Genomic DNA, 144179 nt, shown 5'->3' on the forward strand with positions numbered 1-144179 from the left:
GTAGGCTAATAATGAAATTGGTAATTTAAATTATAATTACAACAGTAATAATGAACAACAATACCGCAACTATCAGATCACGTGATTCACAATGTTTGTAAAATGTTTTGTTTTACATGTTTCGGATGTTCCTTCAGAGTTGAAGATAGTTTACTTCCTAGTCCAAACCTCCCGCAGGACGACGGGGGATGAGAGCGGGCAGAGTTTGAACCCTCGACCGTCGATAAATCCGAACGACAGTCCAGCGCGCAAACCGCGAAACAGTGAAATTGTCATCTAGAACCCAATTACATTCTAAGCCATAGACATAACAACACACAATATGAGAATAATGATGTCAATAATGTAATAAACTTATATATTAAAATAACAATATAACATTCTATAGTAAGATTTAGCTTCTGAAAAAGGCAGAATTAACTTTATGAATAAACCAATATTTTTTTCAGTTTTTTTTTTTTTTAGAATTTAACAGTTCAGCTAATTTTTCAACATTGGACCTGGAATAATATTTTCTTTTTTTTACCAACCTTAGTCTGTGTTGTTTAAAATCCTTACACCCCAGCAGGTAATGAAAAGAATCACCTATTTTTGGTGTACAAAATGGACACTTTCTATCTTTATGATTCGTCCTATTGCAACGGTCTAGTTCTATTGGAAGATGGTATTACAACTTCTAATCTTTAAAAAAAGTAATTAAAACATGGTAATTTATTTCAAAAAGGTGGGCAGTCTTCAGAGACGGCGTTAGCATTGGACGGGGCCTGTGCGAGTGTCATTAGGGGCACGAATATTTGTAGGATGGGCTGAAGATGACGAAAGATTCTCTTTGTGGTGGGGCTCCAATCTCTTTCTCTCTTTTTCTCTCTATCTTTCTCTTTCTATCTTTCTCTTTTTCTTTAAAATAATGATACACTCATTAGCCTAATAAAGCACTTAAGAACACTACATGCTGGATAGCCTACACCAGACTCTTTCATAAAACACTCTCTAAAACACAGGTTACATACAACACAGTATGAACTTTCTTACCATGGGGACTAACTCTTCATACAAACACATACACATAAATACAATGTCAACAAGTCTATCTTTTTATCTCTTTCTTTCTCTCTCTCTCTCTCTCTCTCCTTTTCTCTCCCTCTAGTCGAGTATCATCAGGGCTCCAATCTCTCTTTCTCTCTCTCATTTTTTCTGTTTTCCTCTCTATACTTTTCTCTTTCCCTCTCATGTTAGCTTAACTAATAATAATAATAATGATAAGGCTTGTTTTGGAGTCCGAAGATTAATGAGGAATGCAACATTTCTCGTGGCTATGCAGTCCCAGCCGTGACCTACTTATTTTACTACACCCAGGGAAAGCATAACCATTGTCCGCCGGTGGTCGATTAAGATGTTCTATACCTGCGACGCTAGCTGTGACCTCCGTGTCGAAGGTGCCGCGCTAACACTAGACCCTGGGTACATGCAAACTCTTTAATAACACACGTAACACACACAACAATAGGAGCTTTCTTACCAAGGGGAATAACTCTACATACAAACACATACATATCAACACAATGTCAACATCTCTTTTTCTTTCTCTCTTTGTGTTTCTCTTCCTCTCTCTCGTCGTTTGGTATGCTTTGATTCTAGTATCCTCCCTTTGTTTCTACAAAATTGTATTTAAAAAAAAAATGAAGATAGCATTAGGGGCACGAATATTTGTACAATGGGCTGAAGGGGACGAAAGATTCTCTTTGTGGCGGGGCTCTTTAGGCACTGGAAAACACTGAAAAAAAAAATATCATAACAAAAACATTAAAAAAACATTTAAAAAAACACCAAAAAAAAAATACCCCCCCCCCCCCAAATAACAACGATACAAAAAACTGACAGAAGCGAGGCTCACTACCCGCTGTTCACCTATCTGCTTCCGCTAACATTTCTACCAAGGCGCCACTTAAGGCCGTGTGGATTCGAAAATTAACTCGGTGTCATTGAACCAGCTGTCTCTGTACTATTTGTCGTGGCGCCTTTATTGACTTCCACCTATCCCTTGGTCTGTTAGCCCGTTGGGGCACCACTCATGATTGTTCAACCGTCTTCCTCCATCCCTGTCTATCCTTTGCTTTGAATAGAATCTCTTTCAAAGACAGGCCCCTTCCATTCTTTAAAGTTGTTTTCTAATCGCTTTCTCTGTCTGCCTCTTCTTTTTCCTGGTACTGTTATCTGAAGAAAGGACTTTGCAAGTACTGAGGACTTGTGGTCAGCAGGCATTCATTAACCTATTATAATGACTTGAATTAATTTCCTTATTTCCGACCCAGTGCAGTCTTGCCAATGTTGGCATTATTTTGACGAGAAACTCGTGCGCTAATGGACACACGCGATGGCTGTGCTGAAGCACGGAGATACTTTTGGGCTGTATGACACGTTGCGGGGTTGACTGCAGACACTTGGTACTAGATTGACACGTGATATGACGTAATTATTTTCCTTTTTGAAGTAACGTTTATAATATGTAAGATAACTTTATTGATCCAATCAAATGGAAATTCAGTTTTACAATTGACACCCTCAGCGTAACTCCTGTACAATAACAATATAGATGCACATACGAACAACATTCATACACGAAAAACACATACACACTCATAACCATCGCTTTATAAATAGACTTCTATGAATTCTCGATGACAGAATGTTTTTTTTTTTATGTTAGTCATCCAGGGTCTATTATTACTGAATGTTTTAATTTTTTTTCTTTGATATAATTATAGTTTCCACAGAACTGGATGTACGAATTAACAGTTGTGGTAAGTTCATCTGTCTGGGCAGTTGTTTACAAACATGTCCCAATCTGTTTGCTCCAGACAACTTTGTGGCTGTAAAACAGCGTCGTCAGACCGTGACTGGATGGACTGTACTTCGGGTTTTGTTGTTTTTAAAACCGATTTGTACACGGGTGTAAGTGTGGTCCGACTCTTCGAGGGGAAATAACGATCGAGATGTGTAGGCCATTTTTATGTTGCTATAACACATGTCCAAGGTTTTATCGTGCCTTGTGGGACTTATTGGCACGAGTCGCCGTGGTCTATATTAAATCACGATGTTTTGCACTGAGCCGACTTCTGCACTGATCGCGAAGGACCCGCTCGGGAAAGACAGCCTTGTGAACTCTCCGTGACTTGCGCCTTCTTCGATGTAGCGCAACCAGAAAAAAAAAAATCTCAAGCAGAGAAGATTACGTCATAAACCAGCGGTTCTCAATCTTCTATGCTCGGCGACCCCTTTTTACAATCTCCCACTCCAACACACACATACAGCATTAAAAGAGTAGACAATAACAATCCATATTTTCGATGGTCTTAGGCGACCCCCTGGCAAATCGTCGATCGACCCCCCAAGGGGGGTCGCGACCCACAGGTTGAGAACCCCTGCCATAGACTGTTGTGATGGTAGACTGGCAGATGTCTATGGCGCGGGACGAAATGTGAGACTAACCGTGACCTCCGTGACCCCCGTGAAGGCGCCGGACTAACACGGAGCTGTTTGATGAGTCAACCGAACTGGACACTTCGTAACAGTATAAATGTCAGTTGGTGGACACAGGGGAACGTGGGTGGGTGCGCTATGAGCTACCACCCCCAACTCCATTTTGTTTTATCCGCTCTAAAAACTCCAAGGGGGGATAAGTACCTGTGTGGTGAAGCACTTGGCAATTTCTAAAGACTGGTATTTTTAAGTTCGTGATAATTATGACGCCTGTGTCTACACTACTCTTATGCTACTAATGGGTACCTGGTGGGGAGGTTGGTCGCTGTGCTGGCCACATGGCACTATCGTTAAGCGTCGGCTATTGAAATAGACAGGGCCGGATTTAAAATATGTGTAGGCCCCGGGGCAGGATTTTGTTAAGGCACCTACACTTTTTCGAAAACCTTTAAAAAGACCCACTTATGATTAATATAAATAACTACCGGTACTTTTATATCCAAAAGGATGCCATATTTTAGAAGAAAGAAATAGTAGGCCTACTTTTACATTTAATCTCATTTTAAAAACCATTTTTTTAAAACGCATATTTTAGTTTTAAAAAAGTGTAGGCCCATAGTCTTGAGTTTGTGGACGGTAAGGCTTTTGGTAGTCGCACTGCCGTAAATTCGGAGCTACTTGTACATATTATGAGGGATATTATTATTATTAATGACTCACGAGCATGCGACAAGCGGGCACTTCTTAATCACGACAATGTTGCCAGCCGACGTAAGATTTAAAGTGTAGGTGGTAAAAATGCGAATAAAATGTTTAACAAAAATTTAAAAAAAAAAACGTACTGACCCGTCATAATTCGGTTTTATTTTTATTTTTTATAGAGGCTGTAGCCCGGCATAATCTCCCTTAAATCCGGCCCTGAAAACAGATGGCCTTTACATCATTTGACCTATAAATGGTGAGGTCTGAAAGGATACTTATTTTTTTTTAATACTAAAAAAACAAAGGGAGAGAACGCATGTTGGCAACCATTGAGTAGTTAGGCATATTCAGTTTAAAAAAAAAAAGATTTCTTTTGTTGTATTAGTTATTTTATCCATTTATTATAACATGCAGTTGATACAAGTTTAGACCTGACCTTGAACTCTGAGATCCAGCTAGGCGCCCACAATCTCGGGGACTTTAAACCAGTCGTGCAGACCGACCTCCGTCTCTATTTCGTAGGTTGACCCGCGCCCCCTTTTTTTTTCCCCCAGACACAAATGAAGAGCAACAACTGTAACATTAACAATATAGATGCAAATACGAACACCATTCACACACGGAACACATACACACTAACAACCAGCGCTGTATAAGTTAGACTTCTATTGACTTCTCGATGACGACAGATGACCTTTCGTGTTTGTAAATTATGGTACAGCTAGTGTTATGTATTATTGCTACTTTACTTTTAAGCCTTCTGAGTGATTTCGATCATTGTGCTACTCCAATCAAATGTGTTCTTTTTTGGCAGTTGTTTTTCTCTGTCGCCTCGATCAAAATGGCGCCTCATTTGACCTTTATAGCGCCGGGGGGGGGGGAGGATCTTTGTTACGCCCGAGAGAGGGAGAGGGGGGGGGGAGAGAGAGAGAGAGAGAGAGAGAAATAGAATTTTTTAAAAATCTTCATGAGTATTCACTATTCAATGTGCACAGATAACGAACATAGTCAATATTTGATGGAGTGATAATTTACGATGGGGGATTATTTACGAGGATGGCTGCCTGGTCGTGCGGTATGCGCGCTGGACTGTCGTTCGCACTTCTCGATGGTCAAGTGTTCAAACCCCGCCCGCTCCGGTCTTCCTGGCTAAGGTTTGGACTAGGAAGTAAATTATCTTCTACTCTGAAGGAACATCCGAAACATGTAAAACATTTTAGAATAATTGAGTGACATAAGTCATGTTATTACGCAACACTTTGCGATTTAATCATCGAATATGTCGTCACATCTGGGAAGCGTGGTCGAGAGGCTAAGTACGCTTGAACTTATCTTGGCTTGGCTACCTATGAAGGGGGCTCGAGGTTCGACACCCGACTCGAGTAGGGTTGTGTTTACAAGCATGAAGGTAGCACTATATAAAAGCTACATTTATTATTATCTCTTCACACAACTTCCAATCTACACGGCCAACATAAATTCAACACACCTTGGCAAGTCTAGCGAATCACTCAGCAAAATATTGAACCTGGTCGAATCATTAGCTCACACCTTAAAGGTAGATCTCGTTCCTAGTTGAAAGGGGCAACAAAGGTACAATACCACAAACAGCCTCTGTGCCATGCTGAACAATCGTCCATCGGTAGCCAAGGACGCTAAGAGATGACGTAAACACAGTCTTTGACAACAGCACACAGGCAAAGAGACACTGTTGCTCGGATGTGCCGCGTAGTGCGCAGAGAATAAAACAACACAAATTAAACCCTAGCCGACCAAGTCCTGATTATGTGATTGCTAAATATGTTTTGGGGCTCTATATAATAATAATAATTTTATTTATAAAGCGCTGTTAATTAACAAACAAAAAATGTAGGCTCAAGGCGCTGTGATAACATTACAAACATAAAATGACAAACTAATCTAAAAAAGTTTTAAACAGATAGGTCTTAATGTTCTTCTTGAATGTAGTGTACCGAAGCAGGTTGTCTGAGATCAATGGGAAGTGAGTTCCACATTTTTAGGTCGTGCACAGAAAAAGCCCGCAGACCGTAGCTTTTGAGGGTTAGGGACGGCTAACCCTAATCCTAACATGTGTTGCCTATAGGCTAGGTAAATCCGGCCCTGGTATAATACTAAGTACTAAGTTTTAGGCCCCCCCCCCCCCCACCTAAGACAAAGGTAGCGGTTGGCGCGAGATTGTACTTTTAAACCTAATTATTGCAATAAAAATGTCTTCAGGGCTGCTAACTCAAACTTCAATTTTGTATTGTTTATATATCTCTCTTTTGGATGACGAGTTTGGCGACCACTGGTTAGTAGATTGTGTGTATGTGTATTGAGGGGTCACGGGTCAGAGTAATTTAAGCGATCTATAGTTTCATAGCAACTAAACGTCAAAGTGTGTACCGTGTAGGTCTATCTAGTTCCGGATGTAACAAGCTATTTCACGCCTCGGATAAATTGACCAATCGGTCATCTTTTAGTTAGATCTAATCAAATCAAGTTTTGGCACAGATGCCTATCATAGGCCTATGATCATATGATGGGTCACTGCCGTGGTCAAGTGAACAGAGCTCAGTCACGTGTGGCGCATTCAAACGGTACGCTCCTATTTATCTAGTTCTATCTGTGTCATCTCGTTTCCAGTGTCATCCAACTATTATAGATCTCATACCATCGTATTATCTAGTCAATATTTATTTGCTTTGGCAACAAACTATTTTCTTTACTTTATGATATGGTAATACATTTTGTCAAAGATTCAATAACTTTTATAATATGATAGACTAGATCTAGAATTCTAGATTGTCTAGAATCTAGATAATAGATATATTTTATATCTTATCTAGATCTATATATAGATCTATTCTATAACTAGTATAACTACTATAACTATACCAGAGTTACTAGTAATTTAATAGTATAGCCTACTAGATCTATTATCATCTATAAATAATACTATAATAATAGTTAATAGGCATTAATTAAGGCCTTTTATTTTTAGATAAAGTCACAAAAGTAGAATAATTAATAATTTTATTAGGCTAGGGTAACCAGCTCATCTGTAGTCTAGATCTCTACTAGTTACTAGATACTACTATTACTAGATCTCTATCTCTAGTGTCTAGTGGTCTTCTCTATCATCATATTTAATCATATATATATTAATATTTTAATATGGATGCCTGGCCTATGCTGTCCTATGGCGGCTATGGCTATGCTATATAGAATATAGATCTAGATCTATTATATCTAGATCTAACTCTATTACAGTAAACTAGATTTATCATGACTACATAGTCATAGGACCTCTCTACATTAGTCTCATTAGAATCTAGATTAGATCTAGATGTATTATTATTAATCATCAAGACTCTAGAACTCTAGATCTAGACTAGCTCTAGATAAGATTGGCTTAGATCTAGTCCTAGAAATAGCTGTCAGCACAACAGTGACAACTTATCAAAAATGTAATCCTTAAGGGGCGTTGTTGCCATTGTAACTATAGATCTAGTTGAATAATCAATTTTTGGGCTTAAACTTAACCAGCTCAGAGATTATGCAAAACTTGGACATTTCTTTTTCATTCCTTGTTAGGCTTGCTGACCTGTAGATTTAGAATAATTTAGATTATATCTAGATCTAGTCTTGCTAGATCTTGTATAGCTTACAAACAACATTCTAGATCTAGATCTTAATGATAAATGTGTAAACGAACAAAAAAAGATACTGTAAAGCGTAACTATTTGTGAAAAGAAAAATGCTGCCTTAATAACATAACTAGTTACTTAGTTTAGATTTTAGGTCTTAAGTTGTCCATTTGTGGCAAAATATGCATTGACAACTTGGTCTGCATAGTCATGTGAAATACTGCAGGCTACACATTCATAACATTTGTATTAAAGATGGTGTCACTCATCCACAACCTATGTATTAAAGATGGTGTCACTCATCCATAACCTATGTATTAAAGATGGTGTCACTCATCCACAACCTATGTATTAAAGATGGTGTCACTCATCCACAACCTATGTATTAAAGATGGTGTCACTCATCCATAACCTACGTATTAAAGATGGTGTCACTCATCCACAACCTATGTATTAAAGATGGTGTCACTCATCCACAACCTATGTATTAAAGATGGTGTCACTTATCCATAACCTTTGTATTAAAGATGGTGCCGATGTGTATTAAAGATGGTGCCTACACATCCATAACCTTTGTATTAAAGATGGTGTCACTCATCCATAAGCTACATATTAAAGATGGTGTCACTTATCCATAACCTTTGTATTAAAGATGGTGCCGATGTGTATTAAAGATGGTGCCTACACATCCATAACCTTTGTATTAAAGATGGTGTCACTCATCCATAAGCTACATATTAAAGATGGTGTCACTCATCCATAAGCTACATATTAAAGATGGTGTCACTCATCCACAACCTATGTATTAAAGATGGTGTCACTCATCCACAACCTATGTATTAAAGATGGTGTCACTTATCCATAACCTTTGTATTAAAGATGGTGCCGATGTGTATTAAAGATGGTGCCTACACATCCATAACCTTTGTATTAAAGATGGTGTCACTCATCCACAACCTACATTTTAAAGATGGTGTCACTCATCCATAACCTACATATTAAAGATGGTGTCACTCATCCACAACCTACATTTTAAAGATGGTGTCACTCATCCACAACCTACATTTTAAAGATGGTGTCACTTATCCATAAGCTTTGTTTAAAAGAAAGTGCCTACACATCCATAACCTTTGTATTAAAGACTGTGTCTACTTATCCATAACCTTTGTATTAAAGACTGTGTCTGCTTATCCATAATCTTCACAGTCCTTTGTATTAAAGATGGTGCCTACACATCCATAACCTTTGTATTAAAGACTGTCTACTTATCCATTACCCTCACAGTCCTTTGTATTAAAGATGGTGCCTTGTTATGCTAGAAATATAAGTTAGATCTAAAAAATTTACCAACCAATTATATTTTAAACAGGAGTGTTGCAATAAATAATTTTTAACTGTGCAGATTTTTTTTTTCTTTCATATCAAAACACAGATCTCTTCTTTGTAATATACAATGGGAACATCATAAAGATTGCTAGTACCTTTGAGAAACAGACAAGAAATGAAAACACTTTGAAAAAAAAATGGTGAATCAAGGATGCTGGCATTCTTTAAGGCAAGTAGTCATTCACAAAGCTAGAATTTAACTATTCTGACTTCAATGTTATTGTCATAAAAATGTTTTTACTAAGCAAGGGCAAGCGATGAAACCGCTGATCCAGCAAAGCAAGTGTCTTTATAAGTTTCATTCTTTTTGTTTGTTTGTTGCTTTACCTTTTGTGTTATTGCATGCAAATCGAGCATGTTTTTAATTAAAATTATTTTAAGAATAATTGTTAGATAATTAATCATTTAGCTTCATATAAATTTTATAGATCTAGTTTAAAAAAATGGTTTTAATGGTTAAGTTGAAATTTTATCTTCAAACAGACTTAAACTCAACAACTCTGCATAAATGTTTTATGTATTCATTATCATAATTAAATTTTGGAACATTTTCAGATCAATGTCTAGTTATCAGAGGATTAGAACCTTCACTTGTGAGGAACTGGTCAGAAGTTGAAACATGCTATGCCACAAAGTTGTATTTAAGGCAAGTAATCTATTCAATATAATTTAAATTTTAAATTAAATTTCATAGTTTCTTTTGGTGTATGTTTATTAAGAACAGGAAAGCTGTGGAACACTGATCTAGCAAGGCATGTATTTTTTTTTTTTATGTTTCAGTTTTATTTTATTTTTTATTATTTTTTGTGCATGCAATTTGAGAATGTTTTCAATGTTTATATAACATTTAAAGAAATTTTTTTCTGATTTTAAAGAACATTTTGTAATTACAAATATTTGCATAACAATGGTTAAACTTCTTGAAGCTTGATGTGCAAGATAGATTTAGGAGTATTATAATTTAAAGTTTAACAGCATCTTGAAATAATGAAATAAAACTTTTTTTGTTGTTAGCAGCCAAAGCTTCAACACAAGTTTCATGTCACATTAAACATGTTCAGAACAAGATTGTGTACAGCCTGTGGGTGAAGTGAAGGAGGACAGTCAACAGATCATGTGTGGTGCCCCGACAGTCCAACAAAAGAACAGGTGAGGGTGTTGTGATGGAAAGTAGTGAAGATAAGATGATCAAGTTTTTCTTTTCCAAAGACATTGCTTCAAATGCTATAATTTATGTAATTTAGACTTAAGTTTCTTTTGATGCTTGCTTAATAAAGAATAGGCAGGCAATTGGTATACATAGATATTGAGCAGCACAGTAAGTAATAGTATAGTTTTTTTGACTTTGTACTGCATGCTAATTAAACTTGTTTTTAATATTAACATAACACTTCGTATACTTTTCTGTTATCTTAGTTTTTGGTAACTAGTTTTAAATATATGCATGTTAGAGAAGCCTCATTACCTTGATGTATTATTTATTGAGATTGGTAAACTCAGGTTTAGCCTTACTAATTTGGTAATAAAGTCAGTATTTTCAAAACAAACTCTTTTTCTTTGCAGCCATAACATTCTATCAACATTCTCATATTTTATAACATTTTCAGTTCCAAATGCAGTTTACAACCGAGTGACTTAGAAATGGAACATGAATACAGATTATGAGAACTATGAACTATAAAGCACAAATAATCAGAATTGTAGCAAGCTTGTACCAAATTTTTCTTAAGGCAAGTGGTCCTTTCCAATGTTACATTTAACTACTTTTAATTCATTTCTTTTCATGTATGTTAAATAAGAACCAGTTTCTTACTACAGATCTATCAAAGCAAGTATATTTTTTCTATGTATTTGTATATTTTAATTGCATTTTTTCTTTTTGTTGTTGCTTTTTTTGCATGCTAATTTTAAAATGTTTAAATATTTTCCTATCAAAATCTCAAAATACATGTTTTCTGTTATCTCTTAGCCTTATGGTAATTAGTTTCAAATGTATACATAACAATAAAACTTATTTTCTTCACTTTAACATTTAGAGAGCTAGATCGATTGGGGATCTCATTATGAAGTTTAGTCAAAATCTCACTTAACTAAGACTTGTATTTGTGTTTATCTGCCTGTACACATTTTATTACAACTTTCAGGTTAAGATGCTGAGTATAGCTTAGTGCTCCTCAGATGTAGGTAATGAAAAGAACTACAAGTTATAGGGAACAGGAAAAAGCAGTGTAGCAAGCTTATCCAGAAGTTTTTTTAGTCAAGCCTATTTCATTCTTGTGGTTCTCTAGCCATCAAGAATTCTGGACATACTTTCCATTCATCTGTGTATTGAGTTTCAAAGGCAAGTAGTTCATTTAAATATTAAGGATTTACCTTTTTTTAACATAATGTATACTGAAGTGATAGGCAAATTATGAATATTGTAATGCTTATTTTTAAATGTTTCATTTGAATTCCATCTTTTGTGTTAGTGTTTGCATTGGTGAATGCATTATCAATGTTAACAATTCTTTTTTTTTTTTCTTTTTTTTTTTTAAGCATTTGTGCTTTTTACTAAGCTTTTTCATCATGGGTACCCTTAGATAACATTTTGAATATTCTTTGTCCTCTTGGTCTTTAGTAATTGCTTTGAAATTATTTACATAAAAACACTCATTTCTGTCATTTAGCATTTAGAGTTAGGTACATATAGTCATGATTATTGTAACAAGTTAAATACAATTATATTTTCACATTTTTCAGATTAAGATGGTGAATAGATCTTATTCAAGAAATGGAGTGCCAATACAGATTATGAAAACCATCTACAAGTAGTTAATATGAAGAGCAGGACTAGGAGACTTGAAACAAGGCAACATATGTGATACCACAACCCTGCTTTTTTTTCTGATCTACTTTCTTGTCTAATTTTTTTAAATACTTCCCCCCCCCAGCTCAGCTATTTGATATCTGGTTGAATTCAGATAACAATTGCCTCTTAATCTGTAATTGTAAAATTATTTATTTAGCTTGCACTTTTTTTTTAAATAGTTCAAGATGTTGAGTATTGATTCAACTTTTAGCTTGGGAGATAAATAGCCAAAGCTGTAAATAGACAGTCCAGGTAATTGAAACAAGAGGTAAACATCATGGGAAGTCCAATTATAAGGCAAGTATTTTTCCTTTATATCTTATTTAACATAATTAGTCAAACTATGTAATACTTATAGGCTTTACTATTGTTTCCATAGAAAAAACTTTTTTTAAAATACCATGAGATATTGTATTTAAGAGATATTCTAGCTCAGTATATGATGTTTCCATATATCATCAGCTTAACAAGCACACATTCTCTGCTGCCAACAGTACCAATTTGTCAACCAAGCAACAAATATTCCTTGGTAATCTGCTATCAGATAATAGTTTTCTCGTTGGCATTTTTATGAATTAAAGCTTTCAAGGCTTAAGTAAGACTTACTTTTTTTTTCTTTGACTGCTAATTCTAAAATAATTTATCATTGCATGTTAAAAATAATAAAGAACTTTTTATACATATTTCTCTACCATTTTTCAGTGTTTTGGTCATGTTTCAGATTTGTTTAGCATAATCCTGTACTACATATTAACAAATGTTTGGTGTGTCTAGTTCATCTCTCTCACTATGAAGATGGCTACACAGTGAGTACAAAGTTTTATTTTCATTCACAACACAAATTTTACTATTGAAAAAAAATAATAAAAGCTATTGGTATTTAGTTTGCTAAACAACCTTCTTGTTATAGTGATCAAGTTTATTTGATGCATTACTAAGCCTTGGACAATGCATCATCATAACTAATATAATGTTCAAAGGCACTTATTAGTTTAAAATTTAGGTCAATCAAATAAGATAATGTGATCTAAACTGTTTTCTGGGTACCAGCTATCAGCAATGCACCCCTATGATATACAAGTCTTCATTGCCAAGTCACTCTGCCAAACAGTGTGTATACCTTTCTTGCAGTGGTAGTACTTTACTGTACTTCAATCACTTCAGGAGTCTGGATATGTCAGCCCAAGGCCAAGGAGATCAAGTTTGTGTCCAAAGTTACTTAGGTAATTCTATGAGAACAATAGGTGAGTTGAATTCTAGTGTACCAGTCAAATATCTTTTAGCAAAATGAAAAAAAAAAAAAAAATTTATAACATATAAAAAATCTATTATATAAACACAATGTCTAGAGTTTTAGAGTACTCGTTTCAGACCATCTGATCATAGGTCAGATAGTGTTAAGCTCAACTGTTTCTATGGTCAATGGTTAACCATGGGTTGTTTGGCCAGCAAATTTTCAGATATTGCTCTAGTTTTAGGTTTATAAGATACATTTTCTTCTAAAGGGAATCAATTAGGACCAAAATGTAAACTTTTATAAAGTGGTGTACTTAATCACGCAAGAGCTGCTTCACATTGACTGTAAGAATGTTTGAATAGTGCATACATTTTCATAATAACTTACCCTCTGATTTGTAAGGTTGACAATTTATTAAATATATATTTTTGTTTTTAGAAAGTATACTGTATTATATAAAAAGAGCATGCATTGTCCTATAATTCTATACCAAAATGTAACGTTTTCTGATTACAAACAAAAATGTTATTGAAGTTTAATCATAACAGGGTGGAATTGAAACATTAACAATTCTGCCAGAATGTGGAAAATAATTATGGAGAAAAATTTATACACATGGGCAAGGGCAATTACTCTGTTTCCTTTTTTTTTTTAAATATATTATTGACATTTTTATTTCAATTTGTAAATTTGCTTCAACATTTCAGGTTTTTTTTTTAAAGACAGACACTACATGTTGCTGATCTGTGGGTTAGTGGCTCAATCATTGTGCACTGATTCTCCACTGATGCCTTGATTGCCATAAGTTTATCTACTGATCTACAGATCAAGGTAATAAATATTTTTCTACTCTATAACCCAAGAACTTCTTCTTTAGGATACATTGTTTTTACACTATGCGCCTAATTCTGTTGTATGTTTTAGGACCCTAGCAATAGTTTCTTAAACTTTCAGACAATCAGAGCTAGTTTAGAATGAAAGCACAAAACAAAAGCCAGATCTGTATAGTGTTTTTTTTTTCTGAAAATGTTTTTAAAGAAAAGTCCAGATATAGCAGCTTATAAGGCCAACTTGGGAAATTAGGTATTTTTAAAACTTGTACTTATACTAAAGATATTTGAAGTATTTTTAAACTAGCTCTGTTTTTCAAGTTTTTTATTTATTTGTTTGCATTAGATTTAAATTTTTTAAATTAATTATTTGAAAAAAATATTTAGTTGCACTATTTTATCAATACTGCATTATATGGTAATGCATTTAGATGTGATATATATCTGTTAAACAGTGAGTTTTTCTCAAATCAACTAGGGACTAAATGGTCTATTAAACATGAGGTCAAGGAAAAAGGATGAACATTTCAAGGCTGCAGGAGGAACATTAAACATCTCTCTCACTGTGAAAAGATTCTATCGATCTACAAATGGTCAACATGTTTTATCTAAAGCTCATCTGCAATTTCTTCAAATGGAGCCATAGTCAGAATAAGGTAAGAAATATTCTTATACTTCACAGCATTTATTTTTTTGTAAAGTGATGATCCTGCATTAGTTGTATGTTGTTTGTGCATGTTACTTTAAATATCCTGCATTAGTTGTATGTTGTATATGTATGCATGGTTCCTGTATTTGTTTTGTATATTATGATGTCAGTAATTACTTCACAAACACATAACAACTTCACACACAACTTGTAAGTTCACCTGTCTAGTTAAAGAAATTTGTATTGTATTTGTTTTAGTAGTGTCTAGTTATGAAAGTAAACTGAATTTTCATTTGTTAAACTTAGTGATATACCATTTTAATTTCAGTTAAAATATGTGGATGTTCCTATTAAATTTTTCAGAAAAACTGAATTGCTCTGAAATAATTCCAACTGTATAAATGTAAATATATTTCAACAAATAATGGAATTGGATTCTTTGTCATTTGGATTAATTCAATAGTAATGTATTCTAAATATGGAATTCAAACACAAAAATGAAAAGTTGTGAATCACCATCAACTTTCACTTTGCCACTTGGAGATTGGGATGATTCAAGTTACTATTGTTGGGAGTTAATGTGAAAAAAAAAATCTACTATTCCATGTGATATGATATACAATTGCATGCAAAAAATCCTAACCCTAACACATTCAATGAACAATCAGTATGAACGTTTCCACCAAAGGAAATGTTGCCGCTCATCTATTTATTTGGCTCCAGATATTCAACTGACGTACATTCGCAAAACAAATGTAAAAAAAAAAGATTTAATCCATTACATGTATATAATTGTGCAGGAACATTTGGGATTGTCATTTGTATCACACTCATCTCTCATTCATTGAGACTCTATACTTAATCTGGTGATCAAAATGTATTTGCGATTCCCAGTGAAATCATTCTTTGAGTGCTTAAAAAGGAAATTCATAAGGATGTATAACTGTGTTAGACGTCTTCATTTATATTCCGATGGAAGGTTTGTAACAATAATTAAGTCACACTCAAGGAACATAAGAACCTGTCCATCAAAGGAAATATCGCCGCTCGTGATGCAACGCACACTAATCAACATTTGTACTTGCAGACCAACTAAATAGTTGCGGAGAAAACACATTTAATTGATGACTTTACTATGTTTAGCTTAGGACTTTTCAAAAGCGAAGACTGGACTCTTTAGCCATCTTCGTGTTCATAGGAAGGATTAATGGAGGACTTTTAAAATCGAAGACTGGACTCCTTAGCCATCTTCGTGTTTATAGGAATGATTAATGGAGGAATTTTAAAAGCGAAGACTGGACTCCTTAGCCATCTTCGTGTTCATAGGAATGATTAACGTAGGAATTTTAAAAATGAAGACTGGGCTCTTTAGCCATCTTCATGTTAAAAGGATGTAGTTGAGGACTTTTTCAAAGAAGATCGGTCTCGGTGGCCATCTTTGTACTTATAGGAAAGGATATTGTATTATGTTTTAAACATGAGGATTTTTAGCTGAGGACTAGATGTATTAATAGTCATCAATTGAATTGTTGATCCAAGACAAAATAGTTGGTTATGTCTGTGTGCATTTGTAGACAACCCAGCAGTGCACATCCTTTTTCTTGTTTTGCTTTTTTCACGTGCTACAATGCCTTGGACAAAGCATCATCATAACTTGGAATGTTTAAAGGCATTATAAAAATATCATAGAAGAATGAGTTTGTGAAATAACCGGTTATTTCAGTTCAGTTGAATAATAGTTGGGACATAATTAGTTGAGTGCAAGCTTTGAGGCTGATTCAACTCACTCGACATTAGTTGAGTGCGAAGTTTGTGAGGCTGCTTCAGCCCTCAAACCGGATGCTTGTAGACCACCTTCAATAGCTTGAACACGACGTCATCAAAAATATTGTTACAGTCAGTTCATCAAAATGAAGTTGTCGGTCGACAAGCTCAAAACAGGAGTCAGCCGAAAATGCAAGCCTGAAACTTTTTATTGGGCTCCAGCTATTCAACTGATGCACGTTTGCAAAACAAATGTTAAAAAAAAAAGGATGAAAATAGAAGCCATCAGATGTATATGATTGTGCAGGAACAGTTGGGATTTGTGTCGTTTGTATCACGCTCATCTCTCATCCACTGAGACATTGTGAAGCGATGTAACCAGTGATGTTTCGAAACATCTCTATTTAATTGTGATGAGGATATCTACAAACGTTTGTGTACAAATATGTGATAATTCGCAGATTTTTCATCTCTGCACTTAATGTGGTGATCAAAATGTATTTGCGATTCCCAGTGAAATCATTCTTTGAGTGCTTAAAAAAGAAATTCATAAGGATGTATAACTGTGTTAGACGTCTTCATTTATATTCCGATGGAAGGTTTGTAACAATAATTAAGTCACACTCAAGGAACATAAGAACCTGTCCATCAAAGGAAATATCGCCGCTCGTGATGCAACGCACACTAATCAACATTTGTACTTGCAGACCAACTAAATAGTTGCGGAGAAAACACATTTAATTGATGACTTTACTATGTTTAGCTTAGGACTTTTCAAAAGCGAAGACTGGACTCTTTAGCCATCTTCGTGTTCATAGGAAGGATTAATGGAGGACTTTTAAAATCGAAGACTGGACTCCTTAGCCATCTTCGTGTTTATAGGAATGATTAATGGAGGAATTTTAAAAGCGAAGACTGGACTCCTTAGCCATCTTCGTGTTCATAGGAATGATTAACGTAGGAATTTTAAAAGTGAAGACTGGGCTCTTTAGCCATCTTCATGTTAAAAGGATGTAGTTGAGGACTTTTTCAAAGAAGATCGGTCTCGGTGGCCATCTTTGTACTTATAGGAAAGGATATTGTATTATGTTTTAAACATGAGGATTTTTAGCTGAGGACTAGATGTATTAATAGTCATCAATTGAATTGTTGATCCAAGACAAAATAGTTGGTTATGTCTGTGTGCATTTGTAGACAACCCAGCAGTGCACATCCTTTTTCTTGTTTTGCTTTTTTCACGTGCTACAATGCCTTGGACAAAGCATCATCATAACTTGGAATGTTTAAAGGCATTATAAAAATATCATAGAAGAATGAGTTTGTGAAATAACCGGTTATTTCAGTTCAGTTGAATAATAGTTGGGACATAATTAGTTGAGTGCAAGCTTTGAGGCTGATTCAACTCACTCGACATTAGTTGAGTGCGAAGTTTGTGAGGCTGCTTCAGCCCTCAAACCGGATGCTTGTAGACCACCTTCAATAGCTTGAACACGACGTCATCAAAAATATTGTTACAGTCAGTTCATCAAAATGAAGTTGTCGGTCGACAAGCTCAAAACAGGAGTCAGCCGAAAATGCAAGCCTGAAACTTTTTATTGGGCTCCAGCTATTCAACTGATGCACGTTTGCAAAACAAATGTTAAAAAAAAAAGGATGAAAATAGAAGCCATCAGATGTATATGATTGTGCAGGAACAGTTGGGATTTGTGTCGTTTGTATCACGCTCATCTCTCATCCACTGAGACATTGTGAAGCGATGTAACCAGTGATGTTTCGAAACATCTCTATTTAATTGTGATGAGGATATCTACAAACGTTTGTGTACAAATATGTGATAATTCGCAGATTTTTCATCTCTGCACTTAATGTGGTGATCAAAATGTATTTGCGATTCCCAGTGAAATCATTCTTTGAGTGCTTAAAAAAGAAATTCATAAGGATGTATAACTGTGTTAGACGTCTTCATTTATATTCCGATGGAAGGTTTGTAACAATAATTAAGTCACACTCAAGGAACATAAGAACCTGTCCATCAAAGGAAATATCGCCGCTCGTGATGCAACGCACACTAATCAACATTTGTACTTGCAGACCAACTAAATAGTTGCGGAGAAAACACATTTAATTGATGACTTTACTATGTTTAGCTTAGGACTTTTCAAAAGCGAAGACTGGACTCTTTAGCCATCTTCGTGTTCATAGGAAGGATTAATGGAGGACTTTTAAAATCGAAGACTGGACTCCTTAGCCATCTTCGTGTTTATAGGAATGATTAATGGAGGAATTTTAAAAGCGAAGACTGGACTCCTTAGCCATCTTCGTGTTCATAGGAATGATTAACGTAGGAATTTTAAAAGTGAAGACTGGGCTCTTTAGCCATCTTCATGTTAAAAGGATGTAGTTGAGGACTTTTTCAAAGAAGATCGGTCTCGGTGGCCATCTTTGTACTTATAGGAAAGGATATTGTATTATGTTTTAAACATGAGGATTTTTAGCTGAGGACTAGATGTATTAATAGTCATCAATTGAATTGTTGATCCAAGACAAAATAGTTGGTTATGTCTGTGTGCATTTGTAGACAACCCAGCAGTGCACATCCTTTTTCTTGTTTTGCTTTTTTCACGTGCTACAATGCCTTGGACAAAGCATCATCATAACTTGGAATGTTTAAAGGCATTATAAAAATATCATAGAAGAATGAGTTTGTGAAATAACCGGTTATTTCAGTTCAGTTGAATAATAGTTGGGACATAATTAGTTGAGTGCAAGCTTTGAGGCTGATTCAACTCACTCGACATTAGTTGAGTGCGAAGTTTGTGAGGCTGCTTCAGCCCTCAAACCGGATGCTTGTAGACCACCTTCAATAGCTTGAACACGACGTCATCAAAAATATTGTTACAGTCAGTTCATCAAAATGAAGTTGTCGGTCGACAAGCTCAAAACAGGAGTCAGCCGAAAATGCAAGCCTGAAACTTTTTATTGGGCTCCAGCTATTCAACTGATGCACGTTTGCAAAACAAATGTTAAAAAAAAAAGGATGAAAATAGAAGCCATCAGATGTATATGATTGTGCAGGAACAGTTGGGATTTGTGTCGTTTGTATCACGCTCATCTCTCATCCACTGAGACATTGTGAAGCGATGTAACCAGTGATGTTTCGAAACATCTCTATTTAATTGTGATGAGGATATCTACAAACGTTTGTGTACAAATATGTGATAATTCGCAGATTTTTCATCTCTGCACTTAATGTGGTGATCAAAATGTATTTGCGATTCCCAGTGAAATCATTCTTTGAGTGCTTAAAAAAGAAATTCATAAGGATGTATAACTGTGTTAGACGTCTTCATTTATATTCCGATGGAAGGTTTGTAACAATAATTAAGTCACACTCAAGGAACATAAGAACCTGTCCATCAAAGGAAATATCGCCGCTCGTGATGCAACGCACACTAATCAACATTTGTACTTGCAGACCAACTAAATAGTTGCGGAGAAAACACATTTAATTGATGACTTTACTATGTTTAGCTTAGGACTTTTCAAAAGCGAAGACTGGACTCTTTAGCCATCTTCGTGTTCATAGGAAGGATTAATGGAGGACTTTTAAAATCGAAGACTGGACTCCTTAGCCATCTTCGTGTTTATAGGAATGATTAATGGAGGAATTTTAAAAGCGAAGACTGGACTCCTTAGCCATCTTCGTGTTCATAGGAATGATTAACGTAGGAATTTTAAAAATGAAGACTGGGCTCTTTAGCCATCTTCATGTTAAAAGGATGTAGTTGAGGACTTTTTCAAAGAAGATCGGTCTCGGTGGCCATCTTTGTACTTATAGGAAAGGATATTGTATTATGTTTTAAACATGAGGATTTTTAGCTGAGGACTAGATGTATTAATAGTCATCAATTGAATTGTTGATCCAAGACAAAATAGTTGGTTATGTCTGTGTGCATTTGTAGACAACCCAGCAGTGCACATCCTTTTTCTTGTTTTGCTTTTTTCACGTGCTACAATGCCTTGGACAAAGCATCATCATAACTTGGAATGTTTAAAGGCATTATAAAAATATAGAAGAATGAGTTTGTGAAATAACCGGTTATTTCAGTTCAGTTGAATAATAGTTGGGACATAATTAGTTGAGTGCAAGCTTTGAGGCTGATTCAACTCACTCGACATTAGTTGAGTGCGAAGTTTGTGAGGCTGCTTCAGCCCTCAAACCGGATGCTTGTAGACCACCTTCAATAGCTTGAACACGACGTCATCAAAAATATTGTTACAGTCAGTTCATCAAAATGAAGTTGTCGGTCGACAAGCTCAAAACAGGAGTCAGCCGAAAATGCAAGCCTGAAACTTTTTATTGGGCTCCAGCTATTCAACTGATGCACGTTTGCAAAACAAATGTTAAAAAAAAAGGATGAAAATAGAAGCCATCAGATGTATATGATTGTGCAGGAACAGTTGGGATTTGTGTCGTTTGTATCACGCTCATCTCTCATCCACTGAGACATTGTGAAGCGATGTAACCAGTGATGTTTCGAAACATCTCTATTTAATTGTGATGAGGATATCTACAAACGTTTGTGTACAAATGTGTGATAATTCGCAGATTTTTCATCTCTGCACTTAATGTGGTGATCAAAATGTATTTGCAATTCCCAGTGAAATCATTCTTTGAGTGCTTAAAAAAGAAATTCATAAGGATGTATAACTGTGTTAGACGTCTTCATTTATATTGCGATGGAAGGTTTGTAACAATAATTAAGTCACACTCAAGGAACATATGAACGTGTCCATCAAAGGAAATATCGCCGCTCGTGATGCAACGCACACTAATCAACATTTGCACTTGCAATTAAGTAGTTGTGGAGAAACACATTTAATTGATAAATTTACTGTCATTAGCTTAGGACTTTTCCTTTGTGGGTGGTGAGTCCTTAATGTTTGGCTGCACACTTGGTAGGTTTTTCCTATCTGAGCTTGAGTTATTGCCATAAATGAGATAATTGAAATTAATATGTTTTAGTTTTTTTGTTACTATAAATAACTGACATTTTTCTGGATGTAAAGACATGCTCCAATGTGATTCCCTTTTTTGTAATTCATCTAATTTTCTTTGTAAAATTTCTGTATCTTGAGTTGTTTTTATTGTTTTATATATTATTCAATTGTCTGGAAACAATCTGACTTTTGTTCCTGAACTTATTCAATTTGGTAAATTATTTATGTACATTAAAAATAGTACTAAACCTAAGACTGAACCACATTTCCATCGACATGAATATTGATCATATAATTGACTTTTTTTTTTTTTATAATTATAAAGTTCCATTTCATATTTTTTTTTTTATAATTATAAAGTTCCATTTCAGATCTTTAAATTTTTCCAGTAATCCAACCACACAAAAACTTAATCTTCTATCAGCCTTCTCATGTTGCAGTGTTAACTTTTTATGTTCCTTTGTCTTCTTCATTGCTTATCTGAATTAGCTCTTGCTACTTTAGAAGTAAAATAACTGTTTTCTCTTACTTTATTTACAAATTCAAATTCATTCTTTAATAACATATAGCCTCCAATTAACTTTTAAAAAAATATTGTTAAAGGACTCTTTGGATTGCATCCAATTATCAATTCAAATGGAGAGTAGCCAGGAGTAGTTCTATCATCAATTCAGTAGTTATTATTGCCTTTGTAAGTGACCTCTAGCGTTCTCACCCTGAAGCCGCATGCAACCATGTGCTCTCTTCTGTGTCTTATAAATAGAGAGACTTCTTTTGGTCTGACAGTTATGCTGGGCAGGGCATGTATTCCATATGGGTGATGAACGTATGCCAAAAGCAGTCTTTTTTGGTGAGGTGAAAGATGAACATGGTAACAGTGAATATTTCCAATAATCAGGGGACAAACATTTTTCATCACCATAGCTGTGATTCTTTCTGTTATCCATGGGCAGTCAATAAATGCTGTTGGACATGATATCTTGTTGTTTTGCCAGCATAATTTTCTTACTGTTACCCATCATATTTTCTTAGTTTTACCTGTCATATTTTCTTAGTTTTACCTGTCATATTTCCTTAGTTTTACATGTCATATTATCTTAGTTATACCTGTTATATTTTCTTAGTTATACCTGTCATAGTATCTTGTTTTAACATGTTTATCATTAGTGACTGTGGTATATTTCACTAGTACACCATTAACATATGCTGGAAAAAATTCCAGTTTTACTTCAATATTATATACTGTAGGTTGGAACTTCATTTGTATTAGCATTATTACTTTGTTACCTATTCTGATTTCCAATTCCTTATCTATTTCTTGGTACATTATATTTTTGGAGAATTAGATTCTTGTCTTTAATGTTGATAATAAATTTCTCTTTGGTGATCTAGATTCCAATAATATTGCTTTTAACAGGATGCATTTCTTTCTTTGTTCTCTCTATTAATGAGTTAATAACACTCAAGAAAAGTCTTGCCACTTAGTTTACATATGAATATATTAGAACAAGTATCTTCATTGTAATTGCAAGTTTTACAGATAGTCTGAAAATAACTTCAGTATTTCATCAGTTTCTTTAAGGTCCCTCATTTTTTGCCTATAAATATTCTCTTTATGCTCACGCTTGGTAGTTTCTGTTTTGTCTCCCTTGTTTTGAATTGCAGCTTTTATTTTTCAGTTTTGTTATTTTTTTTTAATTTCTGATTCTTTGTCTGGTTTTGCTTCCTTTTAATTTCTTTCAGCATCTAGTTGCATTTCTCTCTTCTCTTTGTGCTTTGTAAATATTCTCTATATGTTCATGCTTGGTAGTTTCTGTTTTTCTCCCTTGTTTGGAATTGCAGCTTTTATTTTTCAGTTGTTTTTTTTTTTTAATTTCTGATTCTTTGTCTGGTTTTGCTTCCTTTTAATTTCTTTCAGCATCTAGTTGCATTTCTCTCTTCTCTTTGTGCTCTCGCCAACTCTTTAAAATATCAACTTGATTTTCTTTCCTTTCCATTTATGTCAAAACATCTTTCTTTTCTTCATCTTTAAGACCAAACAATTCAGCAACTTTCTTTAGTTCAGTATATCCATCCATGTATCTATTAATACTTATCAAATGTACCAATGCATTCTGTACTTTTTTTATAGATAATAATGATATCTAATATCTTTTATAGTTTACAATCACTGACAATATTATCAAGCCAATACTATTGTGATTAACATAACACACTAAATTGTCAACAATCTAATAATCAATGTCATAATCAATTATTATGTCTTTACAATATATTATTTTGTCATATAGAAAGAGAAAACAAAATTAATAAAATATTATAATGTAAAAAAAAAATGTAACAAAGGTTATACCAAAATGTTACAATTATATAAATGATGATATGATGACTCAGTGCACTGAAAACTTTGATTAAATTGAGGAGGATTCGAGCAACACATTTACCTCACTCTCTTACCCTAAAGCACATCCTGTTCCAAAAGCATGATTTGGTCTATATATAAAAACAAACAAGCACAGCAGGAAAAAGACAGAAAATTTTCAAGAAATACTACATATACTTACAAATATAAATAAAAATGACTTAAAGACCCCAAGAAATTGTGCACAATATTAATACAATGTAAACATTAAAATAAACAATAGTCTAAACACAAAAATCTACAGTGTTAAATCTGCGACCTCTAAAACCTTATGTTCTGATCATATATATATATATTTTTTTTACACATTGAAAAAAGACAAAATTTAACAAGGACACAATATCAGTGATACCAAATTTTGACAAGAACAATACTGTCAACAGCTTTCTAAATATAGAACATAAAAATTAAAAATGAAAATCAAAATTATCAGTAATATATTTCAATACTGATTATCTTCCTGTAATGTCATTGAATACTAGCACTGATAGAGCTCATCACTTTGAAGAGTGCTTCTTAATCTTTTCACTGTCCAACTTCAATAGAATGTATATATAAATATATATACTGTTACTTGAGTTATATAATATATATCAGCACAAAATTACTGCCTGTGTCCAAATTTACAATTACTGTCCAACTTCAATACAATATATATACTTGTACTGCACAAAATTACTATTATTTGATGAGATATATAATATACACAAATGTACTGTCTGCCTGTGTCAAAATTTACAATTACAGTTCAACTTCAATGCAATATATATACTTGTACTGCACAAAATTACTGACTATTACTTGATGAGATATATAATATACATTGGCATAAAAATATTGTCTGCCTGTGTCAAAATTTACAATCACTGTCCAACTTAATATACTATTTACTAATTAATTGTTGGTGCAACTGAAGTGTCTGGTCAATTTTTGGGGCACCTTTTTCATTTTTCAACTGTCTAGGAGTGTTTACATACTATTTACTAATGAGATATATAATATACACAAATGTAGTGTCTGCCTGGGTTAAATTTTACAATTACAGTTCAACTTCAATGCAATATATACACTTGTACTGCACAAAATTACTGACTATTACTTGATGAGATATATAATATACATTGGCATAAAAATATTGTCTGCCTGTGTCAAAATTTACAATCACTGTCCAACTTCAATATACTATTTACTAATTAATTGTTGGTGCACCTGAAGTGTCTGGTTGCACTTTTTCATCCTTCAACTGTCTACAAGTGTTTACATACTATTTACTAATGAGATATATAATATACACAAATGTACTGTCTGCCTGTGTCAAAATTTACAATTGCAGTTCAACTTCAATGCAATATATATACTTGTACTGCACATAATTACTGACTATTACTTGATGAGATATTTAATATACATTGGCATAAAAATATTGTCTGCCTGTGTCAAAATTTACAATCACTGTCCAACCTCAATATACTATTTACTAATTAATTGTTGGTGCACCTGAAGTGTCTGGTTGATTTTTTGGGGCACTTTTTCATCCTTCAACTGTCTACGAGTGTTTACATACTATTTACTAATGAGATATATAATATACACAAATGTACTGTCTGCCTGTGTCAAAATTTACAATTACAGTTCAACTTCAATGCAATATATATACTTGTACTGCACAAAATTACTGACTATTACTTGATGAGATATATAATATACATTGGCATAAAATTATTGACTTCATCTGTCTAGGAGTGTTTACATACTATTTACTAATGAGATATATAATATACACAAATGTACTGTCTGCCTGGGTTAAATTTTGCAATTACAGTTCAACTTCAATGCAATATATATACTTGTACTGCACAAAATTACTGACTATTACTTGATGAGATATATAATATACATTGGCATAAAAAAATTTTCTGCCTGTGTCAAAATTTACAATCACTGTCCAACTTCAATATACTATTTACTAATTAATTGTTGGTGCACCTGAAGTGTCTGGTCAATTTTTGGGGCACCTTTTTCATTCTTCAACTGTCTAGGAGTGTTTACATACTATTTACTAATGAGATATATAATATACACAAATGTACTGTCTGCCTGGGTTAAATTTTACAATTACAGTTCAACTTCAATGCAATATATATACTTGTACTGCACAAAATTACTGACTATTACTTGATGAGATATATAATATACATTGGCATAAAATTATTGACTTCATCTGTCTACGAGTGTTTACATACTATTTACTAATGAGATATATAATAAACACAAATGTACTGTCTGCCTGGGTTAAATTTTACAATTACAGTTCAACTTCAATGCAATATATATACTTGTACTGCACAAAATTACTGACTATTACTTGATGAGATATATAATATACATTGGCATAAAAATATTGTCTGCCTGTGTCAAAATTTACAATCACTGTCCAACTTCAATATACTATTTACTACTTAATTGTTGGTGCAACTGAAGTGTTTGGTCAATTTTTATGGCACCTTTTTCATCCTTCAACTGTCTACCAGTGTTTGATTTGTGATAGGGTAAAGCAATTGTGAATATGTAATATTTAAAATAGATTTTTATTAATTTATGTAAATGTTTACTATTTTCACCATCTGAGCTGTGAATGAATCTTGTTTTTAATGACCCAACTGTATAAAACTTAGCTCTTGAGCTATGAAGGGGGAATAACCCTTGAGGGATTATGGGCATGACATAGCCTTAATTGTGCTGATGTGCCAAAAAAACAAAATATCAATACCTTCCAACTGTTGGGCACCTATATGGTCATCAATTGTTGGAATACTTCATCCCTCATACCAACTGTTGGGCACCTCAAGTATGTCCTGTCAGTTATTGGGGCACCACAAGTGTCCTAACAACTGTTTGGGCACCTCAAATATCCTTTTAACTCTAGAGGCACCTTAGGTATTGTATCTATTGTTGAAGCACTTCAAATGTCCTATCATTTGTTGGGACATCTCATTTATCCTAACAACTGTTGGGCACTTCAATATTCTTATTTTTGGGCACTCCAAGTGTTCTATCAATTGTTTGGGCATTCCAAATGTCCTATCAATTGTTAGGCACCTCATCGATCATACCAACTGTTGTCCACCTCAAGTCTGTCCAATCAGCTGTTGGGGCACCACAAGTTTTTCAACACCTTTTTAGGCACCTCAAATGTCCTTATAACTGTTGGGGCACCTTAATATCCTATCAATTGGTAGGGCACCTCAAGCATCCTATCAATTGGTAGAGCACCTCTAGTGTCCTATCAATTTGTAGGGCACCTCTTGTCCTATTGTTTGGTAGGGCACCTTTTTAGGCACCTCAAATGTCCTTATAACTGTTGGGGCACCTCAATATCCTATCATTTGGTAAGGCACCTCTTCTTTCCTACCAACTGTTAGGTCACCACAAGACTCCTATTAACTGTTGGGGTACCTAAAGTATCCTATCATGGGGCATCTCATTCATCCTAACAACTCTTATTGTTGGGGCACTCTGTCCTATCAATTGTTGGGCACCTCATCCATCATACCAACTGTTGTTCACCTCATGTGTGTCCTATCAGTTGTTGGGGCACCACAAGTGTCCTAACTACTGCTTGTCTTTTAACTTATGTGGCACCTCAAGTGTCCTATTAACTGTTGGGGCACATCAAGTATTCATTCAACTCTCTCTCTCTCTTTATATTAAACTATATTATATTATCTTAGTTTTGATTACCGTTATAAATAAATAAATAAATATATATGATTATGGTTATTATATATTATACATAATCTGCAGTGTTTTTACAAATGTATAGTCCTGTTTATTACTCCCAGAAACACTTTTTTTTTCAGTGTCATTAGCAACATATGAATTTATATATTTAAAATGTTTAATCACACTTCTTTTTACTGAAGTTTAATTTTTTGTTAACAGATATCAAGCTACAAAATTAAATTCCAATTTTTTAGGTTCTCGCCTATATCTGGAATTTATATCTATGTATTAAGTTTTGTTACCTTGAACTCTCAAGTTTTTGTTACACAACTTTATATTTCAGATTCTTTTTGTTCTTCCTTAGGTTCAAATGTATCAGTTGTTTTTGTTGACAGATATCAAGGTACAGAAATAAGAATCTAATTTAGAGTTTTTTAAAGCTTGATTAGTCATAATATTTGCACTATTATTTCCAATATGTGCCAGAGTGTCTGCTAAATGTAACTAGTATGATTAAAAACATGGTCATTGCAAAGTCTAACATATGGACAAATAGGATGCTTGTGGCTTGATTCAGTGAAAGAATGTTGGACAAGCAGAAGTGTTATGGAGTGTGTGTGTGTGTGTTTTTATGGTGACTGTGGAAAGAGGTTAGCGATTGAATGTGAATGATGCAAAAGTGGCATTGTCGTCACTTGGTCTTAGGGGAGATGACTCCAGAATGTAAGACTGAAAGGTTGTGTTATTGTAGTGAGTTAGATTGTAAGAAATTTTATTACTTAAGTCTCTACTACATTTATTTCATGTGATCACAAGTATTATAAATGTTATATTTAGTTTCGTTCACTAGGAAGTTGTTCAAGTTCTTATTAGCTAAGATATATTATGCCTTCAACAGTTTAGTTGCCTACCAGCAGTTTGGTGCTACAAGTCAACAACAGTCAGACTAAATTAAATAAAGCCATGTCTATTTCTACATGATTTTGTTGCTACTAACCTGGTGTTACTAACAACTAACTTGAAAAGGGAGAGGGGAATTATCATCTTATTCATGCTCTAACTCTTCAAATTCTATAGAATTGCAGAGAACTGACATGAAATAAAACATTAACAAAATGTGTATTATAATTGTCATTTTTCCTCTACTTAGCATTTTTTTGTCTCCTAGATTTTCATAATATTTTGTTGAAGTCATTTCAGTTCTCAATTATTTTGTGCACTAAGTTACAAGAAAAAATTCAAGCAAAAGAGGTCACTACACTAAGACTTTGTCTTCTCATAAGAATGGATGGCTGCCTGGTCATTTGATATGTGTGCTGGACTGTGTGTGGTCATCTTGATGCTCATATCTTGCCTGATGACATTTATTCTGCTGGACATTTGGTCAAGGAAGTAGATTCTCTTCAGCTCTCAAGAAACATTCAAAACATGTCAAACATTTGACAAGAATATCAAACAAGTGCAGTGTACATGTAAGTAATGTTGAAACATTATCTGATCTCATTTATGCATTCTTGAGGACTATCTGCAGCCACTAAACCAGTTACATCAGATCTGGATAAAGTGGTCGCCTCCTCTTCATTAAGGCTAGAACAGAAAGATTTTATTATTCTTTTACTCTACTTTCTGTCAGTGTGTTTCATAGTCTTTTGTCACATCACTGAGAAACTTAGTTCATTAAGCACTGGCTGTATAAGACTGTGTGTTTATATGTTTTGTGTGTGAATGTTGTTCCTGTTTGCATCTATATTGTCATTGTTATAGTGGTAATCCTAAGGATAATTGTAATCAAACTGAATTTTCATTTGTTTGGATCTTATCTCGTGGGAATTTTAAACTTGATAATTTGCTCTTTGCTTACATTTTGATTTTTAAGTACATTCTAAAAGAAATACAATACATAAGGATAGAAAAAGGAGAGCAAACAATATAGAGATTGGCTGAAGCAATATAAAGAAAGTGAGATCAAATAAAAGAATATATAAAAAGAATAAACCTAGAGAATTTGAAACAATCTAGACAGTCTCTGTAGCTATTTGGAAAGATTGCTATTGCCAACTAAACAAAACAAATTAGTTTGGACTACAAGCAAAAGAACTTAAACAGTTGTGATTTTATTTTCTAGAAAAGCACAAACTTTATAGCAGAATTTTCACTCTAAATATTAAAGCTTTCTGTATTCTGTACATTAGATACACTAAATAGCTAGTTATTTATAGTTTTTTGGCATAATTGAAAATCTTCAATAAATTCCTTAGAATTTAAAGGCTTAATAAAACTTAAAATTTTTTTTCACTTAATTTGGGTAGTTATTCGTTGCTGCTGTAGTAGGTGTCTTGAGTGTATTTTTTTTCTTTAAAGTTTATTCATAAAATACTAAGTTAAAACATAAAGTCAAAGCTGCATCATCAGAATAGTTTTATTGAACATGAAAAGAAAAGCAATAGAATTAATTTTTTTCCCCTTTCAAGGCAAAAGTTTTTCTTATTCTTATTTAGACCAACATGATGAAGATGTAGACCAACATGATGAAGATGTAGGCCAACATGATGAAGATGTAGACTGACATGAAGATGAAATGTAAACCAAAATATTGATCAAGAGATGTATGGAATAAAAAGGTAAGCAAAGCTATGTATATCAATTAATATTTTTTTTATACTAAACCCCTAAGTAAAGCTTTGCCAAGTTTTGTGTTTCACTGACTATGAAAATGTTTTGATCAATTTTTGTTCTCTTTACAGTGAACATCTTGAGAGGGAAAACAATTCCTAGAGGCAAAGACACAGACACAGTAGATACATAAGAGATTGTTTCCTTTTCTACCATCATTTAGAGCCTTTTTTGTGAGGGAACCTGCATCTGAAAGAACTGAACATTTCCCTAATGCTACTTCAAATTCAGATCTCCTCCCAACCTCAGGCTGAGTACCTGTGGTCACCTACTTTATGTTACATTACCATAGCACTACAGACAGTGGAAAACAAATTATATGAAGGAATGCAACCACCATCAGATATTGTTGTCTTTACAGACTCCCAATCTACTCTTCAAGAACTTAACAGCAGCACCTCAAACAGCACAAGAGAGTTGACAACACTCATTGTGATAATCCATCAGATGATATCAAAATTAAATATCAATATCACACTACAGTGGATCCCTGGACACATTGTCATCATGGGAAATGAAAAGGCAGATAAGCTATCAAAGGCAGGTTCATCTATGGAACAACCAGATAGACCTGTTAACTACCTCACCCTAAGGTCAATGTTAGTCAACAATCACAAAGAGGAGTGGCTCAACCAATGGGCATCAGGAAACACAGGCAGAGTTATGTACAAAGAAATGACTACACCTAACAAACTGGACAGTATTAACTTCCTCCCCTGCAAAGAACAATCTACAATTTTCCAACTAAGAACAGGACACACTCCACTATTAAATTACCACCTGAACAAAATAAACTCCACACAACTCCTCCTTTGCAGACACTGCGCCCACCCCTTTGAAACCGTAAACCATATCCTCTTTGAATGCTCCTCCCTAATCCACCTTAGGCAGACCCTACTTCCACTACAGCCCAACATAACCAACACCCTGTACGGCAGTGCTGAACAACTGAAGAAAACAGCACACTTTTTTTCCTTGGCACAGTCTGCAAAAGAGCTTACAGCTCAGCAGCAATAAAGCTGGCTAGAAGAAGAAGAAGAAAAAGAGGTTACATTACAAGAAGTGGTCACAAAGTCAGAAAACCTAACAGATGACAATGAGTAGAACAATCATTTCTGATACAGGTACAAGTACTCAAGTGATGTACTTTGTAAGAACTAATTAGGTGGAATCACCATAATTGATTTCTATCTTGTTCTATATATAGGTATATCTTGACAATCAGTCCAGTCATTGTTCATTCGTTTTTAATATTCCTTTTGTTCCCTCAATCATCTTGTTGTTTCAGTTAATGTTTTTATCTTTTTTGTTTTTGGAGGAGGGAGGGGCTGTGGTATATTATTATTATTATTGAAGTCACAACACCAAAGCCTTGCTACATTATGCTTTTAATTCATCATCTCCCCTTCTTTTGTGTGCTATCATATTAATGTTCATTAGTGTCACATCCATGCACAATTTGTTCTATGCTTTTTATAGTGTAAATAGTGACTTGACATTATTTAGATCAATTATAATATGTTATATTATATTTAAAATAAAACTGTTAGCATTTTCTATGATGTTATTAATATGAATGTGTTTGTGTGTTGCTATGAATGCATTTTAAGTTTTAGTCTGAAATCATAAATAAGAAATTGTTTCATAAACAAAGATTATATTAATATTTAATATTGTCAGACTTCACTATAGCATTGAGTTCATCCCCATAATCTATTTAAAACTTTCAAATACTAATTCACTTTGTCTTATCTAATGGTGATCATGGGGGTATCCACTATCCATAGTCTCTGGTATGAACACTCACTGTCCTGGTTAGGGCTAGGATGTAATCTCTATTTGTGATGGAACACATGTAAAACCAAGAAAACAAACAGTAGACCTAGACTTTATTAACAGTCATGCAAGCATTTTTTTTATAATTGTGAACTGACGCTCTAGAGCTATTTTTATTTTTGCTACTTTTGTAGACTAGTGCTAAGCTGTATGCTTATACTTCCGCCTATTATTATATGGGTTAGGGCGATGCTGTTTCCTGTACTGTTGACCAGAGTGTGTCAGTTTTAATTATTCTGTACTTGGAACTGCCTTTAAGTTTCAGAATTTGTTGTTTTTTTTCTATATGTAAAGCTACTTTATATATATAGTTATATATTATGGTACATTATTTTTCTAATTGAAACAAGTCAAAATAATTGGCAGTTTTTTTTTTTTAAAGTTTGTTTAAAAATGATGGCCACTTCTAATGTTTATGTACTAGATCTTTTCCTAATTTTTTTTTTTTTATCTGCAGTGTTTTGTAACTGCTGCTTTGCTCATTTGAATTAAAGTATCATTTTGTTATTTCTTCTCTTTCTTGATTTCTTTGGTCACAGACTGAGGTGCACAGATACAACCCACCCAGTTGACCTTCTGGCAACTGTAACTTCTTGTTAGTGCAGGCTAGACATGACCTGGGGGCCCTGCCATGCTAACATAATACTAATATTCTCTTGAATCATTCCAGACAGCATTGAGACCACCCCTGTCCCTAACAATACATAATTATCTTGCTTTAGTTGTAGAATGAAAGTTGAGCAAACAGTGAAAAGCTTCTATATAATTCACTTGGAGGTGAGGTGACTGAGCGGTGAAATACTTGGCTTTCAAACATGGGTCCAGGGTTTGAGGGCTGGGATTTTTAATTTTAGGACTATTAGGCACCTTTGAGTACACCTGGTTCTAATGGGTTCCTGGCATTTGTTAGGGAAAGGTAAAGACAGTTGGTCATAGTGCCGACCATGGGACGCAAAAACAGATGACCTTTATATCATCTGCCCTACAGATTGCAAAGTCTGCAGCTAAAACCAACATGGGAAAGCCTTTGAGGAAAAATCAGGAGTCAACCATTCAGTTAGCAGCATACAGGGCTACTCCCAGGCAGAGCCTACGATGCCATTGATCCCAAACTGTATTGGCATATTCCATTTCTTCAAATATATAGCTGTGTGGGTGACATCATTGCAACCACAACTAATGTCAGGAAAATGATTCATAGCTAATGTTTGGAAAATGAGATGATCCATAGCAGCTTTGTGACTGAAGGAGGCCATAGAATCAGATCAAAGTTTGAGATCTGCTAAAAATTTGCTCAAAAACAAATATTGTTACAAAGCAATTAGCTAAAGAAACCTGTTAACTTTTAACATAACTTTTTAATGACATATGGAAAAGCACTATTAAACTACTAGAAATTTAGAAAAACTAGATCTAAGGGTTGCTGGAAGGGGAGGATAAAAGTGGCAATTTTTTTAGTACCAGTACCTGGTAACTATGTCAATCAACACATTGGACTAGGATAAGTTATGTAGCTTAAAGACATCCATACAACTTTTAAAGAATAAAATCACATCAGACTTCATTTAAGTTGCAGCCTGAGAGACTGAAATCCTCTCTAGCCAATGCAGTGGACTGAAACCCAGCTGTAGTGCTTCCTAGATCAGTTGAGATAGAGAGAAGCAAGTCTGGAGCAGCAAACATTAATGAGGCAAGGTTTCCTCTTTCTACCTGCATTGGGGCACTGTGAGTATCAAATTTGGCATACAAACTGCATGAAATGCTGGATATCTGGCATAAACCACTGTCAAGGGGGCTTGAGTTCAAATCCTGATTTGTTTTTGCTGAGCAAAGAAACACCAGAAATACCATTTCCCCATATAAGCAATACAAAGTAATTTGAAAAAAAAAAGAAATTAACACAGACCAGTTACAATAAAAAAAAAATGAAATTGTAAAATGAATGCCACTTTTATTACAAGGTATACATAAATATCAAAATGAGTTAATCAATTATTTAAAGTTAGCAACTTTTTGTTCAAAACTAATGTACATTGGTAGTCCTGTAGATTGTGTAGAATCAAAGTAGCATGATTCATTTAGATATTTGATTTTAAAAGGGAGACAATTTGATTAGAAATTATAATTTTTTTTAATTTTTATTTAGTATGACAGTGCATCTACTGTAGAAAGATACAAAGGGATAAAACTAAATATCAGTTGTTATTCCAAAAAAAAAAGAAAATGTACATTTAACACATTAGCATATTGTTCCAAAAATATAAACTTGATCAAAATATTTTATTGTCAAAGATATTATAGAGTTGTATACCTTAAACCTCTTACAACAGATATTCATTCAAGTATAAAACACTGCCTGGTCACTAGAAAATGAATAATGTAGTAACACCAAGAACTAAAAAACTTAACATTGACACTACCAACAATGTTCAAATTGCAATGATTTTGATGGAATCCTGTGATTATTCCTTATGTTATTCAACCACAGAATTCCATCAAAAGCTCTTAATTTCTTTAAGACATCATCTTGTTGAAAAGTAAAATGAGGTGTCAACTCTCTTAATGCCTATGGTCATTGACAAATATAGCTCAAAGAAATCTTTCCTTAATTTCTAACTTAAAGTCAACAGTCAAAGTAAATGAATAGTAGGTACTTGGTGCCTGGTAAATTAAAAAAAAACAACACTTAGTTGTTTTTTTTTCTCTACAAGTTCTACAATTTCAGATTCAAAGACAAAGTTTATTAACTTGTTTGTCCAATTAACCTTTGACCTTATCCTTCTTGGACACTCTCAGCATAAAGAAAAATAAACCATTCATGAACAGTATTGTCTTGAGCAGCAAAATGTTAAGTGTTATGTGGTGACTACTAAAAGTTGTGTACGCTTAATCTTTTATCACTCAATGGATGGAAGTCTTTCTAGACAAGTAAGCAATGGATTTCAGATATCCCTCACAGCTTCCGTGGTTGAAAAATTTCCAGAGAAAAAAGCTGCTTAGAATAGTATCTGTCATGCTTGAAAAGGGCCACAGGGACTGTATAAAAAAAAAGAATAAATAAAAACTAAACAGACTTGACAGGCAATGTGGCATTAAAAAACAACAACACTTTCTAACTTTAGAACCTACAAACATTAGAGATAGTAGAAAAAACAACACTTGATTTATTACCAAAACAGCTGACATATCCAAACACAAGTGAGTAGCCTTCTTCTGTAAGGTACTTGTGTAGTCAAGGAAGATCTCATATTTGTAAACAGGCTAACATTAGGCTCCTTAGCTGACTAATCTTTTGGGCATTCTGGAAGAAATAAATGCAAGAAGGGCTTAATATAAATATCATCATCTCTTGAAATTCTATTTGCAGAAGCTAAGAGATCTCAAATATGAAAATAATGATCTCATAAAAAGATAATATAGATCACAAATTAGATCATTTAGATCTCAAACAAGATAGATCACAAATTAGATCAGATAGATCTTAAACAAGATAATATAGATCACAGATAGATCTCAAACAATATGAGATAAAATGTGTAAATAAAAAAAACAGCATAGCAGAGGAAAGCAAAATTACAAGATAGATATCAAATAGTATGAATCAATTAGCCTATATGCCGGTTAATAAATTTCACAGTTGATTCCCAAATGAGTATTTAAAAAATTCTGTTAAAATTTTTTTAACAAAAAAGAAAAAATAATTACAAAACTAAACAAAATAAATGTAAAGGCTTTCTTTTAGTGACTTTAGAATAGAACAAGTTTCCTGTTTCCTTAAATACTCCATCTCCTCAATGCTCCATCTCAACAGCCCATCTCTCAACACTCCATCTCCTCAACACTCCATCTCAACACTCCATCTCCTCAATGCTCCATCTCAACACTCCATCTCCTCAATACTCCATCTCCTCAACACTCCATCTCCTTAACACTCCATCTCCTCAACACTCCATCTCACAATCCATCTCCTTAACACTCCATCTCCTCAACACTCCATCTCACAATCCATCTCCTTAACACTCCATCTCCTCAACACCCTGTCTTAACACTCCATATTAACACTTCATCTCAATACTTCATCTCCTCAACACTCCATCTCAATACTCCATCTCCTCAACACTCCATCTCAATACTCCATCTCCTCAACATTCCATCTCAATACTCCATCTCCTCAACACTGTATCTCACAATCCATCTCCTTAACACTCCATCTCCTCAACACTCCATCTCACAATCCATCTCCTTAACACTCCATCTCCTCAACACTCCATCTCCTCAACACCCTGTCTTAACACTCCATATTAACACTTCATCTCAATACTCCATCTCCTCAACACTCCATCTCAATACTCCATCTCCTCAACACTCCATCTCAATACTCCATCTCCTCAACACTCCATCTCACAATCCATCTCCTTAACACTCCATCTCCTCAACACTCCATCTCCTCAACACTCCATCTCCTCAACACCCTGTCTTAACACTCCATATTAACACTTCATCTCAATACTTCATCTCCTCAACACTCCATCTCAATACTCCATCTCCTCAACACTTCATCTCAATACTTCATCTCCTCAACACTCCATCTCAATACTCCATCTCCTCAACACTCCATCTCAATACTCCATCTCAATACTCCATCTCAACACTCCATCTCCTCAATACTCCATCTCCTCAACACTCCATCTCAATACTCCATCTCAACACTCCATCTCAACACTCCATCTCCACAATACTCCATCTCAACACTCCATCTCCTCAATACTCCATCTCCTCAACACTCCATCTCCTTAACACTCCATCTCCTTAACACTCCATCTCAATACTCCATCTCAACACTCCATCTCCTCAATACTCCATCTCCTCAACACTCCATCTCCTTAACACTCCATCTCCTCAACACTCCATCTCCTTAACACTCCATCTCCTCAACACTCCATCTCAATACTCCATCTCAACACTCCATCTCAACACTCCATCTCCTCAATACTCCATCTCAACACTCCATCTCCTCAATACTCCATCTCCTCAACACTCCATCTCCTTAACACTCCATCTCCTCAACACTCCATCTCCTTAACACTCCATCTCCTCAACACTCCATCTCCTCAACACTCCATCTCCTCAACACTCCATCTCCTCAACACTCCATCTCACAATCCATCTCCTTAACACTCCATCTCCTCAACACTCCATCTCCTCAACACTCCATCTCCTCAACACTCCATCTCCTCAACACCCTGTCTTAACACTCCATATTAACACTTCATCTCAATACTTCATCTCCTCAACACTCCATCTCAATACTCCATCTCCTCAACACTCCATCTCAATACTCCATCTCCTCAACACTCCATCTCAATACTCCATCTCAATACTCCATCTCAACACTCCATCTCCTCAATACTCCATCTCCTCAACACTCCATCTCAATACTCCATCTCAACACTCCATCTCAACACTCCATCTCCTCAATACTCCATCTCAACACTCCATCTCCTCAATACTCCATCTCCTCAACACTCCATCTCCTTAACACTCCATCTCCTCAACACTCCATCTCACAATCCATCTCCTTAACACTCCATCTCCTCAACACTCCATCTCACAATCCATCTCCTTAACACTCCATCTCCTCAACACTCCATCTCCTCAACACTCCATCTCCTCAACACCCTGTCTTAACACTCCATATTAACACTTCATCTCAATACTTCATCTCCTCAACACTCCATCTCAATACTCCATCTCCTCAACACTCCATCTCAATACTCCATCTCCTCAACACTCCATCTCAACACTCCATCTCAATACTCCATCTCCTCAACACTCCATCTCAATACTCCCTCTCCTCAACACTCCATCTCAATACTCCATCTCCTCAACACTCCATCTCAACACTCCATCTCAATACTCCATCTCCTCAACACTCCATCTCAACACTCCATCTCCTCAACACTGTATCTCCTCAACACTCCATCTCCTCAATGCTCCATCTCATCAACGCTCCATCTCCTCAACACTTTATTCTGTCATTATATGTGTCGTTATTGCCAGAAATTGGGTACATTTAGTAATCAGCATTGAAGTACACATACATATATTAGAGAAGAAAAAGAGCCTTGACACTGTAGATCGCAAGGTCTGAAAGGGGAACTTTGCCATTATATTCCAGTTATTTCTGCTGGTTAAGTTTGTATTGCTGAACTCACTGACCTACATCAGTTCTATTCACATCAAGTTAACACTGCATGGTATCACAATGTAAGTTAAATAAAAAATTAAATTAACTTTCAGAAATGGTGGTCAACTTGATAGTCCCAGATTCAGACTCAGCTCTTCTTATCCTAAAAACTTTTAAGCCGAACAGTAAAAAATTAATAGAATAAGGATTTTTTGTTCAGGAAAGATAATATCCCAAAATGATGTTAATGTTTTTGTAAAATGTTTTACATTGTTTCGGATGTTCCTTCAGAGTTGAAGATAGTTTACTTCCTAGTCCAAACCTCCTGCAGGACGACGGGGGATGGGAGTGGGCAGGGTTTGAACCCTCGACAAATCCAAACGACAGTTCAGCGCGCAAACCGCACGACCAGGCAGCCATTCATGTATCCATAACTCATGGTTGGAAACATCCTGAAGCCCTAAATAAAAATTGCATTCTATACTGTGATTTGAACTCAAGGCTGCAGTAGTAGCACTGTAACTTCTTCAGTATCCAATGTTAGCAAGTGCCCTATTTAAGAACGAGGCCATTTTTAAAATAGAGATGATAGTTTGTAAAATGTTTTACATGTTTCAAATGTTCCTTCAAAGTTGAAGATAATATTTATTTCCTCATCCAAACATCTCAGAGGACGATAGGGAAGGGCAAGGTATGAATCCAGGACCATCAACAAGTCCAAACAACAGTCCAGCGTGCATTCTGCACATCCAGGCAGCCACCCATAGTCATAGTAAAAAGTATTTTCTAAAAGAGTTTCTATAATAACATTGTCAGATGCAGGTTCCATTTTCCCATTTTCATTCACAAAATTTGTGGCATGTGTGGCTGAGAGGCAGGCCTACACTACTTGGCTACAGCTTAGCCACTTACCATGGGGGCTCGATTTTGAATCCTGACTCGAGCAGAGTTGTTTTCTGAAAGCCCAAAGACAGCATGTAAACCTCCCATGTGTTCCCTTCCCCCAATAGTCAACAAAAGGAGATTGGGCCATAGCAAAATAAGTATGCTCTAAGCATAAAATATGCACTATATCAAAAGCATTAAAAAAAAAAGATTTACATGTTTTTTTCAACTCTTTCATACCTTAACAAATGAATTTGAATAAGTAACTATTCTATTTGAAAGTGAAACAAAACTAAACACTATTAAGTCCAAATACTTTTTACTATGACTAAATAATAGTAGGTATAGAACTAATCAATATCAGGCCCAAATACTTCTTACTTTGACTATTGATGAAATAAACATGACATCAAACATAATAGCAGCACCCAGGGAGAAGAAGGTGAAGAAACTGTAGTAATACATAGATAAGTCTTAAGGAGGACTCAAATCTTGGACCTCAGAACCATCCCCATCACATAGCTGTGACCAGATGCAAGTTAGACTTCCTGAATAACACCCCAAAAGAAGATCTACAAATCTTGTAAGATGCCCCAACAAACTAAGAGATAGGTGAAGAATATTACAGACAATATCAAAGTGAGAAATCATCAAGTTAAAACAGAAAATTCAACAAAATCAAAATAATAACAACCAGTTTGATACAAATATAAACCAATCTAAACAATTAAACCCATGTTTTTTAATTCAGACTGTCTTTCCAATGATTTGGACTCTCCTTTCTTCACTCTTTCTTAGACTGTTCATTGGCAAATGAAATAAACTAAGAGCTTTCACAGCCCCCAGTCTATTGCCATCTTTTTGCAGTATCTCATCTTCTTATCCAAGATTATTACATCCTATGGGTGTCTCAAGGGTCAATCTAGTCATGCAAGTTAATCAATGACTTAAACTCTGCCAATTCACATGTTTTTTCTAGCTGACTCAGGCAACCCATTCCATGCTCTAATAGCACTAGGGAAGAAGGAGTATACATTTCTTCTAGCATATGGGATGAGGAATGTTCCTTTATCTTTGTGTCTTTCTAAGTATTTTTTAAAGTTTTGTTTTTGTATTTGAAGTTTATAGTTTAATGTTTTTTTGTATAATTGCTACTTTACTTTTGAAGTCTTCTGTCCTGAAGGATCTCTAAATGTAATAATTTTACTAGAGGTCTAACTATAATCAAATGTGAATATTTGTTAGTTCGGAATCTCACTGCTCTATCTTGTGTATTCTAGTTTCTTAATGTTTTTTTGAGTTGAGGGTCCCCAAATAGAGGACTCATTATCTATTGTTCAGTTGCATCACTGCATCATCTCTACTGTTGGTTCTCTTTACTCCCCTTTGGTCTTGTTCACATTTCTTTCTCGGCTCATCAAATACAGAGTACATCTTCCATGAACATTTCCAGCAGAATAAAACTTTTTGGTCTAATAACAAAGTCACTAAGTTTTGAGAATCCTCAAAAGCTGTCTATGACGATTCTCCGAGTCCAGTGTTTTCTCTGCCAAGTTGCAATTCTCTAGTTCTTAATAGAAAATCATTTTTCCACAATTGCTTATCCATGTGAAAGTGGAATAATGGCCTACCAATTTTCCAAATATGTTTCAATTTTTTGTCAAAAGTTGTTTATAAAAATAAAGTACCCAGTTTATCTTTTCTTTTGAAAAGGATGAAAGAGCCATTTTTGCAAACCTGGTTGTTGACATCAAAACCATGTATTTGGTGAAGTCAATAAACAGCAATGGTTTTAGCACATCCACAGATATTCCATCTTTAGTTCTTCTTTTTTAGGGTCCCCATTTGTGTTGGATGAAAAACTAAAATGAATGGCTCTTTGGTCCATCCTAACAAGGCCTCATATCTTATAGATTACTGATGTTGCTCCAAAAAAGAATACAATTATGTTCTATGCATTTCATGTGTCAATCTAGTCATGCATGTTAATTAGTGAATTAAACTCTGCTAAGTCACTGGTTTTACTGGCTGATTCAGGCAGCCCATTCTATATTCAAACTAGGGAAGAAAGAGCACTTGTAGGAATTTGGCCTAGCATATGGAATAAGAATATTGCCTGGATTGTGGTGTGAACAGATGAATGGGTCATTTCTCCATCCAGAATAAGACTTACTCTATTGCCATGATAGATCAATTCAGATTGACTTCTCTGCTTTTTCTTCAACTTTGTCAGTTTTTTAAAGCCATTGCAGTTCCATCAGCAAATATTCCATAATCATTGGCTAAAGTGTCAAACAGTGGGACTGTTATAAAATCTGTCCATGTACACAATATTATTTTTGTTTATCAAGTGGCTAACAGCCTTAGAACAAAGCTAAGAACGACATATCAATTCTGGAATCACATTCTTTGTTTTGCCTGTGTTGAATTTCTATGCTGATATAGCAATGACATTGCCATTATTATTATTTGCTTCATAAGCCATAGTTTTAATTACCACTTTGATAGGTTTGGATTTTTATATATTGCTTTGTAACAAATCAGCCTTGGCAAGGAATCATTCCTTCATCCAAAGTTGGCATGTTGAGATAGTTAGAAATAGTGCTGAGATGTTAAGATAGTTAGAAGTAGTGCTGAAATGTTGAGATAGTTAGAAGTAGTGCTGAAATGTTGAGATAGTTAGAAGTAGTGGGTGACCCAAGGCTCTCCTGGCTTCTAATAGATCACCATACAAAATGTCTTGAGGAAGTCAACCTTGTGGCATTCCATGAACATGTCCATGCTAGCCAAGATTTCTACTGCTGATAACAGTGCAAAGGTTCAGAGGAATCTTTTTTTTTTCATAAATGCACTGAACACTTCTAAAGGAAATAGATAGATGATGTTATATTTAATCATCAGAGACTTTCACCTCACAACTTTGGATGATTTTCTATTAATGAAGCATACACTCCATACTGTCATACTGATATGTTCAAACCCTGCCTCCTGCAGAAGGTTTGGACTAGGATGTAATAATCATCAAACCTGAATTAACATGTAAAACAAACTACAAAAAGGTCCTCTCCGATGAATTGATAGGTAAAGAGTATTTGAATGAAATGGGATATATAAATAGTTTTAACTTAATGATTAACATAACATGAAACAAACCTAAATGTCTTCAAATTCATCATAGCAATGAACAAGTTGATCAGGACCACGACAGCATCAAGAATGTAAACTCCATACAAAATGTAGCCAACCACCTCAATGACTTTCAGCAGCACACTGTCTCTTATCTCTGAGTCACCATTAACTTGACTGCTATTTGTTTCTTCTTTAATAGCTGGTGCCTGAGAGTTCCCCATACCAAAGGCAGCCCAGAACAATGTCCCAGTGGTCTCTAAGAGGCTGAAAATAAAGTCTTTGGTCAGCAAATAAAATATTTTTAAGTACATTTGGGAATAAATTAATTCCTGTAAAATCTAGTAAATTTAATATCAACTAGCTAATTTAATGTATCATCTTGTAAACTTAAACATCTTAACTAGTGATCAGCTTTCAAAGTATTTAACTTTAAACAATACCAATAAAAGCCATAATTTATTTATTTTAAGTTTTATGGTCACTTGCAGAAAAAAATTCTTTCTTTTGAGTATGTCTATACAACCTGAAGTTATTTTGCTTTACAAAAAAAAACATCCATAAATTAAATATAAAAAACCTTCACCTTGTAAGTCAAATGACTCTACCCTGCAAAGTTCTCATTCTTGGAAATACTGTATAGGCTTATTTGTCCACATATAAAGGCAATCATGACTGAAATAGATGAAGGTGAACTTGCCAACATCCTATGGAATAATAACTAGATTAAGATACTTTTCGCATAATTTCATTAAGTTGGCTAAAGTAAACTTGACTTACACTAATGTGGTTATTATAATAACCTGTGTTCAAATCCTTCATATCATCATGATTAAAATATTATGCCTTGGCCAAGAATCCTTAGCCCTTCATGCAATAGGAAGGAAATTGGTGGCCTACTTCTGTTTCTAACCAGGTGCAAGTAAGTTGATTTGTTTAATAGCTAAAAGTGTCATGAAATGCTTCACTGAATTGGTTGAATCTAGTGGATTTTTTTCCTAAATAGACCTACTCAATAATGAATAATCTACAGAAGATAATAAACAAAGTGAAATTGAAACACTTTAACTAATTAAACAAGTAAACAAGTATAGTTATATCTTTGAATCACCAAGTTTTCAGTTCCAATGAAGAAATTTTTAAAGCCTAACTAATAATATGAGAGGCACATTGGGGAGTGGTAAAGCACTTGGCTTATGAGCACAGGTCCCAAGTTCGAATCCTAGAAGACTGAAATTTTTACTTTCAGGATCTTTAAGGCCCCTCTTAGTCAACCCAGATCTAATGGGTACCTGACATTAGTTGGGGAAAAGTAATGACGGCTATTGTGCTGGTCACATGACTTTAGCTAACCATAGGCCACAGAAACAGATGACCTTTACATCATTTGCACTATAGACATGATGGTCAGAAAGGGGAACTTACTTTTTTAATAATATGAGCTAAAATAAACCTTTGCTCTAATATTGTAATTCTTCTTATAATTATTATAATTTCCTAGAGCCTTAAGTTTCAAGAGATTCTAGACAAGTATGAGGATGTCCTCAACTTTTCTCTGACATTTTTAGATGTACTAGAAAATAGAGGAACACCATTGTATGAATTTATATTTCATTTTTGGCATTGTAATAATTTATATGTAAGGCACTATTTTTTATAACAAATTTCCTTCAGGATAATAAAAAAAATATTATTATAAAAAATGAGCTCATAATCATACCATGGCAGCTGCCAGCATCCAAATTTGAAAAAGGGGCAAAAAATTCAAAAGTAGTGTCCCTTCATAGTGTGCACTAAGAAATGTTTGTATGATGTAGCAGGTTTGCAGCAGTAGTATACTCTGAGGGAAAAAAAGAAAGTTGCCCTGTCTGCTAGCCCTGAATCAGAGGCATACACATATACGAATCGTGGCAAAGTCTGCCGTTCTAGAATTGGCTTGATTAGCCACACCAGATTCTGCCCTGTCTCAAGATTAAGCCAAAACCAGTGACTCATTTGGGCGCATCCATTGCTTTTTGAGACAAAAGGAGCCATATATATATATACTCTGACATGTAACAAGAATCTTCATTGCAATGTTTATGTGTGCAAGGTCAGATGTCACCCCATCCCTCCAATTTTTGGTTAATATCACAGTAGTGAATATTGTTCTTTTAGTCAAGTTTTAGTAAAGTAAAAATTATGACCTATAGTTTTGAAAGGGCTGTTGTGGACTGTGCAATTCGGGCCAGAATTTCAGATTTTGTTCCCTCATCTGAGACAATAGGTTTGCTAACAGGGCTTTATTGGGGCATCAGTATTTGAGGTGAAAAGTTGACTAAAGTCAGTAGTTTCATATACTTTAGACATATTGTCTCAGATGAGGGAACAAAACCTGAAATTCTGGCCTGAATTGCACAGTCCACAACAGCCCTTTCAAAACTTAAAATAATATGGACAAACAAGGCATAGCCCTCAGCACCAAAATCAGAATGATGCGTTCCCTGGTCATGGCCACATTTTTATATGCTTGTGAGTCTTGCATGCTGACTGCAGGCCTAGAGAAGAGGATCCTAGCAATGGAATTGAGATGCTACAGAAGGATCCCAGGTATCACATTCAAAGATCGCATCACAAACCAAGAGATTAGAGACAAGGTTACTGCAGCAATTGGACCCGATGATGACCTGCTAACTAGGCTCTCCATCATTTCTTGTATAATTTTTGGTAGGGCCCAGTAGTGCAATGTCATCTGTGAAGTCCAAGTCCATCATTCAATTCCATGAAATACTGAAGGCAGTCTGGATCATTGCTCTCCTCATTATGTACTGGATGGCAAGAAGAAAGAGGAAGGAATACAATATTCACCCATCTCAATGTTAAAGAAGGCATTGGATGAATTTTTAGGGATGACATATTCTCTATTTTCATAGCCATTTTCAATGGATACTATCAAATGCTTGTTTGAAATCTACAAAACTGATCATTAGCCATTGTTGGCATTCAAGACTTTGTTCTATAATGTTTCGTAGAATGAAAATCTTTTCAGCACATGATCTGCCTCTTTGGAAGCCTGCTTGCTCTTTTCTGAACTCATCCACAGCCTGTTGAAGTCATCTCTGTTCAGCACTATTCAGTTGAGATGACTACAATATATGAAAGAATGTTGAATGGCTTTTATAATTAGCCTTAACCCTAAAACCTCTGTATTTATTACAAGTCACAAAATTAGTGTTTAGGGTTAACCCATTTAACTCTAGAAACAGGTCTATTTATTGGCTGTCAACACAATAAGTCCTGAGACATTTATTGAATTTCTTTTTCCCAATATATTCTTGATCCCTTAACATTTACTTTACTGAAAGTGTTTTGAAGGATATATGAAGAATTAAAAAAAAAGTTTTCTGATCAAAAAATGCATGGAAAAAAAGACTAGAAGGACAATATCAGTTTCAATTTGAACAGAGTGAAGCATTAAATTCAGATCTACAACAGCTTGGGGTTAGGGCTTGGAGACAAAAGGACAGGAGAGATCGGAATAAAGGGTTGTGTTTAAGCAAGCCAGAACCCTCCATGGGCTGTAGTGCCACTGAGATTGATGGATGGAAGCATTTCATTTCTATCAGAAGGAGGGAAAATAAACAAAACTACTAAGACATAAGCCCTCCTTCTTCATTGTGCCTAGATAGCATTTTTCTCCTTCCACATTGGAAACATGAGCACAAAAGAGACTTCACTAGAACTACATGCAAATGTATGCATTTTAAACAAGCACTGTTAAGAAGACTCATGCAACCATCTGCATGGGGATGTCTCTAAGCTGAACTGTCCAAGGATATTTTTCCACCTACTGGATACAGAATGTTTTTACGACAGTTCTGTATATTTCAACATCCAAACAGGTGCTGGAATTTGTTTTAACAATTTAAAAAAAGTTAAAAACATTTACAGCCATCTAATTTTTAAATGGTGAAAATATAAACTATAACATTTTTCAGTGTACACCTAGCAATTTATTGTTAATAATAGTAGATTTTTTATATATTTTGATTGAAAATGTTTTTTAAAATTGTTTTCTTTTGTCATGTATTCATTTTTCTTTTTTTTAGGGCATGACATTTTTTGTTGTTGCCCATTTTCACTGAGAAAGTCAATGAGTTCAAATATTTACCTTCAATGTGAATCAGTTGGTTGTCAGCAAAAGTATCCATTGGTTTTTGTATAGATCACACCTTCGGTGGAGTAGCCAGCAGTATACAAAGCCAACATGTCCATGTAGTTCCACATCTGAGAGAAGTAACCTTTTACACCTTCCTCCCATAACTGTTTGCACTCGGCCCAGAACATACCTGGACATACTAACATAGCTGATTACACTGATAAAAAGTACATCAAAAATATCATTGGGAATTTTAAAATAAATATGTGCCTTATATCAACCCCTACAAAGCTGGATATGCAAATATAACTGATTATACTTATCCCAGGATATACACATTGGTAATTACATTTAGCCTAGTATAATTGGATATACAAATATAAATTATTGGTACTCAGCTAAAAGCATAACTGTAAATACTTGGAAATACAATTATAAGAGATAAGATCTTACTTATAAGAATTTGATTTCAATAGCTACCTGGCCCTTTCAGATTGTTATCACTATTGACCCAAGTTTAAACCCTTCCTGAAGTCATTCACTGCAGAACTGCAAGACGTTTGTGTTCAACCATAATATTTATTTAGGAAAGAACATATGAAGCTTAAAATTTCATAAGATCTAGAAAACTCACCTAATACATAAAACATAATCATTCCATTCACAACTCCTTCAATGCCTTTAAATAAATGTGCACTTTGAAATGAAGACATAACTGAGTTCTTATAAACAGCAGCTCCAAGAATGCAGTATAGAAACAAATATAATTTGTACATTTCATGAATGGTGTTTTTTAATTTTTTCAAATCTGAAAAAAAGGAGGTAAAAATGTTTTCTTAAAAGATACCTAATAAAATTGTAAAAAGTAAAAAAAAATATTCATCATCATCATCATCAAACTCCATTTGAGTGAGGGCTTGAGAGGCTCAAATCCTCTCTTGCAAAAACCCTGGACAGAAACCCTGCTGTCTTGCGAAGTGCATAAATGTCGCCATACAAGTCGAGAATTTTTGGTTTCCAAGACCTGTCAAGACGGAGATCAGCAAGTCTGTGGCAGTCAAACAGAATATGAGGCACAGTTTCCTCTTCTTCCCCGCAGCGGGGGCACCATGAATTGAAATTTGGCAATAGCCATGAGAAATATGAGCCAACAGGACAATGGCCTGTCCTGCACTGTGCTATAATAGCTTGCTCAGGCCTGGACAGTCTCCACCATGGGGAAGTGTGGTTAGGGCGCCTCATGCGCTCCCAGACTCCACAGGCTTTTTGGGACTTGTCCCAGCACACAAACCACTTTTCCATTTCTGTTTTTTGAATTATAGCCAGAGCATGATGAAAATTTACAGCCTGTTCAGTGGGTGGAATTTGCACTCCCTGGTGGGCCAAGGAGTCTGCAATAGTGGAAAAAAGTGCGGAAGCTGGCATCCACAAAGTGGGGAGCCCAAGCAGACATGCTCCAATCACTGTATTTAGGAGCAGTCCGTTTACAAACTACAGCCTACCTGTGCAAATTTATGGCTCTAGGACTGCTCTTGAACAACTTGATAAAATACAGTCCCAAGCACTAAGATTTGTCTGTGGAACCTTTAGGACAAGTCCAGTAAATGCGGCTGAAATAATGGCTAATGTAGGTCCACTAAACCTTAGGAGGACAAGGTCAGTACTGACCTGCTTTGAGCGGTATAAAAGGCTGGATGAATACCACCCAGCTAGAAAACTAGTGGATGATTGGAGATACAGAAGACGTATTCAGATGCTGGCCTCTCCACCAACCGAAAAAACATTCAACGTTTTCATCCCCTTCCTCCTTGGTGTCCCCCATTGACCCCAGACATATGTTTGAAACTAGTAGACCGTAATATACGTTTGAAACTAGTAGACCCTAATGCCACTAAGCTAAGTCGTTCATCTAAAGACCTTCAAATTCTAGCATTGGAGACCATTAATACCTTCAAGCTCAGTGCTATTTTTGCATTCACTGATGGGTCGGCATCGATAGATTCTAGAAGAGCAGGCTATGGAGCCTACATCGACTTTCTTGGCTCTCACTCAGTCAAAATCTTTGGTCCATGTGGTTGTGTTTGCAGTTTCAATGTGGAGACCATGGCAGTCTGTGAAGCATTAAAAGTCATTGACTCTCAACTCGGCGAGGGACAATTGAGGGCAACACAGATTGTTGGGGTCACTGACTCAAAATCTGTACTACAGGCTTTGCAAAGCCCCGAACCATGGCCTCCCAATATCGACACTGTCATCATGGCTTCACACAACATAAAACAACGCTATGGCACCCCTGTAATAATGCAGTGGGTACCGAGTCACATAGTTGTAAAAAAAAATAAAAAAATATTAAGAAATTATATTTAGAAACTGAGTTGTCCTTAAAACATAATAAGAATTATTTCCTACGAGAAAAAAAAAAAGCCTATCATGAAAATTACAAAAAATGTAGCATTTTTTAAATTTTCAGAATAATACATTTTCAAAATATATTTTCTTTTAAATTATGATTACTAGAACCTAATTTAAGGCCTACAATAATTATTTTTAGTATTATTTGAGCAAAGATCAACACTAATCATGTATATATGAATTGTCCTAATTTAATACCTTTTCTTCTTGGAATATATGTTTAAGACTAAGATACCTGCTTTCATACATCACAAAGCTCTGCCTACAGTACAGTATCTTATAAGTTTGTTCTCTACATTTAATTTTTTTTTTACTTCTGTTTGTAATAAATAAAAATAATGAAGTAAATTGTCTTTAAACCCAAAGATTAAGAAAATATTCCATAGTAATAGTGATTTTAAAATGTTTTATCCGAACTCATGCAGATAAAGCTGCATTGGGGGTGGCTGTACTACTTAAACAGTGTTAACATTTTAAGCTTTAATACAATGAATAACAAAAAAAAATAACTACACACATACTGCAGGTCAAGATACAGACACAAAAATAAACAAACACTAGGGGCAACAATTGTAAAATGTTTGTAAAATGTTTTACATGTTTCGGATGTTCCTTCAGAGTTGAAGATAGTTTACTTCCTAGTCCAAACCTCCCGCAGGACGACGGGGGATGGGTGCAGGCAGGGTTTGAACCCTCGACCGTCGATAAACCCGAACGACAGTCCAGTGCGTAAACCGCACGACCAGGCAGCCATCCAATTGATATTTATAACAAACATATTTATGAAAGTAGAGTGAGTACAGAGGAATGAGTGAGAAATGTAAAAATTTTGCTGTTAAACAAACCAAGAGGTGATGGGAGCTTTACATGGATGCATCAATATTAGAAACTTGTCTTGGATAAAAATGGCTATTAGATATAAACAGAAAAAAGTAATTAGTACTTACTTCTTTTTTTTTTTTTGTACTATTAAGTAAAGTTAATTTTATTGTAGGTTTTGTTTTGGTCAAAAAAAATGTTTATAAACTATTTCATATGAATTGGTTGACTGGTTAAATTAGGAAACAAATGGTTACTGGTAAAAATACTTATTTATATATTTATTTATTTGAAAATTAAATGAGTAACCTTTTATATATATGTGACACATGCTCAGGGGTGGACTGGGTATCAAAACCAGCCCGGGCATTTCTAAATCATCCGGCCCATAAATTGTATATTATATGATGGGCATCCAGTTCTAGGTCTACCTGTCTTCAAAATCATTGTTAAATTGATAATGTATCGATAGATGTACACATGCTTAAAATGAACACTATGTCCTTATAAGGAATAAAGGCTTTATGTTGCTTTTTAATGGTAAAGTGTATCTAGACTCTAGGCCCTAAAAGGAAGAAGCTCTATCAATGTAGGCTATTACATTATTATTTCGGAAAATGTGTTTAGATTAAATTACTAGGCCTTAGTAGAGTCTGTAAAAGATTTTTAAGGAAATACTTCGCTCAGAGGACCCGTCCCCTGAAAAGGGAATACTATGAAAAATGTAACAATTTAATATTCAAATATTGGCATCCATGTGGCCTTTATAGCCTTTATCTTATAAAATACAGACAAGACATGTGTGGTGATGATTTCAAAAAAGAAGATACTTACTGTAGTCCTACCAGCCCATTTGGATACCGGCCCACTGGGCATTTGCCCGTATAGCCAGTCCGCCCCTGCACATGCTACAAATGCTTATTCACATTAGATGATTTAATTTAATGATTGTACTTTTTTTTTTATTTCATAGTTTATTTATTTCACATCTCATTGCCAATGCCAAGATTGAAGATCATTTAGCCAGCATGTGGTATGCTGGTGCTTCTTGGTTTCAGCATCAAGGCTTTCCTATTAAGCTTGTAATATATAATCTAGATCTAGACTCTAGTAATAGTAATATCATCTAGAACTATTCTATCTAGATCTATATTCTATATCTGTAGATCTCTATCTAATTTCTAAATCTTGGAAATCGGTCTTCATTTTCAGAAAAAAAAATGATCTTTAGTCTTTAATGTTTAGAAATATTACAATCCCATTTCGCGGATTTTAAATAGTTAAATAGATCTAGAAGAGGCTAGATCTATTAATCACAGAACTTCGGAAATTTTTCACTCAAATCTAATCTATGATATAATCAAAAGTTTATTGCCTTTTAGTTTCCATGGAGATAACAAAAAATGTCATGTTTCGACAATCTAGATTATGTAGGTCTGTGATCTTACCCTTTACCTTTTTTGACTTCAGATTTTCTCATTATAAGGAGATGTGAGTTCAGAACTAAGACCTATATATATTTATTGTATCATATGTCTGTGGTTCAGAAGCTCGAAATGCAGAAAATAAATTTAAAAAATAAAAAAAAAATGTAGCTGGTGCGCCCCCCCCCCCACCTCTTCTCGTACCCTACTGGGTGGATACTTTAGAGATTGTTTAGGCTAAATCTGTTTTTTTTTTTTTGTTTTTAAGTAGGCCCTATATTTTTTTCAATCATTGCTAAATATATGTATTATCAAAATACAAAATACGCGTAGGACGTAATCATCTTCTTTTTTTAAGTAACGTCTGTATTATAAAAGATAAGAAGATTATAAATGTCTTGTAAAATTATTAAAATCACTTGCGTCCCCATTCTACTGCAGATTGTCCCTAGCTTTATTCACGCCTGTAATGAAAATTACATCTCTCTTCTTTAATTCAGAAAATCTTTTTAATAAGAATAACTAACACACTATTCAAAGATTAAAGTCAATTCAGCTAATCACAAATCAAGTCTCTTGGGTTTGTTAACTATTCTGCCTGAGAGTGTTACGTAAGTTTTTTTAATGTCAGAAATGCATATTTTCAGATGATAAACCGTAGGCCTACTCGCGTATTTTCGTGTCCATTTGCGTACAAAATACGCAAGATGCGTACTTATAGGCAACTCTTCTTTTAGGTCAGTGACACGCCGGGTACGATATTCTCTGCCTCACCGTGGCAGTAGGACGTGGAAACAATCGCTAGTGGACGTAATTACACAAAATGAGTATCAACACAAGACTCTTGTGGAAGGGTCTAATCTCCAAGGCAATATCGATAATAACCCAGGCGCCGTTCCACAAGAAACAGTAGTTACACCAAAGGCGAGTCCTGCACGGTTAGCTTGATAAAACATAGAAAAATGGTGGGGATTCCCGGTGTGCTCGTCCTTCGGCCATGTATTCTAGTTCATGCACCGGAGTGCCCGACACATTTTTTATATAGACATTGACTTGGACCTCATCCAGACATAGCAGTTTGTTCGATCAGACTTGCAAGCCAAGAGTTCGTAGAAAAAAAAGATGCTGCGTTTGACTTGATACATTGTTAGCTGCAATTTGCGTTAAGTGGGTGCGTGAGTGTGTGTTAACTCGAGCTACTTATCAGCACCAACATCTGTGGAGCTTGTATTGATGCTTAGCTCAACACTAACTGGAATGTGTTGCTGAGAGGCCAAAACCGATTAGCTACGGCTTGGCTAGCTAACATGGGGGCTCGAGTACGAATCCCGACTTAAGCGGAGTTGTGTTTACTGATAAACACGGGAAAGAGAATGGACCATAGTGCATATTGAGCATGCTGTAAGCAATTACATCAAGTTGGTGCACACTGAGCATGCTGTAAGCAATTACATCAAGTTGGTGCACACTGAGCATGCTGTAAGCAATTACATCAAGTTGGTGCACACTGAGCATGCTGTAAGCAATTACATCAAGTTGGTGCACACTGAGCATGCTGTAAGCAATTACATCAAGTTGGTGCACACTGAGCATGCTGTAAGCAATTACATCAAGTTGGTGCACACTGAGCATGCTGTAAGCAATGAAATCAAGTTGGTGCACACTGAGCATGCTGTAAGCAATTACATCAAGTTGGTGCACACTGAGCATGCTGTAAGCAATTACACCAAGTTAGTGCACACTGAGCATGCTGTAAGCAATTACATCAAGTTAGTGCACACTGAGCATGCTGTAAGCAATTACATCAAGTTGGTGCACACTGAGCATGCTGTAAGCAATTACATCAAGTTGGTGCACACTGAGCATGCTGTAAGCAATGAAATCAAGTTAGTGCACACTGAGCATGCTGTAAGCAATGAAATCAAGTTAGTGCACACTGAGCATGCTGTAAGCAATTACATCAAGTTAGTGCACACTGAGCATGCTGTAAGCAATTACATCAAGTTGGTGCACACTGAGCATGCTGTAAGCAATGAAATCAAGTTAGTGCACACTAAGCATGCTGTAAGCAATTACATCAAGTTAGTGCACACTGAGCATGCTGTAAGCAATTACATCAAGTTGGTGCACACTGAGCATGCTGTAAGCAATGAAATCAAGTTAGTGCACACTGAGCATGCTGTAAGCAATTACATCAAGTTGGTGCACACTGAGCATGATGTAAGCAATGAAATCAAGTTGGTGCACACTGAGCATGCTGTAAGCAATTACATCAAGTTGGTGCACACTGAGCATGCTGTAAGCAATTACATCAAGTTGGTGCACACTGAGCATGCTGTAAGCAATTACATCAAGTTAGTGCACACTGAGCATGCTGTAAGCAATTACATCAAGTTGGTGCACACTGAGCATGCTGTAAGCAATTACATCAAGTTGGTGCACACTGAGCATGCTGTAAGCAATGAAATCAAGTTGGTGCACACTGAGCATGCTGTAAGCAATTACATCAAGTTAGTGCACACTGAGCATGCTGTAAGCAATTACATCAAGTTGGTGCACACTGAGCATGCTGTAAGCAATTACACCAAGTTAGTGCACATTGAGCATGCTGTAAGCAATTACATCAAGTTAGTGCACACTGAGCATGCTGTAAGCAATTACATCAAGTTGGTGCACACTGAGCATGCTGTAAGGAATGAAATCAAGTTGGTGCACACTGAGCATGCTGTAAGCAATGAAATCAAGTTAGTGCACACTGAGCATGCTGTATGGAATGAAATCAAGTTAGTGCACACTGAGCATGCTGTAAGCAATTACATCAAGTTGGTGCACACTGAGCATGCTGTAAGCAATTACATCAAGTTGGTGCACACTGAGCATGCTGTAAGCAATTACATCAAGTTGGTGCACACTGAGCATGCTGTAAGCAATTACATCAAGTTAGTGCACACTGAGCATGCTGTAAGCAATGAAATCAAGTTGGTGCACACTGAGCATGCTGTAAGCAATGAAATCAAGTTGGTGCACACTGAGCATGTTGTAAGCAATGAAATCAAGTTGGTGCACACTGAGCATGTTGTAAGCAATGAAATCAAGTTGGTGCACACTGAGCATGCTGTAAGCAATGAAATCAAGTTGGTGCACACTGAGCATGCTGTAAGCAATTACATCAAGTTAGTGCACACTGAGCATGCTGTAAGCAATTACATCAAGTTGGTGCACACTGAGCATGCTGTAAGCAATTACATCAAGTTAGTGCACACTGAGCATGCTGTAAGCAATTACATCAAGTTGGTGCACACTGAGCATGCTGTAAGCAATTACATCAAGTTGGTGCACACTGAGCATGCTGTAAGCAATGAAATCAAGTTAGTGCACACTGAGCATGCTGTAAGCAATGAAATCAAGTTAGTGCACACTGAGCATGCTGTAAGGAATGAAATCAAGTTAGTGCACACTGAGCATGCTGTAAGCAATTACATCAAGTTGGTGCACACTGAGCATGCTGTAAGCAATTACATCAAGTTGGTGCACACTGAGCATGCTGTAAGCAATTACATCAAGTTGGTACACACTGAGCATGCTGTAAGCAATTACATCAAGTTAGTGCACACTGAGCATGCTGTAAGCAATGAAATCAAGTTGGTGCACACTGAGCATGCTGTAAGGAATGAAATCAAGTTAGTGCACACTGAGCATGCTGTAAGCAATTACATCAAGTTGGTGCACACTGAGCATGCTGTAAGCAATGAAATCAAGTTAGTGCACACTGAGCATGCTGTAAGGAATGAAATCAAGTTAGTGCACACTGAGCATGCTGTAAGCAATTACATCAAGTTGGTGCACACTGAGCATGCTGTAAGCAATTACATCAAGTTGGTGCACACTGAGCATGCTGTAAGCAATTACATCAAGTTGGTGCACACTGAGCATGCTGTAAGCAATTACATCAAGTTAGTGCACACTGAGCATGCTGTAAGCAATGAAATCAAGTTGGTGCACACTGAGCATGCTGTAAGCAATGAAATCAAGTTGGTGCACACTGAGCATGCTGTAAGCAATGAAATCAAGTTAGTGCACACTGAGCATGCTGTAAGGAATGAAATCAAGTTAGTGCACACTGAGCATGCTGTAAGCAATTACATCAAGTTGGTGCACACTGAGCATGCTGTAAGCAATGAAATCAAGTTAGTGCACACTGAGCATGCTGTAAGCAATTACATCAAGTTGGTGCACACTGAGCATGCTGTAAGCAATGAAATCAAGTTAGTGCACACTGAGCATGCTGTAAGCAATATTATTACATCAAGTTAGTGCACACTGAGCATGCTGTAAGCAATTACATCAAGTTAGTGGTTCAGAGTTATATGTAATATTGATACTTTTATTTTAAATCTTCTTCTCTGAAGCGTCTTCAATTTTAGTGACTTTGCTAATGGAGTTAGGCCTACTCTAAATCATAGACTATATATAGTCTATGCTCTAAATCTCACGGCTCTATTTTGATTCCGTTCACGTTCCTTTGTTTCTTTTCGCGACGATTGCACACGACACTAGTTGACCTATACACATAGTAACATCTAGTTATATTATGAATATTCACATAGTAACATCTAGTTATAAACATGTTGTGTATCCTCCCTAAACACCCACCTCTTATTTATTGCACAAATGCTCTTTCTTCCCTAGCGCTATTAGAGCATGGAACGGGTTGCCTGAGCCAGCCAGGAAAACCAGTGACTTGGCAGAATTTAGGTCATTGGTTAATATGCATTATTAAATGCATGACGAGTAGGACGTAATTGTAACATAATAGTATTATATGTACATTTGCACACTAGCGCGTCAGTGCAACACCGCTTGTGTTTACGTAATAAATAGGTTCCTAATATGTCTTCCCTTTTAAACACTAGTTTGTTATTTGTGTAATACAAATATTCTACATGGTGTCAGAATAAAACTTGAAAAGCTGTCCAGACAAAGGTTTTTATTAATCTAATAATGGCTTCTTTTTATTTTGAGCAACCAATCTTGAATTGGAATGCTAAAGATCTGTATCAAGAGTTTTTAAGGTTTCAACAGCAGGTGAGCTTTTGTTTCAAAGGACCGTTAGCTGGTGCCGATAGTAAACAAAAAGCCGGTTGGCTGGGAATGTGGATAGGTCAACAAGGCCGTGAGGTTTACAAAACTCTAAATATTACTGATAGTGAAGAGGGAGATCCGCAATTGCTATTAAAGAAAATAGAAGACTACATAAGGCCAAGACAAAATAAACGAGTGTCTAGATTTAGAGCACATCAGAGAAAGCAGGAAGAAGGAGAAAGTTTTGATAACTTTGTTAAAGACCTAAAGCTTCTCATTATGGACTGTGAGTATGACAACCCAGACGATATGCTTATTGATTTGATTATTAGTGGAGTCATACACGAAAAGGTACAATTAAGACTACTTGATCAGGGACAGAAGTTGACCCTTAGCAAGGCTATTGAAATTGGACAACAATATGAATTGTCACAAAGCCAAGTGAAAATGTTTAGGGGCCAAGAAGTTCTAGCAATCAAGAGACAGTCACACAATGTACTAAAGCAGAAGTCTAAAGACAACTCAGATAAATTATGTAGTAAATGTGGCAAGAACCACGAAAAGGGAAAATGTCCAGCAATAGGAACCACATGCAATTTCTGCAAGAAGAAAAACCACTGGTTTCAAATGTGCAGAAAAAGACGCAACGTCAATCTAGTAGAAGATGACAGTCACAGTGATGAAAATATTATACCTGTTAGCACTGCAAGTAGCCAGTATAGAAAGGGTAATATTGAGAACATCAATGTCGTCGAAGACAAGTGGACTGTAAAACTAGTCGTGCATGGCAAGACATTAATTTTTCGTATCGACACTGGTGCAAGATGTAACATTCTTGTCAAGTCAGAGTTTGAAAAGCTCAAAGACAAAGTAAAACTTGCTTATTCAGCAAAGTCGCTCAAGTCTTACTCTAATCATGTTATTAAGACTTTAGGAGCAGTAGTGCTACCTTTGAAAAATAATATCCAAGAGGTGAAAGCAAGGTTTGAGGTAGTAGACATTAGTCAAGAGAACATTTTGAGTGGTGACACAGCAGAATGTTTAGGACTACTACAACGGATTGACAGCATAGAATCCAAGGCAGAAGACGAGTTACAAAGAGAGTTTCCTGAAATGCTTAAAACAACTGGAACACTGCCAGGAGAATACAAGATTCAGTTACAGGAAAATGCTAAAGGAGTTATCCATCCACCACGTCGCTTAGCAGCATCACTACGCAATAAAGTTGAAGAAAAACTTAAAGAAATGCAAGCTGATGGATTTATTACTCCAGTACATGAACCTACTGAATGGGTTAGCTCCATGGTTGTTTCGTTCAGGAATGACAAAGTGAGAATATGTATTGATCCAAAAGATCTCAATAAAGCAATCAGACGGGAACATCACCCGATGAAAACTATTGAAGATGTGATCACTAATATTCCAGATTCGAAGATATTCTCAGTTCTCGATGCCAAGTCAGGGTTTATGCAAATAAAGCTTGAAAGAGAATCTTCATTTCTCACAACTTTCAACACACCTCTGGGAAGATATAGATGGTTAAGATTACCTTTTGGAATCAAATCAGCGCCAGAAATTTACCAAAGAATTATGGATGAAATGCTTCAAGGTATTGAAGGAGCATATGTCATCATAGACGACATTCTAGTAGCTGGTAGAGATGTTGAACATCATGATCACATTTTGAAACAAGTCATGCAAAGAGCAACGGAGTACAATCTAAAACTGAACTATGACAAGTGCAGGATAAGGCAAAACAGAGTACCTTATATGGGTCACATCTTGTCAGAGAAAGGTTTAGAACCAGATCCAGCAAAGATAAAGGCAATTATTGACATGCCAGCTCCTCAAGACAAAGATGGAATCAGAAGATTTCTAGGTTTAATTCAGTACCTAGCAAAATTTATTCCTAATCTAAGTCAAACAGATGCTCCAATACGAAAGCTTCTAAAAGATGATATAGAATTTCAATGGAATCATGAACAAAACAAGAGTTTCAAAGAATTGAAACATCTTTGTACAAACCCTCCAGTTTTAGCATATTATGATGTCAACAAGAACGTAGAGATAGAATGTGATGCAAGTAAAGATGGACTGGGAGCAGTATTACTCCAGGAAGGTCGTATAATTGCATACGCATCAAGAGCTCTCACCGATACAGAAACAAGATATGCTCAAATTGAGAAGGAAATGCTCTCAATTGTGTATAGTACAAGCAAATTTCACTGCTACATATTTGGTAAAGAAGTAACAGTTTATAATGATCACAAACCTCTGGAGCAAATCTTCAAGAAACCTCTATTGTCAGCACCAATGAGAATACAGAAGATGCTAATAAGACTGCAGTGGTATGATCTGAAAGTCTGTTATAGAAAAGGCAAGGAAATGTTTATCTCTGATACACTTTCTCGTGCACATCTACCAAATACTGATACACAGACATGTGAATTTACAGATGATTCAGTGCATATGATCTCTGTAAGTGATTCGAAATACAGTGAAATTAAAGACTGTACAAGCAAGGAACTTTCAATGCTTCTGGAAGTAATTATGACTGGTTGGCCAGACACAAGAAGCGAGACTCCAATTGAAGTCAGGCCATATTGGGATTCAAGAGACCAGTTATCAACTTCTGATAGTATTATATACAAAGGTCTGAGAATAGTCATGCCACCAAGCTTACGTAAATACATGCTAAATCTGATTCACAAGTCTCACTTAGGAATAATCAAGTGTAAGCAGCGAGCCAGAGAAGTCATGTATTGGCCAGGCATGAATGCAGACATTGAAGTGACAGTTAGGGATTGTAGCAGGTGTGCTGAACATCAGAATCAAAATTTGTCAGAACCGCTAATGCCTACCAAGACACCAGACCTTCCATACAGCATGGTTGGGTGTGATCTGTTTAACTTTGAGGGTAAAAAGTATGTTCTTCTAGTTGACTACTTCTCAAAGTTTATTGATGTCAAAGAACTGTCACAGGAAACCACATCAGATATCATCGAAGCAATGAAAAGTATATTCGCATGCCATGGAATACCTAGAAGGTTAAGGTCAGATAGCGGGCCACAGTTGGCTTCAAGGGAATTCCTGAACTTCTGTAAATCATACGGAATAGAGCATGAAATGTCGAGTCCTCATTTTCAGAGTTCTAATGGTGAGGCTGAAAGAGCTATTCAAACAGTGAAGAAACTTTGGAAGAAAAGCGAAGACAAATTTCTGTCGCTATTAGACTACAGAACTACTCCACTGAGTAATATTAATTTGTCGCCAGCACAATTACTCATGGGACGCCGACCCAGAAATTTGTTACCTTCTAGCGAGGAAATACTCACACCTAAGACACCAGATCTCAAGGTGGTGAAGAAACACTTTGACTCCGAGAAACAGTCTCAGAAACATTATTATGATAAGAGGAAAGGAGTTAAGAGTCATAATCCCCTACAAGACGGAACAGCAGTCAGAATGCAACTTAATTCTAAGTGGAAACCAGGAACAGTAGTTTCGAAGCATTCTAAGCCTAGATCATATAATGTCAAAAGTGGAAATAAGGTCTACAGAAGAAACAGAAAACACATCAGAAAGTCTTCTGAGAAAGCAAACAGATTTGACAATAATTATGACTTTCCAGATGACATCTCAGAACAACCAGAACCACAATATCTAGAGAGTCCAAGATTACAAACTACACTAGATGTAGAGCCGCCACTAAACACTGCTTCTTCTAACACCTCTAGACCAAATGAACCTTATGTAACACGCTCAGGCAGAATAGTTAACAAACCCAAGAGACTTGATTTGTGATGAACTGATTAGACTTTTTAGTTGACTAGTTTGTTAGTTATTCTGATAAATAGATTTTCTAAATTAAAGAAGAGAGATGTAACATAATAGTATTATATGTACATTTGCACACTAGCGCGTCAGTGCAACACCGCTTGTGTTTACGTAATAAATAGGTTCCTAATATGTCTTCCCTTTTAAACACTAGTTTGTTATTTGTGTAATACAAATATTCTACAGTAATCATCTTCTTTTTTTGAAGAAACGTCTGTATCATATTTATAAGATAAGATAAACACAGACGTTTTCACTGGGGGCGTGGTGGCCGAGTGATAACGCGCTTGGCTTCCGAATGCATTGGGGTCTCGAGTTCGAATCCCAGTGACCATTTTAAGACGCCCCCGAGTCTATTTCACTCTAATAGGTACCTAGCATGCGTTGGAGAAGTATAATAAGCGGCTGACAGATCTATTCATCTATCATTTATTATGTTACTAAATTAAAGTACTATCAGTATCATCATCAGTATCAGATTATCATGTATCATATTGTCGGGTAATCTATTTTCTTCTTTTTTTAAAAAAAAAAAGTGCCTTACCTTTGCGTATTAAATAATCCAAACTGTTCCAATAATCCGTGTAGGCCTATAACAATTAATGGTAACTCAATGGTTATATCAACAAAAATCCAATATTTTTGAAGTATCCAAAATACGAAGCACGCTAATTTATAGGCCTACACACAAAAGTAATTGATTGAATCAGAAAAATGAGCTGCTCTATATTAAGTATCTAAAAGTATCTAGATTTAGATTTAGATCTAGATCTTTCACTAAAAGTAGATCTAGACTAGACATAGATCTAGATCTAGGTCAAACTTTTTTCCCCGTGTCTCCAACAAATCACGTGCATTTTAAGTTATAATTAGATTCTAGATCTAGATATGGCTCCTCATGTGTCGGAAGACAATCACATTGACAATGAGTCGGGAAGACAGGTGAGTCACTAATTTCGTTTTGAGATGGGGCAGAATTTGGTGTGACTGATCAAGCCTTATATTCTGGAGTGACAGAGTTTGACACAGTTCGTGAGTTCGTGCATGTTTGTTGTTTTGTAAAATGTTTTACATGTTTCGGATGTTCCTTCAGAGTTGAAGATAGTTTACTTCCTAGTCCAAACCTCCCGCAGGACGACGGGGGATGGCAGCGGGCAGGGTTTGAACCCTCGACCGTCGATAAATCCGAACGACAGTCCAGCGCGCTAACCGCACGACCAGGCAACCATCCTGTATAGATATATTAAATATATATATGCATCTGTCCTAGGGCTAGGGTAGCTTTCTTCTTCTTTCTCTCGACTGATGGCAGTGATGCAGCTTCGTTTCTTTTGCACTCGGCGAAGTTCGAAATAACACAATAATAAACCAGGTCATTACCATGTTTTGGCATCTCAACTCTCGCTTGATCTCTAGAATCTAGATATAGATCTATATGTACAATATAGACTTAAAATAGATCTAGATCTATAACCATAGCCATAGCAGATAATGTTGTTACTCGTTAAATTTGATAGTAGACCTACAATCATAGATCTATTATCTATCATCATGACACATGCTGCCATGCATGATGTAAATGTAGATATTTATCCTTGCATGGTCCGTGATGGGGCTAATAAATTACCGTGGTAGGTGATGAAAAATGCTCTAGATGTCTACAGACATAATTTGATTAATTTTGATGTGCAATTAAAAATGCAGTTGAGATTCTTACCAAAAGATAAGATACATAGACTATAGTGTGTACCAATAGTGGTAAAATGAAGTAGCTACCACTTTCTGTTCCCCACCTACCAGACTGCATTTGTTTTGACTAGTTTGAAAAGCAGACTTTAATTTTTGTCTAATTTTGTAATCAAACACTTGAGATAATTGTTCAAACTTAAATTATTTCATGTCTCCTGGGAAAGCCTACTCGGATCCAAGCATTACTATAAATGGACAGGATATAAACGCAGTGGACAAATTCACATATCTTGGCAGCACACTCTCCAGAAATGTAAAAATGGATAGTGAAATCGACCTGCGTATCGCCAAGGCCAGTGCATCCTATGGCAGACTGTCTACAAATGTCTGGAACAGACGTGGTATCACCACAAACACCAAGCTAGGGGTCTATAGAGCCGTCATCCTCCCTACATTGCTCTATGCCTCAGAAAAGTGGACATTGTAAGTAAACATGCAAAGAAACTAAACCACTTCCACATGACATGTCTGAGAAAAATACTAAATGTCAAATTGCAAGACAAAATACCAGATACAGAAGTCCTTCGAAGAGCGTGTCTGCAAAGCATCCACACAATCCTGATGCAGTCCCAGCTGCAATGGGCAGGTCACGTCTACAGAATGGAAGACCACCGCATCCCAAAACGACTCTTGTATGGCCAACTAAGCGAAGGAAAGCGCTCGCAAGGTGGGCAAAGAAAGCGCTTCAGGGACACCCTCAAAGCTTCTCTGAAGGCGTTCAGCATAGACCCTGGCACCTCGGAGACAGAGGCACATGACAGAGCATCATGGCGTCGCGCTGTGAAAACTGGCGCACAGGTTGCTGAGGAAAAAAGAACAACGCAGGCAGAAGAAAAACACCAGAAAAGAAAAGCAAGACAAACGACACTAGCTTCAGCTGGAATAACCTGCCCAGTGTGCAGCCGAACATTCCGGACTCACATAGGTCTCACCAGCCACATGAGGAGGCATAAAACGCCAGTGCAAAGCCCTCAGCCCCCTGGATGACAAAGTGGTCATCATCGAACCACGATGGACGAACTATATATATATATATATATTTCATGTCAATATGCGTTACTTAGGGGGGTGTGGTGGCTGAGTGGTTAAGTGCATGGCTTCCAAACCTGAGGTCCTGGGTTTGAATCTCTGCGAAAACTGGTATTTTGAGCTTCATGATTTTTAGGGTGCCCCTACTCTAATGGGCATCTGACTTTAGTTGGGGAAAGTAAAGGCGGTTTGTTGTTGTGCTGGCCACATGACACCCTGCTTGTTAACCATTGGCCAAAGAAACAGATGATCTTAACATCATCTGCCCTATAGACTGTATGGTCTGAAAGAGGAGCTTTACTTTCTCTTTACTATGCATTACTTACACTTTGAAATTCTCATTGTCTCATAGTTCAACTCAATAAATAGTTATTGGATTAAATGTTCTGACAGTTGTCACAAAGAGTGGGGACATAGACATTTAATTCATACATCATACTGCTTGTTCGCAACAAAGGACACATAACTAACAATGACAAAGGAATGTAACTCAAATATAACAAGTATTAACAACATTGAGTCCCACTCATGTTAAAGCATACATGATTTAAACAAATACTTTCATTCATTAATAATTATTTTGTTTGTGTTCAATTTTATGAATACTGTTAACTTAATAGTGTAAAATTAATCATCTTTCTGCTTAAAAAAATATTATTTACAAACATGATGATGACATCATTAATAGATGAAAATCTTTGTCCTCTGAGCACAACATTTAGTTTAGGAAAAATGAGCTCACAAATATATGTTACAGCTTTCTATTAAATCTAGTTCTTTAGAAACTACATTGGTTTCTCATCAAGTTTAATTGTCCCTGGGTTCAGCTGTTATATCAAAACACTAAATAACTCGGTCAAGATGAACAGTGGACTTTATTACACTTGATAGCGTATATCATATATTTCATTTTCTTTTGTTGTCTGGATGTTTAAGTTGCAACATGTGAAGTTTGTAAAAATAAATGAATTCTTATGTTTGTATACCATCAAAAAATTTGACATTGTGACTTTAAGCACCACTGAGATGGAGATGTCATTTATTTAATTTGGAAACATTTATTTTTTTTTTCCTTAGAAATTTTGTTTTTTATAAAAATGTTTTTTAATAAGTTCAGAGTTAATTATCTTGTTTTAACGTTAGGGGATTAAACTGTGAACCTTACCAACATTCATGAGTTTCGAAAATTCATTAAAAAACAGAGAAAAAGATAAATGCAGCTCTTTTTTCTAATATTTATTGTTTACACAACCATGAATAAGATGGATATCATTTGTATTTACTTTAACTAATAGACACATTTCAGGGTTTTAAGACATTATCTTGAATATTGAAATGCCATTTCCTTTCATTAGACTTATACTTTTGTACAGATTGTTAAACCAGTCATTCATTTACATTTGTTTATAGTAAACAAAGGAACAAAATGAAGACACAATGTCCAGATGCATGAATTGGAGATTTAGTAACAAAAGAAAAAGAACCTCATATGCTGAACATAAAACTTGATGGTTTTTATATGCTCTGTAAGCTCTTTATTTACAAAACCTCCATACAATAACATTACTTTAATCATTAAACAAAACATCTCCATAACTCACTAACAAAACATCACTGTAATCTAGTAATAAAAGTTCGCTCTAGCCCAATGAGAAAATAGCATTTTTTTTAATATACATATGTTATAAACTTGACTTTTTTTCTTAGCAAAATCACTTTTTAACTTGTCTTTCTGTCTGTGCCCTAAAATTTTGCTATGGAAAAGTGCTACTAACTCCATAGCCAATACGTTATGTCTGGTACTTTTCTATTCCTCTAATATTAAATTTAGTAGTTATCAATATCACTAGTACAGTCAATTTAGGTTAATTGGACTACATTGGGACATGATTGATTCAGTCAACAACCAGATCAAGAGTCCAGAGCACAAACATCAAAGTGGAAAGGAAAAACTAATAAAACATCAAAAGTTGTGTATACAAGAAAGCTGCTGTAATAAAGAAATCAAAATGAACACTTGCTGGTATTAGCAAAGCTCAAGACAATAAAAAATGCCCATGGTATATTATAATAGTTCAAGCAGAACAAAAAATGATTTTCAATTTTAAAAAAAATAACATTTGGGCATTCCTTCATAAATGAAGATTATTAAATCCTACCCCAAATCTCCTTTAGGACAGCAGGGTATGAAACTCTGGACAATCATGGTAACAGTTCACCCATCGTTTTTTAACTCTTTTTGTTAATTTATTGTAATTGAGTATTTGATGATTTATTTTATCTCAAAAATGTATGTATTGATTCCTATTTTGAATTTTATTGTATCTCCAGTAAAACATCAAATCTTTCGATACCAGAGTCCTATCAATGGTCTTTTTCCTTCTATTGGATCTGACAAGAATACAAATAGAATAGCTCATGTTCAGGATTTTATTTACTGTGCAGTTGCTGTTTGGTCACTGGCTCAAGTTTATAAGTATTTCAGCTTTATCATTTCATGTTTGGTATTTTTAGCTAGATTCAATATTTGATGGACTACAGCCTTTTTTTTCCAAAGTCTGCCACTTTTATATTAATAAAAACTCACCTAGCATTAACAGATTTATAAAATGAAAACCTCAGGTGGCATTAACTCCATTTGTAAGCTTTTCATCTGGAAAGATTTATGTGTGAAAAAAATTAACAGGTATTGAAGCATTTGGGATACATGTGGTATAGGGTTAAAACAGTTTATAATTATGTTTCTTTTTTTTTTCCATATCAGGGTGGTATATTTCTTTTTTGACTCTCAGTGTGTATAATTCCTAATTCTAAACTGGTTTTAGTTATGATCCTCTGGTATCTACTTTTGGCCAAAGTGTCTTCCAAGTAAAGATACTGCAATGGTTACAAATAAATTGGTTAACACCAAACAAAAATCTACCCAGAAATAAGTTTCTTTATTAAACTATGAAACATAATTTCATTTCAGTCAGATTTTCATCAGAATAGATAGCAATCCTTTGTTAGTCAATGTCTCACTGTAAGTCAGATGTCAGGAGTGTTCAGTTGCCTATGATAATAAATATTTTAGCTAACAAAATAACTTGGAAAAAATTAAACCTTAAGATTGTGTTACAAAGATTTATTTTAAAGGTTAGGGTCCATTTTTTGGCCATTATTAATATTTAATTGGTGCATGTTGACTTGAAAATTAGTACAGTTTTGAAGACTAATTGAAAATTAGTATCTTTGTATGCACATTATTAATTACTTGATTATTTCTATCCAGAAAGATTGATGATGACCAGGGCAGGATCATAAATTGGGCCAAGCTTATGATGGGTATGTAGCAATGTTGGATATTCAAGTTGGCCTCCTTCAGTCATAGAGCGACTATGGTTCTCAAACACTTTTCCATGTGCAATTTTGGATATGACAGGCAGATAAAGTGAGTAGTTTGTTTACAACTAAGCGTAGAATATCATTGCATATCAATATTAAAATCATATTGTTTTGGTCAGTGCATAAAATAACTATGTTTGGATTACTCCTGGGTCCCAGGGTATGCATGTAAATTACTTAACAATATGCTTTCTTAGGTTTGAAATCCAAGACATGTGCAGCTCTAAAAAAATATTTATTGGTGGTATAAAATTTCTCTACAAATCAATAGTTGGCTGCATTATTAAGTTATCTTTCATTAGATATTTCTCAATCAAATAGCATTATTAACTTATGCGTCTTTAGATAAAAAGCACTTTCATCATTGTTCTCAATTAAATGTCTAGTAAAAAGTTTCTCCATGGTAACAAAAAGTATAAAATGTTTTCTAGTAGACTTCAAATTTAAAATGTTTCCAGTTGACATGAAATAGAAAATTGTACAAACATAACCTTAACTATTTGACAATAATGAAGATAATAAATTGAATGAATAATTTTTGTCTGAATATTTTAGTGTGTTAAGTAAATATAAAAATTAAACTAGATTTGAGTTCTTCTTCTTCTTCTTCTCTTCTTCTAGCCAGCTTTATTGCTGCTGAGCTGTGAGCTCTTTTGCAGACTGTGCCAAGGAAAAAAAGTGTGCTGTTTTCTTCAGTTGTTCAGCACTGCCACACAGGGTGTTGGTTATGTTGGGCTGTAGTGGAAGTAGGGTCTGCCTAAGGTGGGTTAGGGAGGGGCATTCAAAGAGGATATGGTTTACGGTTTCAAAGGGGTGGGCGCAGTGTCTACAAAGGGGTAGTTGTGTGGAGTTTATTTTGTTCAGGTGGTAATTTAATAGTGGTGTGTGTCCTGTTCTTAGTTGGAAGATTGTAGATTGTTCTTTGCGGGGGAGGAAGTTAATACTGTCCAGTTTGTTAGGCGTAGTCATTTCTCTGTACATGGCTCTGCCTGTGTTTCCTGATGCCCATTGGTTGAGCTCTTTGTGATTGTTGACTAACATTGACCTTAGGGTGAGGTAGTTAACAGGTCTATCTGGTTGTTCCATAGATGAACCTGCCTTTGATAGCTTATCTGCCTTTTCATTTCCCATGATGCCAATGTGTCCAGGGATCCACTGTAGTGTAATATTGATATTTAATTTTGATATCATCTGGTGGATTGTCACAATGAGTGTTGTCAACTCTCTTGGGCTGTTTGAGGTGCTGCTGTTAAGTGCTTGCAGAGTAGATTGGGAGTCTGTAAAGACAACAATATCTGATGGTGGTTGCACTCCTTCATATAATTTGTTTTCCACTGTCTGAAGTGCTATGGTAATTGCCTCAATTTCGGCTTGGAAGTTTGAGCAGTAATCACCACAGGGTGCGCTTATCTCAAAGTGTTTATTTTTAGGGAAGACCATGAAGGCACCAAGACCAGCATTGATGGTAGCTTTGAAAGCCGATCCGTCTGTATAAATATGGATAGCTGTTTTTTGATAGCTTTCGATTGTTTCAAGCGTGCCTACTTTGAGCTCCAGTGGGTTTGATTCTTTTGTTAAGGTGTTATTTAGTAAATGAGTTTTGATGGTTGGTTGTTTGTAGTTTAGTCCGGGTGTAATGTTTGAAAACCTGGTAATTTTTTCTCTGTTATTGGGTAGGTGGTGTTTTAGGGCTAGTTCGTCAGTAAGTTGGATCAGAGTTCTTTGCTTTTTTTGGTTGTTTTTCCTATTTCTCTGTGTTAGTAATTTATTTGGATGATCGTCCTCCAACCTTCTGTATCTCTCAATAGCTTTTAATGCTGCTCTGTTGCGCCTTAACTTAAGAGGTTCAATATTGGAGTCTATTTCACAGGCTGCTGTGGGAGTAGTTCTCATACCTCCACTAATTAGCCGCAAGGCTTGGTTTTGGATTGTATCTAATTATGATTGATAGGTTTTGTTGGCAGCTACTTGTATGGAGAGACAGTTATCCATTACAGATCTGACATATCCAGTGTATAACTGTCTTAAGGTTTTCTTTTCAGCTCCCCAGGATGTTCCTGCTAGGTGTTTTATTATGTTTAATCTTTGTGATGCCTTTTCTTTTAAATCTGCCATAAAGTGTTTTAGAGACAGTCTTTGGTCTAGTTTTACACCAAGATATGTTGGATTTTCTTCTTTATTTATTGGCTGAGAGTCTATTTTTAGGATGTAGTTTCTTTTTGCTGTTTTGTTGCTGTGGCTAAAGATTGAATAAACTGACTTTTCTTTGTTTATTTCCATTTTCCATAATTTTGAATATGTGGAGATAGTTGTGAGGGCTCTATTTAGTTTGGATCTAGTCAGCACTGGATATTTCTCTGTAGTCCAAATTAAAAGGTCGTCTGCATAAAGTGCCTTATTGACCGAAATGAGGTCCGGGAGGTCATTCATGAAGATTAGAAAGAGAGTGCAGCTAAGGGCTGAACCTTGTGGTAGTCCTTCTTCCAAACTTTTTTTACTAGAGATGGCACCTTCGAATCGGGTTTGGATGGTTCTGTTTTTTAAGAATGCCCTGATCCAGCTGTACATTTTTCCATGGATGCCCTTTTTTTTTCATCTTCAAAAATAGACCTTTTCTCCACACTCTATCATAGGCTTGCTGCAAATCTATAAATACTGCTTAGTGTGCTTGTTTTCATGAAACCCTTCTACTGTGTCCTGGATGAAACGAAAGAGGTGGTCTTCTGTTCTACTTGCTTTCCTGAAGCCAGCTTGTGCATTGTGGAGTGAGCAAGTACTTTCTAGCCACCAATAAAGTCGGTTATTGATCATTTTTTCTGCCATTTTGCCAATGTTGGATGTTAGAGATATTGGTCTATAACTTTTTGGGTCTCCAGGTGGTTTATTTTTCTTTAAAATGGGTATTATGTTTGCGGTTCTCCATTCCTGTGGTATGTCTCCAGTTTTTCCATGTATGGTTGATAAAGTTAAGTATACAGTTTTGGGCCTGTGGTCCTAGTCCCCTAGTATTGAGTTCATGTAGAGTGAAGGGAGTGTCAAAGATCTGACAGTTGACTGTTGGAGCTTTTTCTTCTTTCTTTAAGATATTACTGAAGGCCTGGTCCAGTTGTTTTCTTGGCTTTGACTTGTTAATGCTGGCAAAATATTTATTGAAGGTTTCAGCCTTTTTAAGGTTTTCTGTTATTATGTCGTCAGTGCCTTTTATAGGTTGGGGGTTTGTTATTTGTTTCTTTCCTGCTAACCAGTGCAGAAGGGTCCAGGCCTTTCGACCATCCTTGTTTAGATCTAGTTGTTTGCATGTTGTGGTCCACTTTTTCTTTTTTTCTGTTTTAATTTTGTATCTTATAAGCCCTGTCAATTTGTTGTACGTTGTCTTGTTCTCTCTAGTAGGGTTTTTTTCTTTTACTAATTTATCTAATTCAGTGTAGGTTGATTTGACGTCTGTCTCAATTATGCTTGTTAGTCTTGTGTCTGTTTCTTGTGAAAAAGCTGCCCAGTTAGCTTTTTTATAGTTCCATCTAGTTGTTTTGTTGGATTGGTATCTACCTGGCGTTCCAATATTGAGGAGTATAGGCCTGTGGTCACTACCTATGTCTTCAAGTACTGTTATTTTAGAAGAGTCGGTAATGTCTGTAGAGATAAAAGTTAGGTCAGGTCTGCTAGTTGTGTTGTGTGCTCTGTGGAGGAAAGTTGGAGGTGTAGTTTTGTTTTGCAGAAGGTGTAGGTTAGAGGCATTTGTTACATCCTCTATTTCTTTGCCACGCTTGTTGTAGTGTGGGTAGCCTAGGGAAGGTGTGTGTGCATTGAAGTCGCCAGCTATTATTGTCCTTGTGTAGTGTGGTAGTTGTATGTCTTTTTGCTGTTGATGATGGTGGGCAATAGTAGTTTTTGATGGTGTACTTTGTTCCTCCTTTCCAAAGAAGTATTTCCTGCGTGTCGATGTCTGTATTGTTCTGTATTTGTTTTACTGTGGCTTGTGTGTCGTTTCTTATGAGGGTCATAATTCCCTGGCATTTGGTGCAAAGGCATCTGTACTGTGTGTAGCCTGTGATGTTTATTTTTTTCTTGGGCAGTAGTGTTTCTTGCAATAGCACTATTTGTATATCATGCTTCTTGAGTATGTGTTGGAGTTCTGTTGTCTTGTTTTGTAGGCCTAAGATGTTGAGTTGCAAAAGGTTTAGGTGTTTGCTGCTAGTCTGTTTTTTATTTCCAGTAGCTGACTTATCACAGGCAGTCCTGGAAGAAACTGCCATGCGCAGACCTTTTACGAGGCGACGTCTGAGCTCGTATGGATTTTTCATTAAATTCCTTGGCATTTAGTGTAGGCTGGGTGTTTCCTCAGGCTTTTTTTAAATATATAAATATATAGTCCCCGCATTTTAAGGGAGTTTTCAGTCTTGGCAATTTTCTCCAATACTGACATAAAAGGAAAACATCTAGGTCTGAAGACTGTAACCAGAATATCCATGGGACAAGGTGGGGTTGGCCAATGGTCCATTCTCCGCCATCCATAGAGCTCTCCAAATGGAACTTTTCTGCAGTAGAAAGCTTAAAGTGGACTGTGCCCTGGGTATGCTCTGTGGAATCGTCACATCCTGGATCCAGGCCCCTTCACGATATCACATTCACCAGATCCAGAAAAAAAAAAACACTTCATGATGAATTTATGTCTAGTATTAGAATGTAGTGAGACAAGGACCTCCGTCTGGTGTAGTGCAATCCAGACCTCCGTCAAAAAGCACCTAGAGGGGGGGAAGGTCCACTATTATTCACTTAGTGAAATGCAAGTGGAAAGGCGGTGGGGTTATTTATTTCTCTTGGTCATTTCCAAGCCCCGATACCCACACGGTTTGGAGTATCGCCACAGAGTGGAGGTTTGGAGTCAGAGTTTTCCTTCTCCTAGATGGGTTGCGTTATTTAGGCTGACGTGCCCCATCAACACGAAGTTCAATTGTTTATTCTTTTTCAAAGGTACAAAAGTTCAAATCCAATTAAGTCTTATCTTATCTTATATAATACAGACGTTACTTCAAAAAAGAAGATGATTACGTCCTACGCGTCATGCATTTAGTCATGCATATTAACCAATGACTTAAATTCTGCCAAGTCCCTGGTTTTCCTGGCTAGCTCAGGCAACCCATTCCATGCTCTAATAGCACTAGGGAAGAAGGAGTATTTGTACAAATTTGTCCTAGCATATGGGACGAGGAATGTGCCTTTATCTTTGTGTCTTTCAGAATATTTTATTAAATTTTGTTTTTGTATTTGAAGATTATGGTTCAGTGTTTTATGTATGATTGCTACTTTACTTTTGAGCCTTCTGTCTTGAAGGCTTTCTAAATTTAGTGATTTTACTAAAGGTGTTACTCTAGTCAAATGTGAATATTCGTTTGTTATGAATCTCACTGCTCTATTTTGTGTCTGTTCCAGTTTCTTAATGTTTTCTTGAGTTGAGGGGTCCCAAACGGAGGATGCATATTCTATTATTGGCCTAACCAAGGTTAAATAACATTTTAGTTTTATGTTCTTATTTGATTTATAGAAATTTCTTTTAATAAATCCTAATGCTTTGTTTGATTTTTTTGTAGTTTCATCAATATGTGGATTCCATGATAGTTTTTCATTTGTTATAACACCTAGGTATTTTGCGTTTTTAGTCTGTGTTACTGGTTTGCCATGAATAAGATAAGGGGAATTAATTTGTTTTAGTTTTTTTGTTACTCTTAACAACTGACATTTTTCTGGGTGGAAAGACATGCTCCAATTTGATTCCCATTTCTGTAATTCATCTAATTCTCTTTGTAAAATATCTGTGTCTTGTGTTGTTTTTATTGTTCTATATATTATGCAATCGTCTGCAAATAATCTGACTTTTGTTCCTGAAGTAATGCAATTTGGTAAATCATTTATGTAAATTAAAAATAGTAGTGGACCCAAGACTGTTCCTTGAGGTACACCTGAGTTTACTGTTATCGGTGTTGATTTAGAGCCATTTATTATTACAGTTTGTTCTCTCCCTATCAGAAAATCTTTAATCCACTGATGCAGTGGACCATTAATGCCGAAATATTTTAATTTTTTAAGCAAACTATGGTGGTGAACTTTGTCAAAAGCCTTAGAAAAATCTAGTAAGATAGCATCTATTTGTTCACTATTATCTTGACTTATTACTATCCAGGGCTGCAGTACATGCTAACCACTGAGAGTGAAGACCTATTAAAAAGAAAAAAAAATTATTTAAAATACCTGTACTTATCAAGACATTGGTCTCATATACATGTAAATACCTTTGAATATCAAGATATTAACTATAATATAACAATATTTATTACTTACCTTTGCTAGTGGTTTAAAAGCCATAACATCTTGAACCCAACCATCTAGGAACTGGTTGTAAGCTGCTAAACTCTTGTAAGCCTGTAGACATTTTCAAAAGTAAAAATAGCAATAACATTTTAATAATAGATGTAGAACTCTTGTAATATAAAGAATTGGTTGGACTTCGAAGCATCCTAAAAATATAGAAATTCAAAACCCTAGTTTACACCAAAAATTCAATTGAGACTAGTGAAGTGCTTCAGCCGCAACAGCCAAAAGGTTTGAGCTAAGGTGTAATTAGCTTCAAATCTTAAAGAGCATTTGAAAGTTGTAAAAGAAACACAGATCTAGGACCATTAGATTTATCAACAAGTTACTAGTCTTGATGAGCCTAGTCCTAAAATAAACTTTAAAAAGTCTTCAGCCCTAGACTTAGATCTAAACTGGATAGTAAAGTTTTCTTTGGTTTAGATGCTAGATCTGATCTATATAATACTAGTATCTAATAATAAGTAACTATTATCTGTAACTATAGTCCAAATATATCTTGTGCAGAGATGTGTTTAATGAGCGCCTAAAGGCAGCACTGAAAACCTCCCAGATACCCCTCCCCTCCGGTCCACCAATGAGATTGGACCATAGCGCTCTGAGCATGCTATAACTATAAGCATGAAAGTAGTGCTACATAAAAGCTAAATTTATTTATCTTATCAAGTGACCTAGAAGTGAAGACTAGATCTAGCTATATCTATTAGATAAAAATTAAGTTTCATATTATATGCTTAAAATAAGCAGCAACAGAGAGATGTAGATTTTAGATGTTATCTAGATTTTCTAGATCTATTCTATAGAGTCTAGATGAGATCTAGAATGATCTACTAAGCCTAAGCATTATGTAGGCTAGACTCTAGATCTAGTCACACTCTAATCTGAGACATCATCCAGATTTTGTATATAATATATCTATGATCTATGTAGCCATAGATCTACATCTAGAATACTAGACCTTGAAGGCTTGAGTAGAGAGTAGATCTCTATCACAATCTATGTAGGCCTACATTATATGTTACAACAATGTTGATCTAGCTCTAGACCAGTGTTTCTCAAACTTTTTTGTCTGCCGGCACAGTAAACAAACTACAAAAATTTCGCGGCACACCACGAAGAGCAACAGATGTTTTATAATAAAAAGAAAAAAAGATTTTGCCTGTTTTTCAGTATTATGTTTAATGTGAATGTTGTGCCTGTTTTTGAGAGCAAATGCAATCTAATCGAGGCTCCAAAGTCGACAAACAAACTCGCATTTCATCGTCTATTGTAAGAAGTCTCTCTCTTTTCTTAGATTTTGATTTCAGTCAGTGCTGAAAATCCAAACTCACAAAACCATAAAGATGTAAATGGAGGAATTATTTTGATTGCTTTTAAATTGATTACAGGATATAACTTGTTGATTGAAATCCAAAACACATCCAGGCTTTCTCTGAAAACTTGACTTAAGAATTGCATCGTTTTTTAAATCATTGAGCTGCTCTTCTTCTTTAGTTGTAAAATTTGTAGCTTCATTGTTTCCAAATGGAGAGCTGACCCATTTATATTCATTACTTCAAACTGTTGAGAAGTAATGCTGCAATGCTGACTGCAGGTGTTTCAAAGTGTCCAGAATTTCGGGGGTGATTTCTTTATTTGAAGCACATTCATTGTAAGTACGAAAGCAGTCCTTTCGTGATTTTACTTTGCCACAAAGACAATCAATTTTAACCAAATGATTTTAGTTTTGAGGATGCAATGATGATGGTTTCCAATGGTCCTTGAAGACTTCAATTCAATGAATTTAATTTGTCAAATAAATCAGAGAGAAATGTCACCTTAACCCACCAAATCTCGTCATGAATAGAAAATCCAAAGTCTTTTTTTTTTTTTTCAGCCTCCAAGAATGAAATCAGCTCAGCCTTGAGTTGGACGACATGCTTTAACACTTTTCCCCTGGAGAGCCAACAAACGTTGGTGTGATACAGGAGACATTAGTAGTCTGAATCCATTGCTTCACAAAGCTCTGAGGAAAGTCAGAATGCAAGCGGTCGAGAGTTGAGGAAGTTTACAACTTCAATCACTTGATCCAGAACAGACATCAAATATTTGAAGGCAAGAGCTTCTCTGTGGATCATGCAGTGAACAACTAATACATTTGGATTTTCTTGACGCCCAAGAGTGAAGAATCCCTTTCTATTTCCCTGCATGGAAGGACAGCCATCGGTGCAAACGCTGACACAGTTTGTCTCCACTGTACTTTGAATAGCAAAATGTTTTCGTTCACCACTTAAAAATCTTCGTCTTTGGTCGTAGTTGGTAAGTCTTTTCAAAATAAGAATTTGTTGACACATTTTTCATCCTTTATGAACTGAATAAAAGCTAACAACTGGGCTTTGCACTAATGTCAGTGGATTCATCCACTTGAAGGGACCTGATGTTTTCGAAGTATTCCTTCGGTTGCGCTTTTACAGATGGATGTTTTGTTTCCAAGTGTCTCTTCAATTTGCTTGGAACAAGCGCCTCATTCAACAGAGCTGAATTGCAGATCAGACAGAATGACAATGGAGAATCTTCAGGTCTTGAAGATATGAAACCATATCCGATGTAATCTTCTTTGTACCTTTGTTTGGTTCCATGCTTTTCATTGAACGCTTTCGCAGTTTCATTCTTACCAACGTATTTCTCCATGGATAACAATGACTAAGGCTTAGTAATAATTTGTTATTATTAGCATACACCTACAAAATTTACATGAAACACATAGCTTATTATAATCGTTACCAATTCAAGAACTGCTGAGCGTCTGCTAAGGCGGCCTACATTTGAGTCATTATAATAATATATGTATAGTGGACAACTCCATAACCTGAATAGCTAACACCCCTTTCCGTCATAATGTAGCGATCCACTACTATTACTGGTCGTTGCAAGTTGGGATGTCGTCGCAAGGTAAAATAAAAATTTAATAGTACGCAAACCTGTGTAACGCTGCACGTGTGGCATTCTGAAAACTCCTCGGCACACCTGCAAATCTTCGGCGGCACACAGTTTGAGAAACACTGCCCTCGACAATAATAAATATTGACTATTCAATCTGATTCTACATTTATGTCAAACAATATTATGAATATAGTAGTCTAGATATGCTAACTTAAATAGTTAGAATATAGATCTAGAATCTAGTCTAGATTAGTTATTAGTAGATCTAGATCTAATCTAGGTCTAACAATAAAATTGATTCGGAATACCTTGAACTCATCCTTTGTGATTGTGTAAGCACTTTCAGTAGAACAAGATTATAAGTGAAGAGATCTGGATAAGCACGCTGGACTGTCGTTCGGACTTATCGATGGTCAGGGGTTCAAACCCTGCCCGCTCCCATCCCCCGCCGTCCTGCGGGAGGTTTGGACTAGGAAGTAATTATCTTCAACTCTGAAGGAACATCCGAAATAAGTAAAACATTTTACAAAACATGTATTTTTTTTTTTTTTTTTTTTTTATTTAAAAAAAAAAACACAAGGAGGGCAGCAAATCATTTTCTTTATTATGCTGGCTTGCTTTCAAAGTGTAAGAATTAGTATTTGTTTCTGACTATATCTTTCTTTGCTCGACTTATCCATGGTAAGTGCCTAAAAGCTTGTGTTGACTGTGCATAGAAACCAGATTTTTACCAACAATATGTCTGCCGTGCCCTGATCACATGACTATGTCTACCAACCTAAAGGTACCTGGTGTGATGGGGAAGGTAAAGGTGGCTGGTTGTTGTGCTGGCAATCTCATTAACCATGGGCCACAGAAACAGATGACCTTTACATCCTCAGCCCCCTAGATTGTAAGGTCTGAAAGTGGAACTTTACTTTGATTTACTTTAGTGGGAAAAAAAAAGTTTCTTCTTCCCTTTTTTATTCATTAAACACTGTTTTCTTTTCACTCAAAGAACTTGTAGGACTACTTTTAGCCTAATCAATTTGATGGAGGCGTGGTGGCTGAGTGGTAAAGCTCTTGACTTTCATACTGGGGGTCCCGGCTATGAATCCTAGTGAAGACTGGGCACCTCTGAGTCCACCCAGCTCTAATGCCCAATCCATGGTTCAACAAATTTAAAGATCTTACATGGCAGTATGAATAAAATGACAGTCTATAAAGTCAACTAAAAAAAAGTGAAATTGTACAAGATATAAAATGGAAATATTAATTTGGAGCAAGTCACAACATTTTGAAATAGAAATGTACCAGCTACAACACGCTAGATGCAGTAGATACCAAATCACATTTTGAAATAGAAATGTACCAGCTACAACACACTAGATGCAGGGGATACCAAATCACATCAGTGTAACTGGCAACTCAGATGTAGACTTCTTGGACAACCAGGGAAGGCTAACACCAACCACCTAGCAGGCTGTGAGCTTCCATAAGCAAATTACATTTTGAAAAAGAAATTTACCAGCTACATCACTATAGAACACAGTGCTACATCATATGATTCAGCAGTCAATTCTACAGAAAATAGACAAAGTAAAAAAGTAAAACAAAAACTAAACTCCAAACAATAAAAACAACAACCTTCAAAGCAATGGAAGAGATCATTTTTTCCCTGGTTTCTCTGGACAAAATAAGAGAAATAATAATCCTTACTCAGTTTACTAAAATGGAAACCTAAGAGAGCTACCCACTCAAAACTTAAACCCACAAGTCTGGCACTCAAAACTAACTGAAAAGACCATTTCATACAAGAATCTCAAACAAAGAAACACCACTTATAAAATATAATTTATGAATCAGTTAAACAGTGCAATGACTCTCTTCCCTGGGACCTAAGCTCTCTTTTTGCTATGAGACAGTATTGAAAACATAACCAAAAAATCTTATCACAATCAGAAAGATCTCAAGAAAATGGTGAATATTTTTCTACAAATCTAATAAATCAATAACTAGTGGGTCAATTATACAGATGGATCATCTTAAGAATCCACCAGTAACAGAGGAGCTGTCTTGTTCAATAAATGGCTCAATTAAGAAAGATTAGAAAATTTAATTGCCACTGGCGATCTCTCAGATGCACTTTCTAATGAATAAACATTTCTTTCTAATGTTTAAAAAAATCTGATGCCTCCTCTATCAAAAAAGTCAGGACAGCTCTTATAAATCTCAACAATAATAGCAAGAAGAAAAATCTGACACTGCCAAAATGGAAGAATAACTAAGCAGTCTTAAATTCCATGGGAGGTGCAGTGGCTAAGTGGTAAAGCACTTGGCTACTGAACCAGGGTGCATGGTTTGAATCCTGCTGAAGACTGGGGTTTTTAATTTGGGGATCTTTGGGCACCTCTTGAATCCACCCAGCTCTAATGGGTACCTGAAATTAGTTAGGGAAAAGTAAAGGTGGTTGGACACATAACCATAGGCCACAGAAACAGATGACCTTTACATCATCTGCCCTATAGACCACAAGGTCTGAAAGTGGTACTTTACTTTTTCTTTTCTTAAATTCCACTATATCTGGAAGAGAAAAAAAAAAAAAAAGAGTAGTATAAACCAAAACCAAAACAGTTGTCACTCAAACATCAGGATTAAGGATGCATGTTACATTCTATCAGGACACAGTCAATGAATTATTTTTCACCTTTGAACAGGGCACAACATAATGAGGCAACACTTATTCTGGATGTTGAAACTAGTGAAAAGAACAAGTGGCCTTGTTTTATCATGAGGCCCATACAAAATACTGGCCCCCCAACAGCCTTTAGAATAAAGATTGTATGGAAAGCTGCCTGATCTGAAAAGAATGGAGTTCATCTTCGATAAATATATATATATATATATCTGAACCCTACAATTTATAATGAGAACACAGAGAAAAAAAAAACGCAAACAGTATGTAATATTTAAGTTAAACTTTTGTCACACGTCTCATATTTGTTTATATTGACTTTAATATTCACATTTATTCAAATAAAATAGCTGTATATTTTATACATTTATCCTTAAAATGTGGTGCACTATTGGCCACTAGTTCAAATGTTTGATGTGTTTAAGGCTATATAAGGTTATAACTATTCCTTTGGCTCACATTGAATTAAAATCATACATTGTAATAATTTGTGTGTCTACATCCTCTTATTGTTTATTTGTGTTTTCAGGTGGTGATTTTATTGTTTACCATGGAGTTGTCTACTTTTCAAATTTTACTGACCAAGTTTGTACAGTGACTGATCCATCTGCAGTTTCCGAACCAGTAACTGATATCTCAAAAAAATATTGCTATACTGATGGTGTCTGTCACCTCAGGTAATCTTTCTCTTTTTCTTTTAAATATGTAAAGAAAATTATATGTATGTATTTTTTTATTTAGAAATGGATACTTTTTGTCTAAGGTGGATACTGTTTGTCTAGGGTGGATACTGTTTGTCTAAGGTTGATGTGTTTGACCATGGTGGATAAAACAGAGCCTGATCTTTGCAGAAGTTGTAGAACATTTTTCCACCATAGAATCCATACATTGAAATGAAAATGTTCAGATTTTATCCATGATCAACTGTCTGAAGATTAGGAACTAGATATAGGTCTTGAAGTATAAAACTTAATGATCTATTTAAACAAATAAAAAGAACTCTACTGTTTAACCGCAAATCTTAATAAAATTTGGAAAGACCTTCACATAATCCTTGTTAATTTTTTATTACCTTTTCAATATGTTTAATTTGTTGATTTTTTTCTTGAAAAATGTGTAGTTTTGGGTACTGGATAGACAACACTTATACCCACATTCTCATTATAAAATAATTAGTTTCTACTTTTGGACATTATGACAAATAATATAATCTATTGGCTTTATGGAGGTATCAAAATGCTCTATAAAAAGGAACTTGATTCAAGAAACACAAGGAAGGGAAAAGAGAAATCTATTATACATAAGTAAGAAGTAATGGGATGCACAGTGGATATTAATTTTTAAAAAAGTATTACAAAAAGTAAAGTTTACCTTTCAGACCTTGCGATCCATGGAGCAAATGATGTCAAGGGAATGTTTCTATGGCCAGTGGTTAATGAGCAGGTCCTCATGTGTCCAGCACAATGACTAACCACCTTAATTTTCCCCACCTAAAGTCAGTTACCCATTAGAGTTGGGGGACTGAGGGGCACCCTAAAAATTCAAAATCCCAATCTTCATTGAGGTTCAAACCCTGGACCCCATTGTTTTCCTATGAGGTACACAAATCATTTAGCCGACAAAAAATCAAAATATTGATATAGAAGCGAAATGAAAAATGACTGAGCTTTTGCCCATTACTTGAAATGCTAATATCTAAGTATACTTCTTTATGTTGGCAGATGATCAACATGATTTGTTCATTGAAAGACACTTGAAGGTGTAAGTTGTAAAAGGTTTTGAAAGACTTGCCAAAGCAAGGCATTCTTGACAGGGATAAACATTGGGAGCAGCTCTAGCTGACTCAGCTCAGAGGATGACATCACAGATAATTGACATCTTTCTGTTAACAATGCATGGATTATCTTATCTTCTTCATTCTAGGGGAATTATGCATTGAGTGAAGACATCTTGCTGTAGAAGAGAAGAACAATTCAGATAGTTCACATGATTTACAATATGGCTTTGATTGTCTTATGTTAATGGCTGGTAAAGAACTGAAACATGTAGGCTGGAGATCACTTGATAGAAATCAAGGTAGGACTGCACTTTTGCACAGAGTAAAGTTGAAGCATGTAGTTACCAAGTGTAAAATAATATTCAAATTGCTATTAGCTAAACTAGTGAAACCTGTAATTTAACATACATTAACATTCTTTTCTTATTTGAAGTCTACTGTTAAATTTCAATTATAACATTAACCCTATCAAGTAATTTACAGGTCATGTTTCTGTCTATCAAGCTATTTACTTCTCATATTTCTATGTATTCTTCCATAAATTTCTATGAATGAATTCACCCTTGAGTGGTATATTTTTGTCTGTATTTGCAAATACATATTTGTGTTGCTTTTTGTATTTCTGACTTGCAACTTCTGAATTGAATCTCCTTTCTTTACACAGAAATCTCTGATCTACATTGTATGAGAAAATCATGAAGTGGTTGTTGTCATTGATCCAGAAACTAAGTTGCAATCTGTCTTGATAAATATATCATACAGATTTGATGGTGGCCTATTCAACCCGAGGCGGCTTAAAGCAAAAACAAAAACAAATGCAGCAGTAATCAGAGACTTGCTATTTGCTGACCACTGTGCCCTAAATGCCTGCTCTGAAAACAATCTGCAGATCATCGTCAGTGACTTCTCAAGAGCATGCTCAGACTTTGGCCTTACCATCAATACGAACAAGACTGAAGTCTTATATCTACCTGCTCCTGGGAAAGCCTACTCGGATCCAAGCATTACTATAAATGGACAGGATATGAATGCAGTGGACAAATTCACATATATTGGCAGCACACTCTCCAGAAATGGAAAAATCGATAGTGAAATCGACCTGCGTATCGCCAAGGCCAGTGCATCCTACGGCAGACTGTCTACAAATGTCTGGAACAGACGTGGTATCACCACAAACACCAAGCTAGGGGTCTATAGAGCCGTCATCCTCCCTACATTGCTATATGCCTCAGAAACATGGACAGTGTACAGTAAACATGCAAAGAAACTAAACCACTTCCACATGACATGTCTGAGAAAAATACTAAATGTCAAATAGCAAGACAAAATACCAGATACAGAAGTCCTTCGAAGAGCGTGTCTGCAAAGCATCCACACAATCCTGATGCAGTCCCAGCTGCGATGGGCAGGTCACATCTACAGAATGGAAGACCACCGCATCCCTAAACGACTCCTGTATGGCCAACTAAGCGAAGGAAAGCGCTCGCAAGGTGGTCAAAGAAAGCGCTTCAGGGACACCCTCAAAGCTTCTCTGAAGGCGTTCAGCATAGACCCAGGCACCTGGGAGACAGAGGCACATGACAGAGCATCATGGCATCGCGCTGCGAAAACTGGCGCACAGGTTGCTGGGGAAAAAAGAACAACGCTGGCAGAAGAAAAATGCCAGAAAAGAAAAGCAAGGCCCACGACACTAGCTCCAGCTGGAATAACCTGCCCAGTGTGCGGCCGAACATTCCGGGCTCACATAGGTCTCACCAGCCACATGAGGAGGCATAAAACCCCAGTGCAAAGCCCTCAGCCCCCTGGATGACAAAGTGGTCATCATCGAACCACGATGGACGAACTATAAGTTGCAATCTGTCTTGGTAAGCAGTATTGAAGTTAGGGTGATAGTTTTCTTGGTCACAATAATTTAATTTGAAAATTAAAGTAATTTTTTTTGCTTTAGTAGACAGATTTATAATCGTTAAACATTGTTTTAAATGTCTAAAAGATTAATTAAAACTTGTAAAACTGTTGTGAAATTATTTTCACTGTTATCAGTATTTTTTATTCCTAGATTTATCACTGCTTTTAGTTTCCTATATAATCGTTGTGTTACTATTCAAATGTTGTGTAAACATAATTCTTATTACTATTATGCTTTACAAAAAAAGTGAATTATGTTCTTAAAGGCTCACTAAATAGTTTTATTCAACACTTCATACAGTTGGAGAATTTAGGGGAACACTTAGCTTATTTTTTTAGGATGGATTATTTCCTTTTATTTAAATTAACACTATAAAACTAATAAACCATATTCATATTTAATACTTATTTTCAAATATATATCTAGACCTTCATAAAATGCATACAAAAACATGTGAAAAAATTAGGTTGATTAACTTTGATGAAATTGTATACTTGATGATCATATTTTTGTCAATATCAGGAATGATATTGGTCAAATGAATTGTAAAATGTGTTGTGGACTCAAGCCTGTTTTTAGACTTTGACTTTGTTACAACATAATCAGAAAATCCTGCTGCACTTAAATAGACTGTAGGAAACTGAAGTAATGATAGCTTGTATAACTTGTTTGAAATGTTATGGATTCAGAAAAAACTTGACCAGAGATCCAGAGATCATTTAATGGATGATCTGTCAGAAACTAGATCAGTTCAAAGTCCATTGTGATGTTGTAAGGAAAGAATTTCCCTTATGGAGAAGGACTAATAAAATCAAATTGTTTTGTTTTCTGTTTTACTTAATAATTAATTCATGTACTAGTTAATTATTCCAGTAGTTTGTGGAACACCTAGTCAGGCTTTCTGTGGGAAAACAGTTTGGGAAACATTGACATACTATATGAAGCAGATAGTGACTCAAATTATCATATTGACAGCATTTTAACTTTATTTCTGTACAGTTGTAATAGAGTTTTAGAAAAGAACTTTGATACATGGCTCTAGCTTTAGCCATGCATTAATGAGTTTAAGTAGTTTTTTATTTTAGTTGTAGGCAGGGAGTTGATGTTTCAATATACATGATCATTTATTATGGTCCGGCACTTACGCTGGGTAGGGCATGTATCCCGTATGGAAGATGAACGTATGCCAAAGGCAGTCTTTTTTGGTAAGCTAAAAGGTGGTTGACGTAACAGAAGTGCCCCACAGAAACATTTCAAAGACCAACTTAGGCATCAGCTTTCCTTGGCTGACATAGAAGAGAGCACCTGGTTGCAGGTGGCCTCAGAAGGATACAGTTGGAGGTCACTCACGAAGGCCGCAGGATGCACATTTGAGACCAAAAAAAAATCCGCTGCCGAGGACAAATGCAGACGGCGAAAAGAAAATCTGAATTAACCACCTACGAACAATGGTTATGCTTGCCCTGGATGTGGCAAACTATGTAGGTCACTGCTGGGGCTGCGCAGCCATGGGAAATACTGCACTCCTCACTAATCTTTAGACTCCAAGACAAGCCTTATACAGGATCATTGTTAAGCTCACTATCAGTTCATTATTTAGAATTTTCTTTAAAAAAAAGCATTAAAAAAAGTTCCCCTTTCAGACCTTATTGTCTATAATAATATAATATTAATAATACATGCTTTGTCCAATACAAGAAAAAATAAATATTAATTGTTTTTTATATTTTCTTTATTTACTGTCAGATGTTTAGTCACTTTGGGAGCAGTGATCTTGAGATTTCGATGCTAGATACTCTCAGATTTGAAAGCCGGTATCTAGGATATTTTCTTAGCTCCTCTAGATCAAGATGGCAAAGAACTTTATAAGGATAGGTCTCCCATCCATCACACAACATTCAAGCACCAATGGGTTTCTTTCAAGGAGTTGAAGATAAGGTTTGAATCAGATTTATCTTTTTACTACCTCTGGCATTTTTTTTATTCGTCTCATGCTAAAAAGTGATATTTTTTTTTGCAAATTAGAGGACAGAAGGTAATATCAACACTGGCACTGGTGTAGATGAGAGTAGCTGGCAACTGATGCTTTCTGAAAGAGACAATTAAGCTCTCAAGAAGGCAGTGGAACACACTTTTAAGGCCAAAATAAAACCTGTTTTGAAAGACAGGTGAAAATTCAAAAGAAAACAATTGGATCCTTGAAGGACAACAGCTTTGTCTGCATCAGATGATGAAAAATATGCATGGAGAAAGAGGGTTTGCATAATATTGATGTGTAAAAACAAAAGTCACAGATGACAATCTCAGCTCTGCATGGCCTATACAAATGTCTTCCACACATTAGGCTGATTGTTGACAAAGGGCAAAAGATTAGCAGCAAAATCTCAAGTGTGATAATTGAAAAATAGAGTTAGACTTGACTCAAAACATTTTGAAAGGACTTGTAATGACAATATCAATGCAATTTCTGATTAAAACAGAAGGAAAGGCTGGATGAAGACTTTTATGTAAATTTCATTGACTTTCTAGAATTTGAGTTCAATCTATTTAACTGTGTTTATTTTGTGCATAGGTAGTTCCCCTTAACGAAGCTGAGATGAGGCAGTTAAAGCAAAAGGACTGCAATGTTTGTTTCTAGGTAATGTTTTATAGACATAACATTTACCATCCTTTTTATTTATGAAAGTAAAAAATGTTTTTTTCTTTTCTGGAGAGGGGAGGGGGGGGGGGGTTTGTGTAAACTGTTTGTGGTAAAAAAAAAAAAAATAAAGTTGCCCTTTCCGATCTTGTAGTCTATAGGTCAGATGATGTAAAGGTTATCTGATTCTGTGGCCTACGGCTAACGAGGGTGTCATGTGGCCAACAAAATGACAAACCACTTTACTTTTTCCCTAACTAATGTCAGGTACCCAATAGAGCTGGGTCTTTACCAGGATTTGAGCCATGGACCCTGGTTCAGAAGCTAAGCGCCTTACTACTCAGCCACCGCACCTCCCTGTTTGTGGTAATCAGGGTTTGAGTTTTGAGTTTAGGCACATGGGCACAATTTAGGCCATGTCGTTCCCAGGCTATTTTATCTTGATAGGCTCTAAATATAAGTGTCAAATATTTTTACATGTGTATAAGATGCATCTCCAGATAAAGGTGCTACAACTGACCAAATTAAAAAAAAATTCATATGTAAAGATAAACTAAATCATGAATAGTGATGTGCCTTTAGAACTGTTTCATGGGAGAAAAACATCTAAAATCATTTTTTTTTCTGCAGGACCAGACACAAGAGAATTCCACAACATATGTATCAGAAGATCAAAATCAGAAACTGAAATCTGCCCATTTGGAGTGTCACCAGAGAATGCTGACCATCTCCTCCAAAACTGCTCTCTTTACCAAGAGGCTGTACATGACACTGGCCCCAAAACACCCCAATAGAAAGAAAACTATATGGAGAGTTCCCTGATTTGGAAACCACTAAGAAAATAATCTCATATACTGGTCCAGTCATCTGAATGCTCCAATAAAAAAATAAGAAGAAAGAAGATTGTATGTACCATTTTTGTTTGTTTGAGGATGGGGAGAAAAGTGTTCTTAGAATTCAAACACCAAAAGTATGTGTCTTTATGAATTCAATGTAATTGATACTAGGCTTTTTGGGCTGAAAATAAATTGCAGGAAATTTTATTGGAAGTGCAGAAAAAAAAAATAGTTTTTAGCCAAAATAAACAATGTATAGCCTGAGAACAAATCAGGTGGAAGAACCAAGGGTAATGCTAGTATACTATAGAAGTAGAATCTTTTTTTATGCTTGCAACTTCATTGATGCATAAGTGTCACAAACTGCTTGTTAATGTGATATGAAACATAATTTTTTTTTTTTGGTACACATATAATCACTCTAAAAAAATTTATTTCTAAGATAGATAACTGTCTCTAGTAACCTGCTAGTGGACCATGATGAACCTTTTTCTATCTTGCTTTGTATGATATAAACTTTCCTAGTTTTGACTTTAAATTGTCATTCTAGTCGTGTCAGTTATGCTTATAGGCTGTTAGACAAAAATAGTGAAAACAAGAGTACATAACATTTTCTAAAGAAATTTTTAATATTTTGCATTTTTAGGGAAGCAACATGGCTATCAAAAAGCAGAGACGATACAAACCTCATTAGATGGAGAGTTTTATTTTGTTGCTAAAGTCCTTGGTTTTGAGCCAGCAGAGAAACATAGAAAGGTAATTTGTCAACATTTCAGATTTATCACTAAGAGAAAAGCAGAAAAGCTTTGATGGGCAGCATCTCTGTTGACCCAATGATCCATCAAACTTATGGAACAAGTGATGGTGAAGATGTTCATTACAGTGCTTATGTCTGGCAACACTGAATGACTTACATTTTTAGTTCATGCTTTTCAAAATGTGGTGATGAAAGCTGAATTGAAGCCTTCATCTCTGGCCAGTAGTCATGCTGTTTATTATTGCTGGTATTATTATTGCTTTTGATTAGCATAACTTCCATGCTCCTATAGCAAGCACAGTGCATTCTGGGTCAATAACTTTTGTTGACATATTGGGGGTGGGGGGGATATCGGTGAGTCCTTCCTTTAGGCTCTCAGCAAGCACAATGTGGAATCAAATCAAAAATACCTAGTCTACAATGTGATTTCAATTGAAGCTCTCCTCACATACATAATCAAGCAGTTTATAGCTTAGCATTTATAAATTGTATAATGTGTTATGTTTATATGTGTGATTTTTTTTTATGATTTAAAGAAAGAAACTTAAGGATTTTAATTTTTATTCTTTTTGAAATATGTAAGGAATGTTAGTATATTGTTGGCAACATTGTTGGTGTAAAAATGTATTTTCACTTGGTAGCCAAGAATGCTTATAACTGATATATAATTAATAATAATAATTAACAATAATTTAATACACAAAATGTCCAAAGACACACAATTGTATTAAAAATGTCTGATATTTATGTTGCCAACAATTGCTTTATTGTTTCAATGTTATAGACATTGGAACCTCAGCATTAGGGTCAAATGGTCAGTGCCCCACCAATATTTTTTTTAGATTTATCAATTGGCTATGAACTAAACTGCATTAATTGGAAGCATTAGCTTTCTAAAAAGTAAAATAAAGTCTATTGGCAGATGATGAAAAGGTCTGTTTCTGTGGCCCATGGTTAACAAGGTTGTCATGTTGCCAGCACAATGACCAACTGGCTTTTCTTTTTCTCTAACTTATATTAGCTACCCATTAGAGCTGGGTGGACTCCGAGGTATGCTAAAGATCCCGAAATTAAAATATTTGTCTTCAGAACATTAAATGTTTAGTTTTTAGTTACTACAACTTTTCATTTGTTATAACTTTTTTTTATTGAATATTAACATTTCTGAATTATTACATGACACATCATTTTGCAGGGCCGTACACATATATGTAAAATACATGCTAGATCTATGAGTGTAGAGAAAGATATTCATTATGAGCTGCTGGCTAGATTATGCCCAAACAGTACAGGTATGTATTCACATTATTATGTTTATTTTTATGGGGTAATTAACAATGTTAAAAGAAGTGGGATGTGTAGCTGTTTTGGATAAAATCTCTTGGCTCCCTATCAATGGGGCTTGAGCTCAAATCTTACTCGAGCTGAGTTGTGTTTGCTGAGCCTCTAAATGCAGTACAGAAACCTTTTTACTCCAAGTTTCCACTAAAAGAGATAAGACCATGAGCATGTTATAAACATGAAAGATGCGCTCTATAAAGAAATAATTAGAAAAATAAAGGAATACTTTGTAGTGAATGGAAAGAGCAAGGATATTTATTTGGTAAAAAATTAAATGACTCCAGATTAATACATTAAAATCCTAAATAAGAACCCTTAAAATGCAAAGTAGCGAAACTATATTGAAAAATCATAACCAGCCACTACATAAAACATTCACTAACCCTAACCATATGACTATCAATGATTACAAAACATTTATGGCTGCCTTTTAGCCTTTTAAGCCAACAATCAGTTGCCTGCAACTTACTTAGAACATAAGACTCCATAAAGCTATTAGAGCTATTGAAACTATTTTACCAAGCTGGGTTCAAAGAAGTACTCAAATTTAGTGTTGAGATATTACAGTGGGACTTTCCTAATCCTATTTGATGTTGAGATGAGACTTTGCTAGTCATATTTGGTGTTGAGACATTACATTGAGATTTTCCTAGTCATACTTTGATGTTTAGACTTGACTACTTTCTCTTTCTTCCATTCAAGTTTATACTTTCACTCTGCAATCTAATACTTGATACTCTTTCTATTATTGACAAATTCATGTATGAATACAAGCTATTTGATAGCAATTACTTCATTTTAATGTACATTAGCTTTAAAAACTGTGTATTCATCATAATGTAGTTACCACAATGATAGTTATTGTTTACAAATTTAATTCTCTCACAAACTATGTTCTTTCCTCTCAACAAACACTCTTAATGTTAATCTTCTCATCTACTCTTGATAATGGTATACAGTAGTAAACCTAGATTTCCTTTTGAATCAACTTACATTAAAAGAGAAATTCTTCTTCTTCTTCTTCGTTCTCATTGTTATGTTGGAGTGTTGATATGACTAGACCAATACATGAGATGAACTGCGCAGTGGTTTCCAAATCAGGGAGCTCTCCATATAGTTTTCTTTCTATTGGGGTGATTTGGGGCCAATGTCTTATGCGGGCCTCTTGGTAAAGTTTTGGAGGACGTGGTCTGCATTCTCTGGTGATACTCCACATGGGCAGATTTCACTGGTTCCAATTTTGAGCTTGCGGTACATGTGTTGTCGCATTCTGTTGTGTCCGGTCCTGATTCAAAAGATTAGACGTTGGTCTTGTCAGGATAGCTTATAGTAAGCGTCATCTTTCTTGTGATTTGGATGAGAGCTCGTCCATTTCTCATTTATTTTTTTTACAATTAATTTCTTCATTTCTTCTAGATAGAGTGCAGAGTTTATTTGTGAGTTGGTTCTCCCACTCTTGGCAAGTGTGTCAGCCTTCTCATTTCCTTCTAGTTGTATATGAGCTGGTATCCATTGATTACGTTTTTTTTTTTCTGTTGTTGTTGAGCTTTGTAAGTGCTGTTCTGAGGTGTTTAATATAAGAGGAATCAGAGTTTTGCAAGCTTCTGAGGTTTTTTTTCGCATCGGTTAGAAAGACAATCTGACTTTTTGGGGAACATGGATGATTTGCTAGCATGGTAGCAGCTAGTGCTAGTGCTTCCCTTTCTGCTCTGTGACTGTCAGAGAGCTCTCCAGTTGCAATGGATTTTTCCAGTTTTCCTCCATTTGATAAGTATTCCAGCTCTTCCATTTGTGGTGGCTTTATGGGATGAGCCATCTGTGTAAAATCTGATCCACTGATTGCTAGGGTAATTGGTATGTAGAAAACAGTTCACTATTTCCTTGAGCTCTGTTGGTCTGTAATCAGATTTTCTTTTTATGTTTTCAATATGGTACCTTATAGTAGGAAGAGGGCTTTCGTCCCAGGGTGGAGATTCATTATAGTTTATCAAGGATTCCAGAGTAATTTTTTCAAGTTGGTGTTTCTTTTTTAGGTTTAGAGATTCCTGTATGAAATTGGTCCTTTTGAGACGTTTTTTTGTGCCAGTTTTAAGGATTTTTGTTCTGAGTGGGTGCCTCTCCAAGGTTTCCATTGTAGTGAATTGGGAAAGGATTTTTACTTCTCTTCTTTCAGCCAGAGATCAGGGCAGCGGTTTCCTCCATAGCTCTTATGGGTGTTGTTTTGATTGCTCCTGTCATTATCCTTAGACCAATATTTTGAACCTTGTCTATTTTTCTTAGGTTGGTTTGGGCTGTTGAGCCCCCCCCCCCATGCCGTGGTTATAAGAGAAATAAATCTGAATAGTATTTATTTAGAATCTTGTCATACTGATTATTTTGATAGCAACTCCATAGTGTCTGTGTTTTTATGCTTTTTTTTTTCTAAGTTTTGAATTAATCATTTGTTTGTTAATGCATTGGTTAAAAAACAAAAGAGGACTATTGTTGTTTTTTTTTATTTTTACTTTTTTATTTGCTTTTATCAACAGGAGCGGAAATTCGTAGTGTTGGCACAGAAGCTGGAATGTTTGCTATCAGGGCTCATAGGAAGATGGCTACAGAGAAATATTTTCTGGAAGCAGTAAATAAAGTCATCAAAGCCTACGCCAAATCTAGTGCAACTCCTTGCTACATGACTGACAATGAAATCAATAGTAGCTTGATAGAAATGGCTACTAGATAATCAGTACAGAACTTGTGTTTACTCACTGATCTGATTTTAAACTTAATTGAATCATTGTTTGTATTCATGATTTTTTATTTCAACTTATTAAATCATGGTATTTTTCTTATTAAATATGTTGTCAGTGTGGTTTTTGTCAGTAATTAGTTAAATCTGGATGTTCCTTTGCTACACTCTGGCAGAACCTGCGAAGCCGCTAACCCCAAACTGTATCGGCACTGCTGTTCCTTTGGATACATCAGCTGCATGGAGAGGGAGGAACTGATGTGTGGGCAACATCATTCCAACCACAGCTAATGCCCAGGCATTCATCTCACCGAGATGATCCATAGAATGATGCCTGAGAGTCCAACCAAATCTATTGGGCACCAGACAGTGGTTGGGGAAAGTAATGCTGGTTGGTCATTGTGGTACTTTACCTTCTTACAGGGTCATTATCTGTAGATAAAAGTTGCATTGTATAATACGATTTTTACAATAGAGTTGGGTGGCTAATATGATTAAACACAATTAAACTTCAACTATAATTCACAAAAGTGGACTAAACAAGAAGATGGAACATATTAAAACTCTTTTATTGTCTCCCCTACTTACTATTATTTTCTCTAACATTGAACTGGTACTCTTATGTTCAACATTCTAGGCCATTTAGAGTAGGGTCATAAATACAACTGACTGATGTTTCACAAAACCAATGTTTATGTAAGCATCCAATGTATACATCTCATGGCAGTGACACATACATTATATAACAAATAGCAGTATTAACCTGGATTTTAATAGCCAAGATGTAGGTTTTGTTTCATTTAATTTTTTTATTTGAAAAATATTTTATTACAATATAATTATTCTACAATGCTGTCAGAAAGCAAACATCCCAGTCTACAACATAGTGCCCCCCCACCCCTGGGTCAAAACAATTAGGCTTCAAGGAAGTAAGAAAACAAGACTTCATTAGGAATGGAAAAGCATTGCTCAATTCTTGGTTGGGAAGAGAGTCTTTATGACCATGTCAACATTCTGTTTCACAAATGGAATGGGGATTGTTGAGTGTGGTAAAGAGCAGGAAGATGGCAGGAGTTCTTGGTGTGCTTAGCAGTCTGCCAATCTCTAGCCCCTGTGTCTGGAGCTTCTAAAGCATTGGAAATAGTAGTGTGATACAGACACCAAGTAGGATCTCTTCCAGACAGAACAATCATTTCAGTCAGGCTGGTGAGAGGAAGCTTTTGTTATTTTTTGCTGGCCTATTGTTTCACAAGCCTTCAGTTCAACTCTTCAGACAGTTTGGAAAAAAAGCTTCAATGAACTCAAAAACCTTAGACCATGTAAAATTTTATAAAAAGAAGAATTCCATCAAATCAAATCATAGCTATGTATACAAATTCAGCTTGTAAGTAAAATTAAAACTAAACAAAAATGTAACATAAAAAATTAATAAAGTACAAATTTAAGGAAACCTCTCTGGTTTTACACAAATACTTTTAAAAAAATCATAATAGAAACTAATGACTTATACATGTGACCAACACAAATCATCTCACAAAAAATTACATTATTAATTCAATAGATTGTGCACACACAAAATGAAGAAGCAATAAAGTATAGCTCGGGAAGAATAAATTAAAATGCATTTTAGTATCCAATACTTTACAGTTTATATTTTTAATAATAACAAAAAGCTTTACGCAGTTTATAGTTTGTATGATTGTGAAATAGATTAATGTATGAACTTGGTTGTATATAAACTTTGTACATTGTCAATATCTATATGTTACAACATCTAATCACAGAAAAAATATACCAAGACCACATCATAGCATCATTATCAGAAAGACAACTACAGTGGTATTTAACATTGAAATCATGTAAAAATTAAAAAAAAGAAAATTCCAACCTTAACAGCTAATAATCAACCTTTGCATAATATACACACTATCCATATGGATATTTACAACAACAAAAACAATCAAAGCTAGCTTTCCCAGTTCAGTGATAGGATTCCAAAGTTGAGTAAATTACTATTTTAATATATAGAGAGGAGATTTTTTTTTTAAATTTTGCTACAAAATTTCAAACATCTTTTTTACTAACATAAAATATAAATTTTTAATGGTACAAAATAATAGACTGGTACAAAATAAAATAAAGTGAAAACAGAAACATTTTCCTAAAAGAGAAATATGATAATTAATGAAATGGTGGATACTTGAACATTCATCTGTCTAGTGGATACTTGCACATTCAACTGTCTGGTGGATACTTGAACATTCATCTGTCTAGTGGATACTTGAACATTCAACTGTCTGGTGGATACTTGAACATTCATCTATCTGGTGTATACTTGAACATTCATCTGTCTGGTGGATACTTGAACATTCATCAGTCAGGTGGATACTTGAACATTCAACTGTGTTATTGCTTTAAAAGTTAATAAATGAAACTTTTGCGCTGAAAAATAATGATACAAATATGTAATTAGTTACTAGCTATTTGAATTGTATATAATTATTAAATACATCTTGACACTATCATAATGATAACCATTCAATATGCCCATTTCTTCCCAGATTCAACAAATTAGAATCTTTCAAAGATAACAGAAAAAAAAGAAAAGTTTTTACAGAAAACTGATCAGATACTTAAGATTAAAAAAAGGACTCCTTATGACAAGGCAATTATTAGTTGTTGAATATAAACTTAGCAAGTTGCAAAATAGCATAAAATCTGTTTTTATAGTTTTTTAGATCTAAACATGACAGTCAGATGGTCATACTACCACACAAAACTAATAGCAGCTCTTCCATTTTTGTAAGCCAGTAATAATAAGGCTTGTCTTAAGAGTCCGAAGATTAGCGAGGAATGCAGTATTTCCCGTGGCTACACAGCCCCAGCTGTGTCCTACATATTTTGCCACATCCAGGGCAAGATAGTAAAATATGTCTATAAACAACTTATATAAATGTTTATTCACAAACCTTCTATTTACTCAACTCTCCTTGGCAACTTTGACTTTGTTAGGTCAACATATGAAGGGGCCTTAAAAAAAAAACAATTTACAACTCATGTTAAAATGTCATTGCATAATTTTATACAAACACTTATATTAGAGCTATTGTTAACTTTACAAATATATTATAGTTACTGTTGATGTGTGTTTTATATAGGTTGCACCAATCGGTGTTTGGGAGTAACATCCTTTGTAACTGTTGTTGTCAACCAATATGGCGTTAGATTAAACAGCTGATTTCATGTCTTATAAGTTATATCCAGAGTCTTGTTATTATTCGTTCATAATAATCAACATGGTGGCAGCGGTAACAAGAACTATATTTAGATTTATATCAGTGATATAAATCTAGTTAAATTTTAAAAAAAAAATAGATCTAAAGTGTAGATCTAGAATCTAGTAGATTCCAGAGTCTCAGTCTAGAATATTATTAAATATATATAGAGAGGCTCGGGGTTATTCAGTTACGGTAGATATACTATAGTGAAGTTTTCGTGGAAGATGGCAGAAGGTCTACTTAAACCACCAACAGAGTTAAATGTGACTGAAGGTAATGTCAGTGAAAACTTTCGCCAATGGAGAAGACAAGTGGAACTGTTACTGTTAGCAATAGAAGCTGAAGAAAAACCTAAAATCAGACAAAAAGCAATAATATTACATTGTGCTGGACCTCAGGCCCAAGAGATTTGTGAGCAGTTGCAGCATGATGAGAATGAAGACGTAAATGACCCGCAAATATTACTAAAGAAATTACACGACTATTACAACCCCAGAAAAATGAAGTTCTGGAAAGTTTTAGATTTTGGAACATAGAAAAGGTGTCATCTTGTGATGTGTTCATTACACAGCTTAGAGCTCAGGCTGAAAAATGTAATTTTAAAGAAAAGGATAGAATGATTAGAGACAAGATTATATTCGCCGTGGAGAAAAGATTGCAGGAGAGATTACTGAATCATGATGATCTTACCTTGAAGAAGTGCATAGAGATATGCCAAACATACGAGCAAACTGCAAAAGGATTGGTTGATTTGTTGATTTGTTGATTTGAGGCACATCGGCACAATTTAGGCCATGTCGTGCCTGCAGTCCCCCAAGGACCACTCTCTCTCTAAACAACAAGGGCCAGATTCTATACAGTAATATAATTAAAATTAAGGTCTATTCACAGTTAAAATAGTAAAGGTAGTAAAAATTTAAATATTTGGTAAAAATCTAATGTAAATAGTGCATGTTCACAAATTCAGAAATCAGATCTTCGTAGATAGCCCCACTTCCCGAATAAAGCCCAGTACCTTCCCAGGGTCGACATTATTAAATAGTGTTTTTAGATTAGTGGCTCTAAAATGTTTCGCCCTGACATCCTGGTATCTGGGGCAATCAACGAGGATATGTTCCACGGTGAGGCGAGAGTCACAGTACTCGCAAAGTGGGGGCTCCTCTCTCTTCAGTACAAAAGAGTGCGTGATGTAGGTGTGGCCAATCCTAAGTCTGGACATGGTTGTGCTACCACGCCTTGTCAGACCCTTAGATGTGGGCCGCCACCTGACATCCGCCACAATCTGCCTGAGTTTACTGTGAGTCTCAGCCTCCCATCGGTTCTGCCACTCTCGATAGGTGGCAGAGGCAATACTTTGTCTCAGGTCCGAGTAGGGGATTTGGGTTCCTGACACCGCATGATTTAGGGCTCTCTTTGCTTCTCTGTCTGCGGCTTCGTTTCCCTCAATGCCAACATGGGAGGGGACCCAGATGAAGGTGACATCCCTACGGTCGGCTGTTATTAGGTCCAACAGCTTCAGGCTCTTATGTACCAATGGGATGTCAGTCTTCATCCGCCCCAAAGCTTGCAATGTAGATTTGGAGTCGGAGCAGATTATAAATTTCCTCCTTTCTGATGCTTTTACGGCCATAAGTGCAAGCAATATTGCGTGCAATTCGGCCGTAAAGATGGAGCAGCCATCGGGGAGTCTACGGGAGATTGTTTTGTTCCGAAAGGAGCAGGCACACGCGACCTTTCCCTCCATTTTGGATCCGTCTGTGTAGATGGTGCCACAATCTCCGTAGCTCTCCTGCAGTTCCCTAAAGTGGACTTGTAGTATGCTTGGGTCTGTATTTTCTTTTTTGAAATTAAGGAGGGATAAATTTAATTTGGGTTTATTCATTAGCCAAGGAGGATTCTGAGGGGTTTCTATTTTAGAGATTTGGTCAATGGGTGGGGTTAAATTTTGGATGGGTTCTCTCATTCGAAGGCCCAACGGCTGTATGACGTTAGGCCTTCGATTGTATAATTCTACCTCTGTGGGGTTAAATATGGAGTCAAAAGCAGGGTTCGTGGGGTTGGATTTTAGCTTGACTATATACTGCATTGCAAGCTTTTTCATTCTTATATCCATGGGGAGTTCTCCAGCCTCCACATGGAGACTTGGGATAGGTGATGTACGAAACGCGCCGAGGCAGAGACGCAGGGCAGCATTTTGTATTGGTTCCAGTATTTTTAGGTACGACTTCCTTGCTGCTCCATATATTATGGATCCGTAGTCTAGCTTGGATCGAATTAGACTCCGATAGAGCAGCAGCAAGGTATCTCTGTCAGCTCCCCAGTCCGTATGGCTGAGTACTCTTAGTATGTTTAATGACTTTTGGCATTTCTTCTTAAGTTCCTTAATGTGGGGGAGAAAATTAAATTTGGAATCTAAGGTGAGGCCTAAAAATTTTGTAGTTTTCACGACAGGGATCTTCTTTTTGTGTATAAATAGTTCAGGGTCTGGGTGGAGTCCCCTTAGATTACAAAAATGCATACTAACTGTTTTGGAGTCTGAGAATTTGAAACCATTATAGTTTGCCCAACCCTGAATTTTGTTTAAACATAACTGTAATTTCCTTTCTAAGGTGTTCATGTTTTTCCCATAAGTAAGAATGACAAAGTCATCAACATACAAAGAGCACTCTATGCCAGGGGACAGCGCATTTATGATGCTATTTATTTTAATGTTGAACAGGGTGACTGACAGAATGCTGCCCTGGGGTACACCCATTTCCTGGTCATGAGTGTCAGAAGCGGAGTTGCCCACTCGAACCTGAAATTTTCGATCTTTCAGGAATTCCTCCACAAAACGGGGGAGGTGTCCCTTAAGCCCCATAAGCGCCAGGTCACGTAGAATGCCATGTTTCCAGGTTGTGTCATAGGCCTTTTCTATATCGAAGAATACAGCTACTAGATGTTCTCTTCTGAGTAATGCATTTCTAATATAAGCTTCCAGCCTTACCAGGTGGTCAGTTGTTGTCCGCCCCTGCCGGAATCCGCACTGGTAGTTTGAGATCACTTTATTCCTTTCCAGGTACCAGACCAGCCTACTGTTAATCATTCTTTCCATGGTTTTGCAGATGCAGCTTGTTAGTGCTATTGGTCGATAGTTAGCTGGGTCAGAGCCGTCTCTTCCCGGTTTAGGTATCGGTATAACTGTGGCTTTCCTCCAGCTGTTTGGGAAAGCGCCTGTTTGCCACACACAGTTATAGACCCCTAGCAGGACTGCCAATGAGGGTTCGGGAAGGTGCTTGAGGAACTGGTAATGGATTTCGTCTTCTCCAGGCGCTGTGTTATGTGACTTGTCCAGCGATTCCCTCAGTTCCTCAAGCGAGAACGGTTTGTTGTAGTCTTCATTGTTCTCTGACCTGAAATCAATGGGGTGTCTTTCCTCCCTGGTTTTGACTTTTTGGAACTCTGGCGTGTAGTGTGCAGTGGATGATTTTTCTGCTATTGAGGATGCAAGGCAGTCAGCTATTTCTCTGGGGGACGTGACAGTTCGTCCTTGGTTTTTCAAATGCCCTATTGCATTTGATTCTTTCCCTTTGATTCGCCTTACTGCCTTCCAAACCGCTCTAGCAGAAGTTTTGGCATCCAGACTGCCGACAAAACTTCTCCAGGAATTCCTTTTGGCTGACCGTATGGTTTGTCTAGCCTTTGCTCTAGCTATCCTGAATAGCTTTAGGTTTTCCTGGGAAGGATTCTTTATAAATGCAGCCAGTCGTTTTTTCCTATCAAAAGGATTGGCAAAGATAAATAAGGAAACTGTTGTGAAGATAGATAAGATAGAACAGAAGAAAAATGACAACAGAAACAACCTAATAGATTGCTGGTTTTGTGGAGGCAGACATGCAGTGAACAGAACAGCATGCCCAGCTTGGGGAAAAAATTGCAATAAATGCAAAGGCAAAAATCATTTTGCAGTTAAGTGTAAGACTAAGAATAAAATACATATGCATAATGCAATGGATGAATTTGACCAAGAGGAACAATTAAACTCAATTAATGTGTTAAACATAAATAGGGTCAGAATGACAGCACTATTCATGATAAATAGTCAACCAATAAGATTTCAACTGGACACAGGAGCAGATGTTAACATTATATATAAGAAATATGTTAAAAAGACACAAATTAAGAAGAGTGTTCAAACATTAACATTGTGGAATAATTCCAAATTAAAAACCGAGGGCACTGCTAACTTAATAATAACAAATCCTAAAAACAAAAAGAATTATTTGGTAACATTCACAGTTGTAGAGAACCACTATCAATGCTTATTAGGCCGTAAAACATGCCAAAGTTTAAGTCTGATCACATTAAATGAAGATAGATTCATATCACAAGTAAACACAATGGATTGTCATCTGGGAGATTTAGGTGAAACATCATTAACTATCAATGAGAACATAGCTCCGGTGGTATCACCTTGTCGTAATATACCATTTGCATTTCAAAAGAAAGTGGAAGCAGAAATAGAGACATTAGTAAAAAGGAAAATATTAATTCCTGTAAATGAACCTACAGATTGGGTCAGCCAGATGGCTGTGGTTCAAAAGCCAAATGGGGATTTAAGGATCTGCATTGAACCAAGACATCTAAACACTGCTTTAAAAAGAGAACATTTTAAGTTACCAACTTAGGAAGCTGTAATGCCACAGTTCCTAAATGCTAAAATATTTTCTAAATTGGACGTAAAGGAGGCTTACTGGCATGTACGTCTAGATGAAAAGTCTAGTCTACTAACAACCATGATCACACCATATGGGTGGTACAGATGGTCAAGACTTCCTTTTGGACTAAGTGTATGTGGAGAAATATTCCAGAAGAAGTTAACAGAAGCATTGTTAGGATTAGAAGGATGCAATAATGTGGCTGATGATATCGTGATTGTGGGATGTGGTCAGTCCAAAGAAGAAGCAGAAAAAGATCACTCTGACAAACTGAAGAGATTAAGAGAGAGATGCAAAGAGAAACGCATTAAATCAAATGAAACGAAAACAGTATAGAAACAAGACCAGATAAGTTTCATGGGACACTGCATTAGTGCACAAGGCATAAAGCCTGACACAAAGAAGATCAAAGCTATTCTGGAAATGAAGAAACCAGAAAATAGCCAGGAAGCAAGAAAATTATGTGGAATGGTGCAGTATTTGTCAAAATTTTTGAACAATCTAGCCGAAGTGTCTAAACCATTAAGAGAACTAACAAAGAAAGATTGCAATTTTAGATGGACTGAAAAATGTGAAGAGGCATTCAACAAGATAAAAACAATGATTACCAATACTCCAGTTTTATATTCTACAACCCTGACAAGAAACTGGAAATACAAGTGGACAGTAGTCAACATGGACTTGGAGCTGTACTAATGCAAGAAGGACAACCAATAGACTTTGCCGCTAGAGCATTGACACCAACTGAAAAACGGTGGGCTCAGATTGAAAAAGAACTACTTGCCGTGGTTTTTGGGCTAGAAAGATTTAATCAATATACATTTGGAAGACATGTCATAATAGTAAATGATCATAAGCCACTTGCAAACATCTTAAGGAAGCCTCTAAACCAGGCTCCAAGAAGATTACAAAACTTGATGTTAAGGAGCAATCGTTATGATTTCTCATTTCAGTGGGTAGAAGGAAACAGTTTACACATTGCTGACACATTATCACGACTGTGCAATCAAGAGGAGATGCAAGATGAAGTGTTTAACGTATGTGGACAAGTTGTGGATATACCGGATCCATTATTAGAAAGAATAAAACAAGAAACAGACTTAGATGACACATTAAATAAATTATCAAAGCAAATTATGAATGGATGGCCTCAAAGAAAACAAGATTTAGACAACATGATAAGACCATATTTTGATTTTGCTGATACTTTGGGACTTAGTAATGGAGTAATTTTGAAAGGAGAAAGGGTAGTCATACCTTTCAGTATGCGCCAAGAAATGAAGAAAAACCTGCACACAGCACACATTGCATATGATGGAATGATGAGGAGGGCCCGACAGATGATATTCTGGCCAGGCATGGCTGATGAAACAAAGCAGATGGCAGAGACATGAACTGCTTGTCAAGAAAGAAAACCTATGAACCAGAGAGAAACACTTATACAACATGATGAAGGAAATGTTCCATGGGAAAAAGTTGGAGCTGACCTGATGGAAGTGGATGGAAGACAGTATCTAATTACTGTTGATTATTACTCTAATTTTATTGAGTATGATTATCTTTCAACAACAACATCACAAGATGTGATTAGAAAATTAAAAAGACAATTTGCTCGCCTTGGTGCTCCAAAATTGTTAGTAACAGATGGCGGTCAACAATTTAGTTCAAATGAGTTTTTGAGATTCACAAGGCGATGGAACATCAATCACATCAGATCAGATCCTGGTTATCCGAGAACAAATGGGAAGACTGAAGCTGCTGTAAAGCTAATGAAGAATCTAATACTGAAAACTAAACATAATGGTGATGATCCTTATGAAGCTTTACTGGAACTCAGAAATACACCTCAGCAATGTATTGGATTTAGCCCAGCTGAAATGTGTCTCAAAAGAAGTCCTCGGACATTGATTCCCAGCACTTCAAAGTGTTTAAGTGAACATGTTGTAGCTGAGAAAAAAGAGAATTACAAACGACAAGTAAAAAGACAATATGATAAGCAAGCTCGGGATTTACCAAAACTCCATCTAGGGCAAACTATTTATTACCAAAACCCAGGTCAAACAGGATGATATCCTGGAATGATCAGGGAACATCCATCTCCAAGATCTTATAAGATCAAGGGAGATAATGGAGGACTCTACATACGCAACAGATTTCATATTAGGCCAAGTAAAACTATTTTGAAAGACAATGACACTGATGTCTATGATGGGAATGTCTTGGATGATGATGAAGATAATGAAAGGCCAGATTTTGCTGATAACTGTTCTCAACATGCATCACAGTCTGAAGTAGTTTCTCATGTACCAGACAATAATTGCGATAGAAATATGCCAGCAAGAACTAGCACTCGAGAAACAAATAGACCTGTGTGGCATAGGGATTATGATATATATGTACTAAGAATTTTTATGACAATATTAATATGCATGTTGAAATATTTATTCTATATGTGTCACACTCTCAATTGAAATTTATTTTTTTAGTTGTTATAATATTTATAAAATATGATGAGTTATTAATGTTTGTTATTTTAATTGCAAATATTTCTAATATGTATTTTGTTAGCTATAGAAAGGGAAGGATGTTGATGTGTGTTTTATATAGGTTGCACCAATCGGTGTTTGGGAGTAACATCTTTTGTAACTGTTGTTGTCAACCAATATGGCGTTAGATTAAACAGCTGATTTCATGTCTTATAAGTTATATCCAGAGTCTTATTATTATTCGTTCATAATAATCAACAGTTACTAGATCCTATCACAAACGTTTACCTGGTAATTTGAGTACTCTTGGGAGTTCAGAATAGACTGTCTGGCAGTTTCTGTCTTCTTCAAAACAAAAAAAAAATATTTGAACTGTCTTATCCTCACTAAATATTTGTTTATATATTGAAAAAAAAAAAAAACAACAACCATTTTTAGCATACATTACATGATATAGTAGAGAAGAAAGGTTTGCTGATCAAGTAACTTAGGAACTTAAAATATCAAGCTTAAACTTGGTTCTGACACATAATGATACCTAGACATAGACTCCCAAATAGCTAAGACAGAATGACCAAAAGTGTCTGGCACAGAGAAGCCATCACCATACAAACTTAACTAGAGGTCAGTCTGACTGTTTTCCTCTCATCAATTCTTTATGCTTTGAATCATGGACAGTGTATAGAAGGCATACCATGAAGCTTAGCTCTAAATGATAGAGCATATGGACACCACACTATGAGAATAGGAGCACAAACTGCAAAGGATAAAAAAAATCAGCCTTGAAAGAAATAATATAGAAATCCACACAACCTTACATTTACCCAGTATGCAGCCAAACATTCCAAGCTCATCACAAAGGCACAAAAAAATGGAATGTGCCACCTAGAGGACAGATGTGTCCTATGAATTATAATGAACGAACTATACATTAAATATGATGTGAGCTGTTAATAGATGTTTTATTTTAGATGATTCAGACAAGAAACAATTGATGCCTATTATAAGCTATCCTGACAAGATCACTGCCTAATCTTTCGACTCAGGACTGGACACAACAGAATGAGACAACATATGTACCGGAAGCTCAAAATTGGAACCAGTGAAATCTGCCTATGTGAAGTGTCACCAGAGAATGTCCTTCAAAACTGTTCTCTTTACCATGAGGCCTGTACAAGAAACTGACCCCAATACACCCCAATAGAAAGAAACTATATGGAGAGATCCCTGATTAAAACCACTGCGCAGTTGAAATAAAAATATTGGTTAAGTCATCTGAATGCTCCAGCATAAAAATAAGAATGAGGAAGAAGAAGATGATTCAGATGATCCTTCAAAAAGCCAAGGAAGGTTTTGAAAGATTTTTTAGCCTTTAAAAAAAAACAACTACTGATCAAATACTTTTACATTAAGGTAGTAAAGTAAAACAAACAAGAAAAATGAGCCTTACCTGAGCTTTGTAAAATGATGCCAAAAGATCAGAAAGTCTTACTGTGCTTATAAACTGAAAATCAAACAAATATTTTAAGATAATCTTAAATGTAGCAATTGACTTGATATAAGTATGGGTTGAAGTGACACTAGAGATGTGGGACAGGTTTCATTCAGAAGGCTAGGCTCTATCATTTTCAATTATTCTAAAAATATTTTTTTGTTCCTTTTTCAAAACTCATCATGAATTGGACAGGTGAACATCATGGCTCTGTTGAAGCACATTATAAAAGAAACTTATCTGAAATAGGGAGGCTTTGTGCTTAGTTGAAATGCACCTGTACCAGAACAAATAATTTTTAAAACCAATTAAAACATAAATATTTTTTTTAGTACTATATAATCTTTTTTTTAATTTGTAAACATAGTTGGGTTCTTTGGGTAGATTAATTCAAATTGTGGGAGATGTACTATTACTTCAGTTTCTTCTTCTTCTTCTAGCCAGCTTTATTGCTGCTGAGCTGTGAGGTCTATTGCAGACTGTGCCAAGGAAAAAAAGTGTGCTGTTTTCTTCAGTTGTTCAGCACTGCCGTAGAGGGTGTTGGTTATGTTGGGCTGTAGTGGAAGTAGGGTCTGCCTAAGGTGGGTTAGGGAGGGGCATTCAAAGAGGATATGGTTTACGGTTTCAAAGGGGTGGGCGCAGTGTCTGCAAAGGGGTAGTTGTGTGGAGTTTATTTTGTTCAGGTGGTAATTTAATAGTGGTGTGTGTCCTGTTCTTAGTTGGAAGATTGTAGATTGTTCTTTGCGGGGGAGGAAGTTAATACTGTCCAGTTTGTTAGGCTTAGTCATTTCTCTGTACATGGCTCTGTCTGTGTTTCCTGATGCCCATTGGTTGAGCCACTCCTCTTTGTGATTGTTGACTAACATTGACATTAGGGTGAGGTAGTTAACAGGTCTATCTGGTTGTTCCATAGATGAACCTGCCTTTGATAGCTTATCTGCCTTTTCATTTCCCATGATGCCAATGTGTCCAGGGATCCACTGTAGTGTGATATTGATATTTAATTTTGATATCATCTGGTGGATTATCACAATGAGTGTTGTCAACTCTCTTGGGCTGTTTGAGGTGCTGCTGTTAAGTGCTTGCAGAGTAGATTGGGAGTCTGTAAAGACAACAATATCTGATGGTGGTTGCACTCCTTCATATAATTTGTTTTCCACTGTCTGAAGTGCTATGGTAATTGTCTCAATTTCGGCTTGGAAGTTTGAGCAGTAATCGCCACAGGGTGCGCTTATCTCAAAGTGTTTATTTTTAGGGAAGACCAGGAAGGCACCAAGACCAGCATTGATGGTAGCTTTGAAAGCCGATCCGTCTGTATAAATATGGATAGCTGTTTTTTTATAGCTTTCGATTGTTTCAAGCGTGCCTACTTTGAGCTCCAGTGGATTTGATTCTTTTGTTAAGGTGTTATTTAGTAAATGTGTTTTGATGGTTGGTTGTTTGTAGTTAAGTCCGGGTGTAATGTTTGAAAACCTGGTAATTTTTTCTCTGTTATTGGGTAGGTGGTGTTTTAGGGCTAGTTCGTCAGTAAGTTGGATCAGAGTCCTTTGCTTTTTTTGGTTGTTTTTCCTATTTCACTGTGTTAGTAATTTATTTGGATGATTGTCCTCCAACCTTCTGTATCTCTCAATAGCTTCTAATGCTGCTCTGTTGCGCCTTAACTTAAGAGGTTCAATATTGGAGTCTATTTCACAGGCTGCTGTGGGAGTAGTTCTCATACCTCCACTAATTAGCCGCAAGGCTTGGTTTTGGATTGTATCTAATGATGATTGATAGGTTTTGTTGGCAGCTACTTGTATGGAGTGACAGTTATCCAGACATATCCAGTGTATAACTGTCTTGAGGTTTTCTTTTCAGCTCCCCAGGATGATCCTGCTAGGTGTTTTATTATGTTTAATCTTTGTGATGCCTTTTCTTTTAAATCTGCCATAAAGTGTTTTAGAGACAGTCTTTGGTCTAGTTTTACACCAAGATATGTTGGATTTTCTTCTTTATTTATTGGCTAAGAGTCTATTTTTAGGATGTAGTTTCTTTTTGCTGTTTTGTTGCTGTGGCTAAAGATTGAATAAACTGACTTTTCTTTGTTTACTTCAGTTAAAAAAACAGTACTGAGAAACTTGAAACAAAAATGTACAAACTTAAAACAAAGCGTGTAAATGTAAAGTAAGAACTATTTTTTTAAACAATTTTTTTAAACTCATACCTTTATTTCAGCAGGGCGGTAATACTTTCTATTTTTGTCCTCTATAGCTGTTTTGTACCTATCTCTAGGAAAATGTTTGATACCAAAGTTGCCTTTTAACTTGCGAAGGACCTTCTCAATTGTTTTTCATTCTAACATCATCTTCATTTATGGCTAATGCAGGCCAACTTACACTCAATAGAAGAGAGGCATCAGTGTCCTGCGATACAAAAAAAAAAGTCATTTCGAAAAGTTCAAGGATACAAGAGTATGCAAATATCAAGATCCAGGATTCTTGTCCATTGAAAGTTCACAAGATTAGGTTTTGAGGAATATACATGGCAGCAGAGTAGTCAAGTGCTTGGTTTCCTGATGAAACTGACTAGATCTCACATTATGCCATAAAAGTGCTTTATTTTCAACTAGTCCTGCTACATCTGTAGATTCATTTATTTGCAATGCATATGTACTGCATATTTCTTATTTTCAAAGCAAGTAACAATTTTTTTTATGGCTCATTAAATGATATGATTTAATAATTGGTATAAGTAATTACCTCCCCCCCCCCCCCCAAATAAATGAAAACAACCTAACATAAACATAAAATTGAAATACATGATGCAAAATAGAGCCATGAGATTTATAACAAACAAATATTCACATTTGAGTAACACCATTGGTAAAGTCACTAAATTTAGAAATTTCTGAACTAAAGACTAAAAAGTACAGTAATAAAACATTAAACACTGAACAAAAATTTGCAAATACAAAACACACCTAATAATATACTAAGAAAGACACAAAGATAAAAGCACATTTCTTTTTCCATATGCTAGGACAAGTTTGTCCAAGTATTCCTTCCCCGGTGTCATTAGAGCATTGAACAGTTTGTCTGAATTAGCGAGGTTAATCATGCAAAATGAAAACCATGTAGTGGACTGTGCAGAGACCAAATAATGGGATATTCAAAATAAATGTCAGTTCCTATTAAACATGAATACAAACTGAAAATAGAAAGAGTTGCTGTGGTTGAGAATAGGAGATGTAAGACTAATAGCAGTTGTAGAGTTATCTACAAAAATGAAGTCTCTCTGCTAGGCTGCCTAGTACCTAGTACATACATTCTTTTTTCTTTGGCCTCATATTACAATGGTAAAATGATTATAAAGAGGAGAATAAAATATGGTTAAATATAGATAAGCTCTGAGGATACAAACAGATCTCCGAACTAGCCACAGCACCAGAGCCCATGTACTATGCTAATATCTTTGACCATCAAGTCCCCAAAAAGAACCTTTCAAGTTAGTTACATTATTAGGACTCATTGTTTTGCACTTTGTCAAGAGTCTGCCCACATAATTTTTTTTTTTTTTACTTTTGTTATCTTTCCATGGGCATTTTTTTTTACAAAGAGGCTTTGTTCTTTGCTTACCTCAGAGTTTGATTCCCAGGGTAAGATTGTTCTGTTCCTGTGGTGGGCATCAATATTAACAAAAATCCCAGACCAGGTGGCTCCATGCTCACCAAATAAGTTACATTCATTGACTGCCTTAATGCTGCTCTAGCAATGCCAACTGAAATGATGACAAATACAATAATATATTTCTTAAAACATCTTGCATTTCTTGCTTATGATAAGATAAGATAAGATTATGTGTTCTATTTCATTAAATTAGATGTCAATGAATAAAAAATTAGATATCCAGTATTATATTTATTTTTTGGGGGATATCTGTTTCCATTGTTATCTTTTTTTACCATTGTTATATCTAGTAAACATGCATCTCTATTCTTCCATTGTTTAAGTTACCAGCATGTATCTCCATTGTTATAATTATCAGGCTTTCTGTCCTTATTGTTATATTTACCTGGCATGAATCTCTGTGCTTTTATTGTTATATTTCCTCTTTCCCATAGTCATAGTCAGGTGTTCTATAAGCTCTCTCCACATAAAAAACTAGATTTTGTATGAAGTTGACTTCATCTGTTGAATGAAGGGGCAAAGTTGAACAACTGGCAACTAAGCCAGGTAATCTTCAGGTAGGAAAGGTTCATTAGCCTTAGCTTGCCATCCACTTAGAAGGAAAACAACATTGTTCTGACCATAGCTAATGTCCAGGCCATCCTCTAATTTCCATGAGATGATCCCTAGTTGCAGGTGACTGATAAGGTCATTGTTATTGTGGGAGAAAAAAAAGGTTATAGTTCTTTTTCCCTCATTCTTAGACATATTCATAATTGTATAATTAGAAATGGAGGTGCAATGGATGAGCAGTAAGCCCTTGGCTTCTGAGCTGGGTGTCCCAAGTTCGAATCCTGGTAAAGGCTGCAATTTTTAATTTCAGGATCTTTGGGGGCCTTTGAGTCCAAGCTCTAATGGGTACCTGACATTAGTTGGGAAAAGTAAAGGCGGTTGGTCATTGTGCTGGCATCATGATACCCTTGTTAACTGTGGGCCACAGAAAAAGATTACCTTTTCATCATCTGCCCTATAGACTGCAAGGTCTGAAAGGTGAACTTAACTTTTTTTTTTACTATAATTAGAAATGAAAATATTACTTGCTGAAACAGTATTTCTATTTACTGGTAATCCTGGAGATATAGTGCAACTCTGTAATACAATAGAAATATCATTTTGTTATTCGTGTAAGACACACAAAGGTTCAGCAAGTTCAAGTTCCTATAAAATGTTGTATATCTTGAGCTATGCTAGGTAAGTATATTTGTTACATCTTAAGTGTGCTAAATGAAATAACATCTAAAAATATTAAGAATATTAAGAAACAGTTTCAGGTGAAATAAAATTTTCAAGCGAAATCCTTTTAAATTTTTCCCCATGTCTCTCTATGCTTTAAATAACTAATAACTTTTTCACAACTTCAAGACATTTGATGATTTGTACTGGTGACTGATCATTTCATCCCTGGTCACATCATCCCCAATCAATTCATCCTTGGTCACTTTGTCCCCATTTAAATATTTTTTTCTAGTTGTGTAACTATGCTGTTAAGGCTTCGCCTTTAAGCCCTTGTTTATCTAATATATAAATATGTTTATTTAGAACACTTTTTGATATTTTGACAGTTATTATAGTGTTTATATTGTTCCTTCCAGTCTTCATAATTTTTGAGAAGTGAAATAATATATGTAAATAAGTAGATATATTGAAATGCAGGCTTTGTATTTAGTTCTATTGTTTCTGTTTGCTATAGGGATGCCAATATTATCCTGCACTTTTTGTGTTAATGTTATGAACAAATGCCAAGGTGTGGTGGAAGTTGGGGAAATCTCTTGAGAGATACAAGTACAATTAGAATAATTATGATCATGCCGATCTAGGCTGATTACTTATCAAAAGAGGTAAATGTGTGGTGAAAGTGATGAATATCTTTTGAGAGATGAAAACGATTAAAATACTTATGATCATGCTGCTGATAACTTTTCTCCTGATGGCCATCTTTTTTTATTTTATCTTTAATTGTCAATCATTCTTTCTTGAATATGAGCATGCAATTTCAAACCCAGATATAACATTTTATTTTTTCTAATTTCTAATAAATGCTGACTGCAAGAAATATGTAACACTGGCTAAGAAATTAAGAATGATGTACAGCAATACGAATCAATGGATTGTCTTCTGTACCAACTATCAATAGCCTATCTTATCTTTCAATTAACACGCAAAACAATCTTTACATTAGCTCTATATCTATAAATGTTAAACTTTTATATTTTTAATGACATTATATTTTGTTCTTTTTTAATGTGTCACAGTTTTTGTCTTGTAAATGAAATAAAATGAAATACTGTTAATTTCAAACTTTTTACAATTATTATTTGATGGATAAGAGGATGAAATGACTAGCGGATGAAATAACCAGGGGATGAAATGAAAAGGAGATGAAATGACCAGGGGATGAAGTGACCAAAGATGAATTGACTGGGATGAAGTGACTGTGAATGAAATAACCAGGAACCATTTGTATCAGTCTCTTGCTGTTCTTAGTGATCCTTAGTTCCTAAAGCTAATTATATTTATTTTCTAAATCTGTGTCATGCATAGTGTAGGAAATATTTAGATATGTAAACAAAGAAATAATCTTGAGACTCACATCCATATTTGTGAATCAGCTGAAAGTGTCAAGGCTCTACATCCATAAAACAATGATTTGACTAATGACTGCATAAGTATAGAGTGGGGGTTAGCATGATATTGTTATTGTTCAACCTTTCCAGTAGATTCCCACCCCTTGTCAACCATCTGTCATGATCTTTCCCAGGTGAAAAGAAAGGTCATGTTGTCTCTCACAACAGTTTCAATCTAGTCAACTAGACTCTCTGAAGTGTCTATCAGAGTTGCACTAATATTATAGAAGAGCAATATTATTTCATTTCATAGTTCTTTAGTATGGGACAATCTTTCACAAATTAATCACAAGCTAAAGATTTGTATTGTATTATTCTTACACTGTAAAACACTAAACCTATTTTTTTTTTTTTTTTTTTTTTTTGTAGATTAAAGATTTTCATTTGATAATTTTAACATTTATAGCTATAAGCTTTTCTTTTTTATATCTTATCTTCTTATCTTATATTATACAGACCTTACTTCAAAAACGTTATAAATAGAGATTGTTAGAGAGAAGCACTGATCATGTTGATTACACTTAAAGTATGTAAATAATGTTTGCATCAGTCAAACACACCAGCAGACTTTTAAAAAAATGATATTGAATTGCTCATGTTAATTAGTCACTCAATGACTTAAGAAATTTGAAGACTATTTCCTCCCATCACAAACCTCATGTAGGATGGGAGAGGATGGTGGCAGATTTCAAACCCAGAGCCATCAGTCCAAAGCAGGCATACAGTTAACATAATTGTACTATGAAATTGGCTATATTTGGCAGACTCATTCTGTGATTGAAAAAGATCAATTGAGAATTTAAAGAACTAGAAATCATTTATTTGTCTCTCTATCAAGTTTTGTTTTTTAAATGTTTATTTACGGTTAAGTTTATGTACTTTTGTTGCAATACTAAATGTCTTTTTGATCCTGAAGTCTCTAAACCTAGTGTTTCACTGACCTAGTTGTTGACCTCACTGCTTTTTTTTTAAGACTGTTCTAGTATTGGTATGTTTCCTTGAGTTGAGGAATCCAAAACAAAGGTTAAATAACATTTTGGTGGTGTTCTTTTTTTTAACTCCTGACAAATGACATACAAAAAACATCCATTTTGATCAAACAGGTCTTATATCTGCTTGGTGGCACATGATCTATTTTCTACTCAGGGATGTAAGATATCCTCCATCAGGCATTTATCCTATATGCTCTGTATATTGCTGAATTGTTCACTTGTAAGGTAATTTGTTACGTGTGCAGCATAGTGTGAATGTGGAAAGGTGCAAATTTGTGTTGAAATAGGAAGAGAAGGAACTGAAAAATGGAGTAATTTAATTGACATATTATTGTTTGTTAATCAAGATTAAAGTATTCATAATCTATTATAGATGAATCTGTTGGTGTATGATTAAGAGTCTCATCTGCTTGTAACATAATTAATTTACTGACTCGTTTTAGGATTATTCATTTTTAGATTAGAATCAATGTCCAAGCACTGATGCACTATCCATGCAACTTCTGCTTTTTTGCATTAGGCTACTAATAGTTTTATCTTTCTAAATGGATGTTTCTTTGGCTACAAATTCCTGATGACCAAGAAACAACTTACTTGCAAATGTTCATATTCTTTGTCTCTGTATGCTGGGTAACCAGTGACAAGATCAAATGTAGAGTGCAGGGCATATGCTTACCAGCATCACATGTAAAATCCTAGAACACATAATATGTAGCAACATCATAAACCACTTAGACAAACATAATGTCCTCACACCATACCAACATGGCTTTAGGAAATATAGATCATGTGAAACACAACTAATAGGACTAATTGATGATTTTTCAAAAGGTTTAGATAATAGTGAACAAATAGATGCTATCTTACTAGATTTTTCTAAGGCTTTTGACAAAGTTCACCACCATAGTTTGCTTAAAAAATTAAAATATTTCGGCATTAATGGTCCACTGCATCAGTGGATTAAAGATTTTCTGATAGGGAGAGAACAAACTGTAATAATAAATGGCTCTAAATCAACACCGATAACAGTAAACTCAGGTGTACCTCAAGGAACAGTCTTGGGTCCACTACTATTTTTAATTTACATAAATGATTTACCAAATTGCATTACTTCAGGAACAAAAGTCAGATTATTTGCAGACGATTGCATAATATATAGAACAATAAAAACAACACAAGACACAGATATTTTACAAAGAGAATTAGATGAATTACAGAAATGGGAATCAAATTGGAGCATGTCTTTCCACCCAGAAAAATGTCAGTTGTTAAGAGTAACAAAAAAACTAAAACAAATTAATTCCCCTTATCTTATTCATGGCAAACCAGTAACACAGACTAAAAACGCAAAATACCTAGGTGTTATAACAAATGAAAAACTATCATGGAATCCACATATTGATGAAACTACAAAAAAATCAAACAAAGCATTAGGATTTATTAAAAGAAATTTCTATAAATCAAATAAGAACATAAAACTAAAATGTTATTTAACCTTGGTTAGGCCAATAATAGAATATGCATCCTCCGTTTGGGACCCCTCAACTCAAGAAAACATTAAGAAACTGGAACAGACACAAAATAGAGCAGTGAGATTCATAACAAACGAATATTCACATTTGACTAGAGTAACACCTTTAGTAAAATCACTAAATTTAGAAAGCCTTCAGGACAGAAGGCTCAAAAGTAAAGTAGCAATCATACATAAAACACTGAACCATAATCTTCAAATACAAAAACAAAATTTAATAAAATACTCTGAAAGACACAAAGATAAAGGCACATTCCTCGTCCCATATGCTAGGACAAATTTGTACAAATACTCCTTCTTCCCTAGTACTATTAGAGCATGGAATGGGTTGCCTGAGCTAGCCAGGAAAACCAGGGACTTGGCAGAATTTAAGTCATTGGTTAATATGCATGACTAAATGCATGACGCGTAGGACGTAATCAACTTCTTTTTTGAAGTAACGTGTGTATTATATAAGAAGAAGATGGTATTATTCTATCAGCCCACTGTTCTTGTATAGTTGGACTTGGTGAGTCCTGCACTCATGTGGCAGACATGGATCCTTGAGTCAAATAACCTACTCACTGAAGCCCAGGCTGGCTTTAGAAAAGGCAGATCAACAGAAGATCAAATTGCCTTCATCACACAAGAAATAGAAGACGGCTTTCGAGAAAAGAAACCAACAACAATTGTGTGGGTTGACTTAGAAAAAGCATTTGACAAAGTCTGAGAACAAGGTCTCTTGCTCAAGCTAATCCAGCATCACATATCTCACAGAATGTACAACTGGATAAAGGAATATCTAAATAATAGAAAAGTCTTAGTTTGCATGCAAGGACAAAGAAGCCACACAGTGGGTATAAAAAATGGCGTCCCCCAAGGAGGAGTCCTATCCCCAACACTTTTCCTAATATTCATAAACGATCTAAATCAAAACCTACCTAGAAAAGTTAAAAGCAGCATGTATGCAGATGACCTTGCCATAATTAGCACAGAAGAATATGTAGGAACATCGAAATTTCGATTACAAGATGCTCTTGATAAACTCAATAATTGGTCCAAAGACTGGGGCATGTCCATCAACACAAAAAAGACCACATATACCATATTCTCACTGTCAACAAAACAACAAACAATAAAATTAACATTAGATTTGGAAGCTTTAGAAAAAAATGACAGCCCTACTTATCTTGGAGTCACCTATGACCCGAGACTAACCTGGAAAAACCAAATAGATAAAACACAGAGTAAAGGCATCCAGAGACTATCCCTCTTGAAAAAATTAGCTGGCACAGATTGGGGAGCTAATCACAACATCCTGAAAAAGACCTATACCAGTTATGTAAGACCTGTATGGTGCCACAGCATGGGGCTCAGCAGCCCAAACCAACCTAAGAAAAATAGACAAGGTTCAAAATATTGGTCAAAGGATAATGACAGGAGCAATAAAAACAACACAACACCCATAAGAGCTATGGAGGAAACCGCTGCCCTGATCTCTCTGGATGAAAGAAGAGAAATAAAAATCCTTTTCCTATTCACTAAATTGGAAACCTTGGAGAGGCACCCACTCAGAACAAAAATCCACAAAACTGGCACAAAAAAACGTCTCAAAAGGACCAATTTCATACAGGAATCTCTAAACCTAAAAAAGAAACACCAACTTGAAAAAATTACTCTGGAATTCTCAATACACTATAATGAATCTCTACCCTGGGATGAAAGCCCTCTTCCTACTACAAGGGACCATATTGAAAACATAAAAAGAAAATCTGATTACAGACCAACAGAGCTCAAGGAAATAGTGAACTGTTTTCTACATACCAATTACCCTAGCAATCAGTGGATCAGAGTTTACATGGATGGCTCATCCCATAAAGCCACCACAAATGGAGGAGCTGGAATACTTATCGAATGGCCAGATGGAGGAAAACTAGAAAAATCCATTGCAACTGGAGAGTTCTCTGACAGTCACAGAGCAGAAAGGGAAGCACTAGCACTAGCTGCTACCATGTTAGCAAATCATCCAAGTTCCCCTCACAGTCAGATTGTCTTTCTAACAGATGTGAAAACAACCCTCCAAAGCTTGCAAAACTCTGATTCCCCTCATATTAAAAACCTCAGAACAGCACTTACAAAGCTCAACAACAACAGCAAAAAAAACTGTTATCCAATGGATACCAGCTCACATACAACTAGCAGGAAATGAGAAGGCTGACACACTCGCCAAGAGTGGGAGAACAAACTCACAAGTAAACTCTGCACTCTATCCAGAAGAAATGAAGAAATTAATTGTAGATAAAATAAATGAGAAATGGACGAACTCCCATCCAAATCACAAGAAAGATGACGCTTACTATAAGCTATCCCGACAAGACCAACGTCTAATCTTTCGACTCAGGACCGGACACAACAGAATGCGACAACACATGTTCCGGAAGCTCAAAATTGGAACCAGTGAAATCTGCCCATGTGGAGTATCACCAGAAAATGCCGACCACGTCCTCCAAAACTGCTCTCTCTACCAAGAGGCCTGCATAAGACATTGGCCCCAAATCACCCCAATAGAAAGAAAACTATATGGAGAGCTCCCTGATTTGGAAACCACTGCGCAGTTCATCTCATGTACTGGTCTAGTCATATGAACACTCCAACATAACAATGAGAACGATGAAGAAGAAGAAGAAATGTGGCAGACACTTTATTTATGCTGGAAGCCAACACCAGGCTAAAAGAGAGTAAGACAGTTACAGGCTTGTTATCTTACTGGATAAATCCATCAGAGCTTAAAAAAGTTTTGCCAACTAAGGTTTCTGAGATTGATATCACCTCATTAAAAAACAAAAAGTTAAATTTGATTCTCTTGTGAACAACATCACTTCTAAAAATAAAAATTTAAAGGCTATTAAATCCAAAGAAACTATAAAGCTTAGTATAAATACTTTTAATTCATTTATTGAAAGTAATGAGTTCCAATCAGATATTTTACTGTGTTGTGCTAATAGGAAGAATAGGTTTGTGCCTGTGCTTTAACGCTGCTAGGTCTCTCAATGAAAATTTCAAAACAGTCATTTATTACTGTCATCTTCCTGTCATAAGTACAAATAAATTTTTTGGTCCTGAGACTCTCCTTATTGGGCCAGAAAATCAAATCGGATATGTCGACATACATAACATCCAAAACAGTACATGAATATCTTAGATCAGGGGTGGGCAACCTTTTTGTATCGAGGGCCGCATTATTTTAAAAATTGGGAATGGCGGGCCACATATTTATATACAACTTATAGAGGCACTCTAAGCTAACTGTGTAGAATGTCTTTTAATTCATATTTACACTGTATTATATTCACGTTTCTTTTTTTTCCCCACACTTCAGGTTAAGGAATTACAACAAGAGTTAGCAATTATTTAAACCAATTTTCCTTTTTTTTTTTTTCAAATTGCTGTTGTCATTTTACATTAAAATATCCTGACAAATATACAGTTGTACTTAATGTGCAGTATTTTACTTTTTACACTCATGCATGATGTTCCGGAACTGTGGAACTAGCTTACTAGTTTCTATCCTTGTGACTGCTGTCAAATTACAGTCAGTCAAAATCGACCAGTAGTAATGCTTGTTTAGTTTCCACAAAGGAAAAGGCTTGTTCACTGAATGAGACAATATATGTTCTGGAAGTTAAATGTCGGGACTAGAGAAACTTGCCCATCACCAGAGAATGCTGACCATGTCCTTCAATGGTGCATTCTAAATCAAGAGACCCGAACAAGACTTTGGCCCAAAAACCTTCCTATAGAACAAAAACTAAAAAAACAAACAATTTTTATTTGTTACTACTAGGACTAAATCTATTGACTAGATCTAGTGAAATCTAGTCTAGATTATTCTAGATCTACTTGATTATCTATCCTTTTCTAATTCTAGGGCTCTACTCTAGTCACACTAGATCTTGTATATAGTTCTAGATCTAAAATAATTTAAGAGTCTACTAGTACTAGTCTAGATCTATATCTAATAAGTCCTCTATGTCTAAGAACACAGATTATAATAATTATATTAGAGATCTAAATATTTATGTCTAAATCTATAGTCTATAATAGACTTATTAAGAACTAAATTTACATAATGATACATAGAAATCTAGAATCTAGAGATCTATCACCTTCTATTTCTAGATAGATCTAGAGTCTACTTCTAGATCTAGTTATCTAGTGCTAGCCCTACTTCTAGATCTAGAAACTAATTTAGACTATGTAATAAGAAAAGTAGATCTAATAGCCTTATTTAGGCCTTAGACTTACTGTGTCTAAGTCTAAGTCAAGTTAATTAATTAATTTAGGTCTAGATCTTTTTTTAAATCCTTTTGAAAGTTTCTTAGATTACTTAGAAACCAGTTCAAGGAGTTAGTGTTAGAATACTGAATAGTCAGATCTATTTGATCTATCAAATCATCTAAAATCTAAAAACAATCTAGACTAGATTAGATCTACTGAAATCTATTCATTCTAATCTAAATCTAGTCTAGATTCTAGATGTCTAGTGACCTAGACCTATCTAGTAGCCTAGTCTAGACTAAGACTAAGACTAGATTGTCTAGAGTCTAGATCTAGATGAGATGATAGATTATCATAGATTATGATAACTATCTAGTCTAGTAGTAGTACTAGATCTAGTAGTAGTAGAGTACTGTAAGTAACTGTAGTAGAGCCATTGTCGTGAAAGTGAAAAGAAAGGGATTTGAATGGAATATAATAAATTTATTTGGCTAATTAGCACTTACTAGATTCTAAGAATAGATCTAATTCTAATATCTAGACCTAGACTACTAGATCAGTAGATCTAGAGATCTATGTCTAGAACTAGATGTAGATCTAGTTCTAGTCTTCAACCATTTCTTCGTAAATTTAGGACACACCGGGTCCGGAAGTAGATGAAATGTAAACAATAAACACAGACCTATATATATTTTATTTTGCACTCAGTATTTTCAATTCGCACTATTAATAAATAATGATAAAATGGCAATTTTTTTTTAGTGTCGGAATTCAGACTTGGCGGAACAAAAAATCGTGAATGCGGAACGGCGGAACATGTGAGCTTTTTTGATGATTTTGCGGGCCGTTTCCGCATAATGCGGGACTATAGGCATGTCTGCTGTAGGTGTCAGCAGGCCGCATAAAACATTCCGCTGGGCCACATCCGGCCCCCGGGCTGTAATTTGCCCACCCCTGTCTTAGATGCAGTTGTGGGATGAATTTTAAACATATCAGCTAATACATAGGCTGGTTTACCTAGAATATTTGAAATAATGTGTGTTAAAAAAAATAATTTGTGTACATTCATAATTATAGTAGTTAAATTATATATAAATATGTGTAAATGTGAGACAGTGTATTTTTTTTTTGTACCTGTATTATATCCAAGCTATCCAATGAGAAATATTTATATAATTTAATATATAGATATATTTATTCAAATCATAATATGCATTCATTTATTTGTGGAAATAAAAGAAATGAATTGAAATATTGTTTGTATATTAATTATTATTATCTTATCTATTAGTATGAAAATTGTAGATCTATTCATTCAAAAGAGGCCCTTAGTGAAACCTGCAGTACCAGGTTCGAATCTCGTTAAAGACTGGTATTTTGAATTTTGGGATACCTCTGAGTCCAACCAGGTTTAATTGGTATTTGACATTAGTTGGGGAAAAGTAAGGTGGTTGTTCATTGTGCTAGCCAAGACATCCTCGTTAACCGTGGTCCACAGAAACAGGTGACCTTTACATCATCTGCCTTATAGATCGTAAGGTCTTTAAAGTCAACTTGTTTATTAAAAAAAACAACATTTTATTTCAAGATCAATTCTTGTAACTATGTAACTGTTTGAATAACAATGGACGCCAAGAACTAGTTGTTTTTTTTATAAAGTAGGTCTATCTTAGTTAGTAATTCAAATCAAGATGTCTGCCTGGTCATGCATTTTGTGTGATGGACTGTTCAGACTTACCGATGGTTCCGGGTTTAAACCCTGCCCATTCCCATCCCTTGTGGAAATCAGTTCTAAAAAGTTAAATCTAAATCTAATCTAGATTGAAAGATTTTAGTCAAGATTATTTTCATAATTTGCCTGTACTGTATTATGCATACAACAAAAGAAACAATGAAGTTAATTTTAAATAATAAATCAAAATATTTAGAAAAACAACTTGCCTTAAATTTTCTTCTTTGCTGCTTGTTTTTTTAATATGTAGTTTTCAAGTCCTTCCTGTTACTCAAAAGAGCTGGTTTTATTAATCTGTATGTGGCTCTGTTCCAAAAGCAATATAATGAAGCCTGCTATGCATCTTCATCTGAAAAATATAAAATGTGATGAATGTTTTTGTGCCAGTTTTTAGTTTAGAATTTATAACTCTGCAATAGTTTAACTTATTAAAAAAATGAAAACATCTGCGGACTCCTCAGCTATTGGGCGATAAAATTAAATTTGACTCTTTTTTCCATATCAGCTATTAAATTTATAATTGAAGTCAACTTGCAGTAGGGGTCGAACCTAATCAGCGAAAGCAATTCTCGCGGGAGTCATAATGAGCGAAGGCCGTTAAAAATAGCATGTTAAAATATTGGAAATTATGCTTCACTTAGTTCTATCATCTAACTTCTTCCATGAAGCATTATAACTATTGTCCTCCTTGTCGCATAAAGCCTAAATTTGTTTTCACTTTCTCATGCTCCACATCTCCTTTCTCTGCTTGGAACTGATGTCTATATAGCCTACGAAACTTGCGATCAATTTTTTTTCTTAAAAGAAATAAAGAAACTACAAAATTCTATCACGCCACCTTCCTACAGGCTACTCCACGTCGTACTACTCTCCATTTCATAAACTCTCGTTACTGCAACTATTTTTTTTAAGAACTTATGTTCAGTGCACTTAATCACCATCAACTCAATCCCCCCCACACACACACGCTGATTGACCCAAAGGCAGATCCCGAATGCGATGGATTGATGATGTATGGAGACAGATCTACAACAGCTTGGGTTTCGGGCATGGAGACTAAAGGCTCAGGAGTGAACTTGTAATTTTATAAATGTATATTATATGGTAACTCTTATATTTATTACTAAATATATAGTTCGCGTTGAATTCTGCACTTCTTTTAAACATTTATACACATATTAATCTCATTAATTAGTAACAAGAGGTTAACCAGACAGTTAAAAAAAAAGGAGGAGGGCAAAACAGAGGTCCCCCCCCCACCCCGTATAAGCAGTGTTAAGATCAACTGAAGCGTCATTTCACCCTCACTGGCATAGAGGAAAGTAGCTGCCAGCATATGACCTCTGAGAGACTGTTGGAGAGCTGCGAGTCAAACATTTTAGACGGAAAGAAAATGCAGGAAAATATGCTGGTCGCAACTGGGCGTAGTCATGTGAAACACGTAGTGATGCACTCATCCTTAATCTTCGAAATCGAAGACGTTGGGTTAAGGTTAAAAATAGGCCTATTATTTTAATATTTCAGTTTACAAACAATAACAATAGATAAGACAAAAAGAAAAACAGATTAAATCAGTAACTAAATTATTATTAATGGCTTTTTAAGCTTATAATAGGGGTTTCGCTGAATAGGTTTTCAGTTAAAAAGGTCATTTTGAGCGAACACCCCATAATATTTTTTTTTCAATGGAATGAATAGCCTTAGCTATTCTAGCTAACTATTTCCTCGTCAATTTAGAAGCATAATATGCAAATCGCCTTAAGTTCGGACTATTCTCGTTTATCCGGAAATGTTTTGAGAATGAAATTTCCATACATGTCAACTTTGACCTTTAGCTACGCTTTACTATATGAGGGAAAACAAAAGTGAATATGTGGGAAATGTAGAAAAATGTCTTTGTAACACCATTTTATTAGTTCTGCAGTTACTTTTGAAATAAATAAGAATGGATAAAAAATACCGGGAGGTGTTCGCTTTGTATGCCATTTCGCTGATGGGCCTTTCCAATAGATCTAGAACAGATCTTGTACTACAACTTGTAGTAGTTATACTTATAAATCTAGTAGTGAAATCAGATCCACTGAAAGTGAAAGCGAACTGTTGATAATCTAGATAAATCTATAGATCTAGTCTAGAATTAGATCACATGTGTATTGTAAGCTTTGATAGGCTTTACTTTTCTAATTATTTCTAAGTTTTGATTGAGAGGCATCAGTTATGGCAAGGACTAAGGATAATTTGTTTAGTTGATCATCGACGTCAATTCAATTGCCACATTAAATTTAATAGCCCGGAATAACTTCAAGTATCATAAGGCCTCTCTCAGACAACTCTGACAAGCCTGCCAGTGCCGGCTAAGTCTTGGTCTTATAAGTTCTAGATCTAGAATTACAAATCTACAAGGTCTATTTATTTTTAAGTTTTTTTGCCTACATATAGATTTAGAAGTTGAATAATAAGTCAACACGTAGTGTACAAGAAAACTTTATCAGCAGTCGTCAATCGAACTTAAATCAATATGGTTGTTTATATTGATAAGGGTGAAACCAAATACCGGAAATATCCAAATGTCGGAAATAATACGATACTAGATCTATAAATAAATATTAGGAGATTATAAGACATGTCTTTGAAAATCAAGATATCTCTTAAACTGTCGCTTCTATTTACGTGAAATTTCGTACACATGTTTCTTTTACCTCCTAGATGCTTACTAAGAACGGGTTTCGATAGAATAAAAACGTTGGGACCACAATTTGCGAAAAACCACAGGCTTGCTATCAAAGCTTTGTATTTTAGTATTGGTATTTCCCAAATCAACTTAATAAGGAAATTATAAGGCTTGTCTCTTAAAATCAAGATATCTCTTAAACTGTCGCTTCTATTCAAGTGAAATCTAGTACACAGGTTCCTTTTTACCTCCTAGATGCTTATTAAGATCGGGTTTCGATAGAATAAAAACGTTGGGACCACAATTTGCGAAAAACCACAGGCTTGCTATCAAAGCTTTGTATTTTGTTATTGGTATTTCCCAATTCAACTTAATAAGGAAATTATAAGGCTTGTCTCCTAAAATCAAGATATCTCTTAAACTGTCGCTTCTATTTATGTGAAATCTAGTACACAGGTTCCTTTTACCTCCTAGATGCTTACTAAGAACGGGTTTCGATAGAATAAAAACGTTGGGACCACAATTTGCGAAAAACCACAGGCTTGCTATCAAAGCTTTGTATTTTATTATTGGTATTTCCAAAACAACTTAATAAGGAAATTATAAGGCTTGTCTCCGAAAATCAATATATCTCTTAAACTGTCGCTTCTATTCAAGTGAAATTTAGTACACAGGTTCCTTTTACATCCTAGATGCTTACTAAGAACGGGTTTCGATAGAATAAAAACGTTGGGACCACAATTTGCGAAAAACCACAGGCTTGCTATCAAAGCTTTGTATTTTAGTATTGGTATTTCCCAAATCAACTTAATAAGGAAATTATAAGGCTTGTCTCTTAAAATCAAGATATCTCTTAAACTGTCGCTTCTATTCAAGTGAGATTTAGTACACAGGTTCCTTTTACCTCCTAGATGCTTACTAAGAACGGGTTTCGATAGAATCAAAACGTTGGGACCACAATTTGCGAAAAACCACAGGCTTGCTATCAAAGCTTTGTATTTTATTATTGGTATTTCCCAAATCAACTATAAATAAATATTAGGAGATTATAAGACTTGTCTTCGAAAATCAAGATATCTCTTAAACTGTCGCTTCTATTTATGTGAAATTTCGTACACAGGTTTCTTTTACCTCCTAGATGCTTACTAAGAACGGGTTTCAATAGAATAAAAACGTTGGGACCACAATTTGCGAAAAACCACAGGCTTGCTATCAAAGCTTTGTATTTTATTATTGGTATTTCCAAAACAACTTAATAAGGAAATTATAAGGCTTGTCTCTTAAAATCAATATATCTCTTAAACTGTCGCTTCTATTCAAGTGAAATTTAGTACACAGGTTCCTTTTACATCCTAGATGCTTACTAAGAACGGGTTTCGATAGAATAAAAACGTTGGGACCACAATTTGCGAAAAACCACAGGCTTGCTATCAAAGCTTTGTATTTTAGTATTGGTATTTCCCAAATCAACTTAATAAGGAAATTATAAGGCTTGTCTCTTAAAATCAAGATATCTCTTAAACTGTCGCTTCTATTCAAGTGAGATTTAGTACACAGGTTCCTTTTACCTCCTAGATGCTTACTAAGAACGGGTTTCGATAGAATCAAAACGTTGGGACCACAATTTGCGAAAAACCACAGGCTTGCTATCAAAGCTTTGTATTTTATTATTGGTATTTCCCAAATCAACTATAAATAAATATTAGGAGATTATAAGACTTGTCTTCGAAAATCAAGATATCTCTTAAACTGTCGCTTCTATTTATGTGAAATTTCGTACACAGGTTTCTTTTACCTCCTAGATGCTTACTAAGAACGGGTTTCAATAGAATAAAAACGTTGGGACCACAATTTGCGAAAAACCACAGGCTTGCTATCAAAGCTTTGTATTTTATTATTGGTATTTCCAAAACAACTTAATAAGGAAATTATAAGGCTTGTCTCCGAAAATCAATATATCTCTTAAACTGTCGCTTCTATTCAAGTGAAATTTAGTACACAGGTTCCTTTTACATCCTAGATGCTTACTAAGAACGGGTTTCGATAGAATAAAAACGTTGGGACCACAATTTGCGAAAAACCACAGGCTTGCTATCAAAGCTTTGTATTTTAGTATTGGTATTTCCCAAATCAACTTAATAAGGAAATTATAAGGCTTGTCTCTTAAAATCAAGATATCTCTTAAACTGTCGCTTCTATTCAAGTGAGATTTAGTACACAGGTTCCTTTTACCTCCTAGATGCTTACTAAGAACGGGTTTCGATAGAATCAAAACGTTGGGACCACAATTTGCGAAAAACCACAGGCTTGCTATCAAAGCTTTGTATTTTATTATTGGTATTTCCCAAATCAACTATAAATAAATATTAGGAGATTATAAGACTTGTCTTCGAAAATCAAGATATCTCTTAAACTGTCGCTTCTATTTATGTGAAATTTCGTACACAGGTTTCTTTTACCTCCTAGATGCTTACTAAGAACGGGTTTCAATAGAATAAAAACGTTGGGACCACAATTTGCGAAAAACCACAGGCTTGCTATCAAAGCTTTGTATTTTATTATTGGTATTTCCAAAACAACTTAATAAGGAAATTATAAGGCTTGTCTCCGAAAATCAATATATCTCTTAAACTGTCGCTTCTATTCAAGTGAAATTTAGTACACAGGTTCCTTTTACCTCCTAGATGCTTACTAAGAACGGGTTTCGATAGAATAAAAACGTTGGGACCACAATTTGCGAAAAACCACAGGCTTGCTATCAAAGCTTTGTATTTTAGTATTGGTATTTCCCAAATCAACTTAATAAGGAAATTATAAGGCTTGTCTCTTAAAATCAAGATATCTCTTAAACTGTCGCTTCTATTCAAGTGAGATTTAGTACACAGGTTCCTTTTACCTCCTAGATGCTTACTAAGAACGGGTTTCGATAGAATCAAAACGTTGGGACCACAATTTGCGAAAAACCACAGGCTTGCTATCAAAGCTTTGTATTTTATTATTGGTATTTCCCAAATCAACTATAAATAAATATTAGGAGATTATAAGACTTGTCTTCGAAAATCAAGATATCTCTTAAACTGTCGCTTCTATTTATGTGAAATTTCGTACACAGGTTTCTTTTACCTCCTAGATGCTTACTAAGAACGGGTTTCAATAGAATAAAAACGTTGGGACCACAATTTGCGAAAAACCACAGGCTTGCTATCAAAGCTTTGTATTTTATTATTGGTATTTCCAAAACAACTTAATAAGGAAATTATAAGGCTTGTCTCCGAAAATCAATATATCTCTTAAACTGTCGCTTCTATTCAAGTGAAATTTAGTACACAGGTTCCTTTTACCTCCTAGATGCTTACTAAGAACGGGTTTCGATAGAATAAAAACGTTGGGACCACAATTTGCGAAAAACCACAGGCTTGCTATCAAAGCTTTGTATTTTAGTATTGGTATTTCCCAAATCAACTTAATAAGGAAATTATAAGGCTTGTCTTCGAAAACCAAGAAATCTCTTACATTGTCGCACCTATTAAAAAGAAATTTCTTGCACAGGTTCTTTTTACCTCCTAGATGCTTAGTAAGAACACTTGACAGATTCGAAATCTTGGAACAACCTATAGTGATAATCTGCAGGCTTGCTTTAAAGCTTTTGTATTTTATTTTTGGTATTTCCCGAATGATCTTAATTAAGGACTTAATAAGGCTTGTCTTCGAATCAAGAAATTTCTTAAATTAATTGTTGTTTGTAATCCATTTTTTTTTGTGATTGCTTTTTCGGAATCGACTTTTTTGTAATGACTGTTTTGAATCGGACCTATGTTGTTTTTTTTTTTTTTTTTTTGTGGTTACTTAGAATCAACTTCTACTCTTTTGGTGGTGGCTGATTGAATAGACTTATGCATTTTTCATAACCGCTGCTTGGACTCTATATGAACATTATTCGTAGTTTCTGTTTTGAATCGACCTGTTTGTTATTTGTAGTGGCTATTTGAAATCGGCTTGTGCTTTTTTTTGGGGGGATAGATCTTTAAAATCGGACTTCTGAGTAGTTAAGGGGGATGCACAGTGAGAAAACATCGATCTAGGTCAAAAATATCGATATTTTAAAATTAATTGATTTTAATAGTTTAAAATGTCTAGAAAACGAATTCCCTATCAGAATACTAAAAAAACTGCGCTTTATACATCAATTTTGTATTTTAAAAGTAGATGTATAAGCAAAATTTTGATGTTTTGGTTAAAAATCAACATTTTGTAAGCTAAAGTTGATAAGCTAATGTACGCTCTTATCCCTAACAGATGTTATCGATACAAAGGTCTACTTTTCTAGTTCCGATTATGAGCATGGTTTCTCATTCTATAAATATAAACTTTCAAAATACGTCACTACCTCTTTTTTTTTCCTATATCCTCATATACACACTCACTAAGCCATATTTACGCATGCGCACTATCAAAGCTACATTGGTAACTATGACAACAAAATTTGCACGCATGCGCACATGACGTGAACCGGTCCTCCTTCTGTAAACAAAGCTTCCTTCACATCAACACTCGATTCATTATTCAAACTCAGAAATGCCAACAAAAGGTTAGTTTGGAAAGAAAAAACGTTACTGTAAGCCCAGAGGAAGACATGCTTCAAAGACAAATGCATAATTACAAAGGTAAGTCTAGATCTAGAGTTTTTTATTTACTAGACCAGCGCGTGCTTACACATAAAATACAGAGTAGAGTCTGTAGACTGTAGAGATAATGAAACCTTTGCTTCATCAATCTTTGAATTCGACAAACGCAACGTGTTTATCATATCAATGAATCACATCTAGATCTATATAATATAGATCTAGACATTAAATAAATATCATGAAAGTGATTGCAAACATAGAGATCTATCCTTTTTTAGATCTAGTATAGATTAGGGACATAGATCACATTAGAACTAGTTTACTAGGTAGAATGACTAGATATTCTAGATTGACTAGATCTAGACATCTAGATCTAGATTCTAAATCTAGATTATCATGTAGTTGTAGGACTTCAACTTGGTCTTTTTTTTTTTAAGATCTAATACATATATCAAGGTTCGTAAGCGGTCTGGAAAAAGTCTGGAAGTTCAAAATTCAGATTTCAGTCTTAAAAAAGTCTGGAAAATTGCTACTTTTCGAGGCAATTTTGTTAAATGTCTGGAAAAAGTCTGGAATTTGAAAAAAAAATTAATCCGATGTCATTCAGCCCTCAGGCGCCGTAACGTAAAATGCTAGGCTGCTAGATCTAGTTGGGCATAGAGGCTTCCATTAATAGGCCTACTAGATTTACTAGATCTATCTATTCATTATTGTGAAAGCACGCGCAATCCACGGCATGTCAGTGAAATGCCAGCCAATTTCTAGACGGTGTACTGCAGACTTAAATCAGATTTAGTAATAGATCTAGTCCTAGACTAGTAACTAGTTTATTATGACTGCTGTTATCTTATATAATACAGACGTTACTTCAAAAAAGATGATGATTAGAAGATGTTATTCTATATTATCTAGATGGTCGATCAAATTTCAGTTAGGCTACCAAAGGTCGGGAAGTTTTTGGCCTAGATTTATTTATGCATGGGCGAAACTCCCCCCCCCCCCCCATCCCTTTTTAAATAAAGAAAACAAATATATCTCGTCAATGACGTCAATATAGAATATATATATATAGAGAGAGTCTAGATCTAGATCTTGAGTCTAAACCAAAAATATTTGGCAACAAGAATGACTTACTAGATCTAGGTCTACTACTAGATTTAGAAGTCTCGATCTATTCGCGACTTAGATAGTTTACTAGATCTAGGTCTACTACTAGATTTAGGCTCGATCTATGACTATGCGCGACTTTTATTACTAGATCTATATCTGTTCTAGGTCTACTAGATCTACTAAATTCTAAATTCTACTAGACTAGATTACTAGATTTAGTCTTGATCTATGCACCACTTCTTAATAGATCAAGGTTTTCTACTAGCCTAATGTTAGCCTCGATCTATGTGTGATTACCCCCCCCCCCCATTAAATAAAGAAAACAAATTATATTATATAAATAATATATCTAGTCAACATAGAATATGCCTATAAGATCGGTAAAACTTCCCATCGAAGGCCCCTAGTTTTTTAGGTTAATTATTTGGCAGCTGTCTATGCGCACTTGAGTCTAAACTAAAAGACTAGGCCTTTAGAATGACTTCCATTACTAGGTCTAGAATTAGATTTAGTCTTCATCTATGCGCGAATTAGATTACTAGATCTAGGTCTACTACTAGATTTAGTACCTAATTTAGTCTCGATCTATGCGCGATTCCCCCCCCCCCCCCCTCCCCAGTTAAGTAAAGAAAACAAGTTATATTATATCTAGTCAACATAGAATATAGATCTAGATCTTAGTCTAAACTAAAAGATAAAAGACTAGAGCACAAGAATGACTTAGATTACTAGGTCTGCAACTAGATTTAGTCTCGATCTATGCACGATTACCCCCCCCCCCCCCCCTTTTTTTTTTTTCCCCCAAATCTATTCAATGTAGAATATAGATCTTGAGTCTAAACTCAAAAACTAAAAAGACTTAGAATACTAGATCTACTACTAGATTTAGTCTTGATCTAAGTCTAGATTTAGATCTAGCATACTTAGCATATAGATCTATAATTTTAATCTAGTATGGTTATGATATAGATTTAGATCTAGATATCAATATTATCAATTTTTACCCCGTTAAAAAAAACAAGTCAGTATTCACATAGGCCTATTGTGAATTAGACATAAGTAAGCCACTACTACAAATTAAATTTCAAGTTCAATACAGTTAATCTATCTCTAGATCTTTATTTAAAATTATCTCCTCCAATAGAATTATAGGCCTACTAGAGGTAGGCCCTCTAACCTAGGCTAGTCTAAATAAGTCTTTACTTTTTAACTAGTGTCTAATGTTTAAGCCACTAAATATCTATATAAAAATTATAAAACTATTGGACTAGTTATGAGATTAAGAATAAGATTTTACAACTAAGTTAGGCCTATTAAACTATATAGGGCCTATTAAATTTCCCAAGTCTAAGTGCTACAAGATTAGTGACTTTTTTTTCCCCCTTGTATCGTATGTTCCTTAATAATTGAAAATTATTATTACACCCTAGTCCAAACCTCCCACGGTACGACAGGGGTTAGTTATTGGCAGGGTTTGAACCCAAGATCACGAATACAGCAGTCCAGAGCACATATGGCATGCTCAGGTAGCCATCCTTTTTACTGTTAGTAAGTCTGGAAAACATAAGATAAATGTCTGGAAAATGTCTAGAATTCATTTTCACAAAAGTTGTATGAACCATGTTATATAGATCTACATGTAACATGTCTCTTTACATTTTTTACTTTTGATGATTAATACAATATATGATTCCTAAAATGCATTATAAAATTTAAAATAATCTTCATGTTGTACATAAATAGATGTGACGTGTACTTTCATACTATTGAATTTTTTTTAAAAGAACCTCTAATTTTTTTTATTTGTTTGCAGCTCTGTTTTGGATACAGCTGGATCTGAAGCAGCAACAACGCAGCCTGCAAGTGCAGCTGAACGAAAAATAATTCTAACTGCAATTACTAACGCTGATAACACCAATAAGAGGCTGCCTGAAGATTTCATATACGTCATGATGAATTCAATGGAATTGACCACAATGGTCTCCTTGTTGTGCTGTCCACATTGCTTCGACAAAAAATTAACCATGTGCATCACACAATCAAAAGGCATGGCTCATTTGATTAAAATCAAATGCCTAAATTGTGAAACATATTTGTGGCCTGACTGGACCTAAAAAAAAAGTAATAATGTTCATCTGGATATTAATGTCCGCGCTGTCGCTGCATTAAAAGAATCTGGAATCTCGCATTCTAAATTTGATAGGTTTTGTGGACATGAGTATGCCCTGCATGCACAGAAATACTTATAACAATCTAGCTAACATAGTCAACACTGCTATAATTGAGGCTGGTGAAGAATGTATGATTAGGGCATCTGCTGTTGTGCATGGAAGAAACATTTCACAACCTCTGACTACAGATGATAGAATAAGTTCAACAGGCTGTCCTGTTATTACAGTTTCTTTTGATGGGACTTGGCATAAAAGGGGCCACTCATCTCATTCAGGAATTGGCACAGTTATTGATTTTGATACTGGACTCGTCATCGACACCGAAGTCCTATCAAATTATTGCTGTATTTGTGATTCAAACTCTGCAGAACTAAATTTTGATGCCTCTAAGCATATGTGTCAAAAAAACTTCAGTGGCTCAGCAAATGCAATGGAGGCCGCAGCAGCATCCAAAATTTGTTCTCACTCTGTGGCATCAGAAAACTTGTTTATGGCATGATGCTGTGTGATGGCGATAGTAAATCACATTCATCTGCCATTACCAACTCAGGATATGATGTAGAAATCTTAAAAGAGGACTGCATTAACCACATCTCAAAAAGAATGTTTAATGCTTTGAACAATTTAAAAATGTCTAACAAAAAAGAACTAAATTATAGGCTTACAAAGCCAAAAATTGAAAAAATTACAAATAACTATTCCAAAGTTCTGCGCCAAAATGCTCCTGACATTCAAAAAAATGAAGCTGGCTGTTATGGGCTCATTTTTTCATATGATGAGCTCAGACCTAGATCATAACCACAGGTTGTGTCCTGATGGCACTACATCTTGGTGTCACACTTTAAGAGATCAGAGACACTAAAACAGCCATACAAAAAACATAATCAGACCATCACATCAGAAATAGGAAAACTGTTATTTCCTATAACAGACACAGATCTGTTAAAAACATGTTCAAGAATGGGAACACAAAAGGCCAATGAATCTTTTCATTCCCTCATTTGGCAAAGATGCCCCAAAACAGAATTCGCAACATTAAAAACTAAGGACGGCGACATACCTTGCTGTTTTAGCCTTCAATAATGGCATTAAATCAGTTTTTTGACATATTAGGCGTTCCCTGGACACTAAAGAACATTTCTTCTAGTGAGAAAAAGCAAAATGTCAAACTACAGCTTGTTGTTAGAAAAAGAAGATCAATCACATTAGTGTCCAGGAGAAAAAAATTGAAAAAGCGAAGAATTGAGCATGAGCACCGGGCAGAGGTTCTAGAAGGTCCAACCTATCAATCAGGCCATTTTAATGAATAGTTTTTTTTTATTATCTATTATGTTATATTATGTAAATATTCCCTTTTTTTTTCATTTTTATGGTTGCAATAAATATTTTATATCATTTTAAAAACTTTAAATGCGTTTTTCTCAAAATGTATTTTTAGGTGCATGTTGTCCACAAGAAATCTCAAAATCTTTAGTTCTGTATAATTTAGACTAATAATTTTTCACGTGTAGTTTATTGATAGTATATCATAGATAATAGGCTGCAAAAATTTTCAATATGTTTAATTTTCATAAAAAAAGAATGATGTGACCGCAGGTGAAAAATGTGGTCGAAAAAAAAAAAAAAATTTTAAAAATTCATTTTGAGGTTATGATGCGACAAAATGTATTTAACCCATATACATTTTTTTTTAGTATACACTTCTTTGACTACATCTTTAATTAGGTGATTTAATGGCTGAAGGTTACAACACATGACTTCTGAACCTGGTAAAGACAAGGGCTTTGAGATTCAGAATATTTATGATACCTCTAAGTCCACCAAACTCTAATGGGTACTAAAAATTAGAGTGTGGTATCAGCCAGGATAACCAACTACTTAGTAGGCTAAAGTTTATATTATTGATTAACATGCATGGCTAGATTCAGTGGCGTCACTAGGGTCGGTGTCACCCCCCCCCCCCACCCCAAGGAAAACGAAATCTCTCCCTAAAAACAAACAACTACTGTGGTTTTTTTTTGTTTCTTAAAATTGAACAATAAAACTGTAAGCTAAATTATTGATTTGTTACACCCGAATTTAGGCAGTGTTATCACGGATTGGAAAGCAGGAGCAAAAAGCCCGGCCAATTTGAACAAACAAATCAATTAGCTTGGAGATGAAATCCACCTACTCAAAACAATCATTGTCCCAACGCCACCTTGAAAAAAGACTGAGCAGTGACGGCTGAGAAGGATCATTTGAATAACATACCGAGATAATGCTACCAATAGAGAAATATTTTCCAGCACAGGCATTCGCCGTCTACGGAAAGAGGCGACTGAACGTCGATTGACATTTGTGAGATATATCATTAGTGTCAATGTGTAATGCTGAGTTCTTGCTTCCTGAAGTACTCTAGACACGTGACAAGACGAATATTATAAACTAACTGAAGCTCGTTTCAGCAGACAAACATGAAGTTTATTTTACTACAATAATAATGCACTGCACTCCTTGTTAGTGCTACAAGTCAAGAAATAATAAACAATCCTATCCGCATAGCAGCGGTATCAAATGTATCAATCACGTCCGCATCTCAGCGGGTAACAATAAGAACAATTACTACTAGTGACACTGGAGCTTCAACTATAGATATCCATTGAAATACGAATAATACCTTAATATTCAATAAGCACATAATGAAATCAACTCTCAAATATTATTAATCAACAATCATTAGTCCATCGACTTTCATCCTATATACATATATATACACCAGTCCAGGAAGCAACGTCCAACCTTCCTGGACCGGGAGCAAAACCTTACTGACTTGACTTGACTGAAAAAGTCAACTTTATTCATTCTACTTCCTGTTTTCTACATCAGGAATTCCACGTGTCTTTTAAACTCTTAACATGACGTGAACTTTAGATCATGCAATATCAACTAAGACTGTGACAATTAGACAAGACGAAACATCCTTAACACGAAAGCCGAAAAGAGGAGCGCAAAAACATGCCGTCAACGTTTAATCATGGTGTCACACCGATTCAAGAGGAAAGTGTAACGGACTTAGGTTAGTTCTTTGAGGGGCTATTTAAATGCCCCAATTGTATATTGTCAAGAGAGGGGTGTGTAAAAAGTGAAATTGTGTGTGTGTGTTTGTTTATTTTATTAGTTGAGTTGTAGATTGTTTTTAGCACGGGGTTTTTCAAGGGGGGGGGGGGACAATAAGGTTTCCTGTGGTCCGTCTAGTCAGAAAGCTGACCTTGTCTGAGTAGGGTGTTGGTGATTGTTTTTCGGTTATTATGCCTAGAGTAAGGAGATATTATATTATTATTCTTGCTATGTGTGCGTACTGAATATTTGGGGTAATGCTATGATGTGTCATGATACCCTTATGTAATATATTATATTATATATTATATTGTTTGCAGTAAATAAATACTAATTTTCTACTCCGTTGAGTGTACTTTATAATAATTGTACGCTTGTAGAGAACTACAGTTTGGGCATAAATTAGCTCTCAAAGAACTAACCTAAGTCCGTTACAGAAAGTAGCTGTGGAGAAAGCTTGCAGCCCTATGTGTCGAATAGCGCGCGAGCGCTTATGTCAATGTGTTTCTCAACATTTTGCATTAATAAAATGTTACTTTCGCCACTCAACTGATCAGATAATTTGTTAAGGGGGAGCGCCTTAATCTCACTCAGAGTTGTCTGGGGGGATCCCCGGGTGCCAAACGTTTTTCTACATTTCTGAGCTTCATAATCTCTTTCCCGTGGCGTGTACAACGTAATATTTTTCTCATAATAGGAAAATTACTAGTCAAATCAAACTGAATTCAGAAAGTTTAGTACATGCTGATTCTAAAATGTGAGAAACATTCGAGGTAGAAATTTGTATTTTTAAAAGTTGTTTTTTTTGGGAAAGTGCATTTTCTCGACTTGGGTGTCACCCCCTGATGGGTGCCACCCGGTGCGGCTTTGCACCCCACGCCTCTCCCCATAGTGACGCCACTGACTAGATTTAAACATGAAATGCGTAGGACGTATTTATCTTCTCTTTTGAAGTTATGTCTGTAATCTATATATATTTAAGCTTTAAATGCATGTGAAAATATTAGAGTTAGTAAGGAAGATAATGTGAAGTAGATTGTAAACTAAAAGAAAATGTTTTTGTAAAATAAAATATTGTATTGTCTTCATCACCTCATATCTGAACACAATATCATAATAAAGAATAAACAAGATGTGCTTTAATAGGTTTGTTAATTGACCTCAAAACAAATTTAAATAATAAACAGGTGTAGATTCGACTGATGAGATATCGGTGGACTAATTTAATTGGCTGTCAAGTAAAAAGTTGATTAATTACAGTTATGATTGGCTTATTCTACGACTTTAAATTATTAGGCTACCAACGCAGTTTGCACAGCACTCAGAGAAAATTATTATAGTTCGCCAACAGCTATAGAGCACAACGACCGACCGCTTAAAAATCCCGAAATTAAAAAATCCCAGTCTTCACCAAGACTCGAACCCAGGACCCCAGGTTTTGAAGTCAAGCACTTAACTACTCAACCATAGCGCCACCGGATATGTTACTTACGTGTAATTATTTCATTGATTGCTTACTAGTCCATCTGACAGACACATCATACACACCCAGTTTTACATAAAGTAACTAATCTTTTACAGACCAGTGTAACAAACCGTGTTAGTTATTATAATGGTAGGGCTAAATTCATAGTTGCACGAGGTCCAGGTGAATGTGTGTAAGGACAGATGAGAGAGCGAGTTGGTGACTGGGGCACAAATGAGAGAGAGTGCTTATACTTTCAGAGGGTTAGTTTAGACTATAGTTTGGGTTTGAGTAAGTCGAGAGCTTATTAGTAGGAAAGTCTTATCGTAGATAGTCCTTGTTGGTGAGCGTTGTATTTTCTTTTGCGTTTATCTGCGTACGGGACGTACTACTTAATACGTAAATACGTAGAATAGTTAATAAAGTGTTTCATTAACTATAAAGTTCTGAGATGTGTCTATTTAAAGAGTAGCCTATGTTCATAGGGCCGGATTTAGGACAGGACATGGTGGAGCTACTGTCCCAGTGAATCCACAAGAAAGGGGCCTCCACAAGATTTTAAGTCTCAAAATTTTGACGTTTCAGCCACTTTTATGTTTGTTGGTTTTTTGTTTAGAACATTGTGTCCGATAAAACTTTAAATTTTACGATTGACAAGAAAGAAGTGTATGCTTGTATCATGCTTACAACTTAGAAATGCAGTTTCGAATCTCTACGGCAGTGCGTCAAACCAGGACCTTACCCTCCACAAACTCAAAGATAAATTAAATGTACCTTCTTTGTTTAACTAAAAAAATACAATAAAAATTTCGTTTAAGAGTCTATAAAGTATAAAGTAGAATAAATTTACAAGCAGGCCTACTTTGTTTCTTTCTTCCAAAACATGGCATATAGTTTTATTATTAATAAGTGGATTTTTTAATTTATGATTTTGAAAAAGTGTACGGGGCTCTACAAAATTTCTCCCCGGGGGCCTCCACATAGTTAAATTTAGCCCTGTATGTTCATGTTACACTTTTACAAGTTAAGATGTTTCTGTCGTCAAGAAGCTAACTAAGGCTTAGAGTCGCTTTCCAGTTACCCAGCCCCCTAGACAATGACGTTTACAGCCAGGGCAACTCTTGAGAAAGGCCAGCGGTTCTCAACCTTTTTAGTGCTGCAACCCCCTAATAAGATTCTCCACTAAGCATCGAACCCCAACCATAATTTTTTATTCGTTCACGGACCAAGTTCAATCGCAATTGGCTAATGTTATAAAATCCTAATAGTAATGTCTATATTTGATATTAAACTGTTACTCAGCCCTGAGTTGTCAAGTTCTTTGAATTGGTTGTGTCGTGTGGTACAGTTTGCAGAGAATCTGGGTAGTGAGAAACGTTACAATATATATATATATCTTTGCCAGTGCTACAAAGCCAAGCAGCTTAATGACTTATAAGTAGATTAGCAAAGTATAAAAGATATAATGAGAAACAAGGTAGTCTTAGACCAAGCTTAATTTAATGATCTAGATATAGTCTTTTTTTTTCCAAGACTTTGCAGCTACCTTCGTGTACAAATAAAATGACATTGTGCAAAATTTTGAATGCCTGAGTCTTTAGAAAATGTGAATATGTTTATCTTCATGCATAGTGAAAACGAGATTGAATGAATTCTTGTGAATACAATGACATTGTGCTTATTTTTGTGTGAAATTAACAAATCTTTGGTCACGAAGTAACATTTTGTTTACACTACAGATGATTATATTGTGATTCGCCTCCTGTAACCATATTTTCTTCATAGAGAATGTATGTTTAACTCTTATAAAATAATTGATTTAATAGAGAAAACTTTTTCAAAGTATTATTATAAAAATTAAAGTGAGTTTACTACTTAACAGTACTTTGTAGTTGGGCTTCTAAGATTGTAATTGATTAACTTTTAAGGCCCTTTTTTCATTGCTCTTTTTATGGTCACTAATAGAAGTTGCTGTAAACTGGTATGCTCCTCCTGACATCCTCCAAAACTTAGTCAGTCATCATTGACACTTAAACATAACAATTCTCAATCTTATCATTGACACTAAGTCATTACCATTCTCAATCTAATCATTGACACTAAGACATTACCATTCTCAATCTAATCATTGACACTAAGGCATTACCATTCTCAATCTAATCATTGACACTAAGACATTACCATTCTCAATCTAATCATTGACACTAAGACATTACCATTCTCAATCTAATCATTGACACTAAGGCATTACCATTCTCAATCTAATCATTGACACTAAAAAATTACCTTCTTAATCTAAAAATTGACATAAAATTCTCAATGTAATCATTGACACTATGACATTACCATTCTCAAAGTAATCAATGAGGTTAAGATGTTTCCATTCTCAATCTAATCATTGACACTAAGACATTACCATTCTCAATCTAATCATTGACACTAAGACATTACCATTCTCAATCTAATCATTGACACTAAGACATTACCATTCTCAAAGTAATCAATGAGGTTAAGATGTTTCCATTCTCAATCTAATCATTGACACTAAGACATTACCATTCTCAATCTAATCATTGACACTAAGACATTACCATTCTCAATCTAATCATTGACACTAAGACATTACCATTCTCAATCTAATCATTGACACTAAGTCATTACCATTCCCAATCTAATTGACACTAAGACCTTCCATTCTTAATCTAATCATTGACACTAAGTCATTACCATTCTCAATCTAATCATTGACACTAAGACATTACCATTCTCAATCTAATCATTGACACTAAGTCATTACCATTCTCAATCTAATCATTGACACTAAGTCATTACCATTCTCAATCTAATCAATGAGGTTAAGATGTTTCCATTCTCAATCTAATCATTGACACTAAGACATTACCATTCTCAATCTAATCATTGACATAACATTCTCAATGTAATCAATGACACTAAGTCATTACCATTCTCAATGTAATCATTGACACTAAGTCATTACCATTCTCAATGTAATCATTGACACTAAGTCATTACCATTCTCAATGTAATCAATGACACTAAGTCATTACCATTCTCAATGTAATCATTGACACTAAGTCATTACCATTCTCAATGTAATCATTGACACTAAGTCATTTCCATTCTCAATCTAATCAATGAGGTTAAGATGTTTCCATTCTCAATCTAATCATTGACACTAAGACATTACCATTCTCAATCTAATCATTGACACTAAGACATTACCATTCCCAATCTAATTGACACTAAGACCTTCCATTCTTAATCTAATCATTGACACTAATCATTGACACTAAGACATTACCATTCCCAATCTAATTGACACTAAGACCTTCCATTCTTAATCTAATCATTGACACTAAGTCATTACCATTCTCAATCTAATCATTGACACTAAGTCATTACCATTCTCAATCTAATCAATGAGGTTAAGATGTTTCCATTCTCAATCTAATCATTGACACTAAGACATTACCATTCTCAATCTAGTCATTGACATAACATTCTCAATGTAATCAATGACACTAAGACATTACCATTCTCAATGTAATCATTGACACTAAGACATTACCATTCTCAATCTAATCATTGACACTAAGACATTACCATTCTCAATCTAATCATTGACACTAAGGCATTACCATTCTCAATCTAATCATTGACACTAAAAAATTACCTTCTTAATCTAAAAATTGACATAACATTCTCAATGTAATCATTGACACTATGACATTACCATTCTCAAAGTAATCATTGACACTAAGACCTTCCATTCTTAATCTAATCATTGACACTAAGTCATTACCATTCTCAATCTAATCATTGAGGTTAAGATGTTTCCATTCTCAATCTAATCATTGACACTAAGACATTACCATTCTCAATCTAATCATTGACATAACATTGTCAATGTAATCATTGACACTAAGACATTACCATTCTCAATCTAATCATTGACATAACATTCTCAATGTAATCAATGACACTAAGACATTACCATTCTCAATGTAATCATCGAAACTAAGACATTACCATTCTAAATCTAATCATTGACACTAAGACATAACCATTCTCAATCTAATCATTGAAACTAAGGCATTACCATTCTCAAACTAATCATTGACACTAAGACATTACCATTCTCAATGTAATCATCGAAACTAAGACATTACCATTCTCAATCTAATCATTGACACTAAGACATAACCATTCTTAATCTAATCATTGACACTAAGTCATTACCATTCTCAATCTAATCATTGACATTAAGTCATTACCATTCTCAATCTAATCAATGAGGTTAAGATGTTTCCATTCTCAATCTAATCATTGATACTAAGACATTACCATTCTCAATCTAATCATTGACATAACATTCTCAATGTAATCAATGACACTAAGACATTACCATTCTCAATGTAATCATTGACACTAAGACATTACCATTCTCAATGTAATCATCGACACTAAGACATTACCATTCTCAATCTAATCATTGACACTAAGACATTACCATTCTCAATCTAATCATTGACACTAAGTCATTACCATTCCCAATCTAATCATTGACACTAAGACATTACCATTTTCAATATAATCATTGACACTAAGACATTGCTATCCTCAATGTAATTATTGACACTAAGACATTACCATTCTCAATCTAACCATTTGTACTGTCTTGAATGGTGTGAATGTTGATTGAATGGTATTAAGGCCTCTTCCAGCCTTGATGTAGTGTTCTTGTATTCTTAATTAAACACATTACATATTATGGATAAAATAATTACAAACACCTCTCTGTCAGACAAATATTTATTACATCAAATAATAGTTCAGAAAGTAGGCAATCTCAGCCATAAAATAGCATCACGAATTATTTCATATCAAATACAAACTACATCCATAGAAAAAGCTCCAATTAGGTACTCATATTATTTAATCCAATTTCATAAAACAGAGACACCTCCGTCTCTTGATACATCATGGCGCTAACTTACTAAAAAAAACGTGGTCGTGTGATCAAAAATGGTACCTCTTTGCTTGACAATGTGTAAGACCCATTTTTACGTGAACTGAAATCATCTCGTCCATCTCACTCTAATCATAGTGTTACACCATTGACACTAAGACATTACCATCCTCAATCTAATGATTGTCTCACTGTTATCATTGGCACTAAGACATTACCATTCTCAATGTAATCATTGACACTAATACATTACCATTCTCCATCTAGACAAAATTTACATAGTCACAGTTTAAAAGTGAGGAAAGCAACAAACAACAATTAAATTTAAGAATCTATATTCATTACCCAGCTCAAATACAAACAGATGCTTAGATAATAATAAATATATAATAATATAAATAAAAAATTAGTATAAAAAATATCAATAGTGCAACAACTTGTATTTTTTTTTTTTTTTGCATTTGCACAGTAACAGAACTGGTATAATAGAAAAATACAAAAGACATAAATGTGTGAGCCACCGCTGGGCCAAAGTAAAAACACAGCATACTTGTATTTTTTTAAGCATTGTTCACCCCAGCAGTAAATCTCTACATGGCAAAATAACAAAGCAAAATTTGAGTAATGGTTTAATAATAATAATGATGCTGAAGATAAAGGATGAGTGCAGTGTTTTCATAAACCCTATTACAACCTACTTTCCTCTATGGCAAAAAGGTGCCTGAGTTAATCTTTATAGTGCTTACAGGAGCACCCCGTTACGCCATCCTTGAAGATACCATTTGGCATGCAGTCGCCCCCCAACCCATCACAGCTGTTGAATAAGTATTTCTTCTATACTACCCACACCAGCCTCCAGCAGAACATTTTTTTTAAGGTAGTTCTGCCAGTGTATGAAAGTTTGGTGAGAACTACTGCTTGGATATATATATATATTTAATTGTGAAACTTGAAAAAACTTCTTTTTTGAAACAAAACTAAATATAACTTTTATTACAACATAACACTAACCCTAATACTAACCTAGATGAAATGAAATAAATCTAGTAGCAATAACATAAAATGGTATTTTAAACAAAATCTAACTCACTACAAAAAACCTGTCTGTACAGTTTCAGATCCCTGGGTAATTTGCATTACACTAGACCATTTTTGTAATTTCACCATCCTCACTGCATATCCACCAACCAATCGCTAATTTCTCAACGTTACCTTGGAAACACCCACACACACACTCCATAACACTGCTATACACATTTTTATGAACATACAAAACATAAACATTGTATAATTATGTCTTTATATAACTTTTGTTTTATAATTATTTTATCTAAGTAATTGACTAAGTAATTGTAATCATCGTCCTAAATATAATTTTGAGATCTTGTTTTCTAGTCTTAACATTACGAAAGATAACAATCTAAAAGGTTAATATAGTTATGGTTCTACAATGCTAAATTTCAGCACATGGAAAGCTTAATGTCTAATTAGAAAAATAAATGTGAAGGTGGTTCTGTACCACACACAGTACCAGAGTGGCAAGGAATTAACTGCAACATGGCAGTTTTGAAGAGCGGAAGCAGATAATTATCAAAATCATCCAAGCCATAACTGTCTGCGCCAATAGCTGCAAAGCCAGCTGCTGGAGATGTGGGAATTGTTGCATTGAACAGAACACCATCAAAAGCTCCAAGTGCATTTGTACCCTAAAAAATAAAAATAATTACATCTTATTTATATACCACAGCTTTAATCATTAAAAGATTCCTTCCAAAAAGTTTCAAAGAGAAATGTTTAGGATTCTGAGCAACACAGAGTAAGCTTAGTTTTTTTAAGTATCAGTCTAATTCATTTTATATAATGTTTTCTCAAGCTCAGTTTACTAACAGAAAGTATTTTAATAGGTTAGTTTTAAAATTGCAGGAGATAATAAGAACAGTTTCATTACATTTTTGGTTCTCTGCAGTGGCAATGGACAAAAATATTCACAATGAAAAGCCAATTTCATTCAAGGAATAATTATGTTGGACTAAGTTCAACTCTAATTGCCTTTTTCAACAGCTCTATGTACATAAAAGTTTTGGGAATTCATCTATCAACATGTGACATCAGCATAATGTCATAAACTCTTCTAATAATTTTTTTCATGACATAAGAGATGGCAGATGATATAAAGGTTATCTGTTTCTGTGGCCTACGGTTAACAAGGGTGTCATGTGGCCAGCACAATGACCAACCGCCTTTACTTTTCCCCAACTAACATCAGGTACCCATTAGAGCTGTGTGGACTCAGAGGCGCCCAAAGATCCAGAAATTAAAAATCTTAGTCTTCACCAGGATTTGTACCTAGGATCCACGGTTTGGAAGCCAAGCGCTTTACCGTTTAACCATGGCGCCTCCATTTTTAATTTTTTTTTTTTTTGATTTTTTTCTCAAAAATTGTATACCTTCAAAGTCATCAAGATAAGGCAGACGAAATGGTTGGGAGGGAGGGGGTCAGAATATGATCCTTTTTGTCCAGTAGATATAATGGTCAGTTTGTAGACTTCATCAAGCCCTAACTTGAGAACTGCTTGGTCAGACACAAACTGTGAAAGATGGAATGTGATAATATGAATATATATATATATATGAATACAATATTAAAGTGCTGACTTATTTATTACTAAAGCATCTCCAGATTTTCTTTTGCTAAGTCTTTCTTTTAACCAACTGGTGTGGCACAGCAGTAGGCTCTTTTTTTTTTCATTGCAAGTCTATGGTTATTTTTTTAAAATCTTTTTGTCTACCAACACTCTTTAAACTATTTCCCAGGTGGATTCCCTACTTTAAATTTCTGTCTGTTAACATTTCAGCAAAGGTACAAGATATGAATACATTGCTTATGTCCTGAGAATGTTCTGCATTAGACACTTTAGGCCTTCTCTGCTACTCTATCACCTAAATAAATTAAGTTATGCTTCTTTTCCTTGCTCTTTGTTTTACTGCCAAGTTTGATACTTAATACAAAAAGAGTCAAAGGAATTCATCAGATTAATTTAATATTTAAAAATAGAATTGACTCACCATTAGCTGTCCCAATGAATGAACCATAATGTCAGGTTGACCATTAACCCTATCTTACTGTACCAGACATTCATGCTTGTTAGTTTAGCCTAAAGATAACAATGGTAGTGATATTTAGCTGCAAACATTTTACTAAATTTATATAACTGGTAATAAATTATTGTTAAAACAAAAGAAAGTCCATAGAAAAGAGATACAAATAAAACATAAAACAGTCTAATTTAAAACTAAATAAAATGATTAATTAACACATTCTTTTTAAGACTGGATGGCTGCCTGGTTGTGCAGTATGCACACTGGATTATCTTTCACAATGGTGGGAAGCGTGGTCGAGAGGCCAAGTGCGCTTGAACTTGGCTTGGCTACCTAGAAGGGGGCTCGAGGTTCGACACCCGACTCGGGCAGAGATGTGTTTACTGAGCGCCCAAAGGCAGCACAGAAAACCAACTCCTAGATACCCCCTCCCCCCCACCGGTCCACAAATGAGATTGGACCAAAAAGCGCTCTGAGCATGCTATAAGCATGAAAGTAGTGCTATATAAAAGCTATAATAATAATAATAATAATGGTGCCAGGTTCATATTCTGCCAGCTGACATCAAACTTTTGAATTCATTTGTCAGTAATTATATTTTCTTTTTTTTTTTTTAAATACAAGCCTCATGCAATAGCAGTCTTTAACTTTTTCTTTATTGTTATAAATTATTTTAAGCAGAAGAATCTAATGAAATATACTTACAAAACTTCCTTTAAGATTTCAAGTTAAAAGTTGTGGGTGAACATCATCCCAGGGTATACCAGGACCTATACAGATAGAGTGGTCATGAGTCTGAAATACAAATAAAGTGATTGTGTCTGAAAAACTTTTTTCTTTTATTAATCAGAGTTAATATGTCATCTTGGTATGTCAAATAGATAAGTTTTCCAACCTGTAGGTATGTCTGACAGATATGTCATAAAGAGTCTTACAGTCTAGTAATGTAACATGCTAACAAATTTTTTCTTTAGAATCTTAAGGGGAGGGGAGGGAGGTAAGAAGAGTGCTTTTAAGAAATTATTACTCACTATGGTTTCAATTACAATGGTCAGGTCAGTTCATCAGGGCTGATCAATCCAACATAAGATCCACTATTTGGTAATTTACCTACGCCACTGTCATGCTTTAAATATTTCCAGCCAATAGAAGTAAATTGAGTTGTATGTGCTGAGAAAGGAAGACAAAAAAATGTTTGTAAAATGTTTCACATATTTTAGTTGTTCCTTCAGAGTTGAAGATAATTTACTTCCTAGTCCTAACTTCCAGCAGGATGACAGCAGGCAGGGTATTAACCCAGGACCATCGAGAAGTCCAAACAATATACCACACGACCAGGCAGCCAGCCTGTATGTATTATAAGTGTGATTCAATATGTTATAAATCTATATTTTATATATGTTATAAGTGTGATTCAATTTGTTTAAAACTACAAAATTCATTTTTTTTAGGTTTACTGTTTTTGACAGTCAAAATAGTGGTTTACATTTTTTTCCCACCATTTAAGAATTCCGATTACAATACAAAATTTAAAAAAATAGAAAAAAAAAAAACACATACACACATACAAAAGATTTGTAAAAAGCCTTGGCAGTCACATCAAACATTTTTTCAAAACCAACAACATGCATATCCTTGATACAAAACACACACACTGGTCATTTTAGCCATAAGAGATGTACCTGTTACCAGATGTACCAGTAAGGTTGATTGGCTGTATTGTTAAAGATTAAAAGCAAACCATTATCCATACAGATCTAGTTTCACTAGAGAAAAGATTTTTTTTCTTGGTATCCAAATTCTTATGTATAAGATTTCTATAATGTGTCTTCTTTCTACTATAACATGCTCAGTACACTTTTATTGTATAAATACGGTAAGGGTTATATAATTTGGCTCTAAATGAAAGATTTACCTGCTTTCCATATGAAGGGAGGGAGGGGGGGGGGGGCAAACATTATAGTTTCGGTTCTAATGCAGTCATAAGACCATATCTAGTATGACAGTCGACAGTAGAAACTTGCAATTAGATTCCATTATAGTTTCGGTTCTAATGCAGTCATAAGACCATATCTAGTATGACAGTCGACAGTAGAAACTTGCAATTAGATTCCAAGCAATAGTTCTACAAGTATATAGTGAATTTAAGATGTAGCACATAAATTATAATTTCCAAAATCTAAACATAATTTTTCTATTGCACAAAGTTATCCAGCTAGAGCTAAATTTTAAAGTAAGAGGCAATTCACAGTTGGAAACATATGAAAATATAAAGTAAAAATATTAATGTCCATCATGCATCAGGTTTAATTACAAAATGAGGATACTGAACACTTCAAGAACTTTAAATATTTCCTTTTCCACAACCAAGGTAACCAATCGAGCCTAGTAGGAAGCGTGGTCAAGAGGCCAACTACGCTTGAACTTGGCTTAGCTTGGCTGCCTATGAAGGGGGCAAGAGGTTCGACACACTACTCGAGTTGAGTTGTGCTTACTGAGTGCTTTAAGGCAGTTAGAAAACCTACTCCCACTGGTCCACAAATGAGATTGGACCATAGTGCTCTGAGCATGCTATAAGCATGAAAGTAGCACTATATGAAAGACAAAATTTATTTATATAGTAAATATTTAGGGTTAGAAACATGCTTAAAATTCAAGTAGATTTCCTTATTGAATGACACTACAAAATGTAATCATGTATGATCTGGATATTCTTCTTTGTTTTTATTATTCATTAACTTCAACAGACCTACTTTTTTTTCAGTGTCAGAGCAGAAGCACCAACAAATGTTTCATTTTTTTTTTTTATCTTTTTAAAAAAAAAAGACTCACAACATAGCAAGTAAACTGCTTTACTATCGAAGTTAGTGGAATTAATTTAGGTGAATAGATTATTCATTAACTTCAACAGACCTACTTTTTTTTCAGTGTCAGAGCAGAAGCACCAACAAATGTTTCATTTTTTTTTTTATCTTTTTAAAAAAAAAAGACTCACAACATAGCAAGTAAACTGCTTTACTATCGAAGTTAGTGGAATTAATTTAGGTGAATAGATAGTTCCAGACAGGATGCATGCCATAGTTTTACTTCTTCTAGACTTAATCATTATTTCAATTTATCCGACAATAGTTACCCAGATAACGATCCTGACTGCCAGGTCATGCAGTTTGCGCGCTGGACTGTCGATCGGATTTATCGATGGTCTCTAGTTCAAACCCTGCCTACTCCCATCCCCCGTCACCCTGCGGGAGTTTTGGACTAGGAAGTAAACTATCTTCAACTCTGAAGGGACATCCGAAACATGTAAAACAATTTACAAACATTCCAAAGATAAATACATGTTAAATTAGTTATAACTTATGAAGACATATAGCTATTGACATAGTTTTGATTTAAATTTGAGGATAAAATGTAAAAACAAAAAAACCTTCATTAATATTATAACAAATAGATAGTTGTATATTCTATAGCCCCATTTTCTAAAAGATCAATAGCAAATATTCTTTTTTTATGCTTTGTTTAAGCCTGCTTAGCATACTTTATAAAAGTGCATAATTTGACTATAGTAAGTATTGCTTATAATATTAGCCTTTTCTTGCATCAAAGTAAATCAGAAATATTATTTTAAAATCAATTGTTGATTTAACATAATCATCAATTTAGTGGCTCAGAAAAGAAAAAATGTCTGAAAAAATGATTATAATTTTTAGAATAGTTGCGGATTAAAATGTAATAAGAATGCCTTTTAAAACTTGCAATCTATAGGGCTTGCTAATAAAAATACCAAAGAGTGGAGATCTATCACAATGTGAGAAATGGCGAGGCATCACTTTGCTGTCAGTACCAAGCAAGATTTTTAGCAGAATCCTACTAAACAGAATAAAGGGAGCATGTGATGAACACCTAAGGGAAGAACAGGCCGGATTCAGAAA

The 144179-nt window shown here is 35.2% G+C and overlaps 1 protein-coding gene and 5 long non-coding RNA genes across 24 annotated transcripts in view; 2 read left to right on the forward strand and 4 right to left on the reverse strand.

Annotated features, from left to right (window-relative positions):
- Nucleotides 1–11757: 11757 nt before the first annotated feature.
- LOC129922005 (uncharacterized) lies at nt 11758–32711 on the forward strand. Of its 9 annotated transcripts, none has more exons than XR_008773939.1 (9): nt 11762–12664; nt 12772–12875; nt 13120–13313; nt 14014–14137; nt 14615–14792; nt 28060–28098; nt 28594–29167; nt 30194–30316; nt 30440–32711. It is a non-coding gene; the product is annotated as an uncharacterized LOC129922005 (long non-coding RNA). The 9 variants fall into 9 exon arrangements; XR_008773937.1 differs by having other exon boundaries at nt 12791–12875; XR_008773940.1 differs by having other exon boundaries at nt 11762–12598; nt 12791–12875.
- An 831-nt stretch (nt 32712–33542) lies between these two features.
- Nucleotides 33543–60805, reverse strand: LOC129922004 (uncharacterized). 10 transcript variants are annotated; one of them, XR_008773927.1, is made up of 7 exons: nt 60659–60805; nt 47175–47348; nt 46553–46730; nt 42989–43109; nt 42430–42669; nt 35376–35505; nt 33543–35240 (listed from the first exon to the last, which is right to left on the reverse strand). It is a non-coding gene; the product is annotated as an uncharacterized LOC129922004 (long non-coding RNA). The 10 variants fall into 10 exon arrangements; XR_008773930.1 differs by lacking the exon at nt 60659–60805 and adding an exon at nt 50606–51384 and having other exon boundaries at nt 42989–43077; XR_008773926.1 differs by lacking the exon at nt 60659–60805 and adding an exon at nt 50606–51384.
- A 17338-nt stretch (nt 60806–78143) lies between these two features.
- LOC129922003 (uncharacterized) lies at nt 78144–90245 on the forward strand. Its single transcript, XR_008773925.1, has 10 exons — nt 78144–78501; nt 78768–78915; nt 80162–80314; nt 80680–81880; nt 83671–83862; nt 84497–84562; nt 85193–85467; nt 86045–86154; nt 87351–87447; nt 90025–90245. It is a non-coding gene; the product is annotated as an uncharacterized LOC129922003 (long non-coding RNA).
- A 529-nt stretch (nt 90246–90774) lies between these two features.
- LOC129922043 (uncharacterized) lies at nt 90775–99794 on the reverse strand. Of its 2 annotated transcripts, none has more exons than XR_008774026.1 (3): nt 99457–99794; nt 93194–93254; nt 90775–92666 (listed from the first exon to the last, which is right to left on the reverse strand). XR_008774026.1 is itself a non-coding variant. In XM_056006120.1 (3 exons), the coding sequence occupies exon 1, from the start codon at nt 96594–96596 to the stop codon at nt 94473–94475; it is 2124 nt and encodes a 707-aa protein (XP_055862095.1). In that variant the 5' UTR covers nt 96597–98335; the 3' UTR covers nt 90775–92666; nt 93194–93254; nt 94193–94472. The 2 variants fall into 2 exon arrangements, 1 of the variants encoding a protein (XP_055862095.1); XM_056006120.1 differs by lacking the exon at nt 99457–99794 and adding an exon at nt 94193–98335.
- A 6557-nt stretch (nt 99795–106351) lies between these two features.
- On the reverse strand, nt 106352–116338 carry LOC129922044 (uncharacterized). Its single transcript, XR_008774027.1, has 3 exons — nt 115792–116338; nt 110092–110192; nt 106352–106521 (listed from the first exon to the last, which is right to left on the reverse strand). It is a non-coding gene; the product is annotated as an uncharacterized LOC129922044 (long non-coding RNA).
- Nucleotides 116339–136977: 20639 nt separating this feature from the next.
- The window catches only part of LOC129922151 (uncharacterized), a 9272-nt gene continuing 2070 nt past the window's right edge, over nt 136978–144179 (reverse strand). Inside the window, exons 2-6 of the long non-coding RNA XR_008774124.1 lie at nt 141279–141417; nt 140953–141042; nt 140215–140303; nt 139596–139736; nt 136978–138854 (exon numbers count right to left, since the gene is read on the reverse strand). This is a non-coding gene — a long non-coding RNA (uncharacterized LOC129922151). The remainder of the gene's footprint in view (nt 138855–139595; nt 139737–140214; nt 140304–140952; nt 141043–141278; nt 141418–144179) is intronic.

Source organism: Biomphalaria glabrata, chromosome 12, assembly GCF_947242115.1.
Source record: "Biomphalaria glabrata chromosome 12, xgBioGlab47.1, whole genome shotgun sequence".
Taxonomy (NCBI): domain Eukaryota; kingdom Metazoa; phylum Mollusca; class Gastropoda; family Planorbidae; genus Biomphalaria; species Biomphalaria glabrata.

Bases quoted from the DNA above. Each gene is read 5' to 3' on its own strand.
- LOC129922043 (XM_056006120.1), bottom strand. From the start codon at position 96,596: ATGGAAAGAATGATTAACAGTAGGCTGGTCTGGTACCTGGAAAGGAAT.